This window comes from Coptis chinensis, chromosome 4 (assembly GCF_015680905.1).
Source record: "Coptis chinensis isolate HL-2020 chromosome 4, ASM1568090v1, whole genome shotgun sequence".
Lineage (NCBI taxonomy): Eukaryota > Viridiplantae > Streptophyta > Magnoliopsida > Ranunculales > Ranunculaceae > Coptis > Coptis chinensis.
The window spans coordinates 84,918,513-85,062,691 of record NC_141459.1 but is presented as its reverse complement, the minus strand read 5'-3'; the positions used below and the strand labels follow the sequence as shown (position 1 = coordinate 85,062,691).

General features: G+C 36.6%; 6 protein-coding genes, 2 long non-coding RNA genes and 3 pseudogenes across 14 annotated transcripts; 6 read left to right on the top strand and 5 right to left on the bottom strand.

Annotated features, from left to right (window-relative positions):
• Window positions 1–1,585: 1,585 nt before the first annotated feature.
• Window positions 1,586–2,519, top strand: LOC147505276 (uncharacterized; annotated as a pseudogene).
• A 28,832-nt stretch (window positions 2,520–31,351) lies between these two features.
• LOC147505275 (glutamate--glyoxylate aminotransferase 2 pseudogene) lies at window positions 31,352–33,220 on the top strand (annotated as a pseudogene).
• Window positions 33,221–33,994: 774 nt separating this feature from the next.
• On the bottom strand, window positions 33,995–39,730 carry LOC147505274 (uncharacterized). Of its 3 annotated transcripts, XR_015193263.1 has the most exons (5): window positions 39,590–39,730; window positions 38,997–39,143; window positions 34,579–34,634; window positions 34,432–34,504; window positions 33,995–34,349 (listed from the first exon to the last, which is right to left on the bottom strand). It is a non-coding gene; the product is annotated as an uncharacterized LOC147505274 (long non-coding RNA). The 3 variants fall into 3 exon arrangements; XR_015193262.1 differs by having other exon boundaries at window positions 34,432–34,634; XR_015193261.1 differs by lacking the exons at window positions 33,995–34,349; window positions 34,432–34,504; window positions 34,579–34,634 and having other exon boundaries at window positions 38,883–39,143.
• Window positions 36,009–40,515, top strand: LOC147505273 (protein RICE SALT SENSITIVE 3-like). Of its 2 annotated transcripts, none has more exons than XM_086557858.1 (7): window positions 36,009–36,861; window positions 37,002–37,052; window positions 37,263–37,391; window positions 37,688–37,799; window positions 37,906–37,947; window positions 39,389–39,445; window positions 39,549–40,515. In XM_086557858.1, the coding sequence occupies exons 1-7, from the start codon at window positions 36,731–36,733 to the stop codon at window positions 40,335–40,337; spliced, it is 1,311 nt and encodes a 436-aa protein (XP_086413984.1). In that variant the 5' UTR covers window positions 36,009–36,730; the 3' UTR covers window positions 40,338–40,515. The 2 variants fall into 2 exon arrangements, with proteins under 2 accessions (XP_086413984.1, XP_086413985.1); XM_086557859.1 differs by having other exon boundaries at window positions 36,025–36,861; window positions 37,688–37,793.
• A 1,575-nt stretch (window positions 40,516–42,090) lies between these two features.
• LOC147505272 (uncharacterized) lies at window positions 42,091–45,341 on the top strand (annotated as a pseudogene).
• Window positions 45,342–46,697: 1,356 nt separating this feature from the next.
• LOC147505271 (uncharacterized) lies at window positions 46,698–50,533 on the bottom strand. The gene is made up of 3 exons (XR_015220569.1): window positions 49,780–50,533; window positions 49,620–49,688; window positions 46,698–46,920 (listed from the first exon to the last, which is right to left on the bottom strand). It is a non-coding gene; the product is annotated as an uncharacterized LOC147505271 (long non-coding RNA).
• A 12,099-nt stretch (window positions 50,534–62,632) lies between these two features.
• LOC147505270 (uncharacterized) lies at window positions 62,633–63,419 on the bottom strand. The gene is made up of 2 exons (XM_086605504.1): window positions 62,916–63,419; window positions 62,633–62,767 (listed from the first exon to the last, which is right to left on the bottom strand). Exons 1-2 carry the CDS (start codon window positions 63,417–63,419, stop codon window positions 62,633–62,635), a joined length of 639 nt encoding a protein of 212 aa, XP_086461630.1.
• Window positions 63,420–68,872: 5,453 nt separating this feature from the next.
• LOC147505269 (putative protein phosphatase 2C 39) lies at window positions 68,873–80,799 on the top strand. 2 transcript variants are annotated; one of them, XM_086557856.1, is made up of 5 exons: window positions 68,873–69,027; window positions 79,107–79,355; window positions 79,475–79,751; window positions 80,065–80,219; window positions 80,402–80,799. In XM_086557856.1, exons 1-5 carry the CDS (start codon window positions 69,001–69,003, stop codon window positions 80,537–80,539), a joined length of 846 nt encoding a protein of 281 aa, XP_086413982.1. In that variant the 5' UTR covers window positions 68,873–69,000; the 3' UTR covers window positions 80,540–80,799. The 2 variants fall into 2 exon arrangements, with proteins under 2 accessions (XP_086413982.1, XP_086413983.1); XM_086557857.1 differs by lacking the exon at window positions 68,873–69,027 and adding an exon at window positions 69,090–69,182.
• A 23,136-nt stretch (window positions 80,800–103,935) lies between these two features.
• LOC147505268 (protein TPX2-like) lies at window positions 103,936–106,322 on the top strand. Of its 2 annotated transcripts, none has more exons than XM_086604120.1 (9): window positions 103,936–104,119; window positions 104,231–104,318; window positions 104,411–104,587; window positions 104,704–104,785; window positions 105,046–105,122; window positions 105,213–105,282; window positions 105,373–105,480; window positions 105,586–105,752; window positions 105,861–105,991. In XM_086604120.1, exons 4-9 carry the CDS (start codon window positions 104,708–104,710, stop codon window positions 105,955–105,957), a joined length of 597 nt encoding a protein of 198 aa, XP_086460246.1. In that variant the 5' UTR covers window positions 103,936–104,119; window positions 104,231–104,318; window positions 104,411–104,587; window positions 104,704–104,707; the 3' UTR covers window positions 105,958–105,991. The 2 variants fall into 2 exon arrangements, with proteins under 2 accessions (XP_086460246.1, XP_086460247.1); XM_086604121.1 differs by lacking the exon at window positions 103,936–104,119 and adding an exon at window positions 106,194–106,322 and having other exon boundaries at window positions 104,414–104,587; window positions 105,861–105,972.
• Window positions 106,323–106,744: 422 nt separating this feature from the next.
• On the bottom strand, window positions 106,745–108,069 carry LOC147505267 (putative E3 ubiquitin-protein ligase RING1b). Its single transcript, XM_086605503.1, has 5 exons — window positions 107,842–108,069; window positions 107,642–107,749; window positions 107,349–107,534; window positions 107,245–107,260; window positions 106,745–106,824 (listed from the first exon to the last, which is right to left on the bottom strand). The coding sequence occupies exons 1-5, from the start codon at window positions 108,067–108,069 to the stop codon at window positions 106,745–106,747; spliced, it is 618 nt and encodes a 205-aa protein (XP_086461629.1).
• LOC147505266 (putative E3 ubiquitin-protein ligase RING1a) lies at window positions 106,974–114,564 on the bottom strand. Of its 2 annotated transcripts, none has more exons than XM_086557854.1 (9): window positions 114,230–114,564; window positions 109,833–109,891; window positions 109,143–109,224; window positions 108,856–108,982; window positions 108,695–108,730; window positions 107,842–108,307; window positions 107,642–107,749; window positions 107,349–107,534; window positions 106,974–107,260 (listed from the first exon to the last, which is right to left on the bottom strand). In XM_086557854.1, exons 1-6 carry the CDS (start codon window positions 114,523–114,525, stop codon window positions 108,170–108,172), a joined length of 738 nt encoding a protein of 245 aa, XP_086413980.1. In that variant the 5' UTR covers window positions 114,526–114,564; the 3' UTR covers window positions 106,974–107,260; window positions 107,349–107,534; window positions 107,642–107,749; window positions 107,842–108,169. The 2 variants fall into 2 exon arrangements, with proteins under 2 accessions (XP_086413980.1, XP_086413981.1); XM_086557855.1 differs by lacking the exon at window positions 114,230–114,564 and adding an exon at window positions 110,541–110,914.
• Between the last annotated feature and the right edge of the window lie 29,615 nt (window positions 114,565–144,179).

The window sequence follows — 144,179 nt, the reverse complement described above, 5'->3', positions numbered from 1 at the left end:
GGATTGTAATTTTACTAATATGATAAAAATAACTAATTATGAAGATTTAATGGTCTAGTTTATACTATGGAAAATTACTACGAAGATTTTAAATGGGAAAAAGGGATTAGGGGGATTTGATTCCACCTAGATAAATTCCTAATATGCTAGTGTAGATTATTGCAACCTTAACCAATAAAGATTAAGTATTTGATCCCTAATTATTTATGACATCTCTAACCAACTAATAATTAGCATGAGAGAAAATTTAACACATTCTCATGGTGAATAAACTAACATCTAGATTGAAACTCTTTAATAAGCAATAAATCTAACTAACACATCAAGTCTTCATCAAAGCTTCATCAAACCCCTCTAATGGAGGTTTAGCTAAGATTCATTAGACTATCATTAATAGAAGAAGAGTAAGACATAATGAAGATAATAATAATAAGTTGGTTTTATTAATGGAGGCTAGGGTTTATAACTAATAATTAGGTTATACTAAAGAGAGAGAGAGAGAGAAACTAATTTAATTAAGAGAGTTCTAATTACTGGGAAGGAATCTAAAAACTAAAAACTATATATTTTGAGTTATGCCTTAGTCCTCTTTATATAGGAGAGGGCTAGGTTTACAATTTCATGCATGGGCTTTGGAGCTATGTTTTGGGCCATTAAATCAAGCCCAAAACCTAATTACTTAAGTCCAAAAGGGTTTCTCTGCTGGAAATTACTAGAATGGCTTTTTCGTCTACTTTTGCTCCTCTTATTAGATCAATGCCTAGACCATTAGAAATCTCTTTCCGAGCAGGTCATTTTGACATATAGTATGCCCAATTCTGAGGTCTGAATCCAAAGATACGGCCTACGGAAATTCTATTGACTTTTATGCTCTATTTCTACCCTCGTTGACTTTGACTTTTCAGCTTTGACTGGGTTTTAAAAAGGCTTTTTCTCCTTAAAACTTGGCCTTTAATCATAGAACTTCTTAGCAACCAACCTTTGCTTCTTTCTCTTGCAAAAGTGACATATGTCTTCACATATTTGACTCCGATACCTGAGATACACAAAAACACGTAAACAGTACTAACTCTTATTTATTATACACATAATTGGTCTAAATGTAATATTATTAAGGGGTTAAAATTACATTTTTGGGCTCTTATCATATAATACAATTGCAAATGCCTGCCACAACATGGGTCTTATTGTCATCATGGTGGCATCATCGGGAATTGTATCTTTGTGATTGTCTGGTAGACGTACTGCTCATTCTATATTTAAGATTCCAGTTGATGTGATGGATACCACTTTTTGCGGCTTTGCTAAACATTCCGACCTTGCTGACCTATTTAAAGAAACAAAACTAATTGTTTGGGACGAGGTGCCCATGCAACATATATACTGTGTTGAGGCTGTGGATAGAACACTTCAAGATATTTGCGGAAACAAGAAGATATTTGGTTATATCACTACAATTCTTGGTGGTGATTTTCGACAAACACTACCTGTTATACCGTTAGGCCAGAGAGAGCAATTTGTTGGTGCATCACTACGGCGCTCTTTCTTTTGGAGTTATCTAGAAGGTTTGCACTTGGTACAGAATATGCAGCTTGAAATGGCAGAGTCTAAGAATGTCGAATTCGCCGATTTTTTGTTGGAGGTGTATTATTAATACCTTATAATTAGAATGTTTTTTCTCCATTAGTTCCATATATAAACGAACTATTTTAGAAACTAATGAATTCATTTTTCACTTTGATTCATTTAGATTGGTTCGAATCCCAAAGAATGTGTACAATTGCCAAATGGAATACGCAAGTGTACTAATATCCAAGAACTCATCTTCTCTATCTATCCCCAATTAGATGTTATGGACACACCGTCTCCAACTTTCTTAACTGATCGTACTATTCTTGCTGCCCGTAATGATGATGTGAGTGCAATTAATGAGGTTGCACTAAATTTGTTCCCTGGTGAAGCGCTCGAGTATTTGGCTGCAGATAAAATCATCGAAGATGATATTGATAATCCAAGTGGGGCTCACTATCCCACCGAGTTTCTGAACTCCCTCGACCCTTCTAGCTTACCACCTTTCAATCTCAAGTTAAAACATGGATGCCCTATAATGTTGCTCAGGAACATAGCTCCTAAAGATGGCCTTTGCAATGGGACACGACTTATGGTTCTTCAATGTGCGAGTAAAGTCCTTCAAGCCAAAATTTTGACTGGAGAGAAAGCTGGAATGAAATCCAGTACTCATCCCAACAATATCTATGGCTCCCTCCAATTCGGAGTTGCTTTTCAAACTATCAAGGAGACAATTCCCTGTTCAACTAGCTTATGTCATGACAATTAATAAGTCACAAGGCCAGTCAGTGAAATATGTTGGCATTGATTTGAGGACACCGATTTTCAATCATGGACAACTCTATGTGGCCATGTCCAGATGTACTTCTTCAAAAAGAATATCCATTTTTCTTCCACCTAATGCAAGAAATTGTACCACAAATGTCGTATACCCAAAAGTTCTTCTCTAAGGACATCGATACCAATGAGAAAAGGTGAGTAACAAATTAAAGAATGTTACATTTATTGGTTTAGAAATTAAAGAATATATTGTATCCATATATATGCTATGTGTTTATTGCTATGTAAGTTTTTATGATAGTTTTTTTTTTTTTTTTTTTTTAAGTGGAAATTTTATTAATAATGATAACGAGTTTTACAAATAATTAGGACAAGCGTGCAACAAGCTGCGCCGCAAGTCCTTTCTGAATGGCAAATCCTATCCTCCTAAAAACAAACTCATTAGAACCAACTGTCATTACATTGCAGTCCATAATTTTCTGCAATCTCTTAAGGAGCTCAACAGACTGTTGTGCCAAGAAACCAAAAGTGTCAAAACTGAAAGGAATGAAACAGTGTTGGTTAGCTCTACAAGCCTCCTCGTGTTTCTCAATTTTCTCTGCCGCTGCTCTATTAGCTGCTTCTCCCACCTCAAAGACTCCATTCCCAAACCCTACCAATGGAGAGGCTCCAATTACATCAACACACACATGCCTCCCCTCCTACCAACTGTAGATCAATTCATCCGCAGGCCAAAGTGTCGATCTCCCCTCATTCGGATCAGTGAGAAAATTCACAGGAGCCTCCCTCTTCACCTATACCCCAGCCCTCCAAAATGCATCACATAAAATATCTCTGACATGATCATGTCGGTATTTGAAACCAGGGAAATATCTACAATGTGCTGCATGGTCCCCAAAAACATCTAGTCTGCTCTTTTTGCAAACAGGGCATAGACCACCATCAGAGTACAAAGGAGTCATGAGATGGTACTGAAGAATAGAACGATACTCTACCGGTGACATACGCTGTCCAAGTCCCTCCATCGGAATAGCAAGTAGGAAATCTTTTGCATGTTCTGACTATAAGCATCCAATGACTGCTTTCTGACGAGCAGATAACACAAACTCCCTCTCAAGACCAGCAATAATCTTACCATAGAACGCTTCCGCCAAAACTTTTTGTGGTTTTGAGGGAACGGTAGCACTCATAGCCATAGAACTGAGGTCAAAATCGGGTAGACAGAGACTCAATGCACTGCTAGCAACATCAAGAATCTCATCCAAAGGTACTGGGCCATAACTCCTAAGAATGTGGTTCTGAAGTTCAAAAGTCTGACAGCGGGAAGCCACAAAAGCAAATGTAGAGACATCAGTGGCACAATAAATACCTAAACCGCCTAGATGTAATGGGAGTGTCGATAAACGCCATCAGAAATCACCGGGCGGGACCATCGAAAACCACAATACCACGGAGAACACCGCGGAGATGCCGATCAAAAGTCTGAGCTACCTCTCTGAAAAAGGATGGTGGACAAGTACGAATCGCGAAAACCAACTTAGAGAGCCCAACACAAGCTCGTAAGAGCGCTAACTCACATTGTGGATCTTCTAATACAGCCAAACGGTCCATCAGAGTCATAGCCTTGTCAATACGCTTGTGAGCAAGACCTATGACAAAAGATGCATCGATTAACTCGCACCTCCAAGCGACGACCCTGGCGAGGATGGGACAAATCAAGGAAAGAGACCGAGGAGTAGAGCGACGTGGATCTAGTGATGGCCAAAATATCTCAGTTTTAGCCACATTAAGAACCAACCTATAAGAAGGTCCTTCTTCCTGAATCATACCCAAAGCTGTCGCCACCTATTATGTATCCCTGACCAGAGTCCCATCATCTAGGTACCACGCCTGTAACAATAACTGACAACTGGACTGGATCCATAGAATAAGAAGATGCAACACTAGTGCAAATAGAAGGGGACCTAAAGGGTCGCCTTGCTGGACCCCAGTAGCAGACCATATGTAGCCATCCCCCACGTATAACCTCGCAGGCTGACAATACAAGTACTCGACCCAAGGGGCAATAGTCGGCATCGGATACGAACCTCTTTCAACATGATGGTCCGATCAACCATGTTAAAAGCATTCCGAAAATCTACCAAAGATAGAAAGAGAGCTATTGTCGCTGTTAGCATACACCATACAGTTGACAGCGTGCAAAATCGCCTCTACTCCACCAGAAACACCCACCCCATACTGGAAATCCTGTAAGTACCCAACCACATCTCTGGAAGCTCCTCTCATTGCAATCTTAGAGACCAGACGACGTCAAACCATGCCCACAGCTATAGGACGAATATTGTTATCCGGCTTCAGAAGTGGAGTAAGCGGAGCACTCGCTATGAATTCTGCTAACGGCTGTGGACATCGTCCCTGTAACCAAAGGGGTCAATGCATTTAGCAAATCAGACGATATAGCTGCTGCAACACCACTCATAGCATCCAACAAATGCTGGGATCGGAGACCATCACGACCACAAGAAGTGCCTTTCGAAAATGACCTAATGCATGACAAAAGGGTATCTCTCTCTACAAATAAAGGAGGCTCAGCAGAAGGAACAGGTGGTCTCACAGGTGGTTGTCACACTGGGTGTTTCTCCTCTAATGCTTGGATAGTCTCCGCCGAGTTAGGGGTGACCCCTAATGATGACAACGCTTTTACCGCTGTCGTAAAATGTCCATCAAGAACCTTACGTAGCATCGACGCATTATTCCGAAAGTAGAAATAGGTCATTTGGGGTGGCGGATTGAAGGAGGCTCTACCGCGGACTCTAAGAGGCTAAAACAAATCCACCGTGCTCGTTCCATATCATCAACGCATGGAGTATCTGTTTCTGCTAAAGGTTTTTCCTAGTACCAGATCGATGTTCCTGACGATTCTGTGGTTGAAAAACCTGTAGAGTGCAGCACGGGAGAAGGAGAAGACGAACCCATGACAAAACTAAACTAGGATCAGCCGTAATATCCCAGAGAGCAGACTTCAATGCACCAGAAAACACCAAACGACATGCACGTGGTATACTTTTCACAGTGCGAAAGGGTATACGAAATGCCCTATCAAGTAATGTCTCATCAAGAGAGGGAACAACACCCAGAGGCCTCAAGATAGCACTAGCGTCTCCTTGTGATGAGAGTGCAGATTGCATAGTCATAGGAATAGGTGGTGGTTCTGGTATACCGACAATAAGGCATCCCAACTCTCCATTATCAGTCATTTCCGGTGGTTTTGTGATGCCTCCTGAATGACGACATAGTATGGTTAATGCATGCATGCTGAGACAGTGGCCACATATCCATTTGTTCACCATTTTCAAAAAGTTAAGAAGGGATAAATATAAACTTATGTCCTTCTTAATCTTATCCCGCAGGCTATCTATATTTCCCTGACCACCCAAGTGCTATTTCTTAATGTGACTTTCGATATACGAAACCGCAAAGCCGCCACCACCATTGGCCCCATCTTTGCACTTGTCAAACTCACGAAAAGGACAATGCACATGCTTTTTCTGAGAGAACATGATAACGACACCTTATGCTCGAACAAACCCAAAAATAGACGACACCAATACGAAACCACAACAAACAAGAGCACTACCATAAATCAAACCCAACCAACAAACATAGCATCGAAGCAAACCCAACTCTAACAAAACCAACCAACAAACCTAGCATCGAAGCAAACCCAACGCCATCAAAACCAACAACCAACCAAACCTAGCTAATCAATTAAACAAACAACAATTTATTTTATTTTATTTTATTTTAAATTAAATTAATTTTATTTTAATTTTTTAAGGTGCTGGTGAGAATTATGGGGATGTTTTTCGTTTTTGTTTGGAAGCTGGGTGGGTGGTGGGTGTTTGGATGTTGATGGATTAGGTGGCTGTTTCAACTGGTGGTGTGGTGGAAATCGGTGGTTGCAAAGTCTAAGAAAGGTGTAATTCGGTGGGTGCAAGGTCTGAGAATGGTGGTTGCACTGTTGCTGCGAGGTCAGGTTTTTGGTGTGGTGATGATGGTGGTGCGGTGCTTGGATGGTGATGGAAGGGGTGGGATTGGGTGGCAGTTTGAGTTGGTGGTGCGGTGGAAATCGGTGGTTACAAAGTCTGAGAATGATGGGAATCGGAGGGTGGAAGGTCTGAGAATGGTGGTGGCGCTGTTGCTGCGAGGTCGGGTTTTTGGTATGATGACGATGGTGGTGGCAATGGGTGGTGAATGATGGGGATGCAGCACGAGTGGTGTTGCTCTGTTTGTGTGTAGATCCGTTTTGCAAGACCAACGGTGGTGGTAGCTGCAGTGCTGGATGGTGGTGGCGATGGGTGGTAGTGTATGTGCTGTAACGGTGGTGGCAAAGGGTGGTGGACGGTGGGCGGTGGTGCAGCACAAGTAGTGCTGCGAGGGTCGGGGAGAGAGAAGGGATGGGTTTTTTTTTTTTTTTTCTTTATGATAGCGTGGATACTTAAAAGTAAGAATAGAGATTATTTCATTTTGAGAACCATCTCTTTTGTAAACAATATGTTAAATGTATCGAGTTTCAAAAAATCATGTGTATGTGGTTTGCTTGCAGGTACCAAGTTAAATTGTCATAATTTTTCAGTGACATGATTACAGTCATTGCTCCATGGCGCATTTATCCATATGGTAGAAAAATAGTGTGAACCGTATGTATAGAGGGGAGAATGAGAGAAATGAGGAACTCGATCAGTAGGCGTAGAGTATTTATTTTATTTTATTTTTCCATTTCGTTACTAGAATTAGCCCCAGGTGAAAATTTATGCAGAGTCTTCTTTAATGTTTAATGAGTTGTCTTTTAGTTTTAGAAGTAATTTGTGTTATGTATAAATATAAAGTTATATATTTTAATATGGTTGATCTATGAGAATTGTATTGTTTGATTTTCAGGTTATGACAGGATTTAGGTTTTTGAAATGTTGAAAATACAAAGGAGACTTTGCTGGATTTTTTTTATTTAAAAAAATAATAAAATGATGATGCTCTTAATTGAAGACTCTCTCCCCTTATTTTCCTGATTCTCATTCTGATATGTGTTGAATTAATGAATGTATAGGGTATGTGTAATGAGTTGGTTTCTGATAAATGAAATGCATAGAATTGCAATCATTAAGCTCACTTGAGTATGTGTATGAAATGATTATGAAGTATAAAACTGTTGGAAATGGTTATATCATCGATCCAATGCTACTATAGAGATGGTCTCTTGGGGTGTTGTTCAAAAGCAATGTGTCTAGAGTGCCAACTAGCACGGGCATTCACTAGTATCCAATAATAAGTACTAGCAATAGCAAACAAACAAGTAGTGGTAGACATCCCGAGAGCAACCAGAAAAAACGACTGAGGAGGACAACAGAGAAAGAGGATCAGCGTGAATGGAATGTGCTTCTAGACATTCTTCTAGAGATGATACTTAACAAGTTGATGCTCATCCACGATTACATTCAGTTTGGTGTTGTCTACACTTGGTGGCAACATGTCTATCGACACAATCGTCCAATTAATCGTAATCTACCTTGCCAACTTCCAATGCTTATAATTCCGAATCCTGACAAGCGTACGCTTAGTTTTTTCTACCCTTTTGGTATGAGAAATCAGAAAAGGATAATAGCTAGTTTGACCTTTTGTTAATGGCAGACAAGGAAAAGGAGATATGGGTTTGACCATCGTTGACTCGTGTCTGACTTCACCATTTGAGCTCATAATGTTGGTCGTATGTCCTTAGGGCTTCCTTGGAGGCTCTGAACCCGCCCAACAACAAAAAAAGGAATCACCTTTAGTAGATGTGACCAATACTCAAGAACAGCCAAAAGCTATGTTGGAGAATGAACAATAAAACAAATCTTCCTATGCAAATATAGCGAATAAAGGAGGTGCCACACAAGTTGAAATTGCAGAAAATGCTCTTAATGGATCATCAGATGCAAGCAATAGAAGAATCTCTTTTGCTGAAAAAGTAAAAGAAAATGCTTCCATGGAAATCGATATAGCTGCGTTACCCATTCCTGGGATGAAAGGTAACATTCCATCTATAAGAATTCCAAAACAAGCAATAGACAAAGGTTTACAATTCTACAAATTCAGTTTAGTAGGTCGACTTGATTTCCTAAAAATCAACATAGACACTGTTAGAACTATTGCTGTAGAGAATGGCTCCTAAAGGTTCTTTGGAAAATAGTCCCACCGGGAAAAGGTTACTTCATGATTAGACTTACCTGTGAGGAAGATCTTGTCAGAATTTGGAGTGGAGGACCTTGGAAATTTGAGAATCAAATTCTCAGGTTAACAAAGTGGAAGCCATATTTTGATTCTAAAATCCAGCACATTTCTCATGCAATGGTGTGGGTTAAATTACCTAAACTAAAACAACAATTTTGGGACTATTAAATACTCATGGCTATAGGTAGATGTATTGGTTACCCCATCAGAATTGATAAAACAACTGCGGCGAGAGATTTCGGGTTTTATGCAAGTGTACTAGTTGATTTAGACCTTTCTAAACCAATTCCAACCCAGATTATAGTCGAAGTTCCAGATGGACAAGACTTTATCCAGGAAATTGAACTCTCAAGGCTTCCAAAATTTTGCTCCCATTGTAAGACAATTGGACACTTGATGAGTGATTGTAAATCTCTACAGAAAGAGATAAGAAATGAGAAGGACATAAACCTGGAAAAGGAACTGAGGAAAGAAAATCAGCATGCTACTGAAGCAGCAAATCATCGAAGGAGGCATAACAGAAATCGACAAAATAATAACCGGGAAGCTGGAACTAGTGGGGACAAAGACTCACAGGGTGTTCCCATTCCTACTTATACTAGCATTGGGGATACATTACCAGGAAATGTGGTGGGTCTAGAGGCCGGAGATGCACAAACACAAGAAGCTAGAACTGATCACATTGATGTTATACCACAAGTTGGGGTAGCATAAAATATAGTTATTGATGTTGTTGCATTGCTTCCACTAGCTGTAGAAATGCAATCAGTGCATCCTTTGAATGCACCTCAAGCTGCTGTTACAGCTACTAACTGCTCTCTAGCTGTCGCAAATCCAATTGTGCCGCAAGAGAATAGTCGAGCAGCTAATTCCTATTCTCCCATTGCGAGGACTATGAAGAGTGGAGCTTTAGAGCCAGATTCCTCTTCAATGACGAGAATGGCTGAGTCCGATTCTTCTTCCACTACTGGAGATGGAAACAGGCTCAAATTATTGAATGGGGCAAATTCACTGCCACGATCGGTGAATTAGGCTGACCTCGTAGATGATGATGAGAATGCCGAGGATGGTAAAGAACCATGGCAGAAGATAGCAATGAAAAAGTATAAGCCTACATGGATATCGCAGGAGCATGTTGATGACGAGGATAACTCACAGGATGGTGATGAACCATGTCAGTTTCAAAAGAAGAAAGGAAACAAGACAAAGGGGAAAGATGTGGATCTGACTCCTCTTCCACCCAGGGCTAGAAAAATTCCAACGAGATATAAATGAATTACTTTTACTGGAAATACACATGGTTTAGATAATAGAATGAAATTTATCACCTTCATGGAATTTATTTTTTGGTTTCAAAGTAGGAACTTAATCCAGCCCAGGTGGTGCTTAACCCCTAGATTGTAATCTTATTATTATATACTAGTAAACGGGCACGTGCAACGCACGTGCTAGGAAAGAAAATTGGGGTGGAAAAAACCAAAGGAAAGAATTATGTAAAATGTAAAATATTACATATTACATTTGTCTGAATGGATTATGTAAAATGTTTTATATTCAAAAAACTTCAATAAGAAAAGAAAAAAACACTTGAATACGCTAGTTTTATTCTTTGTTTGATTCAATTTTTGCTGCTTTGCCATGCTGCGAATAAATATATTTGAAGAGGTATTTAACTGCCTGTAATTTAGTTAGTATGTAATTAGTATTGTATATACCACAAACTAATTTACCTAAAAAATAGGTATTATGTTGATGAAGTTTACCTTTGTGCTGCTAGTTGTGTAATTCTATTGTCGAGCATTTATATATAATGGAGGAACATTGTTGGATATATATAAGTGTACTACCTGTAAGATATAAGAATATTGCATCATGTTGTGCAACATAATTGCTATTCTAAACTGAAGAATAAAATATCTAAAAAAAATGCAAGAAGAATAACATTTTTCTTATTATTGTCTTCAAAATGATCTAGCGAATCCATCAGCTATTTTTTTGTTGTCGTTAAATATTTTGGTCGGTTTAAATAAGTAGGTAGCTTGGACAAAGAAAAAAATTGTTGCTAGCTAAAAAACACCATTTTTTTATTTTTATTTTTAATTTAGAAACGTTCACATTTAAGTCTGATATAATATGTGGACTGAATTGAATGTGTAAATAATAGCTTTCGGTAAGATGGCTATATGTGGCAAGATTACAATTTAAAAGCTTTTAATATAATGTGGATCCATTTCATGTGTATGGAGATTGAATTATTCAAATGATGGAGGGTTGAATTTTTTCAATCCATTTGTATGGAGGCAACAAAAGGAAGAAATTATGGATGCTAGCTGCATCGCTGAATTACATTTGTTTCATCCTGCTGTTAGTCGCACAATATTTTGATCAATTCTTATATATTGTTTATTGTTCCCTATTATGAAAATGTTATTAGCACCAATCTGCACATGCAAAACTTTGCGGGTTTCACGCTTCCACTTGATTAACATAATGCAATGAAATGTTGGTTCTTTCACTTCTTTGGTCCCAATTTATGAACCTTTTTCAAAATAATAATCATTTGGTCCACCATGTATTAAGCATTTCATGACGGACTGGGTTGGCCCATTTTTATATATTGTTCTGGGCCTGAGTATTGTAAAATAATGAGTTGGTTTGGGCCATTATGTACTAACTCATTAGTGAAATACTGCTCAACAATGGTTTGGGCCATTAAGCAACAATGGTTATACTACATGGTAGACAGTAGCTACAACTGAATCGTGAGGGGCCTTCAAAGAAAGTGTTTGTTTACCAATATCATAACAAACACTATTACATGGCAGAGCAAATCTAGTAGTTTTATAGAACAACTATTTATGTAAATCCTGTCGCATCACTATTACTTGGCAGAGCAAATCTAGTAGCCATTAGTAACATCACTGTTGTATTACAAATTAAATTCCAACAACAAAATATCTAATAACCATAAATAATAAAACAATAATAAGTTAAGGACAATAATAATAACGACATGCTCCAATCCATCTCCAGCATTCAGTCCTATAACTGTTTACATGCTCCAATCTCAAACCACTATAGTAGCAGCAGAATAAGTCGACTACACTACTAAACCACCTGCCACCTACACCACTACAGCATCACACACCAGTCCACATATAGATACGAACCAGCACACTCACCACACTCCAACCACCAGGCATCGCAGCAGTAGCTGCAGCACTTGGAAAACACAATAACAGACGCAGTAGTAGCAGTCAGAAAACAACACCAAGCATGCAGCAGCAGCAGCACCCAACACACACAGCAGCAGCAGGCAGAATGTAGCACCAAGTACACAGCAGCACTAACACCCAACACTCAACACAACACCACACACACAACACAACATAACAACACGTCACACACCCAACACTCTACCACATGACCTGCCAGCATACACATACACACAAAAAACCACACACACACACACTACCACCTCAACAACACCACACCACACCATACACTACCACATCCACAACACCACACACATTTACTTCTATAATGACATATTCTTTCATCAAACTTTTATTTGAACTAAAGATCACAATAGATGGAAGTTTAGCATTCTACTGACCATAATTAAAGTGTATTACCTGATAAATTTTGCGGATTCTCTTAGATGCAACAGTCGTGTCTGAAGTTTCTGATAAGCACCCAAAAGTGTATTATGAAACCCCGTTGAGACATATAGATTTGGTTAACTATGTGTTTAATAATCATGAAATAAATATGTTTTCATACTTTTACAGGTATTCGCAGTAAACATGGAAATATGGTTTAAACCAGCAATAAAGCACGAGAAACGACATGTATATGAATTCTTCCAAATCCAATTTAAGCATCAAACTTCCAAGCTCCTACCTCTTGAACCCGGGACTCGAATCGACAAGTGAACTACTCGGACAATCGGGGAGATGAACTCTATGCATAAAGGGAAGTTGTAAAATTGCCCAAAGACCGGACCGCCATCGATCGCATTATAGACCCACTATACGGGCCCGCAAGATTGGATGATCAATCATGGAGCATGTCAAGACAAAAATGACAAATTATTGGTGCAAAGTTGACACCTTGCATGTAATTAATTAGATTAGGTGTTAATAGTGAAAAAAAAAACAAGGTGTCACTTTGTTTTAAAGTGGTGGATAAAAATAAAGTAAATGTGGTTTGATGTTTCACATGGGAGGAAATAAGATGTCTCTCAAATAAAGAAGAAAACAAAACAAGGGGGGGACACTCCATTTACTCCCTTGACTTCTTTTCCTTACCTTGTATTATTTTAGTTCCTTAGTCATTCTTATTATTTAGTTTTTAATTTTTAGTAAGAAAGCTTGTAATAGTTTTAATGGAGGAAACTTTGGTTTTCTTCTAGAGAATAAATAAAAAGCAAGTGAGTTTAGTTAGTTTTTCTTCTTCCTCTTCCTCTCTCTCTTTTTGTTCTTCAAGTTTGTAATCCTTTATTCCAAGGATCATGAGCTAACTTCCTTTTTGGGGAGTTAATCCAACTCATGTGAGGGAAAAAATAATTGTTGTTGGCTTGGTAGGTTGTTAGGAAGAACAACTAGACCTACATCCTATCCCAAAATGATAGTTGGTGTAGTGTCAGTTAGGAATCAAGTAATGAGCTTAGAGATAAGTCATTACTTGATTCCAATTGCTAACATGTATGAGTTTAGAAATGAGCCATACATGTTAGGGATCAAGTTTTCTTCCATTAGGGCTTGTCTATGAGTCTAGGAAGAATCAAATTCACCTTTTCAAATCAACAACTAAATGTTATTTTCACATGAGGAGGATTAGCTCTCCACCTTTTCTTTGTTAAATTGTATTTTGTCTTAGTTTCATACTTCGAATCTTAATGTTTTTCTTTAATGTTTGTGTAGGAAATAAACCTAGTATTAATATAAACTTACTCACTAGTTCCCTAAGAGTAACAACCAAGTTGTAGATGTCCTAATCTTTAGGTTGGTTCGATCCTTACTTCAACTTTACGAACGCGAAGATCGTGAGTAAGGAACTTTGAATTCGCTTTTGCACCAAATTAGAGAATCAATCTTTAAACGTAGTAAAAGTGTAATATCAAAATGGCGCCGCTGCCGGGGTAAAGCCATAGGACTTGTGCTACAGATTGGAAGTTGCATCAAGGGGGAACCCCCACTCTCTTCCTTTCTTCCTTTTAGTTTCGTTCTTACGTTTAAATTTCGTATTTTTGTCTCCATGAATAGACCTTAAACTCCGCACGGATTTTTTCGTTGCACTTCCAGGTACCAAAAGTTAGGACTGGGAAAGTATACTGCAGGCAATTATAAGACTTCTGTGAAAAGTTGAACTAATTGTGGCATATTTGACACGCGTGCGCGTGGAAAGACTCACGTCCGCAGGTGTATTTCCTTGTTTGTTTCTCCTGTTCAATCTCCAGCATCCACTGATATACCCTGATCCATATCCAGGCCTAACTCTCTGAACCAGTACCTAAAAATTTCGAATATCTATTGGGATTAATCACGTCGACGATTGAAACGTCTGTTTCACTCTTTGGCGGTTTAGCGGGAAGCTACAGGTTCCAACATTTTACTTTTTTTTTTATTGCATGAATGCCATGTACGTAGTTATTATAAATTAGTTTATGGATTATTATTTACGTCTTAGGCTAGAAATATGCATGAATCATATTAATACGTCCGTAAATATTTATATGCGATTAAGTGGGTATGAATTGCATATTAATGTATATGTACATACCAATGGTACTGTTTTCCATGGGTATCTATATTTATATGTATAAGTGTCTATTATTGCATATTTAGTATTTCTCTACGTATACGTACACAGTATTGTCTAATAAGTCGATTTTGTCAAGAAAGAGGAGAACATTCCAACGAGGGTTAAAATCTGAGTTGGGTAAGTTGTTTCTAAACCCTACGGGGTAAAGCTTCTCTCTATATGACACTCGCAATCTCAATGAGCATTGTCGAAATCGAATTATTATGCAATACAAGAGTCGTATTTTAGTTTATGTATAATACTTTGCATATTTAGTTTTGTCGTATTTATCTGCATATGTATACTATATTCGCATGCTAATGTATTTAGATATGTATGAGTGATTCAAATTTGCCTGTTACTGTTGATATACGTTTACGTAATATCGATTTACAAATTAGTGTACATATACGTATTACTGATGTATATTTGCCTGTACGTATGGAAGTATTTATTGATGACACAAGCTTGCCTATTCGTATTGCTATACGTATGAGTAGAGTATCTTCACATGCTACCGTACATAGTATTGTATGAGTAGATCGTATTTTCATGTTTGTATTTTAACCCTTGCATAAATCTTAAAAATAATAATAATAATAATAATTAAAAACAAATTAAATTAAAATTAATACCGCCTTTGCATAAATTTTAATTCCATAAATCTTAATCATATTCCAATGGTGTCTAGGAAACTTGAAAGATTGAGGTTACTTAATTAGAACCGTGCTTGCATGGAAAGCCTCCCTCATATCTCTCTTGTGACCTGGCTGTTGGTTTATGCACACGTATTCCTAGCTTCACTCAAGCTTCGTTAGCGGCAGCTTTAGGCATATGTTGTTCAACTCTAATGCTTAAGATAATAATAAAATTCGAGTCCTCCTAAATTCCTTCTGTAAGTTAGATCTAATTTTATGCTTGCATGAGATTAAGGTCTGGTTCCACTAAAGAAATTGAACATACCTATCGTCGAAAAAAATACGATAAGCAATTGCGTAAGTTCTCACCTAAAAAATTTTCTTCTGCTAATTACCTTCATCACACTCCTTCGTCGCCATCAACTTCTGTCATTATGGCCGACGATCCTCCACCAGCATAGAAGCCCCTCTCGGACTTCTATACTGCATTACAAGAAGGACCTTCTTCCTGCATCAAACTTAAGGACATTGTCGGTGATTTTCGTATCCCACCAAACGTTTTCAGTTTGTTACCTATATATCATGGTTTGGAGCACGAAAAACCTTATAATCATCTTCATAGGCTTCAACAAGTGGCAACAACATTTCACCATCCAGCAGTCTCTAAGGAATAACTCTTGCTTCGACTGTTTCCATTCACTTTAGCGGAAAAAGCGTCAATTTGGCTAGCAGGACAACAGCCACAGTCCATAGACACATGGAATAAACTAGTTCAAGCTTTCATGCTTCAGTTTTACACTCGAAAAAACAACCGAATGCTTGAGAAAATTCAATTCTTTCATCAAAATCCTCATGAATCCTTTTACGTAAGCATGGAGTCGCTTTTATCGATCTTACATTAGAATGTCCTCATCACCAACCGGACAAAGTCGTCCTTGTTCGCTCATTCTTTAATGGTCTTTTCGATCATCAAAAAGAAACTCTTGATATAATGAACGGCGGTTGCTTCATGGACAAAGGAGTTACCGAAGCTTATACTTTTCTTGAAAAACAAGCGAAAAAAGGTACACACTAGGGTAACACTGAGTCGTCTAGGTCATCAAAGGACAATGTTACAAAGGCCACATCTATTTTTGAGGTAAAACCCGATCCCGAAATAAAAAATTTGATAGAATCCCTAACTAAAAAAGTAGATGCCCTTGCAGTTCAAGTAAACGATCAACTACCAAAACCAGTCATGAACATTGACACCGCCCCATGTGTCCTTTGTCTTAGTCCTGACCATCCTGATGCATATTGTCCCTTGTTATATGTTTCCCCTACTCAACCATCGGAGGAGGCATGTGCATTCAACATTCCCAATGCACCGTGGAGACAACATCCGAATTTCGCTTGGCGCCAAAATAACCAACAAATGGGGGCTCCTCCAAGTTTCGCTAATCCACCTGTTCGACCTACCAACAATTTTATTCCATACCGCCAAAGAAATAATCAACAATACCAACAAGGTCAATTTCAAAATAATTCAAATGCTAACTATCAAACCAATCGCAGCCTTGTTCCAGCTAATCCAGATCCCAACTATAATCAACAACTTCTCAGCAATAATCGTGAACTACTACACCATTGCACAACCTCAAGCCGGTTTGGATAGGACAAACGAGACTTTCTTAGCTTACATGAACCAACAGTCTCAAATTTTAACGTCTATCCAACAATCACTTCAACAATTGGCACAAGAAAAGAGTCAGAAAGGCGTGTTTCCTGGACAAGCAGTTCCAAACCCTAAACCAGCAAACATAGCCTTTGAACTTACTAATGCACCTGGTACAAGCACCTCCAATCAAGGTGAGGTGCATGCAATCACTACTCTACGATCTGAAAAAATGGTAGACAATCAAATACGTATGCCAGATGATCAACCAAAGGAATCTGAAGGTTCCAATGAACCTATTTCTAATAATGAACCTACGAACGATTCACCAGATCAAATAAAGTCAACATCTCAGAATTTAGGAAATAAGCAAGAAGACCCTTTTTCCAAATTCGGCCCCAAGGCACCGCTTTCCTTTCGCGGCAAAGAAATAAATCTGATGAGAATTTTTATGGAAATTCGAGAGACTTTTAAAAATTTGACGATCAACTTGCCTTTTCTCGATGCCTTAAAACTATTACCAAAACATGCAAAATTTCTGAAGGATATGTGCACCACAAAAAGGAGAACTAATGTTCCTCAACAAGCGTTCCTCACCGAACAGTTTCCATCCATCACAGAACACAATGGTATAGTCAAATACAAAGACCCTAGTAGACCAACGGTTACATGCACCTTAGGTGACAAATATACTCTTTACTTACTACTAGACCTAGGAGCTAGTGTGAACTTACTTCCATATTACTTATTTAAACAACTAGGTCTTCATGAGCTCAAACCTACCACCATGACTCTACAGTTAGCCGATCGTTCCATAAAGTATCCAAAAGGAATTGTGGAAAACGTCCTCGTAAAAGTCCAAGACTTCTTCTATCCTCTAGACTTTGTTATTTTGGATACAGAAGTTGCATGTGATTCCATTCCTATCATCTTAGAACGTCCGTTCCTAGCAACTGCTAATGCTTTTATTAAATGTAGGGATGGTTCAATGACCATGTCCTTCGGAAATCTATCGGTAGAGGTAAATGTGTTCAAATTGATGAAACAAATTCCAAAGCCTGACATTGATGGTGAGGTGAACAGGGTTGACAGCATTCCGCAAGAGTATTTAACAAACTCGTTTCCAGAAGATGAAGTGTACCAATTTCTTTCCTTTAGCGAATCCGAGTTTGAGGACGATGATTATACACAAGAAGTAAATGAGTTATTAGAGTCAATACCATTATTTGACCCTACGACTGTGATGTCCAATAACTTGGATGAACATCAATCCGTTTACTGCATGGATGATGACTTTCCTCAAGAATCTTTAATACCGACTCCGCCCGCTCCTGATTTAAAACCTCTTCCTTCGGAATTAAAATACGTCAGCTTGATCCAAATGGTCGTCACCCAGTTATCATTTCTTCACAATTAACTGACGATCAGGAAGCTCGTTTAATTAATGTCATTCAACAACATCGTTCTGCTATTGGATGGTCCCTCGCTGACATTAAAGGCATTGCACCTACTGTGTGCACCCATCGTGATACACCTTGAAGAAAATGCTAAGACGTCGCGAACCGCAATCGCCTAAAAACCCTACCATGAAAGATGTGGTACGAGACAAAGTTTTAAAATTACTCGATGCGGGTATTATTTACCCTATCTCTGATAGTGTTTGGGTGAGTCCAATACACGTTGTTCCTAAGAAATCTCGCATTACAGTTGTGAAAAATGATAAAGATGAATGCATTTCCGCTCGTATTCCAGTGAAATGGCGAATATGCATTGACTATCGCAAACTTAATGTCGTCACTCGTAAGAATCACTTTCCACTCCCATTCATCGATCAGATGCTCGAACGTTTAGCCGGTCATGCATATTACTATTTTCTTGATGGTTATTCAGGTTATTTTCAGATAGTCATAGACCCTACTAATCAAGACAAGACCACGTTCACCTGTCCATTTGGTACATTTGCATATAAACCAATGCCTTTCGACCTTTGCAATGCACCTGGTACTTTCCAACGCTGCATGCTTCACATTTTCAGTGATATGGTTGAACGTTTTATGGAAGTGTTCATGGACGACTTCTCCATATATGGAGATTCTTTCGATAGTTGTCTATCAAATCTTGAAAAAGTCTTTACACGCCAGGTGAAGAAAAACCTTGTTCTTAATTGGGAAAAATGTCATTTCATGGTTACAAAAGGAATAGTTTCAGGACATATCATTTCAAAGGACGTAATCGAGTCGACAAAGCTAAGATAGAAAAAATTGCTTCACTTCCTATACCAAAATCAGTTCGAGACATTCACATTTTTAGGACACGCAGGTTTCTATAGGAGATTTATTCAAGATTTCTCAAAGGTTGCTCGACCTTTAACCAATCTCCGCTTAAAGATGCCATTTTTATTTCAGCTTCAATTGCAAACAAGCCTTTGAAATTTTAAAACCGCGATTAACTACCGCCCCATAATTCAACCACCGATTGGTCTAAACCTTTTGAATTAATGTGACGCGCGAAATTACTATGCTATTGAGTCGCATTAGGGCAACGCCGAGAAGATAAGCCAGTTGTCATTTACTATGCGAGTAAAACCCTTAATGAAGCTCAACGTAACTATACCACCACTGAGAAAGAGTTTCTTGCCGTTGTATATGCTTTGGATAAGTTTCGTCCTTACCTAGTGGGTTCTCCAACTATTGTCTACACTGACCATGCGGCACTTCGTTATCTATTAGAGAAAAAAGATGCAAAATAAAGGTTGATCCGATGGATTCTCCTTTTGCAAGAGTTTACTCTAGAAATTAGAGATAAAAAAGGTTGCGAAAATGTGGTTGTAGACCATTTATCACGACTTGTCAGTGATGTTGATACTAATACCGAACCTATCTGTGATTCTTTTCCAAATGAACACTTGTACTCTATTTTTTCGTCTCCTTGGTACGCTGACATAGTAAATTACTTAGTTACTGAAGAAGTCCCTTCATCTTGGTCTCGTAATGACCAGAAAAAGTTCTTATCCACTGTGAAATTTTATTTCTGGGATGATCCCTACCTCTTCAAGTATTGTTCCGACCAACTAATCCGCCGTTGCATCCCCGATTGGGAACACAATGATGTGTTATCCTTCTATCATGAACAATCTTGTGGTGGTCATTTTAGTGGTAAGAAAATTGTGGCCCAGGTCTTACAATGTGGATTCTATTGGCCAACACTGTTTAAAGATGCACATGAACATTGCAAAGCATGCAATCGCTGCCAGCAGCTAGGACGTATTACTCAACGCAATATGATGCCCTTAAATCCCATTTTAATTGTGGAAATCTTTGATGTATGGGGGATCGACTTCATGGGTCCATTTCTAAATTCACATGGCTTCCTATACATTCTAGTAGCAGTTGACTATGTATCAAAATGGATTGAGGCATTGGCATGTCGTGCTAACGATCATAAAACAGTCGTTTTGTTCGTAAAAGAAAATATTTTCTCTCGATTTGGTGTTCCAAAAGCTATAATTAGTGATGGGGGAAAACATTTCTGCAATAAAAATTTTGAATCATTAGTAAAAAAATATGGAGTCACGCACAAAGTGGCAACTCCATTATCATCCTCAAACCGATTGGTCAAGTAGAAGTCTCTAATAGAGAGATCAAATCCATTTTGGAAAAAACTGTCAATCCATCTAGAAAAGACTGGTCTTTACGATTATCTGATACCTTGTGGGCATACAGAACAGCTTTTAAGACACCTATAGGGATGTCTCCTTATCGTCTCGTTTTTGGAAAACCTTGTCATCTGCCAGTTGAACTTGAGCACCGTGCTCTATGGGCCATCAAAAGCTTTAATTATAATACTAACACGGCAGGCGCGAAGAGAAAATTGCAGTTAAATGAGCTTGAGGAAATTCGGAGTGATGCCTATGATCTCTCGAAATCCTATAAAGCCAACATGAAAAGAGTGCATGACAAGCACATATTGAGAAAAGAATTCAAAGTGGGTCAAAAAGTTTTGTTATACAAATCAAGATTACACATTTTTCTAGGAAAATTAAAGACTAGATGGTCTAGTCCTTTCACAGTCTCTACTGTCACCCCTTATAGGGCTATTTCTTTGAAAAACGTAAATGATGACGGCGAATTTCAAGTAAATGGCCAACGCCTTAAACATTATCATGAGTTGCGCTCTCCAGATGTCGAAGAGACTCTTCTCAATGACCCAGTCTACATAGACTAATAGATTCGATGGTGTACTTCTTTCCATATGTTTAAACAGAGAAAGTACGCCATTTGGGTAGCCGGGCCCTATTCTATTTTCTTTGCTAAAAATCCCTAGAGTGTGTGGTTGCAAGCGCTGGAACCATAGTCCACAAAAACTCTACTTCAGAACTGAGTATAAATGTCTTCTGATAATCGAGCAAACGTGCCTCCTGGAAAACAATGGGTACCAAAAATTTCAACTCCTTCTTTCTCCTCCCTTTTCTATTCTCTTCCTCGCGAACTCCAACTCATCATTTGGTCCAAATCTCACCCATCTCGAATAGGTAATGGTCGTAGTACTTTTGCTCGAAAGCGACGAGCGAAAAGGATGGGGTGGTGTATGAACTGTCAAACTCCTTTCTGTCCAGGTCTTGATCTTCTATCCGAGATGAGCCGGTATAAGGTATATTATTGTCTGACACCAGCTCAGCAGGATAAACTTCATCGTCGTCCCGTTGTTCCCACAGGTTGGGATTCGTCTTAAGGATCTGATGTTAAAAGACTCACATTCGTCTTGAGGATCTGACGTTAAAAGACTCACATTCGTCTTGAGAATCTGACGATAAAAGACTCAACATGTATATAATCGTTTTTCCCTTAGCACCAAGCATGGTGCCCAAAGAAAGTCGTGATATGCAACATCAGACATTTCCTAGTTCGTGCGGGCAATGGATTCCACCAGGCTAACCCCGATCGGTTTTCTATGTGGATCAGTATCAAGGGGTTTTTGAGGCTATACCATATGTACGAAGGGTAATATTATTACTAGACCATTGCACATTGGTCAGGGATGGTACCGCCCTGAACCCTAGGCCCCTATAACATAAAGGTTAAGCCACAGTCTGGCTGGATTGGGTTCGCCCCAGAGCCGACATGAAAGTTGCCTGAGTTAAGCTATTATGATGTGTTGTTTTATTTGGACTTCCGGTGTTGTTGACACGTTCCTTTCGTCTTGTACATTTGTATATAAATGTGTAAATAAATAAAATCACAAAAAAAAAAAAAAAAATGAGTTTGAATGTGATTATATCATATTCCAGTGGATGGAATTTTTAATGCCGATCGTTTTGATATATCATTGGTTCAATTTGGAGTTAAAACGAATCGAAATTCCAAGTTTGAAATTTCGGAACAATTCGAGACATAAGGGGAATTTCTGGAATTCATTTGGGCTTGGGCAAAAAAATTGGACCTAACCCAAAAACACTGACCTGGCTACAAAACCCCACATGCAGGGCACCCACGCGTCCAACCCTCTCATTTCTTCCCCCTTAAAATCCGGATCTTGGTCTCCCTCACACTCCCCTCGCGCACGCGACTCTCCATCAGTGAATTCAACCCGCGCACGTGGGCCAAACTCCACCAAATCAAAAATCCTTCCTCTAGCACCATCTCCTCCACCAATCCTAGCTATTTCAACCCTTAAAATATCATCTACACCGCGCTATGGCAGCACGAAGGAGAATCACAGTTGAGAGAAATTTTGAAAACCTCTACAATTCCGAGATGTTTCACCCATTTTTCGATGAGGAAATAGCTAGTAGAGAGTGGGAATATCTACTACATCGAATTCCAGCTCAGTACTCCAAAGATTTAATGTTGAAATTTTACAACAATGGAGGTTTCCGGGGTGATGAATTTTGGATTATGGAGGATGGGTTGGAACGTGAACTCACGCTGGAGTTAATATCGAATACAGCACAGATTCCGATAAACTCTGATAGTCCGACCCTGTTATTGTCAGAGTATCCGACTACGAGGGATTTGATGTTTGACACGCTTCTCGAGGGAGAGTACAATGATGGCTCAAACTGCGTGTACCAGCACTCGCTCAGACAAAACCAACTAGCCGTCACTCAATGGCTGGCTTGCAACATCATTGGCACTTCAAAGACGTCTGACGTGAACAAGACATTCTTGCACCTGCTGTGGATCCTCCATGAGAATAAGCACACTTTCTGTATGGTCCATTTTCTGGGCCATATTCTTACGACTGCGTCAAACAGGTCAGCTCCTCTTGCTGTACTTGTTACTCAGCTTATGCTTAATTTAGGGTTCCAAATCATTACTCCTTTCATTCCAACAAGGTCTTTCGAGAATTTCAGAATTTTTGAGACTTGTGTTCTGGACCACTGGGACCCAGTAGCTAGAGATGACATTGAGCGTGATAACGTACCTCCTCCTCCCCCTTCACCACCCGACTATTTTAATGAGGCTACCATGCACCGAATCAACACTCCCATGGAAGCCTTGAGACACATGAACACTAGTATGCGTAGGATGTTTCTTCGTCAGGAAAAGATGATTACTTCCCAAAATGACTTCCAGCAAAAAATGTGCAATCACCAAGGCCGTTTCCAGGGAATGATGTTGGCAAATCAGCTTCAATTCCAAGATCAACTGCTACAGTCTATAGGCCACATTCTAGACCAGTCAGCTCAGCTAGAAGTTCGTCATGGCCAACGATGTAGAAACCCTGGTTCAGCTTCTGCTAACCCGGAGGATTCCCAGTAGCTAATTATTTCCCTTATGCATTGCATTTTTAGTTTTCTTGTGATAAAAATATTATATATCGGTTGATTTCTCATAATTTTGTATCTCTAGACGGTTTGAATGAGAAATTATTTAAGTTATGCACTTATTGTAATTCCTACTATATTAGTTGTCCCTTGATACATTGGGCCTACTCTCAAAGCCCAACGGTCATAACCAAACGGACTGATTCCAACGGTCAGATGCCCAACGGTCAGAAATCAAGTTATAAATCTAACTCTCCTTTTCCACTTTCACTCATTCCCTTCTCTCCCTCTTCACAAATTCTCAAATTTTTGAACATAATGAATCAAATAGAGCGATGGGAAAAGGAGCAACGCGAATGGGCTATCACAGTATTCGTGATAACAGTGTTTATCATTATTCTCTTGTCACTCATGCATAACATGATCCATAACATCTAGATCTATGTAACCGCCTCTTTTTCTGATTTTCATTTTGTATATTAGTATGGTGTGTTAAATAATTCTCACACATTTGTATGGGTTACATATTAAATGGAGAAGTTCCGTATTAAATATTTGTGTATATTAGTTGTTTTTTTTCCTCTCTAAAAAAAGTTAAAAAATAAATAAATAAATAATAAATAATAATAATAATAATAAAATAAATAAGTAAATAAATAAACAAACCATAACAAAGAAAGGCCATCCAAAACTCACCAAAATAATTAATTGATACATATGGTGTTCAGAGAAGATCGTGTACGCTACAAGGTACGCATAACACTTGTCACACATTCAGCTCGATTATTCTATCCATATTCTATTACTGAGTTATGATCATCATTTCTGAAATTATGTATAAGTCTAACTACCCTGTGAAACTTTCCTCCGTATTTTATAACATTGAACCATCTCATTAATTGTATTTGGATATCTGTCATGACAAGCATTACTGTGGATCCCCTATGATGTTGTTCATAATCACATGAGTCATTAACTACACTTGGACTCCAGATTGGTACAGACTCATAGATTGGCTATAAATCTCTTCTTTTTCAGCCATTCTTATTCAAACAATTTTCCCTATCCTTCCCTCAGTAATACTACCAATGGATCAACCAAGAAAAATAACGCGGAAAAAGACTACCCGAAAACTTTCAAGATGGCCAATTTTCTCCTTATTTTGACACGAAATCATACGTCGGGATGGGCCGCCTCTTCTATATCATTCAAAGAAATGGTTATTCCCTAGAATTGGTTTTGATGTTCTACCAATTTAGCGGATCTGAAAATGGAAAATTCTACTTCAATGCCTATGGACAACGCTCGAATTGACTAAGGAAATGATCTCCGACATACTTCAAATCCCAGTGAATACCGGGGTCCCTTTTCAAGAGTCATCATTTGATTCCGCCAAAACTTTACTACGAGCTACCGTATCTCATGACGAAGTCGGAAATACACATCACATTGTTCTTCAACGCTCTTTGAAATAGAATCAACGTGTTGTGCTCCACTGGTTAGGACACAATGTGGTAGGTACATCACACCAATCAGAAGTCACAAAGCCTCAACTTTACCTACTTTGGATTTTGCAGACTCAAAGAGATGACTTTTGTCTAATCCAACACCTCTAGAACGTAATCACCAAGAAAACAAGAAGGTCAGCACCCATACCCACTTTAGTAACGCAGATTATGATACGTTGGGGTTATCCATAAATTTCTCCGAGACACCCCCTTCAAAGAGCACAAATAAAAGTACTCCAAACAGATTACTCCGTTGGTTTTTGGACTCCTGATACTCTAATAGAGGAACAGAACGACCCAAGCTCAAATTCTGATCATTTATTTGATGAAAATGCCATGTTGAACATTATTAATCCCATGGAAGGCATTAAACTTCTTCATCATGGTTTGAGGGAACTACACGCTCGTCAGAATATCATCATCACAACTCTTCAGATTTCCAAGATCGTCCAAGCAATGCATGATGTTGAGCAGGGAGATCTTGGAAAATCATTCTCGATCCTTGCAAAATCACGCTCTCTAATGGAAAATCAAATCAGTACTCTCCAGCCCCCAAGGGACATTCAGATGCAACTTCGGCTAACAAATGGAAGACCTAAATGCGGTGCACGATATCGTCTCCAAGATCAACATAACAATCCATAATTTTCTACTATTACTAAGTCCATAAATAAATACTCATATATGTTATTACATTTTTTCGTCAGATTATGAATTTTGTCTTACTTTTTTGTGTCTTCTTTTGTATGAAATGCTTAATAGGATTGTCATCATTTTTTTATTATGACTAATATAATTTAACATGTGCTTACGGAGGGTCTATTCTCTTACATACTCATTTATCCATCCAGTTTGCCTTTGTCGTTACCTATTTCTTTACTTCATCCACTATGGCATCTTCATCAATTGCATCTTCATCAAACATGGTACCTCCCAAACTCATTCCCCGAAAGCAATCCTTTCGATCTATGATGGATTCCAATACCTATGGCCATCTCTTCCGCGGACTACATTACAAACATCGGATGGTCTTCCCTAATTCTTCAACCTGACCAAACTTATTCTCCGAGTTTGGCTACATACTTTTATGCTAATATGGAAGACACACCAGCATTCAACCATGCGCATGGTTTCTACTTAGACGGGATCACAATCCAAGTTGGTGACACACCTCATATCTTTTCTAAACAACAACTTGCAACATATCACGATCATGTTGCATCATGGCATTACATCTATCATAATTCTTACCGTGCCTTTCAGTGGCAAGCGTTTTGTGAAACTTACGGTGATGGTCTTGAGATTAAACGAGAAGGAAATGGCTATGTGGCATGGCGTGACGTCACCATTCCCTTGACAAGCATGACCATGAAGATGGGGACTGCGATGTTATTTGTACTCCTGAACATTATGGGAGATTGGCAATTTTCTACTGCCAATGAGGCTGCTTGCGTTGTATTCGGTGCCCTAGCTCAAAGTCATACATTATTTAACATCATAGGTTGTGTTATCTCCAACCTAAAACGAGCTCGCACTTTTCAGGATCAGTATATACTTTTACGGTCACCGCTTGCGAATCATGAAGACACATTTCCCACGGTTTGCGGCTACTTTTCATGATCGGGTCAAGGTAGATTCTATGTGCCCGAAAAAAAACGAATCATTCGCTCATTGAGGTTTCGCAATGGAAGCGTCCCACTCGGTACCTGAGGCATGTTCGTTGTTACCCGAAGGATGAAAATATGAAGACACATTTGAGGAAATCTGGAAACGAAGACTGGGCAGAAATTTGGCAGACTATTATCTTTTGGCGCGATGCTAAGGAAATGCATTTCCTTCAAGAGGACGCCCGAACTTCACATCCTGCTGGATGGTAAACTTGAGTTTTCCATTGTACATATATCTAGCTAAACCTTATGTTTGGTGTGCTATTGTTTTTCATGTTTCGTATGCTATTGTTTTTATTTTGTGTGCTATGTTTAGTGTGCTATTGAACATTTTCTTGTTTTTTCTGAATAATATATTATGTTCTCCAACCTTTCTGTTCCAGCAATCTAGCCCTAATTTTGCTCACGGTTCTCAGGTATTTTCTCTCTTTAATTATTGATACTTCGAAGACTAAGCATCATTCTCATTTGGGGGTGCTTTAACCCTCAGAGCAAATATTAGGCAAATTGTAACTTGTATATAGTTTTTATTTTCATGTTAATAATTGTACTTAGTGACAAAGTCTTGTTTCCTTTTCAATGATAAAAATTGTCTAGAAATCTCACATTAGTATCCGAATTAGGAGTTGTTTTTAAGAAACTTAAGATAATATGTATGCAATAGTTTATACATCTTTTCATGAACATTCATGTAATGAGTATCATCGATTGTACATAGCAAGAAAGTTCTCGGAACCAACGGTTAGTTACTTAAACTACAAATCCTATGAGAATCTAACCAAAAACCTTGACATGAGTGATTTGTGTGTGATGACACAGAAGAGTAGTTTTCCCGATTAGAGAAAATCACGCATCTACTTACTTGATCACCACTCGAACCCTAGGCGAGAATTTAGGCCATCTTTGGATCGACATAGCTAAAAATTCTTACCTGTTACAAATTTTACCACTAGTCACTCCACTGAACCTTTCATCAAACATTTCACTTTCACCAAAAAAATTCCTTACCCATCTATTAAACCAAATAAAAGAACCTACCTAAGTGATAAGTATGAGAAATAGGATGAAATGTGGAAATAATAAAGAGAAAGACTTGTCCCAAATAAAAGTCAGTTATTTGCTTCAGGAAAGAAAAATAGAATCATGTTCTTAAGCCAGTTAAAAAAAATAAAAATAATAAATAATAAATAATAAAAATAATAAAAAAAATCCCGCTGAAGGCTTAAGAACAAGGTTGGAAAACTCAGTAAGAAGAAGGAAAGAAAACAAAGATTTCTCTAGTGTAAATATATGAAGACCCTATTCTCTCATACTCGTAAATTTTAATTATCCATTTCTATTTTCTTGTACACTATCACCTAAGCCCCACCATACCTAATAAAGACATCTAGCTCAATTAGGAGTAGGGTGGTGTGATAATAAGTAGTAGACGTGATTGATTGGCATCGGCTCCTCTGACTGTCATTGAGATGTGAGGAAACGTGTGCCCACTGCACACTGGAGTTAACAAAACCTGAGTGGAAAAATTTTGAGTGAAATTGTGTTTTGACACATACCTGTGAGAACCCATTTAGGTACATTCTCCAAAGGATTCAGAAACAACCCTGCTAGTACATTTCAATGAAAAGTTCACTGCATGCATAATCATATGTAGATGTTTTAATTATTGAATACATATTAACTTGAGTTTCAAAGAAATCAATCCTCGTTCCTGCTAAGGAGATGTATAGATATCTCGAGATTAATTTAGGAAACGAGTTTACATCACAGAGTCGTTGTAGTATAAATGAAGTTTGTGAGTATCTTCTCGAAAAACTCTCACGAGGCTATAACTTCGTCCACTAGGGAATTCCTAGTGGTTTAAGGCCTTGTTGCATATGGTCAATGCAACCGCACTCTCTGAAACGAGAATTAGTTAGGACTACACATTTTTGGCCACTTATCTGTTTTTAATGTCTCTTCTTTTTTGAGGACAAGCAAAGTCTTTGTTTGGGGTAGTGTGTGATAAGCACCCAAAAGTGTATTATGAAACCCCGTTGAAACATATAAATTTGGTTAACTATGTGTTTAATAATCATGAAATAAATATGTTTTCATACTTTTGCGGTATTAAGTAGTAAACATGGAAATATGGTTTAAACCTGCAATAAAGCACGAGAAACGACATGTATATGAATTCTTCCAAATCCACACGAAGCATCAAACTTCCGAAGCTCCTACCTCTTGAACCCGGGACTCGAATCGACGACAAGTGAGCTGCTTTCGGACAATCGGGCGATGAACTCTACGCGATAGGCGGAAGTTGTAAAATTGCCCAAAGATCGGACCGCCATCGGACTGCACATAGGACCCACTATACGGGCCATAAAGATTGGATGAGTCATCAATCATGGAGCATGTCAAGACAAAAATGACAAATTATTGGTGCAAAGTTGACACCTTGCATGTAATTAATTAGATTAGGTGTTAATAGTGAAAAAAAGACAAGGTGTCACTTTGTTTTAATGTGGTGGATAAAAATGAAGTAAATGTGGTTTGATGTTTCACATGGGAGGAAATGAGATGTCTCTCAAATAAAGAAGAAAACAAAACAAGGGGGGACACTCCATTTACTCCCTTTACTTCTTTTCCTTACCTTGTATTATTTTAGTTCCTTAGTCATTCTTATTATTTAGTTTTTAGTTTTTAGTAAGAAAGCTTGTAATAGTTTTAATGGAGGAAACTTTGGTTTTCTTCTAGAGAATAAATAAAAAGCAAGTGAGTTTAGTTAGTTTTTCTTCTTCCTCTTCCTCTTTCTCTTTTTGTTCTTCAAGTTTGTAATCCTTTATTCCAAGGATCATGAGCTAACTTCCCTTTTGGGGAGTTAATCCAACTCATGTGAGGGAAAATAATTGTTGTTGGCTTGGTAGGTTGTTAGGAAGAACAACTAGACCTACATCCTATCCCAAAATGATAGTTGGTGTAGTGTCTAGTTAGGAATCAAGTAATGAGCTTAGAGATAAGTCATTACTTGATTCCAATTGCTAACATGTATGAGTTTAGAAATGAGTCATACATGTTAGGGATCAAGTTTTCTTCCATTAGGGCTTGTCTATGAGTCTAGGAAGAATCAAATTCACCTTTTCAAATCAACAACTAAATGTTATTTTCACATGAGGAGGATTAGCTCTCCACCTTTTCTTTGTTAAATTGTATTTTGTCTTAGTTTCATACTTCGAATCTTAATGTTTTTTTTTTAATGTTTGTGTAGGAAATAAACCTAGTATTAATATAAACTTACTCACTAGTTCCCTAAGAGTAACAACCAAGTTGTAGATGTCCTAACCTTTAGGTTGGTTCGATCCTTACTTCAACTTTACGAACGCGAAGATCGTGAGTAAGGAACTTTGAATTCGCTTTTGCACCAAATTAGAGAATCAATCTTTAAACGTAGTAAAAGTGTAATATCAATTTCCACGGTTTCATTAAAGTTGTATGAATAAATTTCCTGTGCCAACATAATACGCACATTTTTCCCCCGAGTTAGTTATAAAGGATAAAGAATTGATAAAAACAAATATTTAAAAATCAACGCGGTTGTATATTTACCACACATTTGGACTTTCTACGCATCCCTTTAGGCTTTGTTTCCTTAGTTGAGGTTCTAGGTGGTTCAGTAGAATTTTCAAATGGTAATATCTGTATCAAGAAGTATTGAATTTCTAATGAGCTGCCCTGCCCAGGACATGATTCTTAACAAGATAATATTCAATTTTCTAATTGAAACACCTCCTGTTACAAATAATAAAAGATGGCAACAGATAACATACTTTAAGGCATAGAACTTACCAATGGTTGATTGAAGATTGAAAGAACTAACAATTTTATTTATTTTTAATTATTTGACCCAGGAAGAAGCTCCTTGAAGTATACACTACTCTCTAAGCTCTCACGAAAAGCTTCCCACAAACTCCCTTTGCCATGCGATCCTTCACTCTTTCTCTACTGATACATAATGTCAAACCCACATGCAATCTTCATACCCAACTCAGCTTCCACATACCCACTACCATCCGAGCTATTTGGCAGAGGTTACCATCCGACCTATGAGGCAACAAAATAACATTTTAACAACCAATAGACTTACTGGGGCCATCTTCAAACATTTTAACATCCAACATTTTAACAGCCAATACTTACACAGTTGAAAATATTTTCGCTTGAAACAATTGGATCTTCAACTGCCGAAGTGAGCATAGAAGATAAGTCCCTTACATGGGAGATGTTGGTGAGTTGCATCCCTGAGCCCGGAATTGGAACTGGTAAGTCACGAACAATACCTGTACACGGTAGATCTTAGTTAGATAAGATTGGAAAGAGCAGAGTATTGGCTTCAGGTATTTGGAGTTGTAATAAACAATTATTACACCCACAGCTAAAAGCCTAGAGCTAAACATAACAAATGTACAGATAAGAATTTCATTCGCTTACTTACGATCAAAGAACCACTCTTCACAATCTTTGATGTTTCCCGATCCAATCATGTGCTAGGGACGGAATACTGCCCAGCTACTGAAAACATCTGCAATATATGGGTTTTAGGTGAATGTGACTATAGTTATTGTCATTGTTGGAATGGAACTGACACTATATACCTTATCAATTTCTACGAAAGAAAGAAGGCAAAGAACACCACATATATAATAATGGGATATCCTTTCACTGAAACAATACCCTGTGCCTTAACACTTCTCATTTCTACACGTAGCTAACCTCAATTTCCACTTTCCAGTTGGAAGTTTAAGCTTTAGATCGGCACTGGGAACACTAATAACTACTCAATTATGTCAAAGGGATTAGACCATGAGACACTGAATGAAAATGTGAAGAAGGCTCAATATGCTGTGAGAGGTGAGCTCTATCTTAGAGCTTCCGAGCTTCAGAAGGAAGGAAAGAAGATTATATTTACAAATGTTGGCAACCTGCATGCTTTAGGACAGAAGCCACTGACCTTCCCTCGCCAGGTTATGGTCTATGCCAAGCTCCATTTCTACTGGATGATCCTAATGTGGGACTCGTCTTCCCAGCAGATGCCATTGCTAGAGCTAAACATTACCTTTCTTTGACATTGGGTGGCCTAGGTGCCTGCAGTGATTCCCAAGGACTTCCAGGAGTGCGATAGGAAGTGGCAGAGTTTATTGAAAGGCGTGATGGCTATCCAAGTGACCCAGAACTAATATATCTGACGGATGGTGCTAGCAAAGGAGTAATGCAAATCTTGAATACAATTATACGTGGGAAGTGATGGGATTCTAGTTCCAGTTCCACAATACACACTTTATTTAGCTGCAATATCTTTATATGGTGGTTCTCTTGTTCCATATTACTTGGAAGAGACTGAAAATTGGGGTCTTGATGTAAATAACCTTCCCGGTCGATTCGCGAAAGCCCGTTCAAGAGGCATAACTGTGAGGGCCATGGTGATTATAATCCCAGGAAACCCGACTGGTCAGTGTTTGAGCGAAGCCAATCTGCAGGAAATACTAATATAAAATTTTGTTACCGAGAAAAGTTGGTCTTTATGGCAGATGAAGTTTATCAGCAGAACATATACCAGGATGCACAACCCTTCTTAAGTGCGAGAAAGGTCTACCCATAAGCAAGGAACTCCAACTTGTATCTTTCCACACTGTGTCTAAAGGGTATTGTGGAGAATGCGGACAACGAGGAGGGTACTTTGAAATGGCAAATATTCCTCCACGAAATTTATAAGATTGTGTCCATATCACTCAGTCCAAATGTTCCTGGACAAATATTTATGGGTTTGATGGTCAGCCCTCCCAAGCCAGGAGACATCTCATATCAGAAGGATGTTCAGGAGAGCAACTCAGTTCTTGAATCATTAAGGAGGAGAGCCCACATAATGATTAATGGATTCAACAGTTGCAGAAATGTAGTTTGCAACTTTACAAAAGGAGCTATGTATTCATTCCCACAAATAAGATTACCACCAAAAGCGATCGAAGTTGCGAAAAAGGCTGGAAAAGTCCCCGATGTTTTTTATTGTCTCAAGCTATTGGAAGCCACTGGCATTTCTACCGTCCCTAGTTCTGGATTTGGTCAGAAATAAGGTTTTCCACCTAAGGACAACCATCTTACCAGCTGAAGAAGACATGCCTGCAATCATGGAAAGTTTTAAGAAGTTCAACGACAAGGTCATGGAACAATATGAGGAACATAGAGGATATTCAAGGATGTAAAGGAGTTGAAAAGAAATCATAATTTGTATACAGTTCTATCAATTCATTTACACCCTACCTTCTGCTGACTCTCCTCTCTCTTAAAAGGGGTATATCCTTGTGTATTTTCATTGGTTCAAACTTGCATTTCTATTTTATGTACATGGATTGATTTTTCAAAAAAAAAAAGGTTCTACGAAAGAAATCAGAACATCTATAATCTATAGATATATTATAGAGCATATGAAAGTATCATCGAGTCTACGACAACTATTTTACGAGAATGTTATTTACTCACAGCTTCCAGTTTCTCCAGTCACTTTGTAGACATCATCACAATTTAATTTTGAACCCTGATGAGCTTGCTTAATCCAAAGTCTCCAACCTTCAAATGACTGGAGAAACTGTAAAATTAGAAGTACAATCCCCAAAATGCAGGCCCAAAATGAGGCAATAATTATCGAAACAGAGTCTTAAAAAAAACAAAATCAATCCTAACATTCTCACTGTTATAAATGGTGACAATGAGAAACTATTAGCATAAATGGCGAATCACAAAATTGGAAACAAACATTAAATACTTCAAACTGAATTGCAGAGAATTGAATAACCATACCTGAGAGTAAAGAAAATACTGAATTATGGCAATGTAAAACCAACGAAAAATAAATAAATAGAAGATTGACACACAGCAATAAGAAAACCAAAGAAAATAGTACCATACCAAAGTTGCAGAAGTAATGATTTTGGATTCCAAAAGAAATACAATATTACCAAAGTTTGAAGGATGAATAATCAAAAAAGAAACAATGAATTAGAATTTGTGTGTGAGAGTGGGATGATGAAGAGAATTAGAGATTTGTGAAAGAAGAAGCGGTAGAGATAGTTTGTGAGAATTAGAGTTATATGTGTCGTTTTTTTTTTTTTTTCATTGTGATGGAAAGGGTATGTCTGTTCGGAGATATTTCAGTTGTGATGGAAAGGGGGAAGCATATTTACGAATTTACTCTTTCTGTGAAGAACAAAAAATAAGTGGCTGTCTAATTTTCCGGTACCCTTCCCATTTAAAACTTTGGCATAAAACCGGGAATACGGAAACTAATTGGGAAATCTGGTATCTGCTTTATATATAAGATAATATATTGACATTTTGCTAACAAAAGAAAAATGGAAGGAGAAATCAATTAGGAATAAGGATGTATGAATTCGACAATATTATATCAAGTTAGAGACGCTGCATTGGTTCCACAGAGGGGTGGCTGGTAATTGTGGACGCCAAAGCTCAATCAGTTTCGATTTGTCTATTGAATCCTTTCTTGTCAGTCCGTAACAGGATTTATCTGTCCACATACGGGAATGAATGTCTTCCTGATATCTTTAATCTTTAAGCTTGTTTTGTCTGCTGACCCTTCGACCTCCTCCGACTACGTAGTTATGGCATATTTTTCGCAATCAACCTTGGCGTTTTGCAGACCTGGTGATAAGGCATAGACTAGATTAGATATCCTCTCAGGAAATTCTACTGACATTATATACTTTAAAAACCAGTTCTACACCTTGCAAGAACGAGGATATGTGAAGGCCTGGGACTTCTCCAAAACTGTTTATCCTGTCATGACGCAGTTGGACCTGGACATTACAATCTACAAGTTAGACCTGGACACTCGGGTGTGGAACAGGGTCAAGAGCCTGCGCGGTCACACCTTTTTCTTGGTGGTATTTCTTCCATCTCTTTCCCAGCTTCACATTTCCCTGGTTACTGCAAGCCAAATTGCATATATTTTGGTTATGATACTTATCCTCCCGATGGATGGGAAGCGTCTTTTGACACAGTAGTCTTCAACTTAGAAGATGGAAGCTTTGAACGGCGTGTGTGCATGGCCCTATTTGGATTGAGCCGAAATTGCAGACCTATTGACCTTGCTTGAGGCATATGGCAAAACCTTATGGACAACAGTAGTCTTGGCAGAGGTTTCAACCGAACAAGAAAATAATATAGTTTTTTCGTTTGGAAAAACAATGAAAAAAAGCTATTGAATTAACTCGACGCACATCTAATGAAGTAATAAATCCGAGAAGGTACTCCAGAGGCTAGATCTTGGTAATTGAATTCAAGTTCATTGAGTTCTTTTAGTATTTGTTTTATTACAGAGAAAGATACCTTGTCAAGTACTCTGTTAATCTAATAATTGACTGAATTCTGTGCAAACATCCTAATTTGATCGACAATTATACTAAACTGAAATTGGAACTCTACGTATGAAAATGTCTACCGAGGAAAAATTCCTAAGCTGGCCTAATAGGCTAATAGTGTATATAGTTACTCATATTTCATTTTTGTGAACCCAGCCACACCTAATAATAATAAGATAAGAATTATAGGCACGTATTCTGCTAAGGAGTATGAATTGTTCGTGATATGCATAAATGTAGGCATAATACAAAGAGGTGAACCCACGAGTATGAGCAAACATCAGAGAAGGATTTAGTATTGTACCGGCTTCTGGTTTCCCCCTAAGAGCATCTTAATTTAGTGGGGAACTTCGTGATCATGTCTCGTGGTGAGAAGCTGATGTAAATACTTAAAGAGTAAACTTCAACAATATTAAAATGCCCAACTCAATAATGGCAAGAACACCAAACCGTAAGGCATAGAACCAGCGAAGAGGGCTTTAGCATATCGAATAGGGGAAGCAATACCAAACATTAAATCACCGAGGCTGTTTCGACTCAAACCTTAGTCATTTGTATAAGGCACTTCGAACTGCAAACAATATGACTTGTTATCAACAAGAAGGTAGTGAAGTAATGTACTCCAGAATTAACATTAAGTGGTCATTCCCTCCAGACTCTTGGTTTACACTGAATACCGATGGCCCTTCTCTAGGCAAATCGGTAGCTGCTGGTGCTGGTTTGGCACAAAGAGAGCAAGTTGTTTACCTGAAAAAACCTCAGGATTGGAGTAGAAATAACCATATGAAGGTCTTTCCAAATAAAGAACCTTATCTTATATGGAATGTTCAGCTTCCAAACCCTCTTGAAAGGAGCCTGAGCCTTTGTCAGTGATGAATCAATTATCAATCCAAGAGAGGCATGCACTGTAAGCACTCTTGACAGATTTTTATTTTTTTTTGGTAAATAATCCACCAATCTTTACCCTATTTTTTCCAGTTACATATGTGCATTGAAATGACACATTGCTGACCAGAGTCAAACCAAACTATATAATCCAATAAAGAGTAACCTTAACATTGCCAAATCAACACATCTAATTCATCCATCAGTCCTTTATCAAAAAAATTCATCCATCAGTCCCAAACACCCTTAACTTCCAGACTACATGTCTACTGTCTATCTACCATTCTCCACTTCATTCACAAAGGACACTGATGTAATTTGGCTACTACTACTCTAAATGTATAACACATTAACACCACCACCCAATAACAGTCAGAAGTCAAAACACAAATACACACACCAAACTTTTGTTTTCACTCTCAAGTGAAGTCACTTACTCTCACTGTGCTTTGCAAGAAAGTGAGCAAAAGCTGTCCCTTACTCCAAATCTTTCGTAATAATCAAAGTTCAAAAAACCAACAACATACATCACTTCTCTCTCTTTCTCTTACACCCTATCAACAACCTACATCACTTCTCTCTCTTTCTCTTACACCCTACACGTGCACTCTTTCTCTTACTTAAAACCTGATTATTACTTAAACAAAACTTGAGAGATGAACAAGAGTCAGTTTAAGTTAGAGTTGCTGAAGAGTGAAGAAGATATAAGAGTTCACTTAGAAAGAGATTAGAGAGAAAAAGAGAGAAGTAAAAAGAAGGAGAGAGAAATATATAGTGATGGTGGGCTCAGGAGGATCAGATAGAAGCAAAGAAGCTGTTGGGATGATGGCACTACATGAAGCCTTGAGGAACATTTGTCTCAATTCAGACTGGACTTATTCAGTCTTTTGGTCTATTCGACCTCGCCCGTATGTATCTCAAAACACTCTGTTTCGTCTGTTCTGCTTTTCATTTTTACTCAACTAAGTTTACTTACTACTCTCATGTTTTTATTTCTGTAAACACTTACCGAGATAAGTTGGTTATTGTTGTTTTCTGGTTACTGTAGGAGGACTAGAGGTGGAACTGGTTGCAAAGTTGGTGATGAAAGTGGTAGCTTGTAAGTATAAATAAACAGTAGTCAGTGAGACTAATCAAGTATCATCCGGGGTTTGTTTTTAAGTTAACTTTGAAGCGTAGTTCTGCAGAAACACCATGTAAAAACACAAATAAAGACTTACAAAGAAATGTGCTTTTCATTTTAATCTGATTTTGTTCTTTCAAGTGATTTGGTTTGGAATTTTGAGTAATGATATTGGTTTATGTGTAGGATGTTGATGTGGGAAGATGGGTTTTGCCAAAGAAGAGTTGCAGACTGTTTGGAAGACATAGATGGAGAAGATCAAGTCAGAAAGGCCTTTAGCAAGATGTCCATTCAGTTGTACAACTATGGAGAAGGGTGGGTACTTGGTAGGTCCTTTCTTATTTCATTCTTAGTGAAAAAATAGGCCGGGTGTTTACAAGTTACAAAAGGGGGGGAAAAAACATCCATCTTCAGTAACCTTCTCAACAAAACGAAATTTTAAGATAACAAATTATTTGGGAAAAAACATTTATGTATCTTTCCTATAGAAAATTTTAAATGGTTGCTTGATAACTTTGTAGAAAAGTAAATTTAGATAGAAATCTAAAAGACATGAAATAGTATATTTTCGTTTATAGGTGACTTTGATTGGTTGATTGATTTATAAGCAGGTTGATGGGTAAAGTTGCTTCTGATAAATGTCATAAATGGGTTTTCAAGGAACCTCCTGAATCTGAGGCCAATATCTCCAACTACTGGCAGAGCTCATTTGATGCAGTATGCGTAAAAAAAGACCCACACAAACCAAAAACTTTACTTCATCATTTGTTTTTCATGGCAACAATCATATCTTTTTTCATTACTTTTTCTTTTTTGGTATCTTTTGCAGCTTCCTTCTGAATGGACTGATCAATTTAACTCAGGGATTCAGGTAAGAATACTTGTTTTTCTGCAACTTGTTTTAGAGTGTGTGGTGTTGCATGGAAATGAGTATCAGTGTCAGATATAGTCACGTGTGGGGCAGTTGTCACCTCCCCCAACAAAGGGGGGAATATTTTGTATTAAATACTAGTTTATGACTAAGTACTAGTGTACTACTGTACTATGGTCTTGGACTCTTGGTTGGGTCTTTGAAGAGGATTTACCTGATTTTTTAGTTGAGACCGGTTCCTCTATAACCGGGTACAGAGATTGATCTCTGTACCACACACACACATCTCGTATCTCCGCGCACACACACATCTCGGAGCACACACACAGGTATCGATGCGCACACACACATCTCGAATTCGGATCAACGGCGAGATAACACGGTTACAGAGATGATCTCTGTACCCGGTTGTAGAGATCTCGAGTCCTTTTTAGTTGGACTCCTAAAAGTAACTTCTATAAAGCTACTTCCAAGTTCTCTCCTAAAGTCCTAATCTATCTCAACCTCTCTATGTTCATTTGGCCCTTTCTATTATCAGAAGTGCACCTAATCACCTATACTAGTACACCTCAATGTGATTAGGGGATGGAGAAGGTGAGAGGGATGAGCAGTATTTGGACAGAATTATGTGAACATTGTGAAAATTCGAATGTGGAGTTGGGCCTTTAAAATTCCTAAACTAGTGAGCATCAGGGATCTGAATTCCCTTTAGGAATACCATCAAAAAATTCATTTGCACTAAATTTCCTACCAATTAACCTCAAATATTCATATTTTAGACCTTTAGTAAAAACAGTGTACCTATACACCTCTATAACTTCCAAAGCTTCTTCATAATATAGCTATGAAAGCATCCATCTCAAAAAAAGTTGTCCAAAAAAAAAAGATCTCAAAGTGTAACATGAAGCATTACGCAAATCGGAGCTTAAACGTAATTTGGGGAAAAAATGTCTACCTTTCTAATAATAATAATAATAATAATAATGATTTGGAGGCTATCCCTGATGTACTTACGAAAACTGTAATGGCGGGATGATCTCATTTCTTACCATAAAAAATGAGAATACTTTTACTTTGTTCAATGAATAACAAGATCCCTTCATCGAGAACCAAGGTTTCCAGTTCATTGTGCATAGTATTCTCCCTTGCGCAAGTGGGGCAATGTTCAATTTAAACGACATCAACTGCTGCAATCTCTGTGCAGTATAAGTAAGACAACAAGTATAAGAATCATGCATGTATCAACATTGACATTGTTGTATTATGGGAAATGTGTATACTGGACAAGATAATATTTAGGGACAGACTTTACATTGAGTTCTATACTTCTTCCGAGTTAAATTTCAGTAGAGTATGTGGAAAGTATAGTTTGCAAGTGGTAATCTTAAAATAAAGGAATGTCAGAAATGGAAGTGTGAACCCATTAATCTTTCTTGAACAGACCATAGCTGTTATTCAAGCTGGGCATGGACTTCTACAATTGGGATCTTGTGAGATTGTAAGTAATCTTTTTCCCATCACCATCATTTTGTCTATGAACTAATAAGAAAAATTGTTATACTTTACCTAATCAATTTCGCTGTTCATGATATGCCATTCAGATACCTGAAGACCTGCACTTTGTTTTGAGAATGAGACATACCTTTGAAACTCTTGGTCACCAATCTGGCTTCTACCTCTCTCAGCTTTTCTCTGCTACTAGGAATACTTCCTCACCTATCTCTGCTCCATTAAACCATACCTCAGCATCAAGCCACCCTCCTGCTCCCATCTTCAATTGGAACCAAAGGCCCCTCCAATTTCCAGCTAATATTGTGTCTCACAATTTTCAGAACACCACTAGACATGGATTATCTCTCAATAAGAATGAAATGCATCCATTTGTCCTTCCGCATTCATCTGATAGCCAAATGGGGAATATGATGGCTGATCATGATTCCGAGATTAAGTGGCCAAATGGCTTGAGTTTCTTTAATGCTCTCACTGGACAATCGGATAACTCCAAGCTTCTTTTTGGATCTGATGGATTGGGAAACAAGTCAAATCAACCATACCATCCACTTGTTCGTAGAGGGAGCAACATAAATTTGGAAATGAACATATGCAGAAATGCTGATGAGCCTAAGAATATAGCCGAAGTTTCAAATTCACTATCTCAACATGGGAAAGGAAATGAGAATGCTGATGCTAACAATTATTTGAGTTTGGAGAACCACCCAAACAATGTAGGAAAGATGCAGGACAAGTTCAGGAGGAGCTTCACATTACCTGCAAGAATGGCTTCTTCATCGTCTTCGTCTTCTTTGGATCACCATCAAAACCAACATGTGGACTATAGGGGTTCAGAAGCTGGAATTTATTCAGATATTATGGAAACCTTCTTAGAATGAACTTCAGGATACTATTACTTGACAAGGGTGTATCAGTGAGTTATATTGGCTCATCTTCTTAATTTGCTCATTTTCTGTGGCAGCTAGCACCATGAGTACTTTTTATTTTCAAACTTTTAATCCACTTGCACCATGAGTACTTTTTATTTTCAAACTTTTAATCCACTTTTTTTTACAATTGGAACGTGTTTTTCGTCGTTGTCACATCAATAGCTTCTAACTATTATGACTACTTTCCTAGCTTGGTTGTGAATTACGATTCAGAATAAGATTTTTAGTTGTAATTCTATCAGTAATTGTTTTCACCGCCCTATTTAGTTTGTTACTATTTACTAGATTATGTCTGGATCCTGTAAGAACTTCCACAAGTACTAATAAAATAGAACGTTTGATGTAAAGTACAATAGGACTCCAGGAGAGTGTTGTATAAGAAGTAGAAGTGAAAACAATTTGGACATACATAAAGACATGAGAGCAGAAGATTCCTTCTTTTTGTGTTTATAGTTTAAAGAAAACAGAGAAGTTTTTCCTGCTCATCTAAGTTAAATATGTTGCTGAATGTTCATATGAAATATTTAAGTAATGTTCTCTGATGTCCATTCTTCATACTACGGTTTCGTAATTGTTCCTTTCGGCAAAAAACTGTTAATATATTCTAAATCACTAATATAATATACAAGGCCACACTGAAAATGAAAGCAACGAGATATAATACATTGAACCTCAGAATTTAGAAATGCATATTTTAATTTGAGTGCAACGGACTGAACAAGATACCCCTAGAAAACCAAATGAATAAATAATTAGAATCTACAGCAGTAGCTGTTTCTTTCGTAACAGTTGATATTCAAGGTTTGTGTCAGTATAGGCCTTCTGTTCAAAAGTTGTTTAGATTATAGGCTAGCTAGTGTGGAAGACAATGTGGAAGAAGATGGTTATTTGGGTTATAAACTAGTGTGGACTGTGGAACACAGTAGGGAAGATGGTTATTTAGCATTGCGGCCGCTTCCTGAACCACTAGTCATCACAAAACGTAGTAGGCTGCCTAGGAAGATTGCTGCAGAGTGCAGACCCTAATAGAATATTAGGATATAAATGTTAAGTATACAATGTGCACTGCTGCCGTCTAGGTGCTTTCGTTGTAGTTTTGATGTTTGCTACGAAAATGACAATCATATGCGCGAAAACTAGAATATGAAAACAATCGGGAAGCTGATAAGGCTGATACCAGATTTGTAACTTCAGTTTTTCACCAAGTTTGATCAGAAAAAACGCATGGTTTCATTGTAGAGGAAGCCAAATTCCTTCTCTCCATTTCCAAGTACGTCCAATCTTTGGAGAATCTTCTTCAAACCCTTGTCGTATAGCCTTGGGCTTTCACTAGTCTAATCTGCGTGGATCAAGGTCCAATAAGTCCTATCATGTTTGCTCTTTATTTATGAATTATGAAAGGCAAACAGTTTGGCTTTGGATCCATAATTTCAGCTTGCCTAATGTCTGCCTTTCTTGCTAATGGCTTAGTTTAAGAGCAACCGATTGTTCTGTTCGGAAATTGTCGTAACTCGTAACTCAGGGTCTATGTCAAACTATAGGGCCATAGGGGCCTCGGTCGAAAGCGACTATTGTTGTACTAATTGAAAGATACTCATTGTTTTCGTCGTCACACCATGTTATCTTGTACCACATTGATGATCGCAAATTCCTAGTCTAAATTTGCCTATTCTAATTCGCAAATTAGACCAAGTATTTAACAATGTATTTAACTGTGTTTATTCTACTTGCAATTGTAGTAGCAAGGGTAAGCGGATGGGTTATAAACTACTGATACTATGCTACGTCTGAATTTTCACCTTGTTTCTACTTTTGACAATACTACCACTTAAATCTATGAAGTTAAAATATTCCATTTTATTCTATATATATATTTTTTAAGCGCAAAATCACTTTAAATTTGTAATGAAATTCCATTTTACCTATCCGACCCATTCTATTTATCCGACACAGACACAGTGATGTGGCAGATGATACATGTCTTGTATCTCCCGAGCTACACGACATGTATCATCGTGATACATGTCAAGTATCATTGTGTAAAAAGGTGATACATGTCATATATCATGATGATATATAACATGTATCATCCGCAGTGGCAGAGCTAGGGGGGCCCAACATACACCCTGGCGTACCCTCATCTTGACCCAAACAAAAAAAAAACTATTTTAGTTATAGCGCAACTGCCCACAAGTGCTAAGTGGTAACTGGTAATTAAGAGACAAAAAAAAAAAAAAGTGCGACATGTGCTCATGAGAAAGGAAACAAAAGGAATGTGCTGATGTCATGCGATGTACTTGATGTACAAATTTGACTCAGTTATAGCAAATAGTACCAAAAAAACAAATAGAAAACCAAATAGTACTTGTATTCCTCTTTATCTCGTATTTATCCACACATATATAAACCCAATCAGAAACTATATTGTATCTATTAAAAAAAAATAGAAAGAAAAAAACCTACTCTACTTCTCTTCTCTTCCATTCTCTATTACCCTATATTAAAATTTAAGTTTTCTACTTTTCTACCCAAACAAATAATTTTACACCTACCGGTTTTGTGGAGGTAACTAGGTAACTCTTATATTATTTAATTTTTTGTCATTCCTAAACCATATTATTTAGATTTTTATATGTTTGTGATTATTATTTTATTTTGTGAACATTATTGGTGGTTTATTTTAATTCGTGTAATTTCAATTAAATTAATTGGTGGTTTATTTAAATTGTTTAAATAGCTATGCTAAAGTATTTGATCAAAGAAAAATAGTTGCCCGCTCAACCAACTAGTAACACAGATCATGTTGTTAGTGTTAAAGTAGGATCCTCTTCAAAGCGAAGTCACCAAGAAACTGAGGATGGTGGTGTTGAACAACCTACGTCAAAGCAGATTCAATATGGAAATCGTGAAAAACTTGACTTGTCTAGTCTTCCGGGAGACCCTGGATTGAGGAACAAGATTTCAGATTATCATCCTAATGATCGTGACTCAGTGAGAAGAACATATTTGCTTAGTGGTCCTTGCCAGCCTAATCATACTTTTCCTCCAAGGACAATAGGTAAGAGGAATCGTCGCTTTCGGAAAGAGTGGTATGAAGAGTTTAGTTGGTTGGAATATAGTATTCACAAAGATGCCGCGTTTTGTTACTATTGTTATCTCTTTAAATATGATCAGGGGGCACAAAGAGGCGGAGATGTTTTTTTCTTACAAGGGGTTTACTAATTGGGAAAGGAAAACCAAATTAAAAGAGCATGTTGGAAGACCAAATAATGCTCATAATATTACTTACAGGGCAGCACGGGCATTGCTAAATCAAAAGCAGCATATCGAAACATTTCTTGAGAGACAATCTGACCAAGTTCGAAGGGATTATCGAATACATCTAACTGCAATAACTGATTGTATTAGGTTTCTTTTGAGACAAGGTTTAGCTTTCCGTGGCCATGATGAATCAGAGGAGTCGATCAGTAAAGGCAATTTTCTTGAACTTATAAGATTTTTGAAAGATCATAACGAAGTCATTAAGAACGTTCTTGATAATGCTTCTAAAAATCAGAAATTGACCTCGCCTGATATACAAAAAAAGATTGTGAATGCAACTGCTGTGGAAACTACAAATGCTATTTTAAAGGATTATGGAAATTTATTGTTTGCTATTTTAGTCGATGAAGCACGTGATATATCAATTAAAGAGCAAATGGCAGTTGTTTTGCGTTATGTCGACAAGAAAGGTTGCGTGATTGAGAGATTTTTTGGAGTTGTGCATGTTAAGGAAACTAGTGCAGTAACACTTAAAAAGGCAATTGATGAGTTGTTCTCTAAGCATGGGTTAAGCATATCTAGACTGCGTGGACAAGGGTATGATGGGGCCAGCAATATGGAAGGTGATTTGAATGGCCTAAAAACACTTATAATGAAAGAGAATGAGTATGCATTTTATGTTCATTGTTTCGCTCATCAGCTTCAGTTAGCCCTTGTATTAGTTGCAAAGAACCATGAGTCAATTGCTAACCTTTTTAGTGTTCTCTCTAATGTGGTAAATACTGTTGGAACATCATGTAAGCGACAAGATATGTTACGCGAAGCAATGAAGGCTAGAGTTGTAGCAGCCTTACAAAGTGGAGAAATTTCAAGTGGTAAAAGGTTGAAGAGACTAATCTTAAACAATCTGGTGACACTTGATGGGGCTCACACTATTATACACTTCTTGGCATGATAAACAGTTATGGTTCAGTACTTGATGTGCTTGATAATATAGAGGAAGATGGTTCAAGCTTGGAACAAAGAGGTGAGGCTTACAGATTATTGAGTTCAGTGCAGTCTTTTAAATTTATCTTAAATTTACATTTGATGAAAGCGATACTAGGAATTAACAATGATTTGTCAAAGGCTTTGCAGCGTGAAGACTAAGACATTGTCAATGTTATGAATCTTGTTAAAATAACAAAGGTACGCTTACAGACGATGAGAGATGATGGATGGGATAGTCTCCTGATTAAAGTTTCTTCACTATGTGCCAAACATGATGTGGTTGTTCCAAATATGGAAGAGAGGTATGTGGCTCGAGGGAGGTCTCGACGAAGAGCGGAAGGAAGCACCAATTTACATTACTATCGTGTTGGATTATTCTATCACTGTATTGATTTGCAACTTCAAGAGTTAAACGACCGGTTTAATGAGGCAAACACAGAATTACTTCTTTGCATGACATGTCTTGATCCTTGTGAGTCGTTTGCTACTTTCGATAAGCAAAAGTTTATCCATTTTGCTCGACTTTATCCTGATGATTTTTCAGAGATAGATCAAATGGAATTAGCGGATCAGCTTGAGAATTATATCATTGATGTGCGTTCCGATACTAAGTTTGGTAAAGTAAACGGAATTAGCAACCTAGCCAAAATAATGGTTGAGACAAAGAAAGACATTATGTGTACCCACTTGTGTATTTGTTGATTAAGTTGGCGCTGATTTTACCTGTTGCTACTGCTACTGTAAAGAATCATCTGCGCAATCGGATGGCGGATGAATGGTTGAATGATTGTTTAATAACATATATTGAAAAAGAAGTTTTTGATAGCATTGATACCGAGTTGATCTTGCAATGCTTTCAAAAGATGAAGAAGGGTGACAAAAAAGAAGGGCGTCGAGGCCAACTATGAATAAGTATTTGTTTAGATTGAATTATTTTTTCTTTTCTTATTTTTTTTTATATTACATTTATTGCAATTATTTTATATGATTTTTTTATGTTCGAAATATACTTATTTTGTGATCGGGTTTGAATTTTTAGTTAAAAAAAATTAGTGTTTTTTATTTTATTTTTTTAATGCTTGGTTTATGGGTGGCTCACCCTCACTTACATTCCTAGCTCCACCACTGATCATCTGCCATGTCACTGTGTCGGATGAAGACCAAAAACACGTAGGTGTAAAATAAGACACATCAGCAATCCGGTGGCTGAAATGCGTCGGATAGATAAAATGGAATTTCATTGCAAGTTTAAGGTGGTTTGCGCTCTAAAAAAAGTATATGGGGTAAAGTGAAATATATTAACAAGTTCATAGGCTTAAGTGGTAGTATTGCCACTACTTTTCTATCACGAGAACTTTGTAACATAATTTCAGTATGTTATGTCATAAGTATAGTACAAAATATCGTGATATTTATCGAGATTTCAAAAAAAGATATGATAATTTTCCAGATATGGGTTTGATATTTTCCAATACAAAATATGCAAATATCATCGATATATCCTTAAATATTGTGATATTTGAACGATATATCGATACTTTCAAAATATCGTGATATATATACTATCTTTTATTCTTCTCTCTCATTTTTTACTTTTCTTCGAGATACAAACAATGCTTCAACATACTAAAAAAAAAGTCAAAATATGCAAATTGGTTTAACAAACTACAAGAAAAAAGGCTTTATGTCACTGTTAAAAACAGTGACAAAAAGTCTTTTGTCACTGTTTTTTTTTTTTCCAAAACCATGACGGAGTGAGAGTCATTTATTTTTTCCCCAAAACCCTCACAAATGGTTCCTTTAGAGAAGCCTATCCACCAACAAAAAACGGTGACAAATATTGGAAAACCATCACCATAAAACATAGATTTTGTTATTGTTTTGGCAAAATAGTAGTTAATTGAATTCAAAAGCGTCACAAAAGGAGACACTTTTCATGACAATTGTCTTAAAAGCGTGATAAATGATTTAATTTTCTTTAAAAAAAAATTAGAACCATAAGATTCCACAATGAACTCAAACTGCACTAGTGCACTTCAACTCTGAACAAGCACAAACTACTGAATAACCCACTTTATTTCAAAATAGCATTCATAAACACTAATTCCAAATCATTCTAATCCAATAAAAGAATACATCTGAATTCAAAAGAAAAACAATCCCAATCTCACCAAAGTCACATGTATATCAGCCAACTAGTGGTTCATCTTGAGGATAGTGGCTTGAATCTAAGTAAGTGGCATGGCCTAATGCGCGAGCAACTATTGATCTTCACAATCAGCTGGGAAAAAGAAACAAAAGAAAATTATTAGAAATCAAATCAATGTATTATTTGTTTTTAGAATTTTACTTTTATGTGGTATATAGTCAAGCAACTAAGACCTGTTACTAATTGAATTCCCCGAAAGAACCACTAGGTAAATGTCATAAATCAATAGAATCCTTTCAGCAAAAATCCAATCCAGACTCAACTACCAAGTGTCATTGGATTGATACGTTTGCCAAACAGAAATCAAGTGGTTGCTACATACCACATAAAAACTAACCACTGCACATAAAAACTTTAAGGCATGACTAAATGGCGCTCAACATCTTTATAAGTCGACCAATATCTATTTCGAAACTTCTTGCATGGGCAAGGACACTTCTTCCCACCCAACTTCCACTCTGCAAATTTAAAATAAAACCTTGACTCCCATTGAATAGACTGTATTTTTCCCTTTTTTTACACCGCAAAGTCACCGAGCAGCAAACAGTTTTAGCGGACTTCTCAGACCAAACTACCTAGCCTATCTAGCCTCAGATGCGTCTCGTGAGTCTGCGATTATAGAACTTACTTGATAGCTAGATATCTAGCTACTAGGAACAGCCTAGCTAGTCAGATACGAAGGAAAGAGCAGATAAAACAGCAGATAAGCATAAGCGGAAACCTATTATACTAGATATGCATTGCTGCTCTTGGAGGCTAAGACTTCTAACTATTTAGCCTCATTGGACTCAAGGACATATCAAAGATTAACTAAATGATCGGGGCCACATAGTCCGAAACGCACTTTGGTGAACTTGATTATGGACAAAACACTTATTAGCAGTGTCTTACTCCTTAAAAACTTAGTTCGTGCAGGCTGAGACAAATATATGCAACAGTTTGAGAATTAAGTTGACCACTCAACCCACCATGACCCCCTCTTTAGTGTTTGGGCCACTCATCCTAAATATAATCAAGGAACACAGTTGACAGAGAAAAGGTATTATCTAAAAACTACATCAGTTAATTCGACCACACCAAGTAAAGAGAACTTTTGTGACATTAGTATGCTAACTGTAGCAAGCGTTGGATACATGCATTTGTTCCATACTAAGACAATTAAGCTCTTGCTCTATCTGTCCCACAATGAGACTCACTACTGCATTTGCTGACGAAAATGCACCATGAAAGCTGAGTGGGCAATGGGTCAAGGCAAAAGTATTAGAATATGGCAAGATTAGTGGGTAGGAGTAGCTTTAGCCAACAGAATTCAAGGCATCAACTGGAAGGTTTTTAATGCGAAGCTGTTGGACCTTATTCTTGAGAATAACTAGAATATTCCAGTTCCCGTTCTTCAAGAGCAGGAATTGATCTCAGTCAACTACCACCTTCTGGCGAGGTTGAGGACACTCGAATATGGAAACCAGCTAAAGATGGCATGTTTACAGTCAAGGAAGATTTTGATACAATCAGACAAAAAGAACGGGTGGGCATGGCTACTTGGCACAAATGGCTATGGATCAAAAACTTGCACCCCAGAACAGCAGGCACTGTCTGGAAACTTATCCATAAACTTTCATAGTATCACTATTCACTATCAACTAAAAAAACTGGATTTCTTTTGGGGGGTACGTACAGTTCAAAAGGGGTTTTAATGTTAGCTTAAAATTACTATCAACTGAACAATTCCTATTTGTGTGTGCTTAATGTCTTAAGAGACCAAGAAGAACACTCCGGAATTCATGCAAGCTGGTAGGGGTAATCTATGTGCTAAGTTATATATACTGAAAAAGGATGGCGCCACACCAAATAGATTAGCTAAGGAGAAATTTTTGAACACAGTGAATGGGTGTAAACATATAGACGCTTATCATACATCGTCATTATCCTACAGGGCTGTAATACTAGTAGTGTAACTAGAAGGGTAGAAGCAGGATGGTATCGAATTTAGATAGATTGTTTATTAATAATACATGGCTCAACATATGTTGGATGGAGATATACGATGCTATGTAGGGCAGTTCAGGCAAGTAGGGAATTAACAAATAGCATTCCCAAGCAGATCCCAACTTTTGGTCAAACCTTGGGGCAAGTTCAGTTTGGTAAAATACTCGGTATCAAGTCTTGGAACCAAAAATCAGAAGCTCTACTTGACACCAAGTTAAGAATCAAAAAGTAGAATCAGAATATCATATAACATATAACCCTTTGGCTAACACAACATCTAATACAACCCCAAACAATAACTTCACAAGTAGAATAACGAATATTACCAACAATACTTCACAAGTACTAGATCGAAAATATGAAGTTGGTTTGTGTAAATAACTACACAACGTCAATTTACGTATACATGTAACTTATGAACTAGCTACATGAAGATGCAACAACACAAAACATTAAATAATGCTAAGAGGCAACTTACAAAGATTCTAATATAGTCTAAATATTTTATACATACTAGACTTCACATTATTGTGTTCAAAAGAAAAATAAGGCGAACAAACAAGGCAAGGACTTGTGTTCCGCTAGCTCAAAATTCAGTTTCGAACACTTATGTTCTGCACATTTAAATAATTGCAAGCAACAACAAAAACAATTAAAGTCCCACCAGCCATAATGAATCAACACAACAACATCAAATCCAAAGTGAACAAAAAATATACTTTCTACTTTATAAAGATTCTATTTTCCAGGACAAACAATAAACTGAGTTTGAGCAAGAAATTTACCAATAACTCTGAGCGAAAGTGATGAACACTAATTGGTACGACCAGCCACTAGCAAAAAATACACGCCAACTGAATTGAATAGATTCAAAATTTTAGCACGATTTCAATTTGATGAAGAGAAGCAATTAAACTAAATGAACAATGCAAAATTGAAACTGACCTTCTTAGATGATTTTTGCTCAGTAATTTCAAGCAAAATTGTTGAGACGAGTTGGATAGTGAGAGTGGGGGTTTTCAATTTTTTTTCTAATTCATGCCCTAGGTATTGCGAGTTAATTTGTTGGAGAAGGAGACAAGAAGCAGAAGCAAAAGGGTTTCTTCCTTTGTTGTGTACTTGTGTTGTTGAACATTCAGAGAGTTGAGATCGAGAAGAAACCCGCAGTGTTTGGGTTTGACGCCTCATCCATTGGCACATGCGTCGAGGGGGTCTTTTAATTCAACCAAAACTTTGTCTACGATTGTGTTGGTTATGTTCATGGAATGGAATTTCTCGCTCGTGGTATTCCAAGTTAAACAATCAGAAATCCATTTCTTAAAAACAATCAGAAATCCCAACCCTAACTAATACAAAATTAATAAAGATTAATAAAATTAATGAAAACTATCGACTAAGGAGCTTACCAGATTTTGAACTTCCACGATTTGTATCCAATTGGCTAACTTGGTTATGGAATCTGGAGATAACAACCATAAAGTCCAAAGCTTTGAAGCTTTACCTCTAACCAAATTCTCACCTATCGGCATGCCGCATGCCCCAAAGCAAAGAAGAGAGAGCGAGAGTAGCGTTGAGTGCGAAAGAATGAGATTTGAATCGAAGAGCTTTAATTGATCGTCAGCTTCGAAATTAATGAACCAGATGAGAGTCATGAGTGAAGATGAGACTATGAGTGTAGTAATCACTGTTCTAAAAATTGGTCTAGGTGGCAGCCTAGGCGGTCTCTAGCCGCTAGGCCCTAGTCGTTTAAAAAATAGGTAGACCGACTAGGCGGGTCTAGGCGGTCCAGTTTTTTTTTTTTTTTTTTGAATGATTAAATGTCGAAAAATAAAGTCCCGTGTAGGCTTAAGATTTTAATGAGTTTAAAAGACTTAAGTTTATGTAAATTATATGTCACTATAATAAAGAGTATGTTTTTATATGAAGTCAATATTCCTCAACTATTACACATTTTTGTAATAAGTATCTTTGTTTGTGTTTATTTTTTAAGTTATGGCAAATGATTTTCTTCATTTCTTGTAGTATATGTTTGTATTACTATATATATTAGGAAAAAAAACTGCCTAGCACTTAGCCCGTCTAGGCACTGCCTAGAAGGCCTAGGCGCTCTCCCACTGCCCGACTACCACCTAGCGTTTTTTAGAACACTGGTTTTAATGTAGTTTCAGAAGAAACTAATTATCTTCAGGGGCTATGGGCTTAAAAGTTAGAACAGTGACCCGAAAAATAATACCACCAGTAACTGTTTCGGCCTAACAATAACAACAAATAGCCCAGGTTAGTTTCTGTGTGCTTGGCGAAAAAAATGAAAATGCCATTTGTCACGGTAGTCAGGGTGTGCGTGACAAAAGGGCTTCTACAACAGTCACAAAAACCCTTTTCTGTCATTTGTGACCGTTTCTAATAGAACAGTCACAAATAACATTTTAAAACAGTCACAAATAACATTTTAAAACAGTCGCAAAAACCCTTTTTTGTACTAGTGAAACCAACGAATTCAGAGAAGGTAAAGTTGATTGGAAACCGACAATTTCATAGAGGCTGCAAAAAGAAATAGTTATACTACACTCTTAGTTGAGAATCATGAAGTACAAGTCTAAAACCTAGCAGCCATAATTCAAACCCAAATGTGCCCTATGTTTCATGAATCTGTCCCCTATGTGCCTAAGCCCCCTTGAGCACAATTTCTATGAAAGTCAAAAATTCAGCCAATGATAGCAGGGGTGGGCTGGAAAATCTTACAGGGTGTCACACACACGGATGATAATCTGAGAGTAAGAAACTTCAAGCTGGCTTCAAGGTGCTGCCTATGTCACAAAAATGAGGAGTCAGAGACACATTATTTTTACATGTCCATTTGCTTTCAAACAGTGGAATCATTTGAAAGACATCTTTCAGATTAATGGAGACATCTCCAACTTTTAAGATCTCACTAATGTCTGCAGAAACTGGAGCCCAATACTAAAGGACATTTATTTGGTTTGCCACTGCTATCTCATACAGGTATCTGTCTGGAAAGCAAGGAACAAAGCCGTTTATGATGGGGGAACTCCAAGTCATGTCAAGGTCAATCTTGTCCCAAATAAAATTGGCAATTCACTCAGCCTACAACTCTTCTGAAGGTCACATGAGTAACTCTTGCCAAGATCTTGCTACTCTCCACGTATTGGGACTTCAATCTCGACCAAGAAAGGCCCCAAAGATACATGAATGTTACTGGCTTCCCACTCCTCCAAGCATTTTGAAAGCAAACATAGATGGCTCGAGTAGAGGAAATCCTAGGCTGGCAGGGTAGGGAGTTATATTCAGGGACGACAACAATGGGGTGGTACATGACACTCTGATAGGAGGACTACGGGTGTGTACATGCTATGTCGCAGAATGCAAGACAATTGTTAAATGCATAACAAAGGCAATAGAGCTTGGCTGGACCAGGCTTTGGATACAAACAAACTCTTCCTCAGCGGCAGCAACTTTCAACACAAATAAAGTCTACCCATTGGCAGTGCAAGGCCGCTTGGGAACAGGCACGACACAAAATGGATTGGCGAGAAACGAATTTCTCAGCCATTACATCTACATGGCGAGAAACGAATTTCTCAGCCGACTCTTGTGCAAGGAAAGGAGCTTCATTATCCAAAGGTGTAAAACAATGGTGGAACTCTAGAGCAGACTTTATCTTGAGGATTGAAGACCCTAACTCTACATACTTCAGATTTTAATTCTTAAAATGCATTAAGGGGACATGCATAGTAGCGCTCCTATTCTGTTGTCGTCGTTGTGGTTTCGGCTTGTAAGGAGAATTGCCTTGTAGGTGGTTCTTGTGTTGCTTCTACCTCCTTAACTGATGGTACCGGGCAACGTTACCTGAAGGTGTCGAGTTTCCTTAGTGGGTGTCAGTCCCCTGCTCTCCCTAGTAAGTCATTTATTAAGGTTTGCAGTCATCCTGGGCTCCCTAATCCCCCTCCATCAACTGTGAATTCAAACCTAAGGTGTTCTAGAAAACTATCAGCTTGGGGTAGTTGCAGTTGTGGTGTTGACAACACTAGCTCGTGGGTGAGGTACTTTTGCAAAAAGGACTTTGGTTATGGTGTTTTAGGAACAATTCTGGAACTAGGATGGACTAAACTTTGGGTTCAGACGGATTCTACAGCAGTGGCAACAACATTTTAGCATAACCAAGTTCATTGGCAATGTAATGGAGCATGGGAAAGGGTTTGAAAGAAAATGCAGTGTGGTCACACCCCAAATTTCCAGACAATATTTAAAACAATTATATTCAATTATCTGGAAACCCGGGGTGAAACAGAACCCAAAACCCTATTATCAAACACGATATATACAAAACTGAAATCAAAAGAAAACTAAAAGGAACAATCCTTAAATCACATTATTAAACTACAAAGAAACTAACCAACTCTATTACATCTGTCTCAAAACAAAACCGTACCCTTCAGATAATCTTAAACCAGAAGACTCCAAGAGCAACTCCAAATTACGTGTCCTTATACACTGCACTCCATCATCTATGTTCCCAAGAACACACCCACGTTGCAAAACAAAGCAAACATGGGTCAGCAAATTGAATTTGTTGGTATGAGTAGACTAACCACAAAATATATATAATAATCTTTCAAATTAATAAATATAACATTACCAACCATTTCAACTTGGAAGACAATATAGTTATGTTTTCCAAAACAGCGTGTAGTTTCTTCCCAAGTAAGATTTCACCCCCAATATACAAATTCCAAGAATCTCATATAACAGTACTCATCATTCCCACTTTTCAAAATAACTCACAACATAAATACCACTTACATTCCATTTATTAAATGCACATATGATAACCTAATTAAATATGAGTTTGGTATACCTTACTTTTAAGCCAACACGTCGTCTTAGGGTAGGATATTTACGTCCCTGCAGAAAAGATTAATAGATCCTACCCTCCTGCAAAACAGAGTTAGACATCACAATAAAATGATTTATCTCAGCCAGTCAAATTTCCATTCATAACCAAACCTCATTTAAGACATTTAAGTCTAATTGATAGAACCTGGTTCGTCTCGCATATTTGGGGAATACCACTTATCATAATACCTATATCAAGGGTAGTCATTTATATGACATCATTACGTCATAAAGTTTCTGTGTGCATAACCATAGATCTCAGACTATCACAAATCATTAATATTTTCGTAATAACATATCAAGTTATAATCATTTCGTAGTCACATAGAAATCACAATCATTTACTAATATTATTCACAGTCACACTTCACATCCATAACATCACACAATTCATATATTTTTACTTAAAAACCACTCGTCTATTTATGAGAACGGGGAAATATCACACCCAATGAGTACATTCATCCTTTGTGAGTATCAACTCATACAAACCATGTATATATTTCTTATAAGAAATCATATACATCACATGCAATAACTCCATCATACGTAAAATCAATATTTTACTTTACTTATTAATTATCTCGTTGACTTATTTATTAAAAAACATAGCCCAACTTTTAGTTCCTACTCCATGATTTGTACTACACACATTTGCCAAATCACACATATTTGTGTGCCTCACTCAGACCGAGTACCACTACAAGACATATGTCCCAAGCGGGATATCGCCTCTAGGAAACATACTTTTCATCTTGTAAACTCGTAACTTGTGAGTCACAGCCATCTCTGGGCTTCCCATACACACAATCACAAAGCCTCTTTTGGGCATAACAAAATATTAGGTCATTCATGGCACATTCAATGAATACATTGGGTCATTCCCGCCACATTCAAGGAATACCCATCATAATACTAATAGGTCATTTATGGCACATTCAATGAATACCTTAGGTCATTCCCGCCACATTCAAGGAATACCCATCATAACACTAACAGGTCATTCATGACACATTCAATGAATACCTTGGGTCATTCCCGCCACATTCAAGGAATACCTATCATAACACTAACAGGTCATTCATGGCACATTCAATGAATACCTTGGGTCATTCCCGCCACATTCAAGGAATACCCACCTACATTCCCGTACATTCAAGGAATACAGCCAACCCACAAGGCGAATGCCTTAGTTCATCGCTAAGGCGGCTTTTCACATGACATCATTAGTTATAAACATTTCTTTTCATCAAAGAGGCGTGGAGAGATCTAAAGATGTGGGCGACACATTAAATTTTCACCGGACACTTTTACATCGGATTGTAACACTCAAGAGTTCTCATTTATTATAATATTTTTATTACAAAACAAATATCGTCTCAAACAATAATTCATTACTGAAGATTCCAAACACAATAACTAATCAATTCACCTCATTATCAATTATATAAATCATATATATCAAAAGGTTCAATCAGGAATAACGTATTAGTTAAATGTCTAATGAATACATTTTAAACAACCACAATCACGTACACTATTAAGTACTAACATTGTACACATATAGTTATCACAATAACTAATAACTAATATATAATATAGTATAGTGTAGTGGTTGCACTTTTGCTTAAAGATGCCTACGTATCCAAATCTTTCAAGATTGGAATCAAGCCTTCGTAGTTCTTATCAGCCACATAGTCAATACTATAGTTTTTCCTATATTCATCCAAATGACATGTAACTTAACTATTTAGAAACTAGGGTATGTAGATATACTTTTTTGTGTATAACTCGAAGTCCCAACCTCAGCCCATCTAAAAGAAAACTTAGGTTGAAAACGATAAAAATCCTAATTTCAGCAAATTGGATATCTGACGGACTATCTTCCGAATGGAGCAACTCTTTCCACAGGTATCCAAATACATCAAGGCGTTTTGTGTTGAAAAGCTAACACACAGAACTTACTTTTTTATGTTTTATAAAAATACTCAATCTCATTCTAAGTATACGAAAACTAGGTTAGAACACAGTGCATAGAAACTGATTTCTGACGCACTGTTTTCTGATAGTTAAACTTCCAGACATCATATCTACCTCCACAGACCTCGGAATATGACGAGGCCAATTGAGTTAGAAAGAAGACTTATAAAACTAACCTTTTAATTTTTTACAAAAACTCTAATTCTCCCCTTAGCTTTATGCAATTTGTAATCAAACGCTATGCAGAAAACTATTTTCTGACAAATAGAATTTCTGACGCATATAATTGTCGAGGTCATATCTTTTCCATCACCCATCCAAATTAAGTGAGGCTCACTGCGTCGGATAAAAGACTCTCTAAGGTTTCATTAGATTTTGGTTTCGCACAAATCTACAAAGTATAGTGTCCTATACACTTCCTACAATGCAACATATCCAGAATATGTGCACAAACAGTTATCATATATTGAAGTCAGTTTTTATAATCTTAAATACGAGAATGAATTAGGGTCAAAGTATGACGTTATACCTCTGTAAGTCTAGATTCTAATGGTTTTGGAATCAACATAAAAGAGTAAATATTTTATTTTATATGATTTTATTACTGCATACTGCTCAGTTTCAGTCCCAGTTTATGCGTCAGACTTCAACTTAAATTTCAGTATGCAAAACGACTAGATATGAAATTTTACAAAACACAAAAGTTGTAGATATGCGTGTCTACAGTAGACCGGCATTGGATTCATATAAAAAAGATCAAAAACGAATTTTCTATGCTTAAATTACTAAAAACAGTTCTGAAATTCTGAAAATCAAAACCCTATAACATAAATCCAATGACCTCACATCATTCAAAACAGTTGCAGGCCTATATAATACTACCAATCAATCAATAAACACATGATTTACTCACTACCATATACAAGTACTCCTGAACACAACAACACCTATATATCAAAGCTAAACTTTTGGTGCCAGTAACTCAATATATCGAAAGTCTCTGATTAAACAAATAATTTCGATCTCAAAGTTCTATATCATTATAGAGAATGAAATACGCAACTAATCTAAACCATAGTAATAAATCAATTATATGAAAATAATGTTTAGACTACTCACCCGAAATTGAATTTGCAAAAAAATACCCATATATGTTTCCTTTTCTCCAATCCCTTTTCTTTTTCTTCCCCTTCTCTTTATTTCTTTCAATCAAAAATATTTTTTTTAATGGAGGCTAGGGTTTTATTTTTGAATAATGAGATTTTTTACAGAAGAAATTCGCAGATATTGTTTATTCAATGTTTTAAGTCTGTTTAAGTTAACCTATGGGCCTCAAATGAGTCTAAAAACACCCAAGGTCCATACATATATGAATGAGTACATTATAACAATGTTTTCAAGCCCAAAAATGATTCTAAAATACCCACACAAATTCTAACAAACAATTCATGTAAAAACAATTTTAAAAAATCAATAACAACCAAACAAATTCTAGAACAAGCTAGACTTCATAATATAATAGTTATTTTCAATTCAAATAATATAATTTATGTTGTTTAAAAATTGGGGTTGTTATACAGTGGCTCCTCATCTCCTCAACTTGGAGAGAAGTCAACTTCTCAGTAGATGCATACGCTAGAATGGGGGCATCTCTTCCTAAAGGTGCCAAACAATAGTGGAACTATAGAGCATATTTCATATCAAAGCTCGAAGACCAAAACGCAACCTATTTTAGATTCATGCCTTAACAAATGTAATGAGGAGACTTGCACAGTAGTGCCTCCAGTTCTAATGATTCTTTTATTGTAGCCGTTTCTTTTCTTTTGCTTAATACAAAATTATCCTTAGCCAATTATCCTTTTCTTTTCTAATGATTCTTCTCATATATATATATATATATATATGAGAAGAATTTGTCCAAAAAAATTTGTATGCAACCACCAAAAAAACTTTCTCTATATTCTTGTTGAATGAAATGCATAATTTGCCAACAAACAGATATGTGATTGTGCATATTAACCAAGCAAAAACCAACAAAAGTACAAAACCAAGCTAAGAAGTGAGCCACCAAACCACAACCTGCTCCTTGATGTATTTTTCTTGTTCAGTTGTTGATGATAGGGTGGGGTCTGATTGAACAAGTTCCTACTTTCTCTTTTGTTTTTATTCTTCTCAGACTAGTTGAAGATCTATATCTAGACCTAGATTAGTGTCATAAAATATCACCAAAATATCGATAATTATTTGATATTTATCGATATATCAATGATATCAACAAATTTTTCTATGTAAAATTTTCCCACATAAAGGGATATATCAATGAAATATATCGAGATTTCAAGGGTCTATATATCCCAATATATTGATATTTTGTACTATGGCCATAAGTGTTATGATTATCTTATAGACAAAAGAAAAAGAAACTATTGATGATGGAAGAAAAGTTCTACTTATCTGTTCAAATAATTATTAGCTAATTCTAAGTCTAGGAACAAATAAAGTTTCCGGTTATAGTTAAAAAGAACGTGGTGTATGAAATAAATTTTGGTAATTTGTTTGGTAGGGGATGTCAATAAACCCATGTGTAGAACTCATTTTGAAAACCAGTTTACCAAGTGAGGGTGCCCAAGAGATTATCTACTAGCTCATGCCCAAATATTCAAACAATGTGAGACTATTATTCCTAACAGCTTTGAACAGAGGAGATCTAACAATTACTTATCAAAGTAAACAACATCAAGCAAATAATAAAAGATTCAATAGATTTCGATCACTTTGACTTGACATTTTCTCGGATTGCGCCTTGTTCAACAGATGGTTCAAGAGCGTGGCACTCTCGGCAAGCTGACGTAAATGATTCAAAAATCTTCAAGCCAAACCATGAGTTTTCACTGCTTTGCTTAACTTGTTTGTTCATATTTGATTCTTGTGGAGCGAAGGCCGCCTTTGTGTTGCTTTGACGGAAACATAACTCGGCCTTGGACGCCGAGGGAGAAACAGGCCTCCTTGGCCTATTAGATGGATGCAATTCGAAGTGTTCATTCTTCACTCTCCTAATTGCTGTTCTGGTTGCAACAATATCTGGATTAAATGTTTTCTTGTCCATATATGGAACCGAACCTTTTCGAGTACCATTATTGCTGCTACTTCTACTGCTGCTGCTATTGTTGCTGCTGCTACGTGATGAAGTACCGGCTGAGTCCTTACTTTTGGTGCTGCTAGTGCGACTACTTAGTTGAGAAAGATCACTTCCTGATTCTTTTTGTGATGGGCATTGATATGCATGAGGTAAAAGGCGACCATTGTGGAACAAAACATCAGCTGGGGTATCCTTGTTTGGATCGTTAATTGGGATCTTCGACGTGGAAGAACCAAATTCAAAGTCTGAATGTTGAACTTGGGATGGCGCTACAGGTAGTGCAAACGAGAAAGACTCGACGGAAGAATCGCTGTCCGCTGCTACACCCATAGGGAGCCGGCCTTTCTCCATGAATTTCGTTGTACAATAGAGTCATGCACATATTTATAGTAGCTACAGGAGCTGACTTTACAATGTTGTGGGGATTTGGAAGCTACCCAAATGCATCTCTGGAGTACTATGTGGTGTATTCAAGTCCTGCTTGCTAATGCCAAATTCAAGGAAGCCTACTTTAATCACGTTGTGATCATGTTGTTAGATTAATACAAGGAAAGAGTTAGACAAAAAGAAATGCTAACTAGCAGCCCTTTTATAGAGGTGCACCGATGCTGCCTTGAACAAATGGTATCATTTGTAAGTTGTAACTGTTACCTGGCACGTTATGCATGCTGGGATTGCTGGAAGCCTGGGAATATATATATATATTTTTTTGTTAAATGTGAACCTTTTATTATACCAAACGAAATTTACATGTGCCCAGGATATCATAAAGGACTTGCATCTTTATAACCATTAGCGCCTGATGCCACCATACAGACGAGTATGGCGGAAGGAAAGACAAGTCTCCAACAGGCCCAGTTGAGAAGTGTACACTTGATTTCCCCAACAAACGGAAGTTCTTTACTTGAGGCGCCGCATGTGAGGCTAGCGCGACTGCAGCACCATTTGCTTCACGATAAACCCAACTGAAGTGCACTTCTTGAAATTTACTCAGCATTATCTTAATCTGAGTAACAGTTCTAGCTAATAACCAATGACAGTTTAAGTTTTCATCCGTTAAAACCTTAAACAGCAATTGAGAATCTGTTTCTACCTCAACCTTCATGTATCCAGCTTCTGCCACAATTTGAGGTCCGTATAATAGAGCTACAAATTCCGCTTCATTGTTGGTTGCGAAGAAAATTGGAATCGATGCTCCCATTATAAAATTACCTCATTTGAATCCCCGAGAATACATCCTCCACCTACATATCCTGGGTTCCCAATAGAAGCCCCATCTGTATTCAGTTTAACCAGTCCGTCCTTGGGTGGGAACCATTTAATATAGGGTGAACTAGTGTTACCCCCCTACTAGATGAGCCAATTAGGACCCCTAGATGGGAAATTAGGGTCTCCCCCCTAAATACACACAAAAAAAATTCGGTCAACCCACTTTGACTTTTTTTTTTTTTGTGTATTTAGGGGGGAGACCCTAATTTCCCATCTAGGGGTAATACTAGTTAACCCTTTAATATAAACCAGCATTTTTTCCTTATGCATCTGGCAGGACATGACTTCCATAACCAGCTGTATTTGTTTCAAGGCTCTATTGATGTATCGAACTGGATGGGGATGCTTACCTTGAAACCTTGTGTCATTTCTCGCGATCCAAATAATCCACAAGACCCCAATAAAGTAGCAGCATTGCACTTCGCCATTTTGCATTGTCCTTATATCTTTTAGTAAGCACAATAACTGCTCCTTAAAACTGCCAGTATTCATATTCCTCCTATCAACAATGTCGCTCAAATTTGTTCCACACCAAATAGCTCTAGCAAAGGAACACTCAAAGAAAACATGAGTTTGTGTTTCAGGAAATCTCTCACACAGGGTGCATTCTGGATAAACGTGAAAATGATGAGATGCCAATATATCCGTTGTTGGGACGACACCTTGCAAGCATTGCCATACGAAAAATCTTTGTTTAAATGAGACTTTCATCTTCCAAACATGTTTATAATCATTGTTATCCTGAACCAATGTATTTGTTGCAATAATATTTGTTGCTGTAATCAACTGAATGCAACCATTATATGCAGACTTCACCGAGTATTCTCCATTTTCCTCCCATTTCCATATCAAAGTATCCTCCTCATTTGGTGTAATAGGCATCGAAACAATTCTCTCCACATATTCTACAGGCCAAAATTCATTTAACCTATCCCAATCCCAGGTATTAGTATCCATGTCAATGAAGTCAGAAACAAGGTGAAAAGGACAGTCAAGTGGTTTCCCAAGTAAAGTTTAAACAAATCCTCGAATGGGAATCCATTTTTCCTCCCATGCATTAATAGAAGTACCAAATTCCAAGCTTCGGACCGATCCAAAGATTAATAATGCTTCGTGTTTCACAAATCCTTTTCCACATAACTGATGAAGTAGATTTGACTTCCGCCTTCAAGAAACTGGAGTTGTGAAAGTACCTCTGTTTCATTTGATGAGCCCATAATGATGTTGGATTCAGTAAATCCCAACCTTTCTTTACCAAGAAACATAATTTTGTAACTGCAGCTCCTTGATGCCCAGCCCTCCATTATTCTTTGACATACATGCTAACTTCCAAGGGAAATAATGAAGTTTCCTTGTTGATGGTGTATGGCCCCATAAAAAAGATATTCTGATAATCTCCATTCGATCCAGTATTTGTGCAAGTAAAATTGTACAGGACATAGCATGAGTAGGCAGCAAAGATAAAACTGAATTAACCAAAGTGAGTCGGCCTGCCTTAGATAAACAATTAGCTTTCCATCCTGCCAGTTTCCTTTGAAATCTTTCCAAGAGAGGACTAAACTTTTGAACTCTATCCTTCCCTGTTAAATTTGGTACTCCCAAGTACATTGGCAGGACAGAAGTAGAAGGCATCATGAAACATCTTCGCAAAAAGTAAACAAACCTTCTATGCAATTTTGGGTGATGGATAATTTGCGACTTGGTTCTGTTGATAGTCTGGCCTGACACTCTGCAATACTCCTTTAGCAGATTGTTCAATTGATGCTGCTCATCGAATCCACACTTACCCAGCACTAAAAGATCATCAGCATATATTAAATGAGACACCGGTTGACAAAATCACCCCAATTTGCAACCATGTATAAGCCCTTCTCTGTTCAGTTTCAAGAAATTCAAAGACAGAAGCTCTGAACATAATATAAAAAGGTAAGGCGAAAGGGGATCACCCTGTCTTAGTCCTCGAGATGGCTTAAAAAAACCATGTGCAGCACCATTTAGTAGCATAGAGTAAGAAACATTCTGAACACAAAACATTATCTTGTTAATCCAATCCACCGGAAACTCAAACTTGATCAACATCACTATTAGAAAACTCCATTCGATTTTATCATAAGCTTTCTGCATATCAATCTTTAAAGCAAAATATTTAGCTTTTCTATTCCCATGTCCTCTTATCTTATGATAAAATTCATTTGCAAGCAAAACATTGTCATGAATAATTCTCTTGGGTAAGAAGGCAGTCTGAAACGGACCAATAATTCTCTGAAGGATAGGCCTCAATCGGTTGACAATAATCTTGGAGATAATTTTGTAAACCACATTTGTCAAACTGATTGGTCGAAAATGTTCCGGGAGTGAAGGATTCATGATTTTTGGAATTAAGGCAATGAAGGAATGATTTAGCTGCAGGGAGAAAGAGCCAGAGAGGAAAAAAGACTTGACTGTCACACTTACTTGATCCCCCACCAAATTCCAGAAATGCTGAAAAAAAAATGCCTAATATCCATCCGGTCCTGGAGATTTAAAGGGCTTCATATACTTCAGAGCAGTGACAATCTCGTCATTATCTACTCCTCTTAACAAATTGAATTTTTCACCTTCATTAAGACATGGAGCTTGAACATTGAAAATCTATGACATAAGATCAGGTTCCGAAATAGTCATTGTCTCTTTCAAAAAATTCACTGAGCCTATCACCTATCTGTCTCCTTTCAGTTAAAATTCTACCATTTCTATCTCTGATTGAGTGTATATAATTTCTTTGTCTTCGACAGTTTACCATGTTATGGTAGAACCTTGTATTCTGCTCTCCAAACTGGAACCAATCTAGACAAGCTTTCTGCCCCCAATGATTTGCTTGCTGTACTAGGATATCATTATGTTCCAGTATCAATTCATTCTCCACCTTGAATAACTCCTCTGTCTCATTGTCATTCTCTATTAAACTTTGAATCTCACTCTGCCTCTGTAAAACACATTCCAACTTATGTTCAACCTCGCCAAACACATGCTTATTCCACCATTTTAAATTTTTTTGACAGGTTTGAAGCTTCTTACATAAGACAAAAGAAGGAGAACCCCGCAACTCATTTTGAAAAGCATCTTTTATCTGTTCCTGACAGCCACCATGTTGCGGCCACATTATTTCAAACCTGAAAGGCCGTCTAACCGTTACCCTGTCTTGTATCAACTTTAAAATAAGAAACTTATGATCAGAACTAGTGGCCAACTCATGATGAACTCTACAATCAGAGAATCTTGAACGCCAACCTTCATTTGCCATCATTCTATCATTTCGTTCCCATATTCTGTGACGCCCCTTCTGTCTATTTGTCCAGGTGTAAATACTACCCACAAAACCCAAATCAAACAACTCACAATCATCAATCATATCCAAGAAAATCCTAACTTTTGAATAATTAAAACGTTTTCCCCTACATTTTTCTTCGGGACATGTTATTTCATTAAAATCTCCCATGAGCAACCATGATTCATCATTTGTGGGTTTAAACATAGTAAGAACAGGTCACTGTAATCTCCGAATGCAAGACTTAGAGTTTCCATAGACACATGACAAAATGAAACCTTCTTGTACTCCATTCACTTTTACTGAGATTTTACAGTGAATGAACCAAGAGTCGGACATCATTACTTCGACAACCACACTTCTTTCCCAAAAGATCCACAAACCACCAGACAAACCTTGGCTTGGGACTACAAAAGACTAGAAATCCCCTAATCTTTTAATTAAACTGACTCCTTTATTTACAGAACACTTAGTTTCCATAACAAACATAAATATAGGCCTGACATCCTTGATTTTTTGTTTCAGCTCCTCCATCATCGAAGGCCGGCCACTCCCTCGACAATTCCACGCTAGTAGACTCATGGAATCCTTGGGGTCTGCTTACGGCCAGAACCCTTAACCGACTGATGTTTTTTTCCTTTCCCAGCTGAATTCTTCTGCAGTATGTTAGGATGCACAGCAGCCACCTCAACTTCATTATGAATAGGAGTTTTTCTTCTAGCTTCTCGATTTTCCTCAAAGAAACTTTCGACCATTTCATTGACATTCTCCCTGTCTTGTTTCATCGCATCTTTGGCTGCTACCCCTTGCGATATTTCTTGCCTTTTATAAGAGTATTCCTCCTGCTAAACAGCCTGATCATGTAGCTGAGACAAATCAATGAAATGGAGCTTCTTAGGATCAGTTGAGATCTCAGGCAAATCCAAAGGGCATTCCAGTTCATGTAAGGGATGAAAATTTTGGAAATCCATTTGAGTTGAGAACCCCACCGAGTTGAGTTGTGCGCTTCCATCGTTAGAGGTAGGTGATCGTGTGGATTTTGCCATCCAAGGTCATTTGCTAGGTCCAGCAATGATGCATGTTTGAGGTGATGAAATGTCAATGATCATGGGTCCTTTTAAAGGTTCAAAGAGATGTGTTCATGCGCTTTGAATTTACCGAAGAATCAGCCATATTTGTAATCATCTGAAGAAGTGGTTGGTTGAGATCAGTGCCAAACAACAAAGAGAACCCAAATACAATTCGGTCTCCAATGGGTTTTGGAACAATGCGAGTTTTGGAAGAATAGAACTGAAACCTTTGTCCTCCTGGTGAAACTCGAACTTCATTCCCATGACTTGCTTCAGTTACATTACAAGCTGCAAAATGATGTCCAATGAAGCCACACTTAAAACAGAAAACTGGCAGATACTCAAAAACAAAAGATATCCAGTCGACTCCATCAATGGATTCCGGTATGAGAAAACCAGGTGGAATTGGTTCGTGAACATCAAGCAACACTTTAACTCGAACACAACTAGGTTGTGTTTCAGTCTTAGGATAAAACTCCAGAAATTTGAGATCAGACATATCAAAATAACCAGATTCAACCAGGTTCCCCTCAATAATCTCCTTGTCCAAATAAACCTCAGGATAGTTATGTAAATGCATCCACACATAAAACTTTGAGAAATTTAACTCCTTAGTTTCATAATATTCCATCCATGGTATAATCTGAAAAATGTGTTGAGCTACAATCCAAGGCTGCCCCAACAGAAGTGCAGCCACATGTTCCTGAGACTCCATCCTGATTTGAAATATTTCACCTTTGTACAAAACCATGTCTTCAATCTTAAAAGGGTACTATGCTTTTTCAATAGCTGATTTGATAGTGCTCATATTCAGCCTTCCATCCAGAACACGACCAAATAGAGTCATCTTATTATAGCCCACGTATTTACTTTTCATTTTCTCAGAACTGGTTATCATTGGAGGATCTGTATAAGGCAACTTCATCTTGGCAGCAAAATCCATAGCAAGCAGTTCAACAGAATTTGGGTTTTTGGAGGGAGACAGAAACTTGTTTGTGTTAGGGCTCATGTAAAGAAAGAATTGAAAAAACTCGGTTTGTAGAACTGTGAAGAACCACTGAGCTGCCAATAATCTTTTATACAGCCCAAACTCACCAGCATTCCAACCACATTCAAGTAGTCTCAACTCAACTTCATTTCTTACCCATTCATACAAGTCCATCTGTTTGCAAAAAACCCCATAATCTATCCATAATCTCCTTGGTATAGAACTAATCCGCCAAATGGCTACCTCTTCACTCAGACCATCATTGCCCATTGATCTCTCAACCCGCACTAAGACAGAAAAGAGTCTAGATTAAGGCACTCATCATAACATATAAACTCTGCTAAATCCTGTTTAGACAATATAAAGATTTAGAACCAATCTCTGCAGAAAGCACGATACCCAAGAAATTTATCTCCACATAAAAACCGTGTATTGTACGTCAAGTATCAACTGAGAAAAGAAAAGAAGCAAAGTTTCTAAAAAGAAGTAAACCCCCAATGATAGTTCTGAACCCACATTCAGAAACTGATATGTTTGAGGGAGAAAGCACGAGACTTAATCCATAGGCACAACAAGCCAATCTAAAGAAGAAGTTCAGACAGCCAATAAGATGCGTTATTTCCTGAACTAAAAATGTTTACATTGTAGGATTTTACCAGGAAATATAGGTATGAAGCAACCTTGGGCTATTATTGATCATGGGCTTGTGATGGATAAAGAAAAAAGGTTGGTTTAAACTGCATAGGATTTGAAAGGTGAGAATTGCTACTGAACTTGAAATATGTTAAGCTTAAAAACGGATTATAGTTTAAACTGTTTAAAATGTATTAAAAAGGTATTATAAAGATTAAAAAGTGAATTAGCGATTGAGAAAGATGTGGATTTGAAATTTATAGTTGAACTGATATTGAGAATTTGGAATTGAGAATGTAAATTGAGAATTTGCTTTTGGGAAAAAGAGATTGAAAAAAGTATTTGTGAATTAGGGATTTGAGAATTGAGAATTGAGATTAGGGATTTGAGAATTGAAAATTGAGATTAGGGATTTGAGAATTGAGAATTGAGATTAGGGGTTCTCCAAAACCATCACGTACCGAAAGATGATGAACTACATCAGGATTCAGCAAAAAACTGGGATATAGAAGCAACGGAGGAATTGATTACTCCTTGTTCCTAATTTTTTGTACTTAATACCATGATAGAAAATGTTGCCAAATAAGAAGAATCGGTCCATATATTGGTTGTGTAGTCTCGTGCTATCAATACTTTGATATACCTGAAGCTTGATTGCATCATTAATACAAATGGATCAACTGGTTATCGGTTACCAATTGATCATCCGACTTTATTAATTTGGTGTGTCCGGAGGCCTCCTTACGGGTATGGTCGTTGGTAAAGGTTCCCCTGCAAGCGGGGGTTATTGCTACTGAAAGCCTACGATCATCGTTAGGTGGTCGCTTAAAGCGGTCTCTAAGCTCCCCAACCCACTTCGCCCTAGGCCCTAATCGTTTTAAAAATCGGTGGACCGACTAGGCGGGTCTAGGCGGATCAATTAGGCGGGCTAGACGGGTCTAGGCAGTCCATTCAAGTTTTTTTTTTTTTTTAATGATTAAATGTTGAAAAATGAAGGTCAGACTTAAGATTTGAATGAGTTTAAAAGACTTAAGTCTAATGTAAATTATATGCCACTATAACAAAGAGTATGTTTTTATATGAAGTCAATATTCCTCAACTATTACGCATTTTTATAATAAGTATCTTTGTTTGTGTTTATTTTTTGAGTTATGGTAAATTATTTTCTTCATTTCTTGTAGTATATGTGTATATTACTATATATATATTAGGAAAAAAAACCGCCTAGCGCCTAGCCCGTCTAGACACTGCTTAGAAGGCCTAGGCGCTCTCCCACCGCCCGACTACCGCTTAGCATTTTTTAGAACACTGCCTTAAAATGCAACTCTATTTAATTGGTTGCTTATTAGCCTTTAGCAATTCTCTTAGTTTTTTCAAGGAATATTATCTAACTTTCAACTTTCAACTTTCAACTTTCAACTTTCAACGTGACCATCAGAGGCTAAAATGGCCAATCTATTAAAACGAACAATGCCGTGCAGTTTGTACTGATGATGAATGGGTAGCATAACACTGCATCCTGCACGAAATGTATTTCTAAATATGTACTCATAGAATTTTAATTTTACTATTATAGTAGATTAGGACCCGGTCATTAATAGAAACCATTCTAAGCATTTTATATAACTAGATAGGCAGACAGCAGAGATTTTAGTATCGTAGATATCGTTTATCTTAAGTTGTCTAACAGACCTATATGTATGTTTGAGCTTGACAACATGCATTTATTTATACAATACTATTTATTTATTCTTTAGTTGTTATGCTTTTGTTTTTGCATTTTTGTTTATTAAGTTTGCTCACTGTGCTAATCTACTTTGGAGGTCCCAAAGCAAAAGGTTTTAAGAAGGTTCGATTATTCTTGATTGCGACCAATAGTGGAAACAGACAAATGACCGACTCCCTACATGCCTATAATTTTGTTAGAAATATATATATGGTTTTCCTGGCCGCCAAAAGCCCAAAATGATAATAAATTTAGGGGAGGCGAGCACCTCCTTTTTTTTTTGGATTGAGCTTAAGTAAAATCTCTGATTGACTTTCGTAAGTGTTAGTTCTGTGGGAGTGATTCCCTTTTTGCTTAAAAAAAAAATAAAAAAATAAAAAAAATAAAATCGATAATCTATAATAACTACACTGTTGGTTGTCTCATAAAGTGTAACTGCTAGTCTTATAAATCATTTCAATATGAAATCTGAGTTCATAGATGCCCTTGTACTTCTTGCCAATGTAGGAATATATATCTCGCTACATCGGATCGAAATTCTTTCATAAAAGTGAGAAAACCCTATATATTATAGGCCAAGTTTCAGCCTCTATTATCAAATACAAGCCCAATGAATCTGTCCCGGCACCGAACATTTTGTTTATAACGATTCAAGGATATAAAAAAGCTTAGGAACTTGAATATACAAAAGTCATGTACTATTAACCAAGTGAAGTTGGGATGAAAGTTGGGGTCATTAAAATGGGTCATTGGGAAGCTATTTTGGACAGGATCTGGATCATGGGCTGGGCCGTCCCGTTCATCCGCTCAAAGTTGAAACTTGAAAGTACAAAGTACATACTAAATTACTAATTAACGTATGTCGACCAATTAATCCTTTATTTTTATGGTTATCCATACAGTTTCAGGATTCTGTCGACCAATTAATCGTACTATTAATAGGCAATGATTTGGACTTTGTTAGAAATTCTAGCGGGCAATAACGCGTCATGCAAACGACCCACAAGATGGACACCTGTGCACTGCTAAAGATGGACACGTATATAAACACCTGTCTTCATTTCAATCTTTATTTTCTACTTTTTCTTCTCCCCTATTCAATCTTTATTTTATTTGGTGATTATATTCAAAGACGTGCACATGGCTGGAGGAGATTTACTTCACAAGGTTAGCTTTCTTTTTTTCATTTTCCTTAGTTTGGTTTTGCTTATGTCTTTCTTTTTTATTGCACGTTCACATATATAATAATGGTACACGTATGTTTGACGAAGGAAAGAAAAGAGAAGGGATACAAAAATGTGGAGATTCAATAAATGTCTTTGGTTAGACTTTTTATTATTCTTGTATTGCTTTTTTTCCTTTTCTTTTTATAATTATGTATTGTAGGTTTAGATATGAACATATTGCATTCAAAGTGTGGATTTTATTTTTTCTTTGTTGATGGAAATTATAGTTTAGCAATTCTTAGTATTGTTAGCAGATCCATTGACATACATTCTTTACACGCGGTTATCATGAATAGACAAATAGCAAATAAATTGGATTTGCACCAAATGTTTTTGCCAAACAAAAAACAACCACCTTTAGGACATTAAGGTGATAATTACACCATTATGGATTTATCCCCCAAAACCTATAGATTTGGTTGGTAGAGCTTGTTGCCTTTTGAGGTGCTTCATAATCTTGGATAACGCAATAGATCTCCATGTTCATGAAAAAGATATTCTGTTGGAAATTTAATTATGATGTTTGGTGGAATTTCTTAACATCTTTGTATCAGTGTTCTCTTCAAAATTGGTAAGGAAAAGAACTGCCGTTTGTATATGGCTTTTAGAGATTTTGGGCATCCACTTGAAGTTATAAGCAAATTTGTCTTGATGAGCACTTAAAGCTGGTCTAGGTGGAATAACATTTTTCAGAATTATCCTTACCTTGGCTGTTACGGCTAGAAGATATAAGCCTGCTTTGCAACTAGTACTTACCATGGCAGAACTCCTTATTTTGCACTTCTCATCACTGTTCATCCATCGTCTGACCTGTTCTCTATTGTTGTGCTAATGTTCCTTTCATTTGTTTTTCTTCAGTCTTCCACACTTTTTATTCTTTTGCTAAAAGGGGTAATTGTATTGGATTACCAAAAAATGAAAGAAAAAATAGGGAATGAAGAATTACCGTGAAAATTTAAGATGGAATGGAGTATTATGTTACTCCAATTCCTTGACAAAATGCATTCTAAAATATGAAGGGAGAAGAGGAACAAAATGACTTATTATTGATTGCGTAGAGCAAAACTACTTATAGAATTACATGTGAGGAGATGACAACTACAATAGAGATTTACTCAACCTAAACTACTAAGGATAGGAAGACTGGCTACTATTACGGATAGTATATCACAAGTCCTAGATTGGTGGAACAAAACAACAAGCGGGTATCTAAGATAGTTACAGGACGTATTACTCCCCCACAAGTTGGAGAGTGGATGTCAAGAACTCCCAACTTGTGAATCAGTCTGAAAAACATGTCCTTGCCAAGTGGCTTAGTGAAATTATCAGCAATTTGCGAAGAAGTAACAAAACGAGGACAGAGTAATTTGTCCTGAATCTTTTTTCTGACGAAATGGCAATTGATTTCAATATGCTTGGTCATTTCGTGAAAAACCGGATTTTGAGATATACCCTTGAGTGTCACAGAACATGGTCATGTGAGAAGTATAGAGGATGCCCAAGTCAGAAAGGAGTGACTTCAACCATTGAAGTTCACATGCAAGAATGGCTATGGATTTGTATTCTGCCTTTGTAGAAGACCGAGACACAGTGTGTTGCTTCTTAGTCTTCCATGAAATAGGACTAGAGCCAAGAAATGTGCAATAACCAGTAGACCGACGAGTGATGGGACTACCAGCCCAGTCCTAGTCCCAGTCCCAAAAGCCTGAGATATGTAGGGAACTGGAAGCAGATAACAATTTACCTTTGTTGATAGAGCCTTTGAGATAACGGAGAATTCGATTGGCAACATCCATATGAATAGTTTGGGGCGACTGCATGAAACGAATGAGATAGTGGACAACATATCAGGGCGTGTCACACAAAGGTATAAGAGACGACCAGTAAGGCGTCGATAAAGTGTAGAATCTGGTAACAAAGTGCCAGAATTTGTAGTAAGATTAATGTTTTGTTCCATAGGAAAGTTAGAAATCCGAGCACCTGTAGTTCCTGAATTAGAAAGGATATCCATGGTGTATTTACGTTGTGAGAGAAAAAGACCTTCTTTAGAATGGGCAATTTCGATTCCTAGAAAATAATTGAGTCTGCCAAGTCCTTGATATAGAATTTTGCTTTTAAGAATTGCTTCATGTGTTGAATAATAGAAGTATTATTGCCAGTGATGAGAATGTCGTTGACATAAATGAGCACGAAGGTGGAGTCAGTACCACGAATCTTAGTAAATAATGAATAATCAGACTTGGATTGAAGAAACCCTGCATGAATTAATGTACTGGAAAGCTTGGCAAAATATTGCCGAGATGCTTGTTTGAGTCCATATAGATATTTATTTAGTCGACAGACCTTGTGCTCCACCATTTGGCAAATCCAAGAGGTAAGTTCATATAGACAGTCTCATCGAGATCGAGGAGATCTTCTTGAAGAAAAGGCATTGTGAACATCCATTTGAAAGATATGCCATTTTCTTGTAGTAGCAAATAGAAATAAGCAAATAAACCGTGATTAGTTTTCCACAGGAGCAAATGATAATCTTTCCTTTCAACTTGGTTGTATCTTTTAGCAACTAAACGAGCCATGTAACGCTTGATGGAACCATCAGATTGATATTTGATCTTAAAGGCCCATTTGCAACTGATGGGTTCGTGATGGAAAGATAAATGAATAAATAGTCCAAGTATGGTTTTGTTCTAAAGCTGCAACAGAAAACGGGTCCGTAAGACAAAATTGCATTTTAATTTCGCTTCTAGTTTGGTTCCGCAAATAATTAAGACTCCAGGACAAACTGGGTTGACCACTGCTGAAAGACGATATTACCTTTATTTAATTTTTTATTAGTTAAATCAAAATCAAAATGTTGTGGCTATTAGTTAAATCAAAATCAAAATGTTGTGGCTATTGCGGAAAACTCCCATGTGACTTTTCAAGCACACTCACATTTTATGTTAGGACTAACATGAAAATTTTAATTTATTTTATATGGTATACATGCATAGTGGTGTTTGCATGTTTGTTGAACACATGTATATTGGTGTGTTCATGTATAGTAGCATGTTTGTTATACATGTATAATGGTGTGTGTACACATGTATAGTAGTGTTTGCATGTTTGTTATGCATATGTATACACATGCATAATGATGTTTGCATGTGTATACTACACATGCATAGTGTTATTTGCATGTGTATTAGACTATTACTCCAAACTTAAAAATATCATCAACGATAACAATATCGAAATCGAGATAAATCACAATTGATTAACACAAGATTTGAGAATTTGAAAAAGAAATTCAATTGTTGTTCAATTGTTTGTTGAACCGGTGCCGAAATCGACCCAATTATTTTTCAATTACCAATAATGTAGAATTGAAAAATGAGAAGTGTTTGTCATAAGAGAATAAGATGTTTTTTTATAGCTTAAATCACTAATCACAACACACAAATCAACTAATTCAAAGATGCAAACAACTAGATCTCAAAAAAATTTACAAATTTCTAGTTAGAGTTTTTTTTTTTGCTTGATGGAGAAGAAGATAAATGTTTTCTCATATCTTAAATCACTAATCACAAGTTCACAACACACAAATCAACTAGCTCAAAGATGGAAACAATTAGATCTCAAAAGTATTTTACAAGTTTCTAGTTTGAGTTTTTTTTGTTAGAAGGAGAAGAACGTCATAATTGGTATTAATAAAAAATAATTTGCTGACGTTAGCCCGAAAATGTTTTTATAGCGAAATTATTAGTGATAGATGCTGATGTAAACCTGTTTTTGTCCTAAAATCGTAATTATTGGTCAACCATGCCTAAAACCGAAATTATTGGTCAATTTATGTGTTTGGGCCTAAATTTGTGTCACTTGCAGCAGCTATTGCGTCTCTCCAATGTGGAAATTTGACAGTTTCAGAGAATGTCTTGGGAATAACTATAGAAGAAATTTTAGATAAAAAAGCTCTATGTTGAGGAGAAAAATTATTGTCAGAAACATATAAAGCCATAGGAAATCTTGGAGTCACATTGAATGAGATTAGCCTTATGAGGGATAGCGGGGCAACGGTAATCCTTGATTAGGAGTGGTAGTGGGTTTTTGTCTCGAGAAGACTGACGAATAGTGGTTGCTGGTGCTGCTTGATACATGTTGATAAGGAAAAATATTTTCATGAAAGATTACAACACGAGATACATATATTTTCTTAGAAGAAATATCAAAAACACAGTATTCTTTTTGAGCATGTGGGTAACCAACAAAGATAACTGGTTTGGCTCTCTGATCAAACTTATGTTTAATGGTAGTATTGTAAGCAAAACATAAACAACCGAAGACTTGAAGATGTAAATAATTGGGTGGAGCTTGGAATAAGAGCTCGTTTGGTGATTTGCCTTTTAATAGAGGAGTGGGCAGCTTGTTGATAAGATATGCAGTGGTAAGAACACTCACCCCAAAAAGATAGAGGGAGATGAGCTTGAAAATGTAAAGCTCGGGCAATATTGAGCAAGTGATGTTCTTTCGACTACACCATTTTGTTGTGGTGTAGCAACGCAACTGCGTTGATGAATAACTCCATGTTCAAAAAAACAATGTTGCATATCTTGAGAAACTCAGACCCAGTGTTGGATCGAACAGCTTGAATATCATTAAAACGTTCATTTACATAATGAATACCAGAAATAACAGAATGAATGTTGGAATGAAATTGAATCCGCACCATTGCAAAAAAACATTTTAAAATTTTGGCCGTTTTAGATTTGACAAGTATTAGATAGAGTCATGTTGCATGGGTAAAATCATCAACAATAGTTAAGAAAAATCGAGCATTTGAATGTGAAGGCAATGAAAAGGGACCCCAAATATCACAATGAATCATTTGAAATGACCTACTAGTCTTAATAGAACTATTTGGAAAACACAAACGAGTTTGTTTCTCTTGCAGACATATAGTGCAAGTTACAGTCTTTGAGCAAGAAATAAAAAAGCAAGAAATAAAAGGGAATTGCTTAGACAACATCTATAAAGGAATAGTGAAGGCGTGTCCTAATCGAAGGTGCCAGAAATTATTGTTGGAGGAAAGTTGAAAAGAGCAAACAGAAGCTAATTAAAAATTGTAGAGTCCCTCATGTAGCCATCCCAGTCCAATCCTCCTTTTCCATAACTGGTCCTGAAAAACACAACAATCATTAGTGAACACGACAGATATGGTTTGAGATTTGACTAATTCACTAACATAAATTAGATTGAATTGAAAGGTCGGAATGAAAAGGACATTTTCAAGTCTCAACAATGGTGAGAGGATAATGGTAACAATATGAGTAATTAAGTGAATTGTGTCATCCGGAAGTTTAAAAGTATTACGTTAAAACAAACATTATAACAAGCATTATAAGAAGAAAAAAGGTGTAAGGATAAACAAACATTATTAGTGGCATTTGAATCGATTATCCAAATTGATTGAGAAGAGCATGAAAGAGATATACCTGTCAAATTTGCTTGTGGCATGAAGCTACCCGATTTAAGCATACTGAGGATTTGGTTATATTGATCAGTAGAAAACATAGGAGGTGTAGCCGAAGAATGAGTGGGGTCTGATGAGACTGCATGTGCTTGAACATTTTTATTTGGATAGCCATGTAGCTTGTAGCAAGTACTCTTGTAATGTTCGACAGTATTGCAATGGTCACATAATGGGAATGGGCGTGGTCTTCCACTGAAATTGCCCCCGTTGAGAGTTGTTGATGTAGACATAGAGTTCAAGTCAAGCCCATGGGTTGCATTAGGCGGCCTCCTTTTAGTTGGTTTATTTTATTTAGTTATTTGCCATGTGACATATTTTCATTGGTTTGCTTTGTTGTCAGTTAGTATAAATAAAGGTTTATGGTTAGGATTTCAGTCAATTGTTTTAGTTGTGTTTGTGTTTATAAACTATTGAGTGATTATCAATAAAAGTGAGACTTTTACGCTCTGTTTGGGTTTGATTCGATGTATTTACATGTAATTGCACCCATTTTCATGTAACCACCCACAAAACAGTGTTTGGTAGCAAAATGCAAATAGGCGGTTGATGTAACAAGTTGCAATTATATGCACTATGTAAGTAGTTTTCATGACTTCCACTTGCAGCCAAAAAAGTTGTGTAAATAGATGCAAACACAAGAGAGGTGGTTTCCCTTATATAAGATGTGAAAAAAAGTAGTAGGATGATATAACCAACTTTATAAGATGTGAAAAAAAGTAGTGGATAATGTAACCAACTTTACATCCTTTTGTCTTGGGTTTACCAAGCGCAAGTAAGTTGGATGCAATGCAATCAGATGCAATACAATCACATGCCATTTGCAACTATTTGTCATTTGCAACTCGGTGCACTGAACCAAACAGAGCATTTAGGGTTCTATAAAGTGTAGATTTCGATTAAGTGTTGCTTCCGCCACTTCAAGCAACAACGGTTGTTGTTGGAAGATTGATTTGTGCTTTGTTCTCGAGTAAATTTGCCAGTATTATGTGACTGAGAAGTAGACTGTAGACTGAGGTTTCCTTCCATTATGCATCCAGTTGTTTGTTTTGTTGTTGGAGAATTGATTACTCAAGGTTGCGGCTTCAAGAGTAGGAGGTGGAAAATCATGAATTATTTGCTGTTTTACTTCCTGTCTAACAAGAGAATAAATTTTTGCAAGACTAGGAAAAGGTTCTATTAGTAAAATCTGGCTACGAATTGGTTTGAAATGATCATGAAGACCTTGCATAAATTTCATTGCACGGTCATCTTGAATCTTTCCATAGAAGAGCCGTAGCCACAAGTACAAACAGACACATTAGATAAAGAGTCGAGTTCATCCCATAAAGATTTAAGAGAAGTGAAATAGGCATATACCGTAGTGTTCTCTTGTTTTAACAAGTATATGGAATCCTGGAGTTGGAAAATTTTGGGTGCATTCGACTGTGAGTATCGACAGTGTAAATCCTTCCAAATAGCAGATGCAGAATCTACAGAGAGAATATTACCACGAATCTATGGTGAGACTGAATTGAGAATCCATAAAGCAACAAGATCATCACATCTAGACCATTTGGACAATTCGGCTTGAGCTGTGGGTGGTGTGATGGAGCCATCGACAAAACCAATTTTGTTTTTGGCTCGGAGTGCTCTGGAGATAGATCTGAACCATGAAGGATAGTTGTCCCCAGATAATTGTGGAGAAACAAGAATGGCTGCGGGGGGCTATCAGAATGATGCACGGAAAATGGATCATCAAATCCTTGAGAGTGAGAGGTGTTGGGTGGGTTGGCTGGACGATCGGCCATGCAAAGAACGAAAAAAATGATGAATGAAAGATGAATGGGTCATTGCTCCGGTACCGTCTAAAATATGAAGGAAGGGAGAAGAGGAACAAAATGACTTATTATTGATTGCGTAGAGCAAAACTACTTAAGGAATTACATGTGAGGAGATAACAACTACAATAGAGATTTACTCAATCTAAACTACTAAGGATAGGAAGATTAGCTACTGTTACGGATAGTATATCACAAGTCCTAGATTGGTGGAACAGAACAAGCAGCGGGTATCTAGGACGGTTACAAGACGGTTACAAAACGTATTATGCATCAGTACACAAAACAAATCAAGAGTAAGTGCGGTATTTTTTTTTTTTTTTTTTTGAAAAGGTTACGGGACACCTACCTGTTGATTAAACTTCAAAGAGTTATATACCTCCCTAAGAGTATGATCATTAGAGGGATAATCCTAATAAAACAACACTAGGCTATAAGCCTTACAATCATGAACACTCGTGAACATAACCCACCCGGGTACACACAGACATAACAACATATAAACATCTATCCGTATGCCACTAAACAAGAGTTTATCTCTTAAGACCGGATGGTCATTCCTTAGATGTTTCTGTGCATTCTCAAAATTATAGAAGAAGGTCCCACACTCACAACAAGCGTATGTTAGACCAAGAGTGTCATCCCAAATCTCATTAATGTATCCATCAAGGTTTTTACTTTTATATTTTGCCTTGGATGCTTGCTTCATCATAGGTAAGGTAGGACTAATCTCACCAGGTAAGCGTCCCCTAACCACACTTGGAGAGGGTTCTTTACATTTCTTTGGCCTCACAGTAGTCCTCTGCTCGAGTTGCCTTCTGAACTCTCGACCTTGTGCCAGGTAGAGAGATAGTATGCACTTCATATCTCGACTGTTGTTGTTCCATGGGAGCACTAGCTTCTGCTTGCTTGCCAATCAACTTAGAGGCTGATGCCTCCAACTCAATTACAGCAGCATCCACCTGAACTCGAGCAACACCTACTTGATCCACGACAGCCATGTCATTATTACTAACAGCTTCAGGAGTTATCCCCACCACTGTTGGTGTCAACACAATTTTTGAATTTGCTAATGCAAGGGCCTCAGATTGTGCCTCATGCACTGTCTCTGATGGCTCCTCCATTTGGGTACTTCTACACTCAGCAATCTTCTCGTTTTGAGCAGAAGCACCCTCCCCCTTGTCAACAACTATTGGAAAGACATTAGTGTTACCATCTTGGTCCTTTACCCCGCTAGTACCAGCATCGACATCTTTGTTTTTGTTTTTTTCTGTTCCTCTTCTTCTTTATAGCCGTGCCATTTGTGTTTTTCTCCATTGCAACTTCCTCAATTCTTGTTTTCTTGGCTTCTTCCTCAATTTGAACTTTTTTGAGTACTTCACAGTCCGCCATAAGGTGACCAACAGTTTTGCAGTGCGGGCAATACTTTGGCAGCCTTACCACTTCAACTTCTTGTAAAAAAGACTTTCCATCCTCCCCCTCAATCCATATTTGGTTGGGGATAGGTTAGATAAATCAATTTCCACCAACACACTTGCAAAAAAACCAAAATCTCGATCAATCATGTGTTTGTCAACTCCTACGGTATTGATAAACCACATTGTGAACAAATGGAGGCCTATGAAATCACCACTTTTTGCTTCCTTTATCCGTCCCAGCACCTTGCCTTGAGCATGCATCAGCTACTAGATTGTTTCCCTCCATGCACTGCTGATATTAACCCAAGTAGCCTTGTCCTTAATCTGCTTCTGCACCTTTCGTCAGTATAATTTTCAAATTCATTACATTTTGGTACATTAATATGCCTTTCAAAGGAGCGCAAACCTTATGGTTGCTGGAAGAGTTTCTCCTACATTAATCTGTAAGGATGTAGGTACTATAGAGTAGTAGTAGTGTCAACCTCAACTCAGAGCTTCAGAACTGCCAACTCCTCGTTGCAGTAGCACCATCTTTCCTTTTTACGCCAGACCTTATGCCAAAGATCCTACCAGAAATCTGTAAATTAGTAACAGTCCTTCCTCTAGCACTTTCTCCTATATTATTCAATACTAAACTTGATCTAGAAATTGTCTCAACAGCAATGGGATCTTGTGTTACTTCCTTGGGTGGGTGCCTTTCCTGCAGCTATTGTTCCTTCCTGGTTTGTTCGTCTCAAAATTGCAGGGATATGGTTTGCTCTGACTTAACCCCTCTCCTCCCAAATCAGGAATTATAGGATGTAACACACCCCCCCCTCTCTCTCCCCACAGCCACCTTCCATCGGGCACAAGAGTACAAGACTACCTGTCCGGAGCCGAACAATTTAGGTTGTCACCTCAGATCTCACTAGTAGCAGCACCAGGTCTGAGAAGATTAAAGAGCAAATATAAATCATGAATTGAAACGGAAAAAACTATCTTTTAAAATTGACAATATGGAGCGTATGTTGATGTTTGTACCTATGTGTTTTAAAGGAGTCACATCCCAAATTCCAGTATCTATACTGCAACGTTTAAATGTTTGTCCTTGTTAGCTTACATTCTCACTAATCTTGGGCGTCCACATTACATGGTTTGTTTTTCTCTAAACTGTGTGTGGCTATTTGGTATTGATACTACATTATTACTGTTCTGGGCCTCTGGGGGTCAAATACTTGTATTGTAATGCCTTCTCCAAGGGATTCATTGTGGTTCACATGCATCTGCATCTCTACAGGTTAAAACTTGCTTTACATCTTCATCGAACACAGAAGAAGGTGTGAGTGATATGTCAAACCACAAGATAGCACATGGTTTCCATTTGGTTAAGGGAAAATCACACCATGCTATGGAAGATTATGTTGTTGCACGGTTCAAGCAAGTGGATGAAAAGGAGTTGGGCTTATTTGCAATATTTGATGGACATTTAAGTCATGAAATTCCAGATTACTTGTGCTCTCATTTGTTTGAGAACATCTTAAATGAGGTAAATATCTATTGTGTGTAATTGCTTATATGGTGTTGTCATTTGTTCATTCCTTGTTTGATACATCATTTTTAATTTTCATTGCATCACGTCTTCCACATGTTCTCTTGTGCAATCAGCATGACTTCTGGACTGAGACAGAGAAAGCAATTAAAAGAGCATACCGAATAACTGATTCTAAAATTTTGGAGAAAGCTGATGATTTTGGAAGAGGAGGTTCAACTGCAGTTACTGCAATACTGATTAATGGTAAGAAGCTAGTAGTGGCGAATATTGGAGATTCTCGTGCTGTTATTTGTAAGAATGGGGTGGCCAAACAACTTTCAGTTGATCACGAGCCAAGCAAGGAGCGCTCTAACATAGAAAGCAGGGGTGGTTTCGTTTCCAATATTCCAGGTAAGGTGGTCTCTATAGATACTAAAAGTGTTCTTTAGTGCAACCAGTCTGTGCTGAGATGAATATTATTACCTTGATAATTTAACAATGGTTATATCAAACTGGACACTGCCAATTCCAATCAGAGTGTTACAACTCCTTCCTTCCCATCCACTCAATAAAGTTAGTGCCTTTGGCAAGGTCAACACATCCAGCTTTTGTTTTGCTGGCACAACCTATCGCTAGTCTCCTTTCACTAGTTCACTTAAATCTTGAAAAGCAATGTATGAAGGTAATATGGTTGGATTAGAGTAAAAACGCTTGATGTAATCAGGGGACGTCCCACGAGTCGATGGACAGCTAGCTGTGGCAAGAGCATTTGGTGATAAGAGCTTGAAGGAACACCTTAGTTCAGTTCCAGATGTGGAAATGGAGATGATAGATGAAGACACGGAGTTCTTCATATTAGGGAGCGATGGACTCTGGACGGTTAGTATTCTTCAAGTATTAGTACAAATTAATTGTTAACTTCACTTGAGATCATTCATAAAGATCCAATTTTATTTTTTTTATTTTAATTTAATTTAATTTTTATTTTTTACATTTCTTTCGTATCGTGTAATAGATGAATATAAACTCATAATCACAACTTTTTCCAAATCTTTCACCAGGTAATGTCAAACCAAGAAGCAGTGGATTCCATTAAGAACATAAAGGATCCCAACGCTGCAGCTAAACACCTGGCAGAAGAAGCACTCTCTAGGAAAAGCAGGGATGATATATCGTGTGTGGTTGTAAGATTTCGCTAATCTTTTTGTTTCTGTGCTTCCACAGTTGTTGGGGAGCTTGTAATTGTTGTACGTGTTTTCCTGTGTTAGTAGTAATAATGGGCTCCTATATCTGCTTCTTGTACCTGTAATTCCTTCATCTATGTTTTCTGTGGTAACCACTCTATCCACTTAATGATTGAGGACTCGAGACTGACAGTAGTGTCTGGAAAATGCTCCCCTGGGTTCATATGCATCAGAATTATGAGATTATTGAATGGATGTTAGCTTTAGGGTGAAAAGTTTAAGTTTTGTTTTTCTGTTGTATTTTATAAGTGTATTGTTTTATCCACCATTTACACACAAAAATGATTAAAAAAGTTGACCTCAGCTAGCTAAAAGTCATTGAATTTTGGCATGACTCTTGTATGTTCTGTTGTGACACGTTCTTTAGTTGAGGTGTGCATAAGTTGATCTGTGAACATTCCAGTAACTCTTGTGTGTTCTGTATCGTGCTCTTTATTTGAGGTGTGCATAAGTTGATCGGTGAACATTCCAGTAACTCGTGTTCTGTATCGTGTTCTTTAGTTGAGGAGGATATTAGTTGGTCTGTGGCTGCTTCCTTATCCCGAAAAACCTAAATAGTGTGACGGAATCAAGAGCGGAGGCATTTGGCCTGTAGGACGATTTCTTGTCATTAGTCTAATAGGCATTGTTCGACCCAACATTTTGACCGAATTTTTGATAGAATGGACTGTTAGAGATCGATATCACTGGCAGAGATGGCAGAGAACCAGCTGTATCTATTCAGAAACCCAAATAGACCACATACTGTACATCCTGGAAGTAGATCATAGACCACACACAGTACGTCCTGAAAGCTGGTCATCCCAATCAGATCAACTGATCAAGTATCGAACTCTGCTAAACGCATTAGGATAGATTCCAGTTCGTAATGGTATGAACTATGAAGCATTACATTGTTGGCTATCCCGCGAGAGCGTGGGAACCTCAGGCCATTATCTATACCAAAGGTTTCGCAAGGTGAATTACCAGGGACAAATTAAAATGAATGTTATGTTTAAACCATTAAGCATTTAACTTTGAAGTTTGAACTATACTTTCAGACTACAAGAATCTTCTCATCCAGAGTCAGACACCTTTGCGAAGAAATTACAACAGTAAGTGCAGAAATTTGCCGTAATGGTTATCATTTTACACATTGGAAAATATATTAGGAATGGAGTTCAACATCTAAACTTGGCTAAACAGCCAATTCCATCATCTCAGCTCACACAAACAATATAAGTACTACAATAGGCATAAAAATACAGAACGAAGCTGTCCATCAATAAACAATAATCACTTGACATGAGGTAAACCACGTAGAGACCCCAGGTTCGAAAGTAGGATTTTTGTGTAATTTCTTATTGCTTTTATCCTCCATGTTGAACACTCCCATATCACCCTGTCCATTTGAACACTTGTGATTGGTGAAATATATTGAATTTGGTATGCATTCAGGAACATCGCGAGCCAGTGAACACACCGAATTCAATCCCAGAAACAATACCTGGTCACCCAACTGTTCCACCTCTTGCCACCCTTGATCACCACCATGGTCCACAAACATGTAAACCTGGAACCCCACGGAGCGGTAACTTCTATATTCCTGGCCTTCCACAAACACGACAATCTTTAAACAGTTTTTTAGACTTCCACCCCCAGCAACTATGCTAATTAGACTTCCACCCCAATTTGACAGCATGACCAAGTCAGCCCTCTTTGACTAGATGTCATCCGGCTGGGGCATGTGCAATGTCCATTTTACCCTTAACCATATAAAATTACAAAAATACCCTTTGACCTTTGCAAGACCAAAACCAATCCAAATGCCACGTGTCTTCATCACATCCATTTAATCCAACGAATATAAATTTTTCTCCTAAATGACGTTTACTACCCCTGCCCATCTAAAATTACCAAACTAACCTCACTCAAGTTTCACTCAATTGCCACGTGTCAGCATCCTAACTAAAATCATCAACGGTGGAGATGCTTTCATGCAGAACACGTCTCATCAGCACTGCAAGAGCACATTGTTTTAGCTAGCTTACACAAGTAAACAAAGCAAAGCAGAATCTAGCTATCTTCTTCACCGTAAATCAAACCTCACTCCATCTGAACAAACAAGTTTAGCTCAAAGAACAAGAACTCAAAGAACTCAAAGAAGATAAGTTACCTACAAGCAAGTTTAGCTCAAAGAAGATATTGAAGATGTGGTAGCTGGTTTACTCACACGTGATCGAAACTTTAGCTCAAGGTAAGTTGCTTAAATTTCGCACCTTTAATCAGTTGTAACATGTTTTTAGGTGGTTTAAAGTATGTTAACTGAGAAATGTAAAACTTTTATGAGAATGTTTAACTTTCATGATAATGTTATTTTGAAAAACCGATGTTTGAGTGCATTACATTTAAGTTTTTGTCATTGTAACATGAGTTATTGTTCGTATAGTTGAAAATAACGTGTATAATGGTGAAATGTTTTATAACTGTATAAATATTGCATCTTGGGGGGATAATACGAAATTTAAGATTTGCAGAGGGTCAAAAAACTAATATTTATAATTTTGATTCATATGTATCAAATACAGATGGAAAGGGATTGTTTGGTTAAAAGAAACTTGATCCTTCACTATCATGGAGCATTTCAAGAAGCACCTAATGGTTCATTGTATGCCCGTGATAATTATCGAGGTGGTGTTATGGAGAAGATGAGGAATGTGGACGGGGATAGGATAAATTTTATGAATTTAATAGATGATCTGAAGGAGAACTATTTGTTTGATATTAGTGTAGGGTTTGAAATATTGTACATTTTTAATGGTGAGAAAGTGTATGTTAAGAATGACAATGATTTGATGCGAATGTGGACTAACATGGAGGAAGATATAAGGGGGGTGGAGTCATGTATTTGTTGAACTTGAAGGTAGACTTACAAAGTTGGTGGAAACTATGGTTGTGCCAACTCCACGAGTTACAACTCCAAAGTGTAGGAAGCCTAACAAGAATGTAAAGAAAAAGAGTACAAGGAGAAGAAGTACCACGAACAATAAGTATACTGATGATTTTTATTCGAAGAAGTGTCTGGGTACATTAGATAATTATGAGGAAGAAGATGACAGGAATGATGATTTACTACCAATAGCACCTCTCAGTTTAGGTCCACAAGCTGATATTTCACCTCCATCAGTACCTACCAATTTAGCTCGACAAGTTAATATATCACCACCACCACCACCACCTACAAGCAATGCATCTACTCCTCACATTTCAGGTCCATCCTATATTAAAGATACCACAACACCCATTTCACTAGCACAAACACCTTTTTCACCTCCACCACCACCACCACCGAGACCCATAGATGAGATTGAGGATGATGAGGGGTATAGGAGTACACATTCTTCTGAGGATGAGGAGGATCATGTCATTGCAAACAAAGTGGATTTCATTGGCCTAACTGATAATATTATTGATGTAGGTGACGGAAGTGAGCAGTCTGTTAACAAACCATCAGTTTGGGAGGTAGGAATGGAGTAACCTAACATTGATATTTTGAGAGATGATATAAAAGATTTATGTAAAGCAAATAGGTTTGCTGGTGACTTAATCAAGAATGATCAGTTGAGAATTAGAGTGGTATGTTTAAGGGAAGACAGAAAAAAGGTACAATGTCCATGGGTAGCTTATTTCAAGAGAGATGATGATGGATTCACAATGAGGCTTAATACATTGAAGCCAGTACATACTTGTTAGGCTGATTGTGATATGTTGAACAGAATGGCCAATGCAAATTGGGTAGTCAGAAAAATTCAAGATCAAATGAAAGTTAGTTAATTATTATTGTGTGGAGCTAAATTATCTGTTATTTGATTGTTTTACATTGTACTAATGTAGTAACTTTTCTATTATTTTGTCCAAGGTCCATTTCAAAACCATGACTCCTGTTTTCATAAAAGAAGAAGTCATGAGAGTTTTTCATGTCAATATAAGTTATTGGACAACTTGGAATGCAAGATTCAAGTCTCTGCAACAGATTTATGGTGATTATAGGGAAAGCTACAATATGGTCCCAGTGTTATGTAACATGGTATACACTTTATAAATGCAATATTTACACTTTGTGATTTCAACTATTCCATTTTTGTACTTGATTGCATGTTTGTTGTTTGCTTGTAGATTCATGAGAGTAATGGTTTATCTACTCTTACAAAGTACTCAAGAGATGCTGACACACTTCAGTTTGAAGGAGTATGTATTTCATTTGATGCTTGTATTCAAGGTTTTTCAGTTGGTTGTAGGCCATTAGTGGGGTTGGATGGTTGTTTCCTGAAAGGGAAATATGGAGGGCAAGTGTTTAGCATGGTTGCTTTAGATGGAAATAATGGTCTATTTTCGTTGGCTATATACATTTGTAGATCTGAGTGTAAACAGTCATGGAGTCACTTTCTGAGTATCATGGCTGAGAAACTAGAATTACACCCTTGGCTTGTTACCTTTATTTCTGACAGGAAAAAGGGTTTGATTCAAGCTGTGAAGTGCATATTCCCTAGAGCACAACATAAGTTCTGTTTCAGACACATGTATAAGAACTTCAAAAAGCTTTTCAAGGGTGACTAAATGGAACAACTTGCCTGGGCTGCATCAAAGGCATATAAAAAAGAAGACTTTGAGAGGTGGATGGAAGTGATTAAGAAAGAAAACATTTATGCATGGAAGTGGCTACAAAAAGAGGAATATGAAGCATGGGCTAGGTCTCACTTTGCTGAGGAACTTAAAGCTGAACATGTATGCAGTAATTTCTCAGAGTCTTTCAATAGTTGGATCTTAGAGCGAAGAGACCTTCCAATTACCAGTTTACTTGACAAATATCATATTTTGTTGATGAGTTTGAGGTATAAGAGGAAACAAGCTTGTAAAGAATGGGATCAAAATGGATTGGTCCCTAGAGTGAATAAGCATATAGCCAAGATGATTGAAATATGTCCAAACTACACATTTGAAGGTTGTTTGGAACATCTTTTTATGGTGAAAAATTACCATGGTGATAGGTGGGCTGTCAATATTGTGGACCACACTTGTGAATGTAGGGCATGACAGATAACTGGGATTGTGTGTGTTCATGCTGTGAAAGTGCTCTTACCAAGGAGAGTTGAGTGGGTTGAGTATTGCAGCTCTTACTTTTGGGTGTTAGAGTACAAGCTAGCTTACATAAGTAATGTCAAACCCATGAAAGATGTGAAAGATTGACCTAAACCTGTAAGTATTTATATATTTCCCTTGTTTAATGTTCTTTAAACAAATTTATGTTCTTCAAACAAATTTGTAAAGTGTTCTATTTTCTTAGGATCCAACGAAACATGTGAAACCACCTCCTTTGGTGAGGGGTATTGGAAGGCCTAGAAAGGAGAAAATGAGAGCTGAGGATGAAAATGAAAATGGGCATGTGCAAAAAAAAGAGGAAAATGACTTGCAACAAATGTAAAGGAGAAGGGCATAATGCAAGGTCATGTAATGGTCTTGCTGCATCAAAAATAGCAAGCAATGGAAGCAGTCAGCCAAAAGCAGCACCAAGATTAAAACCTAAACCTTGGACAAGGTCTAGAACTGTCATGGACAGGGCAAAATAAGTTTTCATTGTACTAGCTAGTTACTTGATTACATGTGATTTTACTTGTTTTAAATTGGATTTTGTTTTGTTTTGTTGTAAAATTTGCTAGAAAAATTGTTAGGAAGACTAAAAGTGGTATTAAAAAAGGCAAAATACAAGGCATTAAGAAGTGGAAGTGATGGTCCTGCAAGTGATACTGCAAATGATACTGCAAATGATGCTCCTGCAAATGATACTCCAAGTGAGCCCATAGCAGAACTAACAAGCAATTCACCAGTAAGAGTGGCACCACCAAGACATGAACACCCAAGGAAGAGCCAAAACAGTGGACCTAATTTTTTCAAAGTACCAGAGCACAGACATACTATGGGTGATTTAATCAGAAAGCAAGGAGAGGGGAAAAAGAATACTGCAAGTGTGCTACATGCTGCTACACAAGTTGTGAAGGCACAAGGCACTTCCAAGGCACAAGCAACTGTCAGAAGCCACCTGTGAAGCCAGTGGAGAAGCCTTCTCTCAAGCCCGTACAACCTAGACCAGGGTTCAAGGTGGTCAAGGTAGCTAATCCATGACCACAATTTGGAATTATATGTATTACTTTTGGAATAGTGATCTTGTAACAAATTGCTGTAATGTACTTTTGTAAGTTAGTATATTTGCTTTTTGGTTATTTTGGAAACAAATTGTTGTAATGGATTATCACTTCTGTTAATGGCATATCTTGCCTTTCCCAGTGCCTTTTCAAATTTGTAAATTGCATTTATGGAATGGAATCAGACTGATATTGTGTGTTTACTAGGCTGGCTAGTTAATGCCTCGAGAATCATCAAAACATTGTTCATATGTTTTCTATAAAAGCAGAACCACTCCCCCCAAGCACACCTCACATCACCAATCACATCTCTCATCCAGTACCGCCTCTCATCCCTTCTCAAACAAAAAAAAACTTATAAAAAATGCAAAGAAAACAAACAACTCCAACAATGGCGAAAGCAGGGTTATTGTGTAAACTTCAGTTAGATAGCAAACAAATTGATCAATCTTTTGAGCAATGTTGCAAGTCCAAGTGCAAGTGTTGCAGTGCTATGTTAGTTTCATTTGTCAGAGTGTTCATTTGTGGTTGCCCAAGTTAACAGATTCAACAATTCAAATGTCTGTTAATTCAAACAAATTCGAGCAGAACCAAGCATTGTCAAATTAAAGAAAAAAATTAAATTAAACTAAAACTTTTATTGATAGAACAGGATTACAAATTACAACATCCAAAAGTCCAGAACAACATCAGTACTGATAAAACAAAGTTGCCAACCAAATCCTAAACCAAATACACACTTAACTGTAAACTTAAAGCACACCCTTGCTTTTCCGTTTCCTTTTCAGTCACATTTGCCTCAAACCCATCATATAAATTATCCACTTCTATTTGAATTGAAACTTTTGACTTCTCCTTACAACTCCCTACAGAAGAACTCCCCCATAACAACTTACAAAGCTACTGCTTGATTGACTCCTTCAAAGCATCCTTCATCCATTGAAAGCTCCTGCAGTTTGGGCACCTCAATTTTTTTTTGACCAAATGAATGAGGTTGTTGTGAAGTTCTCACAACACAACCAGCAGAGCATCTTTTGCAATGAGAGCCATTCCAGGGACATCTATCAATCCAATGATCAAGCATTCCACATGAGAAACAACCAAGATCCTAAAATTAACCAAAATTAATAGTTACTTTTAAAAACTAAAATTAAAACTAACCCATCACAAACAACTAATCACATCTCTCAAATTGAAACTGGAAGTACCTACCTTCTCCAACGTTACTTTTGACGAGACAAGTTTACCACCACCTCCCATTTTCACTGTTCTTTTTGCTTTTGTTTTTTTTTTTCGATAATCTCTGTTCTTTTGCTTAGAGCCCAAAATTCTTGCGAACTTATAAAGGTTAGAGCCTAATGTCCAACCCAAACGGCTATTTTTGCATGAAAGCATCTCTACCGTTGATGATTTTAGTTAGGATGCTGACACGTGGCAATTGAGTGAAACTTGAGTGAGGTTAGTTTGGTAATTTTAGGTGGGCAGGGGTAGTAGACGTCATTTAGGAGAAATTTTTTTGTTCATTGGATTAAATGGATGTGATGAGGACACGTGGCATTTGGATTGGTTTTGGTCTTGCAAAGGTCAAAGGGTATTTTGTAATTTTATATGGTTAAGGGTAGAATGGACATTGCACATGCCTCAGCCAGATGACATCCAGTCAAAGAGGGCTGACTTGGTCATGCTGTCAAATTGGGGGTGGAAGTCTAATAATGGAAAAACTGGGGGTGGAAGTCTAATTAGCAAAGTTGCTGGGGGTGGAAATCTAAAAAACTGATCTTTAAAAGTCGATTGTCCTGTGACTTTACCAGATACACTCTATCGCACAATCCATCATCCCCATATTTTAATGCTACATCTTCTGTATCCCATTGAATATTTTGTTGAAATTGTTTTGGATTGCTTTCATTAATTACTTGAACATCCGTCAAATGATCACGAACAACAAAAAACTTGTCCTTATGGTATATGTTGATTCGTAGTGTCACGTACAGTCCACTTCTTATCTCCCGCTTTGTATAACAAGAAACTTCTCGAGTCAGTAAAAATTAGTGTAACTACATAGTCCGAATTTTAGTCGGAACAGAAGGAAACCACGACACTCTTTTTGTTTTGCAAATCATGATTCTCAGCTAAATGTACAGGAAGAGATGGAAGTAATATTTGGTTTCTTGTGAGCGGGTTTAGCATAAAACTCTTGCACAAAAGCTGATCCACTACTACTAACCTCCCACTAGTCGTTGCAAACCACATCTTATGCTCCATTTATGGTATAAAAATTTCGATTACATTGTCCTTAGAGGACAGACCAAATAACCTTAGCTTCTCCAAATTATTTTTGTCATGAACCATCATCATAGTTGCGTATAACGAGGAAGCGATTAACAACAAACTACCAACAAGACTATTCAGCAACTCCCAAGCAACCCCCAATTAACATAATATCAACACAAGTATATAAACTAAATAAAGAAGATAAAAGCATACTCACACAAGACCAAGTTTTACGTGGTTTGGCAGTTTGCCTACGTCCACACGGCGAGCCTTTGATAGATTAGATGTACTAGATACAAGATTACAAAGAGAAGCACTCAACACTCACTTAGAATGTATCACTCACACTCACAAAGAATGTTCACTCTCTTTTCTTCTTGATTTAGTTCTCTCACAATCTCTCTCACTTAGAAAAAGATTTCTCTCACTAAGAAAGGTTGAAGATTCATTCTTCTCAAAAAAAAATGACAAAAATTAGGTTAGGTCGTGCTTGGGCCTTGGGCTTTTTCAGGCCCAAAACAACATTCTCCACCTCAATGAGGTTTTAACACATAAAATCGAGCTGAACACTATCCATTATCCACCAAGAATCACTAGTATTCAAAACCACATCTCGAACTCGCCGTCAATCTCCCCAAAGGGCCATGCCACAAAGGGCTCTCATCAAATATGTAGGATTTTGAGTAGGTCCAAACAATGTTGGAACTTAACTCCGGTGACAACCTTAGTCAACATATCAGCAAGGTTGTCTTTGGTGCCCACTTTCTCAAGTGTTACATCAGCATCCTCAATGACATCTCGTACAAAGTGATAGCAGACATCAATATGCTTCGTCCGAGCATGATGAACCTGGTTCTTCGCCAAATGAATAACATTCTGACTATCACAATACAAAGCAACACTATCCTGCTCAATACCCATATCATCTAGAAGACTTCAAAGCCATAATATCTCTTTCACTACCTCTGCCACTGCCATATACTCTGCCTCTGTAGTAGATAGAGCCACTGTAGCCTGTAGCATAAACCTCCAACTAATCGGTGCACCATGCATCATAAACACATAACAAGAAGTCGATTTTCGTCTATCTAGATCACCTGCATAATCTGAGTCCACATAACCACTGCTATGATAGGTATCTCCACCATAAACTAATCCCACATCCAAGGTACCCTTGAAGTACCTCAATAGCCATTTCACTGCCTCCCAATGTTGCTTCCCAAGATTGGCCATATACCGACTCATAGCACTGACTGTTTGTGAAATGCCCGGGCGTGTGCACACCATAGCATACATCAATTGCCCACTGCACTAGCATAAAGAACTTGAGCTATATGCTCTTGCTCCTCTACCGAACTAGGAGAGAACCTAGCTGAAAGCCTAAAATGCCCAGCCAAAGGAGTAGAGACTAACTTTGTATTCTCCATACCGAATCTAGAAATCACTTTCTGAAGGTATTTCTTCTGAGATACAACTAGTCTTCGCTTATTCCTATCTCTTTCAATCTCCATGCCCAATATCTTCTTAGCTCCACCCAAGTCTTTTATCTTAAACTCAGAGTTAAGTTGAGATTTCAACTTTTCTATCTCCACCATGCTTTTGGAAGCAATAAGCATGTCACCCACATAAAGCAAGAGATAAACAAAGTCATCACCACGAAGTCTACGAAAGTAAATACAACAATCATACTTACTTCGGGTATATTTCTGCTTCATCATGAACGTGTCAAAGTGATAAGAGCCCAAAACTGTAGTTTTAACCCCTTAACAATATTGCTGTTAGACCAATTATGTGATTAATAATATAGGTTTATCACTAATTACGTGCTTTTGAGTATTTCAGGCTTCGGAGTTGAATAAATATAAATTCGTTACTAATTAGGCGCTAAAAGGAGCTAAAGTGATTGCTATGAAAGTTCTATGAAGAAATCCAAGTTTCATGGAGAAAAAAAGCCCTTAAAAAGCCCAAGTCAAAGCTGTTAAGTGAAAGTCAAACCGGATTAGAAAGTTGAAGAAAAGTCAACAGAACTTCAAAAGACCATATCTTTGGGCTCAGACATCGGATTTTGGCCCATTTTATATCAAAATGACCAGCTCAGAAAGCTCTTTCCTATGGTTCAGACCTTGACTCGATCAGAGTAGTATAGGTTGGTGAAAACTTGAGCTACAGTAACACGACTAGAATAGGATGTCTTGGATTCAACAAATTGGGTTTTGGGCTCGATTTTTCAGCCCAAAACATGGCTCCTCAGCCCATGCACGAATTTGTGGATCTAGCTCTTCTATATCAAGAGAACAAAGCTTAGCTCTTAAGGGATCTAGATCTAAACCTAGTTCTAGTTTAAAAAATTTAGTTTTTTTTTTGTAATATAGAATTAGTTTTAATTCATTAAATTAGTTTTTATAGATTAATCTAGTTAGTTGTCAATTTTATTAGTTGTTAGAACAAGTTTTGAATTTTAGAATAAAACACTTAGTTTATATTTCAATATTTAATTTTGAAATCAATCTTTAATTCATAATTAGTTTGTCTTAATTTGATAATTAGTTAATTATCATCTTAGTTCTAAATTAGTTTTAAATATTATTTTAATTCATTTTGAATCTTAGACTATTGTTAAATTAGATTTATGAAGTTTAATAATTTATTCAATAATGAGTTGTGCTAGTTGTTCTCGTTTTAGAAAAGATAGTATAATGATTCAAGGCTAAAACCTCTATTGGAGGGGTTTGAAGAAGCCTTGATAAAACTTGATTGTTGTTAGCGTAGAATAGTTCATAATATTCTATTCCATTCTAGAAAATAATTAGTTCACCATGAGAATGAGTTTGATTGTTTCACATGCTAGTTGTTAGTTGGTAAAGATTACCATGAACAATTAGGGATTAGGAAGACCCAATTGCTATATGAAAGCATTGCAATTCGGATTACAACATTTCTTTGTTAGTTGATTAAGTCGAATTAAGGTGGAATTAAATCCCCCTAATTCCTTATCATTGTATCAATTTAGTATTTCCGTATTTTAATTATCGCATCTTAAGTAGTTGATTTACCATCGTAGTATAATTTCCATCATTACTCTCATTGACTTTGATAGACTGATAATCATCGTTAACTTAGAATTCTAAAGAACTAGGAGTGGAACGAATCTTCTACTCAAACTTATTTCAATAGCATTGAAAGTAGAAAACTTTGATAATATTAAGCGTAAAATAGTTTTAGTTTTACTTACGTTTGAGACTCATTACTTATTCATAGGTAAAACTATCGTTTTCTCATTTATCAAATGGCGCCGCTGCCATCTTAGTTCCCTTTAGAATTATTTTCATTAGTATTGTTAGTCTTCCCAAAGTCCCATTAAACCCACCCACCCTTGTTTGATTATAACTGTGGTTGTTTGCTTCGGAACTGATTTTTTTTCGCAGGAATACACTGAGCGCACCCTACGCCCTTGTAGGCCAAAATTGGAGCGCACCCTGCGCTGAAGTGCCTAGACATCAGTCAAGGCATGAGCGTACCCCGCGCCCATCCTAAACAAAATCAAGGCGCACCACGCGCTGAAGTGCCTAGACATCAGCTAAGGCATGAGCGCACCCTGCGCCCTCCCAAGGCTTATCCAGAGCGCAACCCGCGCCCAAAGTGCCTGAACCTCGAAGTCGACACGAAGCACCTCGCCTAGATGTCTATCTAGATCTAGGATACTTGAGCGCCCCTCCCTCTTACGAATCGCCCGAATTCCACAGGTTAGTTCAAATTTCCATTTCTTCAAGTTATTCAGTGTTTCTAACTTGTTAAATACACTGAGCTCGAATATACAAGACGCTATTCGTAAGCGAAGCAAGGAGGCATTCAGGTACTTCTTTCTTCCACTCCTCACATCTCCTGTTAGAGGATTTATACTAGCATATTAGGATTGTTTTGACAGTTGTCGTGTTTAGTTAAGATTGGTCTTAACCTTGCATGAGATTAAGGTCAGGTCGAAGAAAAATGTCTAACGTAATCAATCGTCAATGTCAACACACACGCCTATCTAGTATACCACACGCCTATCTAGAAATTTATAGTTAGAGTTTCGTTTGCATATTAATTGTCCTAGATTCTAACAATTATGGCATATCAATATGTAGACGACCAATCTTGTGATTCTTATGCAAACCCTTCACCATGTTCATGCTGTGGTAGTCCTGACCATTGCATTGGGCTTCTCATTGCCCATCCTATCAAGAGTTTGAGCCTACTATAAGATATAATAATAATTATGAGCCTCAATTTTCAAATTTATATAGAGACCCATACAATCAAGAGTTTTCTAGTCATCCAAACAGTACATGGAGTCAACCAGTGTCATATAATTCTAGTTCCGTAATGAGTGTGTACAACGAACCAAACACTTTTCTGTGCACAATTTGTTCATATCCAGACCACACTGCCCATTCATGTCCCATATTTATTCAGCCTCAACCTAACCCATCACAATATGATATCAACCAATGTCACTCAAACGCCAATAAATATGACTATCACACACCATACCAGCCAGACCCTTCCACCATGCCAGAAATCACCCACCCATCTAGTTCACCACCCTTCCCAGACCAAATTTCCCAAACTATGCTTCAGAACCTAACTATGCTTCAGAACATAGCCCAGATGATTTCCATGATCTCCTTACCTAACAAAGAACTTTCAACCTTGCCAGAGATCGACGCACAACTAGAACAACCTATTCCCATAACCATACCATTTGACCTAGTTAAGACCTACCCTAAATTTCATGAATCATTACCTTCCCATGACCCTCCCATTAACCATTATGTTGACTCCACACCCCACCTGGATGAGGAAATTTTTGAAGACAACTCTTTAGGACATGTGTTGGATGACCACTCCAAATTGAGAGATGCCACCGAGGAACTTCCCATTGATCCATCTGAAAATGAATATAAGGATGACACATTAGAAGATATTTATAAAGATGTGACGGAGGAAGAATTTGATAACTATTGACATTCTCTTAATATGGACCCTCCTGTTGAGCATGTCCAGGCCTTTGAGTTTACTAACCGCACTCGGCTAGATGATTTCTCGACATATTCGAATGATGCCATTGAGGATACTTACAGTGTTTTAGAGGAAGAGGGTGAGAAAATAGAGATTAACAATTTTAATCTAAGGCATGAATAAGTTAATGTGCAAGAAAAAGAGGAAGTTATATTTTTAGAGTAATGTGAATCTCAATTTAGTTTGGCAGCTGAGGAAATAACAATGGAAGGAATAGATGACTTTCTTAAAGATAAAGCCACGAACCACAACCTTGTGGATTCAGCTAAGACAGATGTAGAGTTCTTAAGAGCGTATGAGTATCCACCAACTGATGAACCACCAACCACCTGAGTTACCACCTCCTAAAATCCAACAATCTACCACAACTAAGCCATCCATTCACCCACCATTTCAGAGGAACCTCGAATTCGCACTTGAGCCTATTGCCTCAGAGACCCTCTATAATTTTTTCAACCCTCACAGTGAAGAGTGTTTGCCTAGTACACAATCCTATGAGTACACCATTCCTGTAGTTGACAGCTAAGCTTTGACTGAGTGTAGTAAGAAATCTAGTTTGTCTTATTTTTCCGCATTGAGCCTCATGAAAGACATCAGGATCCAGACTTTATTCCTTTCTCACCTAAAGTATTGCTAATTCATCTTTTGGGTCATTCAAACTTTTTAACACAGCTACAACATGATAGTTTGCATATGTTATTTGATGGGTTGCATAAGTTTTCTTTTATTCTTCTACATGATTGCTTCCAATTATACAACTTCATTCTGTTTAAGGGTGCATTTAGTATCATGTTTTTATGGCTAGACCCCAAACTCTTTCGACTACTAGTTTATAGTTGACCACGCATCATCTATTTTGTGCCACCCCAGTTTCTTGTTTGTTTGGGAGTGTGCACAGTCTAGGGGAATCTGACTTAAAATGACCCCACATTAAGTCTAGGGGAATATGACTTTAAAAGACCCATATAATTTTTTGTAAAATACCACCTTAATTGAGTATATGCCACAAAATTTTTCAAACTTCAAAAAGAGTTTTCAAATTTTGTTTGGGGGTGGCGTATTTTGGTATTTCATTTCAAATATTTTTGCCACCTTTTGCCTGTCATGTTTACTCCAATAGAATTTGTGCTAGTTAGTACGTAACAGTTTTATTGTGCTTCATGTTATCATATTATCTTTATAATATTTCTGTTACAAGTACTACCAATTTTTACCACATTTCTATGGTAAATTCATTCCTTATCTCTTTACACTTTGAGGACAAAACGTTCGATTGTTTGGGGGTGGGATAGAAACATTTGTAAAAATTAGGCACTTTTAAGATGTAAATTAAGCACTTTTATTTATAAAATATTAAAAATCATAAAAATTAGTTAGTTACATTATTTAATTGTGCTATTGAATTGTTTCATGAACCCCTTTCTCCCAAATTGTTTGGGGGTGGTATAAAAACACGATGTAAATGTTTAAGCACATATTAGGTTGTATATTACATATTATTTGTCTTATAAAATTTCAAAATTTCAAAAATATAAATAAAAAATTTATGCTATACACTTAGGAATATTGGTATTATTTCTTTCTCTCTGCTCTTAATAATCTAGAAGTTTAACGTTAGCTTTTGCATTAGAATAGTTTTAGAAACTTAGGTTAATATGTAGATAATAATCTTTGCATCTTTCTATAAATATATTGCATGAGTATCTATGTTCGTATTAACAGTAAGTTTCTGAAATCTAGGCTAGAGTACTTATTCTACAAATCCTGTGAGAATATAGCCTAAAACCTTATATGAGTGAACTATTTGAGAAAGGACACAAGGGAGAAGTAAATTCCGGATAGAGAAATCACACGTCCACTTGCTTGATCACTATACCATATCCTAAGCGAGAATTTAGGCCCTCTTTGGATCGATATAGCCAAAAATTCAAACCTATGAATTATTTTCCGCTAGTCGCCCCTCTGAGCCTTTCTTTAGCTTTTCATAAACCGCAAATCCTTTACCCTTTTACAAAACAAAATAAAAATAAAAATCAGCCTACCCATTCTTTGAATGAGTTTGAGAATAGAGATGAAAAATAGAAAAGAGAAAGACCTTTGAAATCAAGAATTTGTTAGTCACTTCAAATAAGAAAAGAAAGTTTCCATCCAAATATAAAAAAATAAAAAAATAAAAAAAAATAAAATAAAGAGTTAGAACTCCAAAAACAGAATTAAAGGAGTCAAAAGCCAAAGAAAAGAAAAAAAATGGCTAAGAATGGAAATAAAGTGTAGAAGCAAAGTAAGAACAAGGTTTTCTCTAGTTACATAATATGAAGACTCTATTGTCTCAGACTGGTTCTTTTTTAATATCCATTTCCTTCATTCTTAAACCATCACCTAATCCTCGCAACACCTAATAAAGACCTCTAACTCAATTAGAAATAGGTTAGTGTGATAATAAGTGGCAAATGTGTTTGATCGACTTCGGCTTCCTTGTGTGTCATTGAGATCGTAAGGTAAAGTGTGCCCATCGCTTCCATTAAATATCTTGGTAGCGAAACTTGAGCGGAAAAATCAGAGTGTTTTTGTCTTGATATTTATGTGAGGACCTACTTAAGGACGTTATTCCAAAGTTTTAGAAACGGACCTGTTAGTGCATTTCATAGTATTGCTTATTATATATATGTTTATTCGTAGATGATTGATTATTATGCATATATTAGCTTAGGTTTCGACTTGACTATTCTGTATTTATTGCTAGTGAGATGTATAGATATTTGAGAATAAATAAGGAAACAATAGTTGTATTTCTTAGTCGTTGTAGTATAGATGAAGTTTGTGAGTACCTTCACTCGAAAACTCTCATGAGGCTATAACTCATCCACTAGGGAATTTCTAGTGGTTTGAGGCCTTGTTGTATATGGTCAATGAAATCGCACTTGGCGAAACGATACTAGTTAGAACTCCATTTTTGGTCACTTATTATAATTTCTCATATTTGCTTGAGGACAAGCAAAATGTTGTTTGGGGGTGGTTTGATAAGAGCCTAAAACTGTAGTTTTAACCCCTTAACAATATTGCTGTTAGACCAATTATGCGATTAATAATATAAATTTATCACTAATTACGTGCTTTTGAGTATTTCAAGCTTCGGAGTTGAATAAATATAAATTCGTTACTAATTAGGCGCTAAAAGGAGCTAAAGTGATTGCTATAAAAGTTATATGAAGAAAGCCAAGTTTCATGGAGAAAAAAAACCCTTAAAAAGCCCAAGTCAAAGATGTTAAGTGAAAGTCAAACCGGATTAGAAAGCTGAAGAAAAGTCAATAAAATTTCAAAATGCTATATCTTTGGGCTCAGACCTCGGATTTGGGCCCATTTTATATCAAAATGACCGGCTTAGAAAGCTCTTTTCAATGGTCCAGACCTTGATTCGATCAAAGTAGTATAAGTTGGTGAAAACTCGTGCTACAGTAACACAACCAGAATGGGAAGTCTTGGATTCAACAAAATTGGGTTTTGGGCTCGATTTTTCGGCCTAAAACATGGCTCCTCAGCCCATGCACGAATGTGTGGATCTAGGTATTTTATATCAAGAGACAAAAGCTTAGCTCTTAAGGGATCTAGATCTAAACCTAGTTCTAGTTCAAAAAATTTAGTTTTTTTTGTAAAATAGAATTAATTTTAATTCATTAAATTAGTTTTTATAGATTAATATAGTTAGTTGTCAATTTTATTAGTTGTTAGAACAAGTTTTGAATTTAGAATAAAATACTTAGTTTATATTTCAATATTTAATTTCGAATTCAATCTTTAATTCATAATTAGTTTGTCTTAATTTGATAATTAGTTAATCATCATCTTAGTTCTAAATTAGTTTTAAATCTTGTTTTAATTCATTTTGAATCTTAGACTATTGTTAAATTAGATTTATGAAGTTTAATCATTTATTCAATAATGAGTTGTGCTAGTTGTTCTCGTTTTAGAAATGATAGTATAATGATTCAAGGCTAAAACCTCCATTAGAGGGGTTTGAAGAAGCTTTGATAAAACTTGATTGTTGTTAGCGTAGAATAGTTCATAATATTCTATTCCATTCTAGAAAACAATTAGTTTACCATGAGAATGAGTTTGATTGTTTTACATGCTAGTTGTTAGTTGGTAGAGATTACCATGAACAATTAGGGATTAGGAAGACCCAATTGCTATGTGAAAGCATCGCAATTCGGATTATGACATTTCTTTGTTAGTTGACTAAGTTGAATTATGGTGGAATCAAATCCCCCTAATTCCTTATCATAGTATCAATTTAGTATTTCCGTATTTTAATTATCGCATCTTGAGTAGTTGATTTACCATCATAGTATAATTTCCATCGTTACTCTAATTGACTTTGATAGACTGATAATCGTCGTTAACTTAGAATTCTAAAGAACTAGGAGTGGAACGAATCTTCTACTCAAACTTATTTCAATAGCATCGAGAGTAGAAAACTTTGATAATATTAAGCGTAAAATAGTTTTAGTTTTACTTACGTTGAAGTCTCGTTACTTATTCGTAGGTAAAACTATCGTTTTCCCATTTATCACAAAGCGCTTGTACCATTTCCTTGGCGATTGCTTTAAACCATACAATGACCTATTTAGCTTGCACACATGATCATCTTTCTCAACAACAACAAAACTTTCCGATTGTCTCATATGGATCCCTTCCACTAAGTCGCCATGCAAGAAAGATGTTTTCATATCAAGTTGCTCCAACTCCAAATCGAAGTAAGCTACCAAACTTAATAACACACTGATAGAAGTATGCTTGACCACAAGTGAGAAAACCTCATTATAATCAACTCCTTCCTTTTGTGAGAAACCCTTTGCTATCACTCTTGCTTTGAACCCGGTATCACCCGTCTTACGAAAGACCTCTTTCTTTATGAACACCCATTTGCTACTGATAGCCCGCTTGCCCTTAGGCAACAAAACCAGGTCCCATGTGTGATTCTTATTAAGAGATTCCATCTCATCTTGCGTAGCTACCAACCAATCGCTATAATGTGCATTTCTAACAGCTTCTTTGAAGCTATCTGGCTCATCACTTTCAATATTCAGTACATATGCTACTAGATCCACCTGACCATAATGTTTCACCGGCTTATTATGCCAATACTTGTGGACTAACTTAACTTGTCTCTTTGGCCTAGTGCTAGCCAACTCAAGTTGCGGATGCTCATACTCTTCTTCTGGTTGCTGTGTGGTTCCATGATTTTGGACATCATCATGAACCAACCAATCGTCTGCTGCATCAGACAAATCAAGCTCAGTAGCCTGAGTTTCCATAGAATCACCACTTTGCCCAGCTTTCTCCGGTTTGCTAAAGTTTAGCACCAAAGTCTTGTCAAAGGTAACATCTCTACTGGCCAGGAACTTGTTGTCTTCAAGACACCATAATCTGTATCCCTTTACCCCATTTGCGAAGCCCAAGAATATTGCCTTCTTAGCTCTAGGATCAAGCTTGTTTTCCCTTATATAGTAGTAAACTGTAGATCCAAACATTCACAAAATACTGTAATCAGCAGGTTTCCCTGACCACACCTCATAAGGTGTCTTGCAATCTATTGCCACAAACGGTGACCTATTATACAAGTAACACACCATGGACACTGCTTCTGCCCAATACTCTTTGCCAAGACTAGCATTAGACATCCCACTCTTTCAAGCAATGTTCTATTCATCCTCTCTGCCATCCTATTCTGCTGAGGCATGCCCCTGACTGTCTAGTGTCTAGCAATACCATGTTGTGCACAAAACTCTTAGAAAGGATCATTAGTATATTCAGTACCATTGTCAGACCGTAAAGTCTTCACATTTCTTTCTGTGCAATTCTCAACCCTTGCCTTCCATTTTTTAAATATCTCAAACACTTTATCTTTGGTTTTAATCATATACACCTACACATAGCAAGTATGATCATCAATGAATGAGACATAATAACGGTTACCTCCTTTTGAAGCCACTCTGGAGGGTCCCTAAACATCCGTATGCACATAATCAAGGATGCCCGTTGTCTTGTGCTTGCTTGATCGAACTGAACTTGACTCTGCACTACTTCCCATATACATAATGCTCATAGAACCCCATGCTTGGCTTCTTCAAGTCCTTCAAGAACCCTCATTTGCACAACTCAGACAAACCCCGTTCACTCATATGCCCTAAACAGATATGCCACATCTTAGTGCACTCAGAATCATCACTACATGTATCCACTGCTACATTGTCTGTCACCGTACTACCATCAAAGTATATAAGGTTCCATGTCTTTGGCCCTTCATCACAACTAAAGAGTCACTAACAATCTTTAGGACTCCACCTTCTCCCACAAACTTGTGGCTTTTGGAATCCAAGGTACCAAGAGATATAAGGTTCTTCTTTAGCTCTGGAATATGTCTCACATCATTTAGAGTCCTCACAATACCATCATGCATCTTAATCTGTATAGTTCCAATCCCAACCATCTTGCACGCATGGTTATTACTCATCAAAATGGAACCACTATCAATGCTCTTATAAGAAGTAAACCACTTTCTATTCGGGCACATATGGTAGGAACACCCGGAATCAAGAATCCATCGATCGGCCATATACTCTTGTGTGGATACACAAAGACTCACATCTTCCCTTTCGGAACCCGAAGCATAACTTGCCTCCACTTGAGTTTTACCTTTCTTATTACCATCTTTCTTGTTACTTTTCTTCAAGTAAGGACAATTACTTGCGTAATATCCCTTTTCATTACAATTGTAGCACTTCACATGTTTCAACGGCTTCTTTGACATAGACCAAGACCTCTCATTACTTGTAGAGGCCTTTTCATGCGACCTTCCTCTTGCCACTAACCCTTGTGCATTATCGACACTACTCTCTAATCGTGCCTTTTTCATCAACTCATAAGAAAGAAGTGCATTTTGAACTTCTTCAAGATCAACATCTTCTCGGTTCATAAAAGTAGTCATCAAATGCTCATAGCTCTCGGGCTCTCGGGCAAAGAGAATATTAAACATGCCGCTTGATCCTCGTCATCCATTTTCATGCCAACATTCAAATAATTCGAGAGGCTTCGGCGAAACTCACTAACGTACTCTTGCATCGTTGAACCATCCACCATCATATACCTATAAAGACGCTTCTTAAGGTACATCTTATTCGTCATGCTCTTGGTCATATACATTGACTCTAATTTAAGCAAAATACTGGCGGTAGTATTTTCTTCCATCACATTATACATGACCTCGTTCACAAGACATAATCGGATAGATGAACATGCTTGGAGATCAAACTCTTCCCAGTCATCATTAGACATTGTCGCTGGCTTTGTTTTAATCCCTTTCAGCGCCTTGTGCAAACCTTGTTGGATAAGGGTGTCCTTAACTTGGACTTGCTAAATCCCAAACTTATTCTTGCCGTTAAACTTCTCTACTTCAAACCTTGCGTTTGACATCTTAGGAGCCATTTCCCCAAGTCGCACTAAGCAACCCATAAGAAAAAATAACCACTCCGGAATTTTATCGAACACCTTGTCTAAGCACATTCAGAGCACTATGGTTCTTTACAAAAGCTCAAAATCCAAGGTCGTAAACCTCGCTCCGATAACAATTGTTGTGCCTAACGCGGAAGCGATTAACAACAAACTACCAACAAGACTATTCAACAACTCCCAAGCAACACCCAATCAACACAAGCATATAAACTAAATAGAGAAGATAAAAGCATACTCACACAAAACCAAGTTTTACGTGGTTTGACAATTTACCTACGTCCACACGGCGAGCCTTTGATAGATTAGATGTACTAGATACAAGATTACAAAGAGAAGCACTCAACATTCACTTAGAATGTATCACTCACACTCACAAAGAATGTTCACTCTCTTTTCTTCTTGGTTTAGTTCTCTCATAATCTCTCTCACTTAGAAAAAGATTTCCCTCACTAAGAAAGGTTGAAGATTCATTATTCTCACAAAAAAAAAAAGAAGAAGATTAGGTTAGGTCGTGCTTGGGCCTTGGGGGGTGACTTGGGCCTTGGGATTTTTTAGGCCCAAAGCAACATTTCTCAACTGTTAAAAATCTTGATTCTTCACAAACCGCACCACTTGACGACAACCTATTACCCATATTTTCTCTTGAACGTTTTTTCCCCATAAAGTTTGGGTACTGTTTATTTATACTGGCACCAATTACAGTAATAGCATGATCCCAATATAAAGTAGTTTTTTAAATCCTGAACTGATGAATTTGTCGTCGGTTTAGGATTTCTAAATCCTGTTGCTCTAGGATCTAAGCCCAAGTTAGGATATGTTTCTAACTTTTTATTAACAGTTTTCTAGCTTTACCCCCCCAGAACTTAGGCCAATTAGCTTTACCCCCCCAGTTCTTTCATTTAGAGGTTTACTCCCCCCAAGATCACACCACATCCAAATCAACTGTTATCTTTTTGGTCAATACATGTAAAAAGACTTTATTGCCCTTTTTAATAGTTTTTAGCTCCCCCCCCCCCCCCCCAGAACTTAGGCCAATTATAGTTTTATCCCCCCAATTCTTTCATCTAGAGGTTTACCCCCCTAGAACCTAGGCCAATTAGCTTTACCCCCCTTGTTATTTCATCTGGAGGTTTACCCTCGCCCCTAAGACCACAACACATCCAAGTCAACTGAGTTTGACCGTGATGTTTTTGGTCAAGACAAATGAAAAGACTCTAATGCCCTTTTCTAGGTATAATTACATAAATACCCTGTGATTTTGGCAAATACAAAATTGGAATTCAAATCATCTAGGACACATGTCATGATTTTGTGAACTCTATCCGATGGCTACCACTAATCCTTATCAAATGACATCTACATCCTTAACATTATGAAATTACATAATTAACTTCACGGTTGTTAAAAGCTACATGTATGCTAGGAGAAAACCAACCGTGAAAGGGCAATGAAGTATTTTTATGTGGTAGTGGTATATGGCTTGGAGAATATAATGCTACAGTGATGGTAGTGATGGTGTATGGCCGTCGAATAGAGTTCACAAGATCATGACATGTGTCATAGATGATTTGAATTCTAATTTTATCTTTGCCAAAGTCACATGGTATTTATGTAATTATACCTAAAAAAGGGCATTAGAGTCTTTTCATTTATCTTGACCAAAATATTACAACCAAACTCGATTGACTTGATGTGTTAATGGTCTTGGGGTAATAGATGAAAGAATTGAGGTGGTAAATCTAATTGGTCTAAGTTTTAGGGGATAAACCTCTAGATGAAAGAACTGGGGGGATAAAGCTAATTGGCCTAAGTTCAAAAGGGGGGGATAAAGCTAGAAAACTATTAAAAGGGCAAAAGGCAATAAAGTCTTTTTACATGCATTGACCAAAAATATAACATTTGACTTGGATGTGGTGTGATCTTGGGAGGGGGAGGGTAAACCTCTAGAAAACTATTAAAAGGGCAAAAGGCAATAAAATCTTTTTACATGCATTGACCAAAAAGATAACATTTGACTTGGATGTGGTGTGATCTTGGGGGGGTAAACCTCTAGATGAAAGAACTGGGGGTAAAGCTAATTGGCCTAAGTTCTAGGGGGGTAAAGTTAGAAAACTGTTCTATTAATACACCAACCAGTTTGGGCTTTTAAACACAACATTTGGGCTTCTAGCCCAATTTGGTTGATACAAAAAGTTGTAATTCTGTTGGAACTACATTTCCCTTGTTTCAAATTTGAGACCGTTAAAAAGCACTAACCGCTCCCTCCCACTAACCGTACGTCCAACAAGTCTACTATATTTACTTGAAGCTTGCTAACACGGTAACACCATAATCGATAAATTTAAAGAAGAATTGTTACATTGTACAGAAGATTGTTTAGGGACCACATCTTCAACCTACACTCTCTCGTGTATCAACGCCGAAGATGCTTTATGCTATGCTAAAGATGAAATTATGGTACTAGAAGAAGTGAATTTATGGTCATTTTCTTGAGGGACTGATAGGTTTTGTATGTATTCTTGCAATGAATTATCTGTTTTATATAACTGGGCAAAATTAAACTGTCAAACTTAGTACTTGCGCTCTTGATTAATTTTGTAATCGCGACCTTTACTTGCAGACTTGCAGTACTTCGACTGGAAGAGTAACTTAAAGTACGTGTTCAGAATAGAAATAATTAAGAGTTATCTGGGCTTCTGTAACTTCGCGTAAGTGTTATTCAAAATACAAGGTTTTACCATTTTCAAAATTGTTTTTGTTCCCACATTAATGTTCTTTTGATGTTACGTGCGATTTCCAGCAGCAACAGAATCACGCTCGATCGACCAGTTCTAGGAAAGGGGAGTTCAGACCAACACCTCAAAGAAGAACTTGAAACGTAAAGAGATACCTTGTTCAGAGAGAAGCACTTCTACTGTAAAGGCTGGTAGTCGGTGTCACTCATTGCAAGTTGCCTGCACGCATAAAACAAATTTGTGTAAGAATGTATTCATTGATTGCTTTCATTTATCTATGTATACTATTTATGCATTAAACCGTTGGTTTTCCGGTATATTGATTGCTTTGCTTATTTGTAACTCGATCTTCTGTTAGTATAATGAAGAATATAGCTGATTCTGTTCAAGAAAATCAAGCAAGTAAACGGCAAAAGCTAGAAGCTGAAAGAATAAGACAGGTGAGAATTAAAATCTTCTTTTAGTGTATATATAGTGTGCTTGATTTTGATCCTCATTTGGCAAGTGTTCTTGTTGTGCCTGATTTTGGTCTTCATTTGGCTATATACAAATCCTAGATTTTTAATGTCAAACGCGTAACATTGCAACACAAGTCAATGCAGCACACCAAACCACCGACTTTCTTTTTTCCCTAATACATATCGGAAGATTCTAATAGGTTATTGAAAAGGGAAACTTTTTTCTTTTTTGCTTATGAAAGAATGGAGGGAAACCTTGTAATCTTACAAAACCAAAGTCACCCCACCTACAAACGTCAAAGCGAGCACGCCCTCCCAGGTTTGTAGTGTTGAACTTTTGAAGCACAGATATTCTGTTTACAGCTTACAAGGGAAAGTACAAGGCTAATTATTGTCTTGGTGATATTAGGATCCAAAGTTCCAAAGAAATGGAACAGGAGGGGATGCCGAAATTTAAGGCTAGGCCACCAATTGAAAAGGTAGTATAGAACAGTCAGATCGACTCTATTTCAATGTAAATACTGTTTGAAACGTTTACCTCAAAACCGGTTTTTACTACTAATGGACAGATTTTTGCGAGCAAAGGGAGCCTTGGTGTATATTTTAACAAAAAACGCTGCGTGACAAAACCCAAAGAATTTCACTTTGCAACAGATGGAAGGATCCGACCACCATTGGTAAATAATTATGTGCCAACCATTATTCTTTTAGTGTTTATTTTGTCTTTTTTCGTTATATACCTTTTTGATTAATACTAACATATTGAAATGTGTATTATGTAGATACCATCTAAGCCAGAATCCAAAAAATGCAACAAAGCAGAACCCTTAAAATTCAACAGTGTATTGAGGCAAGAAGAGGAAATACAGAGAGAAATGGATTACAGGCAGCGGACGGAACAAGAGGATGCTCAGAAGAAGGTTGTTAGGACACAACCAGTTTTGAAAGAGTGAGTTATATGAAAGTTGGTAAATGAAGGACATGAAAATAATCCTACTTTTTTCCAAAGAAATGGATGCAAGTTATATGTTAGCACTTATTTAATTCTAAACTGCAGTGACCCACTTCCAGTTCCTGAGAAGATGAGGCAACCTTTTACCGAGATTTTGGGAAGAATGCTTAATGTTAATCATCGTACTGTAGATAAAGCTTAATTTTGATATAACAAGGTAATATAAGTTTTCTTTATTAGTGTAAAAGTGTATACATATTTTTCTTCTGGTGCTTTAGTTTTTTCAGTTGACATAGGTTTTTCTAATGAAGCACCTATATATGTGTCAATGCGAGTCAGTGTATACATCTCACCACTTATGTAGGTATTAGGGTTACAACTATTTGGTAATGGCATTGAGGACCGAACTAGTACTTATTTTGTCTGAACATCATGCAGATCAAAGAGAATGATATCATCTTCAAGAGAATTGAAGTAGGGAAGAATATGAATTTGGCAAGATGTTCAGTTTGACGTCTCTCTTCTGTTCTTCTTCAATGAATTTGCTTTGATTTTTTAACCAATGACATTTCTATTCTGACATTCCTCATTAAAGAACAAATGATTCTGCATACCTTGCAGATGGAGAAAAAGAGTGCACCTAAACTGAATTAATAAGGTGTAACAATCAAACAACTTATTAATGCTACAACTACACTTCGCGGTTTCCTTTTCCACAGGAGTTCTACTCGATCAAAAACTGTAGTCTGGAAAATCTGAGCCAGTCACAGTAATTTAGACCTTCTATTAAATTTGTTGAGGTGCTTTTCTGTGTCTCTTAACCAAAATTATCATCACAGATTCCTAACATATTGTCTGATTCTCATGAATTATTAACTCTTGCCTGCTACTGATTGCTAACATAAGCCATCACCTTCTTTTGCATACGGAAAAGAAGAACTGGTACATATAATTGTCCTTCTCAATAAGTCTATATACCTCTGTAAGTCTTAATCAGAATCCAAGTGAAACATTTCATGAGCATCAAGCATGACACATACCATATCAACAGAGAATATAACATAAATATCTAATAATTCAACCAACAATTTACATTTACCAAAGCTTAATACATAATTATTAGGTTTCTCTAAAATTATTTGCCGATTCTAACAGAACATTTAAGATAACTAAGTATTACGATCAGATAAATCATGACACGGATCAATTAAGAGACAGTTAAGCAATCAAAATTATTAAAACCAAGTCAAGGATTATCGCTTAAACAAACCAAAGTTGCTGTATCAATATTTTGATTTTCAGCACAAAAAATAACTGTCTAGATAATAAAGAATAACAATAACAATTTTCAATGAAAAATGTGAGGAGCAATGTTCTGATCGATCTCGCAAAAATCTATGCCTTCTTTCTCCAAGTGTAGAATGTCAAAGCTCTCTTCATCACGAAAGAATTATCAAAATGCCCATGTTTCATCAATTAGAGGGCTTACGCATATATCCCAGTACCTAAAATGGAAGAGGCAAAGCCATTGTCACTAAACAATGTGAAAAGTGGGCATTCATATAAATTGCAATACATGAAGGAACAACTCACCAGCACGCCTTCAGTATTAGTGCAACTTGTTTGCAGCCCTTCAACTGTTTCCTGAGGATGTAGTGACTGTAACTCGCCTTTAGACGGATCATATGACGGCAATGATCCAGAAGTTGCAAAACTGGGCTCACTTACCAGTAATATGTCTACTTCCCTGGGTGGCACACGAGTTTCCTCAGCAACATACTGCTCACAATGTATGCAGCTAGTTAAAAATTATAAAAATGGAAAATTTAAAAATAAAAAACTAAGAACAAAAGTTAGATGGAAATCGAGGTGGAATGCAATTTCACCTGGCATAGCTGTTTCACCGAAAATGTTGGCTGGCAGGAAACATATGGTTGCTCCAAGCTCGGGAGAGTTTGTTCATTCAAAGCAATGAGAGCAACGCATATGTCCAACTGAATATAGAAACCCCAAAATTATATGGAACTAGTTAATGCATATAGACAAGAAAGTTAGAAGAAAGAAATGCAGTAGATTGCCCTCTTACCTCTTGATTGTTTCTGTCAATACGGAGTTGATCTAGGTGATTAGCCAACCTATTTACGTGGTTTCCCTTTCGACCATTCTTACTGCCTCTGCCAGTACCACGCAGAGTCTGACTGCGCTGACGACCCTTCCCCCAAGATCCCACTCCTGAAAGACTAACAAATTCATTATTAGCTGGACCAGTACCTTCTGCAGTAACTGCTACTTGTTCATTTATATCCAATTCCATTGCACTGTTTGTGGGTGAGTACGGCGGATCAGCAGAAGATGAATCTCTGCCTCCATCAGTCCATTGTGCTTCTTCATCATTATCAGATATTTGAATGCCATTATTTTGATTTTTTTCTCCGTCCTCTCCGACCACTTCCCTGTGATTTTTTCCTGGAGCCAGAGGCCCCTGCTGTTTTCACTCTGTTTGGAACTGCTTTTGCTTGTTTTCGTATCATTTCAGCAAATGCAGCTTGAATCTGTCCAACAAAGCATGAACATGTATCTTAATGTAACAGAGGACACTTCTGAGTTCAGATAGATGTTTGTGCAATAGTGGAATTCATTTCTTTAAGGAAAACTTTTATTACTAATTTACTAGCATAGGATTAATCAACAACGGTTTTGTTCGAGAAAATTTCTAGTTTTGGAGAAAATATATATAACATAACTGAGAATTGTCTGACTTCTGTGGTTTGGCCAAACAAAAGGGTGCAGTTGAAATTGTTTTCGGATAACAAACTATTGACCATGTCACACAAAACCAATTAAGCTTTGTGTGGAGCGGCCTCAGCAATTTACATCTAATGGTACAAGGCTTGAAACTCTGGATGTCAGATTATATGTAAGCTTAAATGCTGTTCTACCTGTTCGGTTTGAGCCTTTTCCTCGTCAGTTAGCTCCTGCAGCCAGACGTACAGTGGAAAAGGGATGTAAAACTTTGATAATATGTATAATGAGTCAAACTAAATAACAACCTAATAAGTATGCATTAGGACAAAAAGTGATATTCAGCCAAGTTACATACAACATCCTCTTGCCAGCTACTGTTCATGTTTGGATATAATGCCGCAACAAGTCGATTGCACAAGTGATCTTCTCTCAGAAAACGCCTACTTGGTAAGCTTTTGCGGCAGGTTGGGCACTGGCGGTTCCTGTACAACCTTAAATTATTAGTTTGCATAATAACAGACTGTAAGCGTGAACTTTCCTATGAAATGCTTACTGTCGCAAAGTGTTAAGTTAATATGCTGCACAATAAAATTTATGGTGTTACACGACAAATGAATTCAAGGATGTAGCTATAAAACTTACCCCAGCCGCATCGACTTATTAATACATTCCTTACAGAAGCGATGAAAGCAAAGGGTTACTACTTGTGCTTGCTGAAAGATACCTATCAAAATTAAAAGAATTCTTAATGTTATAAGATTTGATAAAGTTCGTTACCAAAAGCTTTAGTGAAGAAAACTTAGGAACACTCATTATCTTTTTAAGGGCTAAGAGGGGCTACAAAAATCGTGTCAATGAATTTTCTAATTGCAGCAACAGTTCCAGCTACAATCAAAGAAAAGTCATTATAGATCTTGATCAAATTCCGGCAAAGGGCTTCCGGTAGACTTCATCCATGACCTCGAAAAATTAATATTTCGATCTATATTGCTATTTGAATATACATGGCAAAAACTTACAAAGTACAGTTTTTGAATGTGTAACAAGCTTTCTCTTGAACGGACATGTTATATAGTGTCTTGCACAGTTTATATAGTATCGTCCGTTAAACAAGTTAATTAAGTGTAAATTAAAAAATTGTTCAAGACACTATATAAACTGCTCACGAACATATCCGTTTAGGAGAAAGCCTATGTAATAGGTACACAGTGGATAAATAGACAACAACTATTCTACATGTGAAATGCACATTACATTGAGGATCTTCTTATGAGAACCAACACAAGTACGTTCATCAGTGTCACCAAACTATTATTATTGTACCAAGCGTACCTAAGCATATAGGGCATGTCAAGTGTGGTTTTATTGTTGACAGATCAATGTCGATATATCTGCAAAATGCATAAAAATGAACAAATATCTATCAGTTGTGTGTTAGTTACATCCACTCTACAATTTCAAGTACAGAGATAATTAAACTTAACAAGGTGCACCAATAAAGGGAAAGATCGACGATCCTTATGCTTGGCCTATAAATTACAGTTCACTTAGCAATAGTTCGAAGTGTCTCACCAACACAAGCGTACTCACAAACCGCACGGGTGTTGTTTTGTCTGTGAGTAGATAAAGCAGTGAGAGGGCTTTAGGTGATGATTACCCTCTCTTGGTCCTTCAGAAACAGAGCAAATATTTACTCTGCGTCATATGGATTGGATTTTACCTCAAACACACTTTGTCCTACTCAAGCTAGCTTCAATAGAATGGTTGTGACAACAGATACATTGCGGTTAATCCCATTGTATATAGCACTAATTTCAATTGCAACCAGGAAAAAAAAAGATTACTACGTTACCAGTGCAGCATATTCATTTCAAATGTACATTAATAAAAATAATAAGAAAATTCTATAGAAGATAAGAGCGCTTGCTTGAACTAATTGTGCTACAGAAATATATGAAAAGACTGAAAAAATATATTGTTCGTTCCTTATATAAGTGTCCTTGTTATATTCAACAAAATAAGTTTGTGCACAGCAAACACCTCTTCAAGTTAATCATAAAAGTTACGTTATACCAACTTCGATGTTGGAAACTCGTCACTGAAGCAGCGTATGGAATGGGAGTTAAGGATGGCTTCTATGGCCTGCTCCAGAATAGTGAGCTGAATTAAGGAATCAGAGACACATCACATGCAAAAAAGAACTGACAGACTCAAAACACGCAAAAGTTTGTCATGATAGACAAGATTTAATAGTTGAAACTGTGGAAATTCTTTAACACTGAAATCAATATGATCAAAGTGAAAGTGAGAAGATCAATGTTAGAGGAATAAGAGTTAAGTGGATAAACACCACCGAAAGTTGTCTATCGTCGAAGTCTAATATATATACATAGATGGATATAGGCTACGTGTGCACGGTTGCCACCCTAAGATTAGAAAAGCTCTATTACCACATTACTAATCAGACCATGCGTTTAATCTTACTGGTACTTAAATGGTTGCACAAAAACTCCCTATAATCAAACAAATGTGTAAAACCTCCTTATTATTTAAAACATAACATCAAAGTCAAAACAAACCAAAATACCCATGTGAAAACTGGGCTGATGTCATCAATCTTTACTTATAATTTCGGCTTAAGGACAAACCGGACTGACGTCATCCTATGTAAATTTGTATTTACATATGACAATATAAAATTACACAGTCTTCTTAACCTATTTAAATTTAAATTTTCATATGAAATTTTTTTTCATAGAAAAATTTAAATTTATATTCTGTCTGGTGTCGTCGAAAAATTTTCAATCCCAAAAGTTACTATGTAAATTTAAGTTTTCATAGCTCCAATGACTATATAAATATAGTTTTACATATATATGATTATGTAAAAATACATTTATATATATTCTGTCAGGTGTCGAGAAATTTTCAATCCCAAAAGAGTAAAAAAGGAAATAAGATAAAATGGGAAATAAAAACAGACCAGATTTTATCTATTTTTTGGAAAACAGGGAGGTTATTTAACGAGACCTAAATAATAGGGAGATTATGTGATATGGGTCGATGGGAGGAAGTTTATACTCAACCGAGTTAGAACCAAGGGGTTGAGCCTCATTTCTTGCATAACTAATTGCCTAGAAAAAATTTCAAACTATAAAGACTCGCACCCCCCTCTAATGTTTTTAGCAAACTTCCACTAAGGCACCCCCACATAACTAATCAACTGAAAAAAAAAAACAAATAAAAAACATTTCAATAAACCAACTTTTTTTTTCCAGACAATGAGTTTAATCTCCCTGGTACTTAAATGGTTGCACAAAAACCCCCTGTAAGCGAACAAATGCATAAAACCTATTATTTAAAAACATAACATCAAAGCCAAAACAGACCAAAATACCCCTGTGAAAATCGGGCTGACATCATCAATCTTTACTTATAATTTCGGCTTAAGAACAAACCAGGTTGACCTCATCCTATGTAAATTTGTATTTACATATGACAATATAAAATTACACAGTCTTCTTAACCTATTTAAATTTAAATTTTCATATGAAATTTTTTTTCATAGAAAAATTTAAATTTATATTCTGTCTGGTGTCGTCGGAAAATTTTCAATCCCAAAAGTTACTATGTAAATTTAAGTTTTCATAGCTCCAATGACTATATAAATATAGTTTTACATATATATGACTATGTAAAAATACATTTACATATATTCTGTCAGGTGTCGGAAAATTTTTAATCCCAAAAGTTACTATATAAATTTAAGTTTTTATAGCTCCAATGACTATGTAAATATAGTTTTACTATATATATATATATATATATATATATATATATATATATATATATATATATATATATATATATATATATATATATATATATGACTATGTAAAAATACATTTACATATAGTCGGAAAAATTTCAATCCCAAAAGGGTAAAAAAGAAAATAAGATAAAATGGGAAATAAAAACAGACCAGATTTGATCTCTTTTTTGGAAAACAGAGAGATTATTTAACGAGACCTAAATAATAGGGAGATTATGTGATATGGGTCGATGGGAGGGAGTTTATACTCAACCGAGTTAGAACCAAGGGGCAGAGTCTCATTTCTTGCTTTTTTTTTACTTCTTTTTTTGCCTTTACAAAATTATCATTTATCATTTGTGTCTGTGAATGTTTGGTGGGTTGATAAGACTAAAATAAATAGTCAAAGGCCCAAAGCCCAACTCGTCAGTTTGTATAATTCTAATCACCCATAACAAACACGTAAGCTCTCCCTCATTTCTTTCACTTTCAATTCTTAAACAAGCATCAGACCTTAACCCAAAAAAAAAAAAAAATTAGAAAGGACTTGCAGTGCGCTTTGTTGCACGCTTGTCCTAATTATTTGTAAGACTCGTTATCATTATAAATAAAATTTCCACTTAAAAAAAAATAAACAAAACAAAACAAGGTAATTTTTTACTTTCAATGTTAATCTTTTATAGTTTTCTCCACATGATAGTAGAGTTATATAGACTTATAATATTATAAAATGTTAACAATTTGTTGAATTGGTGTAGACTTGTGGACTAGATTATGTAGATATATATAGACATAGTAGTATCAATTAGTGGCTTAAATAGTTAATTTTATCAGTCCATATTAAATTATTAGTAGTCGCACTCTAGTTTTGTGAATTGAAATAAATGCATAATTTTGTTGATTTTTATTGTTTAGACCTTCTGAAAAAAAAAAAAAAATTGCATACTTTTTTTTAGGAGTGGGGTGTGCACATAATCACGCACCCCCTGACTTTGAATCTTGGCTCCGTCCCTGTATATATAGAATAAATAAATATAGTGGAGAAGAAAAAAAAAACTCACTTTTTGTACACTGTTGAGTGTTAACTCTAGTTTAAATGGCCTTCTAATGAAAATTAATGCTGCTTGATTGAAACAGAAACCAATCAACGAGGAAATTGAGGATAAAAAAAAAAAAAAAACATGCAAGAAATCACCAAATGAAAAAAATCCAACACAATCAAAGAATGTCCTGTTGGTATACAGTTATACCAAAGATCTAACTATTCAACCATAAAATTTGACCATGATTGTCATATTTTTCCTTTGTTTTTTTTTTTTAAAAAAAAAAATTCTTATTCTAATTGCACGATTCATGAAAATTTAGGCAGCCTGAAGCAATCAGAAAAAAAAAAAAAAAAAAAAAAATATATATATATATATATATATATATTTGTGTAAAAAAAAAGGAAAAAGAAAAAAGAAAGAGAGAGTAAATTAAACCACTGATTGCTTGTGGAAGATGTCAGTATGTAGTAGTTAAGGATAAGTCAAGCAAGATCACTGCATGGTAAACTTTGGATGATCAACTCATATAAAACACACCAAAGAGAATACTAAATCAACAAATCTTTCAACAACTAACCAAATTAATCTATGCAGTATGCATGAATGAATCACATCAAAACTCACAACATACAAGGAAATCAACAAATAAACTCAACACAAGAATATAATCGCCGTCACCACCACTACTCCACTAGATCTAAAAAATGAAACCATAGAAACTCATCGAAGATATGTCCATGTCTTCTATAAGAAAAAAAATATAAGATTTAGTACTAATCACAAAAAAATAACATGCCATGCATAATTTAATGAGACGTGAACAGAGGAAGAATCAAATGACAAAACAGAAAAAGAAAAAGAAAAGAGCATACTCATCATCGTCTTCCAGTTCCTTTCCTTTTCTTTTTCCTACTACATTTAGAGGATTCTTATCATGAATTTGCCTTGGAGGTGGCATTTCCACAACCTTTTGATTTTCTTCTTCATTATTTGTTATTACTTGCTTTTGCTTTTGTTTTGATAGACTTTCTTGTTTCTGTCGCTGCAATTCCTCCATCGCATGTTGTAGTTGATCCGGTGGTGGTTGTTGTTCTTGTCCAAGGTCATGGTGGGGTTGTTGAGAAGCACTAGCTTCAGTTTTCTTGAAATTCTTCTTTCTTCTTGGCATTATGTTGTAGAAACAAAACTTCTAGTTCATGCACTAAGAAGAAGATGGAGAAAAGAAGATTGGAACTTGGAATAGAGAAATGGAAGAAGTTGTTATAGCTTACAGAATATATATATAGTAACATAAACTATACGGTTTTGAGGCATATGTACATATTTATTACCATTTCACTTTTCCAATCATGCCCTTGGTTGGTTTTTGTAGTTTTATTTTTCCTCTTTTATTTTTTTTAAAAATATATATATTTATTAAAGAATTTTTATAATGCCTTTGTTTACATATTCATCCAATATACTTTTATCTAGATTTTACTATTTTGTTTATTCAATAGAATGGTCTAAACATTAATTTATAATTTTTCAACTGTGTTTGAGGCGGTGTGGAAGGCGCATAGAATCATATTTTAGCAGCATTTTGCTAATAAATAAAAGCAAAGCTAGAAGCTAACATTCAATTCCACATTCAAATTTAAAGGAGGAAAACTTCAACAAATTAAGCCTACTATATCGGATTTTTTTTTCGAGGAATATATTTGATTAATTTTATGAAATAAATCATACAAAGGATTAAGATGTCAAGCGCGCAACAAATTGAACTGCAAAACCTTTTTGAATAGCAAACCCAATATAATTCTTCTAAACACATATTCAATGTTTTTTTATTTTTTTATTTTTTTTTATGATATTATTTTTTCATGAAACTTCTTATCATAGATGTCAAATGTCAAGTAGAACATCTTGGTAATGTTGGTATATCTTGAAAACGTAAAGGGTATAACTGGACAAAAATTTTGCACGCGTCCTATACGTATCTGTGGGTACATAGAATCTCACACTGTATACCGCAGTAAGAAATCGTGGTAGGTGAGTAGCCGTTACGGTGCCAGCTGTTGCTTCCAGCCTAGACCTCCAGCCTAGAACTCCAGCTCATACAATTAATTTATTAGAAATCTTGGTAAGATTACCTTTTACATTAATTTTAATTTTTCTTTTCTATTTTAAGTTTGAAATTTGTGATTAATTATCTTTCTAATTTTAGCTTTAAGTTTAAATTTGTTATATGGGCCATGTTTGAAGCAAGCGCCCCTGGCCTTTTACATTAATTTTAATTTTAATTTTTCTTTTCTATTTTTAGTTTAAAATTTGTGATTAATTATCTTTCTAATTTTAGCTTTAAATTTAAATTTGTTATATGGGCCGTGTTTGAAGCAAGCGCCCCTGGCCTTTTACATTAATTTTAATTTTTTTTTTCTATTTTTAGTTTAAAATTTGTGATTAATTATCTTTCTAATTTTAGCTTTAAATTTAAATTTGTTATATGGGACGTGTTTGAAGCAAGCGCCCATGGCCTTTTACATTAATTTTAATTTTTCTTTTCTATTTTTAGTTTAAAATTTGTGATTAATTATCTTTCTAATTTTAGCTTTAAATTTAAATTTGTTATATGGGCCATGTTTGAAGCAAGTGCCCCTGGCCTCTGCTGATTTTAGAGTTCAAGCTTATGAACCTGGATTACATCGTTTACAATAATTATTTTTCAATTTTTAGTTTTAAATTCTAAAACGTAAGCAATTCCAATTATATTTGTTGACTTTAGGGCGCGGCGCAATGGTAAATATAAATGCTACACCTTGCCAATCCTTGTGGAGCCTAAACATTTCCCCTTGTTTTATAAATTTAAAGGAATGAAAGTTGTGAATAGAGTGTATGGCATGCTAGATTCATCACACCTAAAATGTTAGGTTCCCCATATAAATAAATAAATAAATAATAATAAATAGTAGTGATTATAGTATAGAATTTACCCTAAAAATATAGTAGTGTAACTAAGATGTTTGGGGGGAACAAGTACAGGAGTAACTAAGATGTTTGCACCAACTTAATGAATTGAATGATATAGAGATTTAATTTTCTTACAAGTGGTCAGCTAGCTATTATCAAGATTACTGCAAATGCAAGGCCACTTCTTGAGCAACTTGGTATCTTAGCCAACTATAAACAACATGTGCCTATCCATTTTTATTTTTTATTTATTTTTTTAAAAAGTATGTGGAAAGTTTCTTCATGAAAAGGAAATGTACAAAGAACTAAGATAAGCACGCTACAATTTGTGGCGCATGACGGAATAGCAGAAGCAATAATATATAAAAGTTCAATATAACATAAAAGAGATAAATTGAAACATAAGTTTATTGATGATAATGATTGATTGATTAAAATTTTTGTCCCCTTAAGTCGATCTTTATATAGAGAACTCTATCAAATCATCTTAGAAAAATACTTTCCTAACCTATCTATAATTCTATATCATAAATCATAATAGTAACCTAGCTTCTAAGACTAGCTACTAGAACTCATAAACTAGACTACTAGAACTCTATGTTCTTCATCAGTCTCTTCATCTTTAAAATAACTCACCCTCAAGTTATGCATTGGAATGACGAAGGCTTTAGTGGAGCGAGATGTGATAGACTTGATTACTTGAATCTTCCATCTTTTGTTATGGCTTCCTTTCTTTTGCTTTTTCATTGGTCTTCTAAAACTTCGAAATGCATGTAGATTTGAAGCTTCATTCTTCTCAAATAAAATATTTGCATTTCACACAAATTAAACTCTTGAGACAAACACGAACATCGTCAACCAACTTTTTCACAAAAATCATAATATGGATCATCAAATTAAAATGATGTTTCTCTGGACAAATAAGATTGGACTATCATATTCTACCCCTCTTCAAATAACTCGTCCTCGAGTTCGTGCTTTTCAATGGAAACCTTAACAACTTCATCTTTTTTAAAAGAACTCATCTTCGAGTTGTGTTCGCAATGTGACTCTCTTTTCATACTAATATATATCCACTTCAAAATAATTCTCCTCAGTAAAATTTTGATTCTCAACATGGCGATTGTGGACATCGTTTTTAGTTTCAACAATCACTACAATAACATTTTTGATGGAAGGACTTGGGTGAATGGTTTGAGGTTTTGGGTTGGAAATTTTGGGTAGTGGTGTAGGTAATATGAGTGCTGGTATTGGTGGTGGTGTAGTTAATTTGGGTGCTGATATTGCTGTTGGCAGTAAATTTTTTTGTGGAGGGCGATAATAGTGGTGGAAGGGTTTGGAGAAGTGGCATGTGAGGTTGAAGTACACTAGGGTGAGTGTCTGGTGAGTGGTGGTGTAAGAATATGGAGTGGGAGAAGGGTATTGAGGGGTTGAAAGGTACTGACCAAGTTGTAGTTGCAATATTTTGGAGATATATCCAATTGAGTAATATGATGCAAATATAAAAGATGTAAAATATATTTCACAATACAATGAAAATAAAAATTGGCGGTTCACCTCGATGTTGTCATCTTTGTAGCAATTCAATCCATATAAAATTTCTTTTCTCCTCTAAGGTTTCTAGTTCCCAAGTGAACTTTGTCTTGTTTCAAATTGCCTTTGTACCAAAAGACATCTTCAACCTTTTCAAGCAAGCCAATAATCTACATAAAATTGTCCATCAAAATTAAATAAACAATTGGAGTACAATACCCATTCTTGTCGTAGAAATCTGCTTCCCAATTGATACAACACGATATCTTGCATTGAAGGTGACAAAGAAGTAGAAGGCGCTTGAAATTCTGATAAGCACCAAAAAGTATAGTTTAAACCCTTTAATAGTATTCTACTTAGGTCAATTATATTTATAATAAATGAGAGTTAGTAATATTTACGTGTTTTTGTGCATTTCAGGACTTGAAGTTGATTAGATGACTAAAGGCACCGCTTTTGCATGAAAATTGAGTCAAGATGATTGCCGAGGAAGTTCTACGTTTAAAGCCCAGGAATTATGAAGAAAAACCTTTTTCAAGCCCAGTCAAAGCTGGGAAGTCAAAGTCAATTCGGGTAGAAAAAGAACATAAAAATCAATAGAACTTCAACAGACTATATCTTTAGACTTGGGCCTCAGAATTAGGCCTACTTTATGTCAAAACAATCGGATTGGAACCAGCTTTTCAATGGACCTAGCCTTACCCTAATCAGAGCTATAAAAGTGGATGAGAAGGATACATAAGTAATTTTCAGTAGCTGTGGCCTCTTTAGACTTAACCTAATGGACTTTGGGCTCACATTACAGGCCCAAAGTATCCCTTTTTGACCCATGCATGAAAATGTAACCCTAACCCTCTCCTATATAAAAAGGATTAAGGCAAAACACTTAACTCCTTCCTCTCATTAGTCTCTAATTAGTTTAGTTTTAATTAGGTTTTATTTTCTTTAGTTTATAATTAGGGTTAACATTGTAGCCTCCATTAAACCTTAGCAATAAAGCTTCTAAATTCAATTCAATTTAATTCAAAGTCTTTTTACATTATGTCTTATATTATTGTCGTAGTTAATTCCAATCCGATGACACAAGGCTAAACCTCCATTAGAGGGGGTTTATGAAGCCACGTGAGGATGATTAGTGGTTAGTTTTAATATCGTTTTGCATAAGAACTTCAAGTTCTTCGCCGTGAATGTCTAGAGATAGAGCTCATAACAGAGAACTAGAGATTAGAAACCCTATCAAAGAGATTTATGGGGGTGCTAATCTCTCTTGGTAGTCAAACAATGACTATAGAGATGTAGGTTGCTTATTAGGGATCAAGGAAAGCAATTCGATGACTAAACTAATAGGCAATCGAATCGTGTGGTGGATAAATCCCTTCTAATTAATATATTCTCTAATACATTAATTCACTATTTATCTACTGTTTTCACATCATATTACTCTCGCTAGTAAAAACATTTAACTAATTTAGACTTGCATTCAAGTAATGTACGACTAGAGTGGTATGAACACGACGACTCTTCCCTCTATCACATGATTTAGAGAGTTCTATATATTGATAAGTACTGTTCACGCATCTCATTAATTCTACTGTTTCATGCAAATATAATTACTATTTTGGTAGTTCAAATAAGTAGATATCAAATGGCGCCACTTGCCATCTAGTTCGTTTACATTACACATGTTTAGTTTAGAAACACTATTTTTACTATTCCAAACACAACACTGAAAACAATGTTTGCAATTTCTTCAAATTTTTTTTTGCTACTGTTCAAGTGCATAAGAGTTGTGCAACCAACTCCTTGCCCTCCCATGACCTGAACCTAAAACTTTTATGCCTAGTTATTCACTTGTGGCCAAGACAAGACACTTTTTTTGTTTATAGAGAGCTGACCAAGACTCTACCTTCACTCAAGACCGCCTAATATACCTTATTTGCAAGCGTGCGCGTGATAATAGTAAAAATAGCAGTTTACTCCTAATCTTAACTAATTATGCTAGGAATAAGTAAACACATAAATTTATACTATTGTTATCAAAGTTCTACTCTCGTTTATCATGCAATATGTGGAGTAAAAATTTTGTTCCACTCCTAGTTGTTTAGACGTAAAGTTTCAATAGTTTTAACAATTCTAACAATATCAATGAGAGTAACGGATTGTAATTATACTAATATGATAAAAATAACTAATTACGAAGATTTAATGATCTAGTTTATACTAAGGCAATTTAATATGAAGATTTTAAATGGGAAGAAGGGATTAGGGGGATCTGATTTCACCTTGATTGATTTCTAATATGCTAGTGTAGATTATTGCAATCCTAACCAATAAAGATTAAGTATTTGATCCCTAACTATTCATGGCATCTCTAACCAAATATTAATTAACATGAGAGGAAGTTTAACCTATTTTCATGGTGAATAAACTAATCTCTAGACTGAAACTCTTGAATAAGCAATAATTCTAACTAATAGATAAAGTCTTCATCAAACCCCTCTAATGGAGGTTTAGCTAAGATTCATGAGACTATCATTAATAGAAGAAGAATAAGACATCATTGAAACAATATAAATAACTTGGCTTTATTAATGGTGTCTAGGTGATAAGCGCATAAATGTTATATATTTACGCTCAATTTTATATTAGTTAGTTCGTTTAATTTATTCGTTTGATGTAGTTAGTGTATTTTTGGTGGTTTCTGAGAATTGGAGTTATTGATTAAAACTGCTGAAACTATCGAGATTCCAGGATATTATTGTGCGAACTTGTGGTTAGATTGATCTGGCGCTAGTTGTTCAGTTCAATGGAGGTGCCCTGCGATATTGGGAATATACCGTTTGCGTGTCTGCTAATGAGAATTGAAGCGTTATTGATTTGGACTTGGTATCTTAGCACCTGATCATTAGTAGAGAAACAAGGCCAAAGACTATGGATATGAATATTGGTAAATGCACGTGAAGAATACAAACTTGCAAGCTATGGGCCAACTTTTCTTAAACCTTATTAAACCTCATATCACAAGGTAACCTTACCTATATTTTAAACCTCGTATCACAAGGCTTATTTTTATCCTTGAATTTCTTTCTCCCAGACCGGCCATGTGGGATGGAATCAAAACAAAGGTATTATAAAAACCGCACCCATCAAGCGCTGAATTTCGGTATGCCTTTTTATACTCAAAATCCCATACCCACTAAGAGCCACACCGCTCACCATCCACCCGAGATGCACCGTATCAAGTCTTATATCTCCTTCCATTCTCATTCTGACGAACAGGAGCCAAAAGCTCCTCAAATCCCGGCGATACAGATCGAGCATATCAACACCAAAGTCCAAATAAAAAAAGCCCACACCAATATAACCCACCATACATTTGGACCACCGAATCAAGCCCTTAGTTCCTTCTCCCTCCAATTCGCGAACTGATCCAAACCCGAATCTCTCGCCACCGACTTCGAATTCCAGTCGAAATAAAACACTGCCCTAACCAATCCATTATAAATAGAGGAGAGAAACAGTAGAGAGGGCGCTCCAGAACACATAAGACAGAACACCAGATCCTTGGAGAGCACCAGACGAAGTGGAGAAGACGACACCGCTGCTGGACTACGGTTTTGCAATGATTAATTCTTCTTTTGATTTCGTTTTTCCATTCATTGTTATGTACAGCTAAACTAAAGTCTAGGACAGATGAAGCCTTAGGCTAATGTTTGTGTTTCTTTGGGATTAATTTTGATGATTTCCAGTTGGTTTAATATCGTTATATTCTTCTAAGTTCGTAATTTGATAGCAAGAATTTATCTTTCATATAGTATGTCATGCATGCAATATAGTTCGATATTAAATTAAGCTATTGATTAAGTCTGTTTTAACTGTTTGTACGAGTTTAGATATTACTTTCGTCGTAAAAAAGACGAGTAATCTTTTGAATTTGATCATTAGTGCTGAACTTTTAGAAGATACATGCTTAATTAAGAGTTGTCACGATCACATCTTCGAGAAAGCAAGGGTTATCTTTCCCTCGTGCTACTCGTATTAAATCTGGAATATTAAAATTACTCCTAGAAACATAAACAAAAGTCTAAGGTGGATTCAACAGTCCTAGAATTCTCTCTATTTGATAAAACCCCATTATTTAGTTTATAGTTTTTAAACGTAGTTAAAATAATTAGCTTTAGTTAATAATAATTCCAAATTTCTATAAAACAACATTGTCGAATTAGGTTAGGTAATATTTTTAGTACTTTCGTTTGTCCGGAAGTAGCAATCCCAATGGGATCGACTCGATTTACGCATGACTATTTTCAACGATAGGCGGCGCCTGCGGTTTAATTAGGGTTAGATTAGTCTATTAATTTAGGATGACTAATTTCCTATCAAGTTTTTGGCCCATTTGCTTGATTATGAGTAGCCTGATTGAGTTTTAAAGTCTTATTTATCGTAATTAAGTAGTTTAAGTTTAGTTGTAGTTATATTAATTAAGTAGTTCGTATTTAATTTTAGTTATTTTTGCAGATAGTTAAGCAAAGATTTTTTCTTACAAAGTTGATAGTCGATTTTGTTGTGGACTTTGTGAAGTTGCTTCTTTGTCGTCACCGGCGTCATAGTAATACCTCGAAGGCTCCAGGCCAGGAGAATGCGTCTCTTTTCCTTTGTGGGCTTGGATTTTGTTTGTTTTGTGTGTTTTGCTTGTTTTCATTGTTTCTTGCATCTAGGAAGGTTAAATCACCTTGACCCAGGCCTTAGGCATATTGCATTAGGACGAGGTTTTAGCCCGCTCACTAGGAAAGCCCTTTTGACCGTGGATCGAGTGGCGGTGCTTTTTGCACCTGAACCTCGTGTTATTTGGGTTTAGGAGCAAATATATTAGACATTATTGAAAATTCAATCTGGTTTGAAATAAAATTGTTTGATATTATTTGTGTGTGTGCATCGTTGCATTAATTATAGTCTTAGGTATTAAGTTAGTTTTCTTTTGTTGTTAGGGTGTAGATCCATAGAAGTCTTAAAATAATAATAAAAATAATAAAAAAAAATAAATAAAAATGGAAGGAGGCAATAATAACGAAGTTGTTGCCCAATACCTAGATCCATTAAGGAGTTTATCTATCCCACTTAGGATAACTCGACCATCTTGCATCGTTCCTCCAATCGACTAATGCTAATCATTTTCGAGTTAAAGCCCAATCTACTTGGGCTACTTCCTAAGTTTAGGGAATGGATGAGGAAGATCCGTATCTTCACGTAAAGAATTTGAGGATATCGTGGGGCCGTTAAGCTTCAACAACGGTTTAGTGACGATGCTATAAAATTGAAGTTATTCCCATTTTCCTTGAAGGAGAAAGCGAAGAGTTGGTTTCACACTCTTCCATCTAATCTATCGCGACACAGGAAAAATTATGCATTGTATTCTTAAAGAATTTTTCCCTAATCATAAAGGCAACCGCTTTTAGAAAAGTAATTTCATCTTTTTCAAAAATGAGGGTGAGTCGTTATGGAAGTGTATGGAGAGATTCAAAGACATACTCTTTGCGATTAATCAACCATGGCCTTGAGAAAGGTAGACTGGTACAAATTTTTTTATGAGGGCCTTGATTTTTAATTCTAAGGCCATGGTTGAGACCATGAGTCACGGGAGATTTTTGTGATAAGGCTGTGGATGATGCATGGTCGTTTTAGAAGACGTTCTTTGAAAAGGTTCGGCCATGGGAAACTAGTCGTGAACCTAAGAAGGTGGCTAGTAGTCTTACAAAGAATGCTATGTTTCACGTTGATAAGGATTTTGACGCGAATGCTAAAATAGTTTCCTTAGTTAGAAGAGTTGAGGCTCTTGAGCTAGAAAAGGAGACAAAATCTCAAGCTCGAGTTAATAATGTTGAGACTCTAGTTGTCTTTTTTGCGATAGTCTTGATCATGTTATTGATAATTGCCACGTGGTTGCAAGTCAATGCCTTTAACACATACCGAACCCAAGCAATAACTCCTTTTCTAATAATAGTTATAACCCGAGGGTGGCGTAATAACCCTAACTTGTCTTGGTCTAAAGGTATACACCGGGGAGGCCCCGGTGGGTAACTCAAACCCATTACCACGGTATGCACCTCAACCACCTAAACTTTCACTATAGAAGAAGCCATTGCTCGATTATCACAAAACACCATGAAATTTCAGTAAACAACCCAACGGTTTATGCAAGCCGGTCAACTTGCTACTCGAGATAATGCTCGAGCCATTAGGAAGATTGAAGTCACCATAGGTCAAATTGCTAATACTTTGAATGAAAGGGACAAGGGGTAAGTTTCCTAGTCAACCAAGCTAATCGAATGGTTGACATGAGATAGGCTCTAACTTGAACCAAGGGCACCACCATGAGCAAGTAAAATCGATTACTACACTTAGGAGTGGTAAACATGTTGATAATAAGGTTGAGATGCCTAGGGTCGAGGTTAGGTCTAATTTGGGAGAGCATGAGAGTGAGGAGAGTGATACTAGTGATCCTCATGCTAGTGAAGCATCTATGCAACCCTCTATTCCTATGGAGTCTAGTCCTGTGCCACATTATATACCAAAAGCTCCTTTTCCTCAAAGATTGGTTCAAACAACGAAAGGTATACAATCTAATGAAATTTTGGATGTTTTTAAAAAGGTTCATATAAATATTCCATTTCTTGAGGCTATTAAGCAAATTCCTGCCTATGCCAAGTTCTTAAAAGATTTGTGTACTGTGAAACGTAAGATGCATGTACAGAAGAGAGCTTTTCTTACAGAGCAAGTAAGCTCAATCATTCAATACAAAACTCCACCTAAGTTTAAGGATCCGTGTTGTCCACCATTTCATGTGTTTATAGGAAGCCATAGGATAGAGCAAGCTTTAGTTGATTTGGGGCGAGTGTGAATTTACTTCCCTATTACGTTTATGTGCAATTAGGATTGGGAGAGCTTAAGTCCACTCGAATAACATTACAACTTTGGCGATAGATGCATTAAAATCCCCGTGGTGTTATTGAAGATGTTTTGATTCAAGTAGATAAATTTTATTTTCCGGTGGACTTTGTGGTTCTTGATACTTTCACACGTCCAAAATTCTAAAGGAAATATTCTGTGATTCTTGGTAGACCATTTCTAGCTACTGACTAATGCCATTATAAATTGTAGAAATGGTGTCATGAAAGTTTCTTTTGGTAATATGGCGGTCGAGCTTAATGTTTTTGATGTAAGCAAACAACTTGGAGAGTTAGAGAATATATATGAGGTTAATATGGTCGAGGCGCTAGCAAACAATTAAGCACTAATAATGACGCTAGTTCGATTTTGGATGATGATTTTTGGTTGTCGATATAGTGATGATGATGATGTACTAAAAGCGGTAGTGCATACTCTATCGATGAACTCTTTCTTGATAGTACTCTTGAAGTTAACTCTTCATGTCCTAATTCCATCGTCCCTCTCTCTAATACTTCCACTCCATGTTTTGACCCTAGGCGTGTTGTTGTAGTGAATGACTTCCATGAGAAAGTTACTAAGGATTATTTTGAGTTGTTAGAGAAAAAATAAACAATTACTTGAGGAAAATGAGATGTTATTCGACCGGATGCTATCTCTTGAGAGTGAAAACATTGTTTTGAGTTCCAAAGCTAATGAGTTTATGCATATTGCTAATAAATTGAAAGTGGAGAATGAAACTCTTAGTGATATGAATAAATCTTTGGAACATGAGTTTGACATGATCAAGGAAAGGCAAAATGTATTGAAACCGATTTTGATCTTTTAAAGAAGAATTTCGACTTCGAATGTGACATTTCCAAACCCATGTAATGATGTTGAAATTTTGGATACAATCCCAAGTGTTGGGGAGTGTTCCAAATGATCCGCGATAGTCTTATTATTTGTTCTAAGTCGACTCCATCTTCTTTAGAGCGTGTCTCCAACCTCTTGCACCTTCCACTACTCATATTGAGCGTCCTAGGCCTCTTGTTGTTTGTTATTATTGTGGTGGTGAAGGGGCATATTAAGTATCAACTGTCGGGTTAAAAACGAGCATTTCAGGTTTTGGTATAAATCTAATACTAGTGTAAACCGGGGTAACTCTGTGAACCAAGTTCCACAATTAGGTATTTCACCTCATGACCATCCTAGTAAGTTTGTCACATCTAATTAAGCTTCCTAACTCTTATTTAGAATCGCACTTTATAGTCTACCTATGACTCATACTAAGAAAAGAAAAGTAAGATTTAAACAAAGCGGACCCTAGACACTTTCCAACTAATGTAATGTCTGGTTTGGGTGAGAAAAGATGACTTGAAAGTATTTGTCGATTCGCGAAGATCTCATGGCATTTTCACTATTTGTTAAGTGCATTGTCCTATGTTAAATTTATAGTGCAGACCGCATTGGCATATCTTATTAGGTGATACATGGTATGTTTAAGTGTTGTTTTGCACACAAGTTTGGGGTATGAGTTAAATTGAACTTCACATGATCTTTTGCTTGAGATTGGAATATTTGATTATTATTAGGTCATAATCCGGAGTGATATCGATGAGTATGTTTGTACTTTAGTAGTTTAGGTTTTGTTTTTCATTGTTTTAGGCTTTGTTTTTTTTGTAAAGAGTCGCTCAGATTGTTCCCAAATATTTCATTCCAGCCCCTAGTCTCCATTTGGGTTAACCAATGAGAAACATATTATTGTGATTTTCGAGTTATGGCCGGGTTTTGTATTTATGAAATGTCGAAAATACAAAGGAGACTCTGTCGAAATTTTTTTCAATTTTGGGGGAGTTCATTTTGTGTTTAATTGGTAGACAAAATGCTAATCTAAGAATTGGGTGTCTTGAAGCATTCATCTGCTAGAAGCGTTAAGCTGTAAATAAGTTTATGGGAGGCAACCCATGTTTTATTTTTGTTGAGTCTTTTGTGCACGCGTGTATCATGCATTCCACTCTAGCACCTTTTCTCCGCCTTTTGGAGGCGTGTAACTCTATGGGATGAGACCGTGACACATTTTAGTCATTGTAGTAACTTGGTTCCTCTTTTATATTATCATTGTTATATCTTTTGTGAGGTACTAATTTCTCTGACAGTGACTCAAAGATATTATTTTTCGTTTTTGGAAGCTCTTGGTAACCTCTTTCCTTATATACTTTTACTTGTCCATGTTTGTTATCTTTTAAATTCATTATCTATGTTAACATTGAGGACAATGTCTATAAGAAGTTTGGGGGTGGGAACAAAATGTTTGTTAAGCAAAAAATAAATATGTCTAACATGGTATGATTAATGGTGATTTTCTATGAAAAAATTAAAAAAAAAAAAAAAAAAAAAAAAGCCACTTCTAAAGATTTTCAAGGAATCTATGAAGTTAAGAGTCACTTTTGAAGCCATTGTTGCTTTTAGACTATTTTCTACCTCTAGAAATAGATTTTGTTGATGAAAGTCTAAGCCAAAGTGGAATATGCACTATTAGCCACCGATACATGTCAAATTGAAGAGTAATTTAATCTCTAGTGAACTAGAAGAGGAATATAGAGACTTAACCAATGAGACTTGAGCCTTTGAATTTCTTGGAGAGTTTTTACGTAAATTCCGAGTCCAAGTTGACTCAATCATTATTACTTCATGCTTAAATTAGTTGTATGGTCTCATTTTTTTATTAATTTGGTCGATCACGCGAAGTGACATCAACCTGGGGAGATAGCCATTAGGTCTTGTAGTCTATTCGAGCGGAATATCATATTGATAAGTCAGTAGTGAACCAATTAGCCTTTATTTATCCCACCTAGTAGGATCATCATGTTAACCCTTTTGAGCCTTATATATTAAAGCGCTTTTTCTTCTCAAACCAACTATACTTAACCCAACTCAGGATATGGAGTGTAAACCCATATTATTGGCCTTTACCCATATTTAGAGAATTTCTAAAAGACTAAGGAGAAAGCTAGAAGAAAGAAGATTCGGAAGAAAAAATTTACCAAAATCAAATGAAGAAAATCATTCCTTTTGCTCAAAGTGATTCAAAAAAAAAAAAAAGAAATCATTGAGCAAAAAGTAGTGAAAAAGTCAAGTAATGTGATCTACAAAGTGAAGAAATTTTCCATGAAGGTCAAGTACAAGATAGTCTTTAGTTTATTCTCCGAAATTTTTTATTCCTTTTACCATTTTCTTGTCAACCTATCCTAAGCCCGTCTTAATACCCGGACTTATCACAAAAGTATGATATGAAGTGTAGAATAGGTGAGAGGATGCTAAAGTGAAGGACCCGGACACTTCACGTGTGATTGATGTTCTTTCCATGAGACTAATTTGTTTTGAAATTTCACAAGTCCGTCTTTTCCGCTAAGTTATGTGGGATGTTCTATTATTTTACTCATTTCCCTGCATACAGAGGTAAAATTGAAAACTTATCTAAAAGAGAGATTTTCTTGTGAGTGTATGAATGGTGAGGATTGAGGTTGATATATTCTTTGGATAGTAAGTTAGGAACTCCGTTATTTGGATAGGAGATTGTATTAGTTTGGCTAAACACACACACGCTTTGGTTTTGGAAAGTAGTCAATGATTTCTATCTTTGGAAGTAGTGATGCGTCTTGATAATGATGATGTAAATTGTGGTGATTAATAATTTTTTAACTTGTTTATCAGTTGGCAAAAGTTTTTATCTCTGAGAAAATTATATCACCATTTGTTATATGCTATGTTAATGTTTGTGGGTACCGTTTCTGAAAACCCTCACGAGACTAAACTCGTCCACTAGGGGTAACCTAGGGGTTTAAAAGGCTTGTTACACATGCTAAGTGTAATAATGATTCCCCTCTGAAAGTGAGTTAGAAATATTATTTTTGTTATTAGTTTAGATTTAGTTTTGCTTTCGAGGACTAGCAAAATGTAAGTTTAGGGGTATTTGATAAAGCGCGTAAATGTTATATATTTACGCTCAATTTATATTAGTTAGTTAAGTTTAATTTATTAGTTTGATGTAGTTAGTGTATTTTTGGTGGTTTTACAGGGAATTGGAGTTATTGATTAAAACTTTGAAACTATCGAGATTCCGGGATATTATTGTGCGAACTTGTGGTTAGATTGATCCGGGCTAGTTGTTCATTCAATGGAGGTGCCACCGCGATATTGGGAATATACCGCTTTGTGTCCGCTAATGAGAATTGAAGCGTTATTGATTTGGACTTGGTATCTTAGCACCTGATCATTAGTAGAGAAACAAGGCCAAAGACTATGGATATGAATATTGGTAAATGCACGTGAAGAATACAAACTTGCAAGCTATGGGCCAACTTTTCTTAAACCTTATTAAACCTCATATCACAAGGTAACCTTACCTATATTTTAAACCTCGTTATCACAAGGCTTATTTTTATCCTTGAATTTCTTTCTCCCAGACCGGCCATGTGGGATGGAATCAAAACAAAGGTATTATAAAACCGCACCCATCAAGCGCTGAATTTCGGTATGCCTTTTTATACTCAAAATCCCATACCCACTAAGAGCCACACCATTCACCATCCACCGAGATGCACCGTATCAAGTCTTATATCTCCTTCCATTCTCATTCTGACGAACAGGAGCCAAAAAGCTCCTCAAATCCCGGCGATACAGATCGAGCATATCAACACCAAAGTCCAAATAAAAAGCCCACACCAATATAACCCACCATACATTTGGACCACGAATCAAGCCCTTAGTTCCTTCTCCCTCCAATTTGGGTTTATCGATCAAACCCGAATCTCTAGCCACCGACTTGAATTCGGTCGAAATAAAACAACACAACCTCTAACCAATCCATTATAAATAGAGGAGAGAAAACAAGCGAGAGAGGCTCGAACACATAAAGACGAACACCGGATCCTTGGAGAGCACCGCATGAAGTGGAGAAGAGACGACACATTGGCTGGACTCTGGTTTTGCAATGATTAATTCTTCTTTTGATTTCGTTTTCCATTCATTGTTATGTACAGCTAAACTAAAGTCTAGGATTTGATGAAGCCTTAGGCTAATGTTTGTGTTTCTTTGGGATTAATTTTGATGATTTCGGTTGGTTTAATATCGTTATATTCTTCTAAGTTAAGTGATTTGATAGCAAGAATTTATCTTTCATATAGTATGTCATGCATGCAATATAGTTCGATATTAAATTACTATTGATTAAGTCTCTGTTTTAACTGTTTTGTACCGAAGTTTAGATATTACTTCGTGCCGTAAAAAGCGAGTAATCTTTTGAATTTGATCATTAGTCTTTGAACTTTTAGAAGATACATGCTTAATTAAGAGTTGTCCGCGATCACATCTTCGAGAAAGCAAGGGTTATCTTTCCCCTCGTGCTACTTTCGTATTAAATCTGGAATATTAAAATTACTCTAAAACATAAACAAAAGTCTAAGGTGGATTCAATGAATCCTAGAATTCTCTATTTGATAAAACCCCATTATTTAGTTTATAGTTTTCGTAAAGCGTAGTTAAAATAATTAGCTTTAGTTAATAATAATTCCAAATTTCTATAAAACAACATTGTTGAATTAGGTTAGGTAATATTTTAGTACTTTCGTTTGTCCAAAGTAGCAATCCCCGTGGGATCGAATTTGCTTGCGAAACTATTTTCAACGATAGGCGTAAACTGCGGTTTAATTAGGGTTAGATTAGTCTATTAATTTAGACTGACTAATTTCCTATCACTAGGCTAGAAAACAATAATTAGGTTTAAAACTAAGAGAAGAAAACTAATTAATTAACTAATAGGTAAAATCTAGGAGAGTCCAAGATTTTGGCCTTAGTCCTCTTTATATAAGAGAGGGCTAGGTTTACCATTTTGTGCATGGGCTTTTGAGCTATGTTTTGGGCCATTAAATCAAGCCCAAAACCTAATTACTTAAGTCCAAAAAGGGTTTCTCTGTTGGAAATTATTGCAATAGCCTTTTTGTCAACTTTTACTCCTTTGATTGGATTAAGTCCTAGACCATTAGAAAGCGGATTTTGAGCCGATCATTTTGACATATTGTAGGCCCAATTCCGAGGTCTGAATCAAAAGATACGGCCTATGGAAGTTTTGTTGATTTTTATGCGCTATTTCTGCCCGCGTTGACTTTGACTTTTCAGCTTTGATTGGGCTTTAACAAGGCTTTTTCTCCATAAAACTTGGGCTTTAACCATAGAACTTCTTAGCAACCAACCTTTGCTCCTTTCTCTTGCAAAAGTAACATATTTCTTCACATATTTGACTCCAATGTCTGAAATACACAAACGCACGTAAACAGTACTAACTCTTATTTATTAATCACATAATTTGTTTAAATGTAATATTATTAAGAGGTTAAAACTACAATTTTGGGCTCTTATCAAACCACCCCCAAACAGCATTTTGCTTGTCCTTAAGCAAATATGAGAAATTAAAATAAGTGACAGAAAATGGAGTTCTAACTAATCTCGTTTCGCCGAGTGCAATTGCATTGACCATATGCAACAAGACCTTAAACCACTAGGAATTCCCTAGTGGATGAGTTATAGCCTCGTGAGAGTTTTCCAGAGAAGGTACTCACAAACTTTATCTATACTACAACGACTAAGAAATAAAATTAATGTTTCCTTATTTATTCTCAGATATCTATACATCTCACTAGCAATGAATACAGAATAATCAATTCGAAACCTAAGCTAATATGTACATAATAATCAATCATCTACGGATAAACATATATATAATAAACTATGCTATAAAATGCAATAACAGGTCCGTTTATGAAACTTTGAAATAGTGTCCTTAAGTAGGTCCTCACATATATGTCAAGACAAAAACACTCTGATTTTTCCACTCAAGTTTCGCTTACTCCAGTGTGCAGTGGGCACACTTTACCTTATAATCTCAATGACATATAAGGAAGCCGAAGTCGATCAAACACATCTATCACTTACTATCACACTACCTTATTCCTAATTGAGCTAGAGGTCTTTGTTAGGTGTTGTGGGGATTAGGTGATGGTTTAAGAAGGAAGGAAATGAATATTCAAAAGGACAAGTCTAAGATAATATAGTCTTCATATTATATAACTAGAGAAAATCTTGTTCTTACTTTGCTTCTACACTTTGTTTCCATCCTTAGCCATTTTTCTTTTTCTTTTGGCTTTTGACTCATTTGATTTTGTTTTTGGATTTCTAACTTTTATTTTATTTGTTTATTTATTTTTTCTTTTCTTTGGATGGAAACTTTCTTTTCTTATTTGAAGCAACTAACAAATTCTTGGTTTTCCACAGGTCTTTCTCTTTTCTTTTATTCATTTCATCTCTATTCTTAGACTCATTCAAAAATGGGTAGGCTGATTTTTATTTTATTTTGTTTTTGTAAAAGGGTAAAGGATTTGTGGTTTATGAAAAGGCTAAAGAAAGGCTCAGAGGGGCTACTAGCGGAAAATAATTTCATATAGGTTTGAATTTCTGGCTATATCGATCCAAAAAGGGCCTAAAGTCTCGCTTATGATATGGTATAGTGATCAAGCAAGTGAACGTGAGATTTCTCTATTCGGAATTTACTTTTCCCTTGTGTCATTACTTAAATATTTCACTCATATAAGGCTTTTAGGCTATATTCTTACAGGATTTGTAGAATAAGTACTCTAGCCTAGATTTCAGAAACTTACTGCCAATACAAACATAGATGCTCATGCAATATATTTATGGAAAGGTGCAATGATTATTACCTACATATTAATCTAAGTTTCTAAAAACTATTCTAATTTAAAAGCTAACGTGAAACTTCTAGACTATTATCATCATAGAAAAAGAAACAATACCAGTATTCCTAAGTGTATAACATAAACTGTTTATTTATATTTTTGAATTTTTTGAATTTTTTACTAGAAAGCAAAGTACATATTATACATATATATCCTAATAGGTGCTTTAAATTACGCGTGTTTCTATGCCACCCCCAAACAAAAACATGCTTTGTCCTCAAAATATAGAAATAAGAAGGATAGAAAGTACCATAGAAATGCGTGAAAATTTTAGAACACCTACAAAACAAATTCAGAACATACTAATATAGATAAATAAAAGCAGACGCAACTTTATATGAGTTCCACCCGTTATGGGGATAACAAAAATTAAATTGTTTGGGACATAAGCAAACACTAACAGAAAGTAAAAACTTACCTCATATTCAGCATTTAAGCGTTGTACTCTCCTCCTTTTCTATAAAGAATTGAGGTTCCTTTGCATCCTGCGAAACCATGATAATTTGCCAGGCCTCACGCCATTTATCATCTATCTTTGCTAATCTGTCAAGTGCCACTTGGTCGGATGGGGTGTAAATGGCAACCAAATTAGGTTGTAGCCTCCACCACGGCCAAGTCATTGCACGGAAAGAGCATATAATGCAATTGGTGGGTCTTACAATGTTAACCTTAACCCAATCCATGAAACGGGTACAAAACTCAGGAAAGAAACATAGCATTATGCGACAAACCAAGACATGCATAAGAAGGTACTTATGCCTCATACTATGGGCTCGTGCTAAACTAGACACTAAGGTCTGGGGAAGGTCATAGAGCATACGTCTCTCAGCTAGAGCAAGGAAGACGTCACAAGTGGCGTTATTCGCAGAAGAAAAATGTTATTCCCCTAAGATATTCAGCATGATAAAAAACATAACAGTGGCCACGTTAAGGGACAAGCTACCAAGGGCTACATTATATTGCCCTTGGTCCTCTACACGGAAAATTCCTGCCCCATAGGTCTCATGCAAAAACTTATAGTTGTATATATACATATTATCAACCAAATAGCCCCATGAGTTTTGGATTTTAGCAGGCATAGAAAGTCCAATAGCAAAGGCCAACAAGAACTTGGGTAAGTCTATTATTTCATCATCAATGGTGATAGAGAACACTTGTTCCCCATCCGATCGATAAAAAAACTTTACAATGATCATAGAAATAAGCTGTAAGTGTAGGAGAATATAATTTATCAGAGCTTACCATTAGAGGTTGCCATCCTGCCTGTATAATCAAGTCGTGGAAACAAGACCCATAGGTGTCACTCGCGAACAAATCTTCGAAGGACTGCTCCGGTATGATTTGAGGAGACTTCATATCAAACAAACATACTACAGAATTCCTGGAAGTGATTGCGGAAGAACCCAAAAATTAGAACTGAAGTTGTGTTGAGGTGAAGGTGCGGGCACGCTTAAGATAGCCTATGGAAAGGCACGGGTGCACTTAATCTGACAAGAATTCCAGTAAGTTGGGCGCGAGCGCACTTTGTTGTAAGGCCAAATAGAGGGTGTGCGTGCTCCGTGTGTTAGAAGTGCTCTGAAGTGAAAGTGAAAGTAAAAGTGAGAGGCGCAAAGTGAGAGGTGTGGTTTTAAGTTGAGAGTGAACCATGCATTTATAGAGGACTAGTTTCTTAATCTAAGTTCCATAAGTTGCCCAAATTGTTAAGGCAAGATGATGGAAAAAGAAAATTTCTAAATCCAAAATAGAAACAGACCAAATGCAGACTCCAAAATCAAACCAATAGCTTTTTGGCTGAAATTAAAATATCAATCATCCAATTTCTAATCCTTAAGGTTGCACAAACTAAGAGTAGCTAATTCTAGCTACACCATATTTAGCAACATGCTCACATAAATCATATTCTCACAACCTTGCAATATTAACTTCCAAAACAGGTGGATAGGGTAAAATACAATGTTAAACAAATAATGTCATCCCAAACAAATCGGGAAGGTGGGATTCATGAAAAATAGATAGCATGCTTGGACAAAAAATTAAATTAACTTGAAATTCAAATAACAATTAATTACTAAAAAACAATTACATAATTCAATATTAACTACTTAACTAAACAACTAAGAATCCAATTCTACTAAAAATAAGGAAAAATACATCAAAACAACAATACAACTAAAGAACTAGCCACCAGATGAGGATGGGCCAGAGTCATCCGTCTTGCGTTGATGGCCCTCATGCCTCCCAGAGTCAGCAAAAGAACCCTCATGAGGTGGCAAACGTCATAGAACTTCTACTTGAAACGTGCGCTATTGCTCCATAAAAACATTCATGGCTTCCCAACGCTCATTATCACACTGGACGAGAGTCTCCATGTTAGCTTGGAGATCCCGGTGACTATCACTGATCAACTAAAAATTCTTCTGTAGGTTATCTCGGTTACGTTGAATGTTAATCTGCCTAGTCCGGAGATTCTCACAAATGTCATTAAGAGAACGTTGGCCTGTACGAATTGTCTCGTTCTCATTATGGAGAGCTCGCATGCCACAATGAAGTAATGAGACGCGGGCTATATCCATAGTAGCACCTTCCAAAGCATTTGTATCAAAACATGCCATGTCTGCCTCATCTTCCTCATCCGATTATGTCTCAACACCCCTAACCTCAGGCAATTGCCAATCCCTCTGAATACATTCCTTATAAATACGTGCATTTTCATGCAACTTTAACATAATCTTAGCAGTCTTCAGAACACATCCCCAATACATCATAACCGTCATAATCAATGTAGGGAAGGCTGCGGTAAATTTACCAATTGATCTAATCTCACTTATCAAAAAGTCAAGGATGCAAAACTCATACCTCTTGTTCTGGAGGATCCAGAGAATGTGCAGACAATTCGCATTGATGTCACTGACTTTAGTGGTGGCAATCACATTCCTACCAACCCACTGAGCTACAGCCAGCTGGTTCTGTCTCAGAGATATCTGACGCACACAATGCGAGCCAGCATTGTACTATCCTTCTAATACAGTCTTCGTCAGCAACGGACCGATTCCACCAAACTGAGATTCTTGCATTGTGAGTATGATGTCTCTCTGCTCAATGCCAATAATCTCAGATAACACTGCTATTGTCAACTCTCTCCTACTAATATTCACTTTCACAAAAATCCGATGACCCTCAATCTCCCTCTTCTTATAAAAATCTAACACCAAATTGGTGTGATAAAAATCATTCGCAGAATACCATAAACTTTGCCACTTCCTACTAATCATCTCGTTACCGTAAAAGGGTGAGAATTGTCGAGCTTCAAAAAATTGTTCCGGAAGAATCTTTGGGGGTTGAGGAGCCATTTAGTTTTAGATAAGGAATTTGTGGTGAATGGAAGGTGGGGAAGAGTAAATTAAGCACTCGATCGAAATCTGGATTGGGCTTGTGTGGAGATAGGCACAGTAAGATTTTCTTTGTTCTGGATTGATGGAGGCGTGGAGAAGAAAAAGAACTCGCAAAGGGTTTTTCTCTATTTTTTTTTATTTTTTTAGGAGTCACGTGACCGCGTAGGGTTTAAGCATTTGGGCCTAAGCCCAAAACAATTATGTAATGTCCATCCTGTCCTATGCCTCGTAAACTTAAAACTAAAATTTTCGATTTGTTAACGGTCTGATTTTTGCGAATGATATGAAAACGATCAGCAAAGAAATTCCAATCCAATGATCTATAAAAAAACTCAAATCTAACCGTAGTCGACATATAATAAGATGGGAAATGCCTCGAAACATATGAATGATATAAGTTTTATGATCAAAAGAAACCTAAATTCATAGATAGTGTCAACCAGAATCAAAATACGAATAAACGGCATAAACAACAAGAATAGGAAGTTGAGCAATCAAGAATAGAAAGACCAAACACCCCACCCCCAAACAAATTTTTGAAAACAGGGTTTAGAAAATTTGTTTAAAAACGTGGGTCTTTTAAAGTCAGATTCCCGAGACTTGCTAGATTACTATTTATAAGGTTTTAATATATTTTATTATATATATATATATATATATATTATGAATAAGGTTTAATATAAAGAAAAATGATAAAGCAATAAAAACATAAATCACTCCATAGAGAAATATGACTCAAAAACCGAGAAAACATGCAAGAATGGAAATCGTGAATTACGTTAAATGTGGACTTATGATCCGGTACTTACAGCCACACACTCAAAAGGGAGGGCCCGGTTACTTTAATGGTGCACTTACCAATATATGGAAATGAGAGGAAGCACACCAAACATCAAATGTCAGTCTTTATATATAGATAGGGTCCTGTAAAAGGACATTCTCCACATCTGGGGACATTAACTCGTGAATTTTTTAAATGTTGCCCATTAACTTAAAAGGTACTATTGTCATTGGGATTTACCAAGGTGATTTCCCCGTAAAGGGTGACTTCAGTAACCAGAAAAGGACTAGACCAACGGGTTTTTAATTTCCCTAGGAAAATATGCAAACGGAAGTTGTAAAGCAAAACCTTTTGACCAACTACAAACTCTTTACACAAAATTTGTTTATCATGAACACGTTTCATGTTAGGTATATAATCCTTCGTGAGACAATAAGAATCGCTACGGATTTCTTCAAGTTCATTTAATTTCAATTTGCGCTTGACACCTGCCTCATCAAAATTGAAGTTTAGGCTTTTTATAGCCCACATAGCACGGTGCTCCAATTCAATGGGCAAGTGACAAGGTTTTCCAAACACAAGTCTAAAAGGAGACATAGTTATAAGAGTTTTAAAAGCTGTCTGATACGCTCATAAGGCATCAGTTAGACGCTTAGACCAATCTTTCTGATTAGGATTTATTGTCGTTTCTAATATTTTTTTAATTTCCCTATTAGAGACTTCTACTTGGCTACTAGTTTGTGGATGATAAGGAGTTGCCACGTTATGGGTAACTCCATACTTTTTAACTAAAGAAGCAATAACTTTGTTGAAAAAATGCGTACTGCCATCGCTAATGATGGCTTTAGGGATGCCAAAATGATAGAAAATAAATTCCTTAACAAAAAACACAACTATCTTATGGTCATTGCTACGGCAAGCCATGACTTCTATCCATTTAGAAACGTAGTCCAAAACAACAAGAATATAAATAAAATCGTGGGAAACAGAAAAAGGACCCATGAAATCAATGCCCCATACATAAAAGTTTTTTACTACAATAATGAGATTTAAATGCATCATATTACGTTTAGTGATACGCCCAAGTTGTTGGCAGCGAACACACATTTTGTAGTGAACTTGGGCATCTTTAAAAGGGGTAGGCCAATAAAAACCACATTGAAGAACTTTAGCTGCCGTTTTCATACCACTAAAATGGCCACCACACTTTTTGTCATGGCAGAAGGATAAAATCTCATTATATTCCCATTGGGGAATACAATGACGAATAATCTGATCTGCACAATACTTAAAAAGGTAGGGTTCATCCCAGTAGTATAGCTTAACTCTGGCAAAAAATTTCTTACGTTTATTTCTTGACCAAACATTAGGAATAATATCAGAAGCTAAATAATTCATAATGTCAGCATACCAAGGTGCATAAAAAATAGAATAAAGATGCTCATAAGGAAAAGAGTCAGGTATGGACTCAAAATCACTATCACTATCATTGGTTAGTCTAGATAAGTGGTCGACAACTACATTTTTGACCCCTCGTTTATCCTTAATTTCTAGGGTAAACTCTTGCAGGAGAAGAATCCATCAGATCAATCTCTGTTTAGCATCCTTCTTGGCTAGAAGGTACCTAAGAGCTGCATGATCAGTGTAAACTAAGGTCTTTATACCAACCAAATAAGGATGAAACTTATCTAAAGCATAAACCACAGCTAAAAATTCCTTTTCCGTAGTAGTATAATTTTTTTGAGCATCATTTCAAGTTTTACTAGCATAATAAATAACAGTAGACTTATCATTTAGTTTTTGGCCTAACACAGCACCAACAGCATAATCGCTAGCGTCACACATAAGCTCGAAAGGTTTAGACCAATCGGGAGGCTGTATAATCGGTGCAGATGTTAAAGCGGCTTTTAAAGTTTCAAAAGCCTGTTTGAAGTCATAATTGAAATAAAAAATGACATCTTTTAAAAGCAGATTAGTTAAAAGCTTAGTTATTTTTGAAAAATCCTTGATAAAACGCCTATAGAGACCTTCATAGCCTAAAAAGGCTTTAATGTCACGGACAGTCCGTGGTATAGGTAGAGATGCTATTTTATCTAATTTGGCCTTATCTACTTCTATGCCGTCACTAGATACAATATGACCTAGCACTATTCCTTTTTTAACCATAAAACGACATTTTTCCCAATTTAAAATCAGATTCTTCTCCTCACACCGTGTCAACACCTTAGAGAGGTTAGACAGGCAGTCACTGAAAGAGTCTCTATAGATAGAAAAATCATCCATGAAGTGCTCCACCATGTCACTAAAGATATGAAGCATACACCGTTGGAAGGTACCTGGAGCATTACAAAGGCCAAAAGGCATTCGTTTATAGGTATATGTTACAAAAGGACATGTGAAGGTAGTCTTGTCTTGGTTATCAGGATCGACAATGATCTGAAAATAGCCAGAGTAGCCATCTAAAAAACAATAATAAGCATAACTAGCTAGACGTTAGAGCATTTGATCTATAAAGGGTAAAGGAAAGTGATCCTTTCATGTCATGGCGTTTAAGCATCTGTAGTCAATACAAATCCTCCATTTCATAGGAACTTGTGTGAAAACATATTCACCCACAGCATTACACACAATGGTAACCCCCGATTTTTTAGGAATTACGTGAATGGGGCTGACCCATTCGCTATCGGAAATGGGATATATGATACCCGCATCGAGTAACCGTAAGACTTCTTCCCTGACCACCTCTTTCATGGCAATGTTCAAGTGACATTGAGGTTCGCGTGAAGTCTTTGCATTATCCTCCAAATATATCTGATGTGTGTATACATTATGGTCAATCCCCTTAATGTCGTTTAAGGACCAACCGATTGCAGAACGATATTCCCGAATCACCCTAATCAAACATACCTCTTCATCAGTAGACAACTCAGTAGGAAGAGGTTAAAGCACAAGGGTGGGAGGAATGGGTAGAAAGGCTTCCGAAGGGTCCTCGTCTTGAGTAGTGAAGACTTGTTTAGGTAAGAGGTCTTCAAACTCGGAAGATGGAGTTACAAAAGGATCCAAGATAGGAGTAGACTCGGAAAGGGCGTTGACTTCCTCTATGTAGGAGTCATCATTGAAATCTGAACATCCGAAGGAAAGGAATTGATGCATCTAATATTCTGGAAACGTGTTGTTAAAATAATCTTGAGCTAAGCTCTCGATCATGTTAACTTCTCCATCGATAGTCGTATCGAGTAACTGTTGCATCATTTTAAAAACATTTACCTCAACAGAAAGATGGCCAAAGGACATGGACATCGAGCCATCGCGGCATTTTATGAGTGCGTTGGCAGTTGCCAAGAAGGGATGCCCTAAGATGATAGGAACAGAGTCATTAGCGACTTCTGTGTCGAGGATAACGAAGTCGGCTGGGTAGTATAAATCTTGAACTTTAACTAGCACATTTTCAACCACACCCTTAGGATACTTAATAGAACGATTAGCTAATTGTAATGTCATTTTAGTTGGTTGCATCTCTTGTAGACCTACTTGTTTATATAGATAATAAGAGAGTAAGTTAACACTCACCCCAAGGTCTAATAGCGCAGTCGTCGTGTGGGTATCCCCTAAGGTGCATTGTATAGTAGGACGACCAGGATCCTTGTACTGAATGATTCCATTATGTTCAGATAGAGTTGGAAACTGTTCAGTTAAAAAGGCGTCTTTTGGAATATTTGTTTTCCACCTAGTAGTGCATAACTCTTTTAGAAACTTAGCATGTTGTGGTAACTTTTTAATAGCTTCAAGAAAAGGTAGGTTTATCATTAGATTTTTAAAAACTTCTCTAATATCATCAAAATTTGTATCCTTATTTAACATGGCTAGTCTCTGGAGAAATGGTGGTTTCTCTCTATATTTAGCATATGGATCAACATGATGTTTAACCTTGGCCATTTTTTTCTTTGGTTATGGTTTAACTAGCACCTCTATAGGTATAGGATCTTCAGTTTCTATTTTGGTATCTAGTAAGTTTTCATTTGTAATGACCACTGGTGGTGTAACAACAGGCATAGTAACTACGTTATCAACCACTTTGCCAGAACAGAGAGTGGTGATGGCATTTAACTCACCTATGTTTAAATTTTTATTACTAGTATTATCGATTACTTCAAAAGCTGTGTTTGACATTTTAGGATTAGGTATAGCTTGACCTGGAAACACATCTTTTGGTTGTACTTTCTCTTGTGTTAATTGCTACAAAGATTGTTGTATGGATTGTAAAATATGTTGTTGAGTTTGCATGAAGGCGTCGAAACGATCTGGTTGTGGATGTGTATTGGTCACAGGTGGTGTGACAGGAACTATCTCACGTTGATTATTAACGGGTGGGTTGTGACAGTTATTATTAACCGGAACGATACCTCTGTTAGCATTATAATTATTATTATTATAATTATTATAATTACCTTGTCCTTGTCGTGGTGGAGCTTGGTTGTAATTGTTTGCTGACATAACGTTTTGATTATTATACCCTGGAGGTGTAACTTGTTGATTATTTCTCTAACTGAAGTTGGGATTTTGTCTCCAAGGGGTGTTAGGAAAAGGAAAGCTATTAACAGAGCAAACATTATCCTGCTATGCGGGTACGTGGTTGTTCATAGACGAGAGGACAATAGGAGTTAGGATGCTCAGGACTCAAACAGAAATTATAAAGAATAGAGTTGACATTCATGACAAGAGTAGGCTTTTGTTGAACAAAAATGGCTTCTACCTTTTTTGTGAGGGATTTAATTAGAGTTCTAAGCTCAGGATCAGGTTTAACCTCAAACATACTGGTAGCCTTAACTGTTGAAGAAGAATCAGCGGAGCGGGGGATATCGTTGCCCCCCAGTTGTTATTACAGTTAGATTGATCTTCTAAAAACCTATAAGCCTCTAAGGCTCCTTTACTAAGGAAGCTACCCCCATTCATTATATCAAGAACCTCCTTATGATGATGTGAAAGTCCCTTGAAAAAGGCACACACAAGCATGTGTTTTGCAAGGTTATGATGTGGACACTCTATAAGAAGATCAGTGTACCTGTTCCAGGCCTTTGAAAAGGATTCATGAGGGTTCTGGTGAAAAAAATGAATCCATTGAATCATTTCATCTGTCTTCAATGGTGGGTAAAACTGTTCCATAAACAATTGAACAAGTTTGGCCAATGAGTCCACAGAATTAGGCGCATGGGTAGTTAACCAAGATGCCGCTTTATCGGCTAGGGTGAAAGGAAACACCATCAATTTAATTTGTTCTGAACCTACGGTAGGATGATGGAATGTGGTAAGAACTTGTTCTATCCTATGCATATGCTGATAAGGCTTCTCATGGTCTAACCCATGAAAAACTGGTAACAAATTAAATATATTCGAGGGAATTCAAAATCCCCCACTGGGTCTGCAAGAACGATGCATGAGTTAGGGCTATCATTGAGGGCTTTGTAAAAGTCAGAGAGAGGAGTCTCTATTTCGTCAGCCATTGATGTAGGTGTAGTATGTGGTATTCTAGATAGGCGTGTACGTTGACATTTACGATAGATCACGTTAGACGGTTTTTTCTTACCAGGCCTTAATCTCATGTAAGGCTAGGTCCAATATTAAAGAAACATGAATAACAGTCAAACAATAACCTGATGTGCTAGATTTAAAACTCCTCTGACAGAAGAGGCGAGGAGTGGAAAAAGGAGTACCTGAATGCCTATTTGCTATGCGTATGAATAGCGTCTTGTATACGCAATCTCAGTATATTTAAGAAGTTGGAAACATTGAATAACTTGAACAAAAGGAGAGTTTGCAACTAACCTGTGAATCGGGCTTTCTTCAGAAGGGGCGTGGGCGCGCTCAAGGTATTCTTGCGAAATTTTTTTTCCAGTAACCTGAGGGCGGGCGTGCTTAAGGTATTCTTTCGAAAAAAAATTGTCTGAACAAAACAAACACAGTTAGAACCAAACAAACGGGTGGGTGGGTGAAATGGGATATTGGTAGGATTGAAAAAAATAAAGGAAACGAATCTAAACACAACTAAGATGGCAGCGACGCAATTTGATAATAGTAAAAACAGCAGTTTACTCCTAATCTTAACTAATTATACTAGGAATAAGTAAACACATGAATTTATACTATTGTTATTAAAGTTCTACTCTCGTTTATCATGCAATATGTGGAGTAAAGATTTCGTTCCACTCCTAGTTGTTTAGACGTAAAGTTTCAATAGTTTTAACAATTATAACAATATCAATGAGAGCAATGGATTGTAATTATACTAATATGATAAAAATAGCTAATTACGAAGATTTAATGATTTAGTTTATAGTAAGGCAATTTAATATGAAGATTTTAAATGGGAAGAAGGGATTAAGGGGATTTGATTTCACCTTGATTGATTCCTAATATGCTAGTGTAGATTATTGCAATCCTAACCAATAAAGATTAAGTATTTGATCCCTAACTATTCATGGCATCTTTAACCAAATAATAATTAATATGAGAGGAAGTTTAATCCATTCTCATGGTGAATAAACTAATCTCTGGAGTGAAACTCTTGAATAAGCAATAATTCTAACTAACACATAAAGTCTTCATCAAAGCTTCATCAAATCCCTCTAATGGAGGTTTAGCTAAGATTCATTAGACTATCATTAATAGAAGAAGAATAAGACATCATTGAAACAATATAAATAACTTGGCTTTATTAATGGTGTCTAGGCTAGAAAACAATAATTAGGTTTAAAACTAAGAGAAGAAAACTAATTAATTAACTAATAGGTAAAATCTAGGAGAGTCAAAGAGTTTGGCCTTAGTCCTCTTTATATAAGAGAGGGCTAGGTTTACAATTTCATGCATGGGCTTTTGAGCTATGTTTTGGGCCATTAAATCAAGCCCAAAACCTAATTACTTAAGTCCAAAAAAGGTTTCTCTGATAGAAATTACTACAATAGACGTTTTGACCACGTTTACTCTTCTGATTGGATCAAGGCCTGAACCATTAGAAAGCTGATTCCAAGACGGTTGTTTTGGCATATGGTAGGCCCAATTCCGAGGTCTGAGTCCAAAGATACGGTGATCGGAAGTTCTATTGACTTTTATGTGCTATTTCTGTCCGCATTGACTTTGACTTTTCAGCTTTGACTAGGCATTAACAAGGCTTTTTCTCCTTGAAACTTGGGCTTTAACCATAGAACTTCTTAGCAACCAACCTTTGCTCCTTTTTCTTGTAAAAGTGACATATTTCTTCATATATTTGACTTCAATGCCTGAAATATACAAAAACACGTAAACAGTAGTAACTCTTATTTATTAATCACATAATTGATCTAAATATAATATTATTAAGGGGTTAAAACTACAGTTTTGGGCTTTTATCAGCGTGCACCCTAGGTTAAATACAATAACTTAATTTTTTAAATATTAT

Bases quoted from the DNA above. Each gene is read 5' to 3' on its own strand.
- LOC147505270 (XM_086605504.1), bottom strand. From the start codon at position 63,419: ATGGCAAATGAAGGTTGGCGTTCAAGATTCTCTGATTGTAGAGTTCAT. The intron at 62,768-62,915 runs GTAAACTGTCGA...CTTATGTCATAG, and splicing joins CAAGGTTCTACCATAACATG to ATTTTCAATGTTCAAGCTCC.
- LOC147505267 (XM_086605503.1), bottom strand. From the start codon at position 108,069: ATGGAATTGGATATAAATGAACAAGTAGCAGTTACTGCAGAAGGTACT. The intron at 107,750-107,841 runs GTAAGAGGGCAA...TTCTATATTCAG, and splicing joins TTGACAGAAACAATCAAGAG to TTGGACATATGCGTTGCTCT. The intron at 107,535-107,641 runs GTGAAATTGCAT...CATTGTGAGCAG, and splicing joins CGGTGAAACAGCTATGCCAG to TATGTTGCTGAGGAAACTCG.
- LOC147505266 (XM_086557854.1), bottom strand. From the start codon at position 114,525: ATGCCAAGAAGAAAGAAGAATTTCAAGAAAACTGAAGCTAGTGCTTCT. The intron at 108,983-109,142 runs GTAAGTTTTATA...AAGGTTGTACAG, and splicing joins AATAAGTCGATGCGGCTGGG to GAACCGCCAGTGCCCAACCT. The intron at 108,731-108,855 runs GTATGTAACTTG...GTCTGGCTGCAG, and splicing joins GTAGCTGGCAAGAGGATGTT to GAGCTAACTGACGAGGAAAA.
- LOC147505268 (XM_086604121.1), top strand. From the start codon at position 104,708: ATGAAGAATATAGCTGATTCTGTTCAAGAAAATCAAGCAAGTAAACGG. The intron at 104,786-105,045 runs GTGAGAATTAAA...TGCTTATGAAAG, and splicing joins AAGCTGAAAGAATAAGACAG to AATGGAGGGAAACCTTGTAA. The intron at 105,753-105,860 runs GTGAGTTATATG...TCTAAACTGCAG, and splicing joins ACACAACCAGTTTTGAAAGA to TGACCCACTTCCAGTTCCTG.
- LOC147505269 (XM_086557856.1), top strand. From the start codon at position 69,001: ATGGCTGGAGGAGATTTACTTCACAAG. The intron at 69,028-79,106 runs GTTAGCTTTCTT...GCATCTCTACAG, and splicing joins GAGGAGATTTACTTCACAAG to GTTAAAACTTGCTTTACATC. The intron at 80,220-80,401 runs GTTAGTATTCTT...ATCTTTCACCAG, and splicing joins GGAGCGATGGACTCTGGACG to GTAATGTCAAACCAAGAAGC.
- LOC147505273 (XM_086557858.1), top strand. From the start codon at position 36,731: ATGGTGGGCTCAGGAGGATCAGATAGAAGCAAAGAAGCTGTTGGGATG. The intron at 37,800-37,905 runs GTAAAAAAAGAC...TATCTTTTGCAG, and splicing joins GCTCATTTGATGCAGTATGC to CTTCCTTCTGAATGGACTGA. The intron at 37,948-39,388 runs GTAAGAATACTT...TTTCTTGAACAG, and splicing joins AATTTAACTCAGGGATTCAG to ACCATAGCTGTTATTCAAGC.